Raw genomic sequence first — 144179 nt, forward strand, 5'->3', positions numbered from 1 at the left:
TTAAAATAAGTGAGGTATGATATGGAACTTGCATAGTTATTACATAAAGACCTGTCAAACACTGATTCACTGATAATTCCACAATAGTTTCTATTCCAAACTCTACTATTCCAAAGGATCAGTGGGTCCAACTTTCAACTATACTAATCACCAGGAATCCATTTTTGGACATGACATGCAGTAAATGGGGTAATTATCTCTTTGCCATAATGCACATTCCCTGGTTTGCCTTGATGATATTACAGGAAGGGTATGAAAATGCCCCGTGTATGATTTTTTTTACCCTTCTTTCCACTGGATGAGAAATGGATTGCCCCACTAAGTTGCACCTCAGGAGTATGGTTGATCACTCCCGATTAGAGGATCTGAAAAGAGCCAAATGGAACTTCCAAAGATCTCCAGTAAATTGGTTTATTTTATCACATGTGCAGTGATTTTTTTTTCTGGGTTGCCAAAGAAAATCACTGGAGTCCTTCTAGCTATTGATGACAAATGGAAGGAGTGTGAGAGTCTAAGAATTAGGCCTAGAACAAATTACAAGCACCCTCCCACCAAACAGAGATACCAGCTCATTGAAGCAAATTCCACCCAGGTACGAGGCAGGCTACATTAAACTGAAAGCTAGATAGTCATAAGTTTGGAGACATGAGAGACTAGATGGTGGAATCTGGAGCAAAAACCATCCACTGGAGGAACTCATCTGGGTCAGACAACATCTGTGGGGGGGTGGAAGTGGACAGTAGACCCTTCAGGCTGAGACTTAAAAGATAGATGGGAGATCGCCAGTATAAAGAGGTGAGGGGAAAGGGTGGCAGGAAATAGGTGAGGAGGCATTATAGGCTGGTGGATGAGGGTTGGGTGGAATCTTACAGGAAAGGAAGGTAGACCATGGAAGTCATAAGTTCAGTTGTGTTTCACTCAAGTGGTTGAAAGTGTGCACTAATGAATGTCAGAGGTGAAGCAAGGAAAATAGTTCCCAGTGTATTTCCCATGTAGTACTAGAATGATTTGGCCTGGCCAAAAACAACCTGTGATGGAAACATGTGAAAATCAGGTGATTAAATACATCATTCTTTGGATGTTCTCTCAATTTCTAAAACGAAATTACTTCTCAGAAATTTAGTTCACATTGTATAAAAAATCCTCCATAAGTGGACCTTGTTCTCCAGAGAAACAATAATAGTAGAATTTTCTGGAAATGGTCAGCAGGTCAGGGAGTATCTCTGGAGAGAGAACCAGAGTTAACTTTTTAGGTCAGTGACCTTTCATCAAAAGCTATCTGCTTTTGCTCAGTATTCTATGGGAACTTGCAATAAATATCAGTTTCAGTGAGCTCATTTTTGGTGGGCATTTGGAGGCAGGTACTGGTCTCCTAATCCACTGTCACTGTAGGGTTTCTGCAGTGATGTACAATGCAATAGAACCATAGAACACTACAGCACAGAAAACAGGCCACTCGGCCCTTCTAGTCTGTGCCGAAACTTTATTCCGCTAGTCCCATTGACCTGCACCCAGTCCATAACCCTCCAGACCTCTCCCGTCCATGTATCTATCCAATTTATTCTTAAAACTTGAGAGTGAGCCCGCATTTACCACATCAGATGGCAGCTGGTTCCATACTTCCACCACTCTCTGAGTGAAGAAGTTCCCCCTAATGTTCCCCCTAAACCTTTCCCCTTTCACCCTAAAGCCATGTCCTCTCGTACTTATCTCTCCTAATCTAGGTGGAAAGAGCCTACTCTATATCCCTCATAATTTTGCAAACCTCCATCAGATCTCCCCTCATTCTTCTGTGCTCCAAGGAATAAAGTCCTAACCTGTTCAATCTTTCCCTGTAACTCAACTCCTGAAGACCCGGCAACATTCTAGTAGATCTTCTCTGCACTCTTTCAATCTTGCTGATATCTTTCCTATAGTTAGGTGACCAGAACTGCACACAATACTCCAAATTTGGCCTCACCAATGTCTTATACAACCTCACCTTAACATCCCAACTCCTCTACTCAATACTTTGATTTATGAATGCCAGGATGCCAAAAGCTTTCTTTACAACCCTGTCTACCTGCGACACCACTTTCAGGGAATTATGTATCTGAACTCCAGATCCCTTTGTTCCTCCGCACTCCTCAGTGCCCTACCATTTACTGTGTATGTCCTACCTTGATTTGTCCTTCCAAAATGCAACACCTCACACTTGTCTGCATTAAATTCCATCTGCCATTTTCTGGCCCATTTTTCCATTTGGTCCAGATCTCTCTGCAAGCTTTGAAAGCCTTCCTCGTTGTCCACTACGCCTCCAATCTTAGTGTCATCAGCAAACTTGCTGATCCATTTTACCACATTATCATCTAGATCATTGATATAGGCAACAAACAACAATGGCCCCAGCACAGATCCCTGAGGCACACCACTAGTCATAGGCCTCCAGTCTGAGAAACAATCATCCACTACCATTCTCTGTCTTCTCCCACACAGCCAATTTCAAATCCAGTTTACAACCTCTCCATGGATACCTAGTGTCTGAACCTTCTGAACTAACCTCCCATGTGGGACCTTGTCAAAGGCCTTACTAAAGTCCATGTAGACAACATCCACAGCCTTTCCTTCATCTACTTTCTTGGTAACCTCCCCGAAAAACTCTACAATATTCATTAAACTCTATCTACCATGCACAAAGCCATGCTGACTATCCTTAATCAGCCCTTGGCTGTCCAAATACTTGTATATCCGATCTCTCAGAACACCTTCCAATAATTTGCCTACTACTGATGTCAGGCTCACTGGCCTGTAATTACCTGGTTTACTTTTAGAGCCTTTTTTTAAACAACAGAACAACATGAGCTACCCTCCAGTCTTCCAGCACTGCACCTGTGGTTAAGGGCATTTTAAATATATCTGCCAGGGCCCCTGCAATTTCTACACTAGTCCCTCTCATTGTCCGAGGAAATATCTTATCAGGCCCGGGGGATTTATCTACCTTTATTTGCTGTGAGGCAGCAAGCACCTCCTCTTCTTTAATCTCTATACGTTCCATGGCACTATTGCTTGTTTTCCTTCCTTCCATATCCACTATGCCAGTTTCCTGAGTAAATACTGATACAAAATAACTGTTTAAGATCTCCCCCATCTCTTGAGGCTCCACACATAGCCCACCACTCTGATTTTCTAGGAGACCAATTTTGTCCTTTACTATCCTTTTATTCTTAATATACTTGTAGAAACCCTTCAGTTTACCTTCACATTATCTGCCAGAGCAACTTCATGTCTTCTTTTTGCCTTCCTGATTTCCTTCTTTAGTATTTTCTTACTTTTTCTATACTCTTCAAGTACCTCATTTGTGCCTAGTTGCCTATACCTGCTATACACCTCTCTCTTTTTCTTAACCAGATCACCAATATCCCTGGAAAACCAAGGTTCCCTATGGCTGTTAACTTTGCCTTTAATCCTGGCAGGAACATGCAAACTCTGCACTCTTAAAATTTTGCCTTTGAAGGCCTTCCACTTACTGAACACATCCTTGCCAGAAAACAACTTATCCCAATCCACTCTTCCTAGATCCTTTCTCATTTCCACAAAATTGGCCCTTCTCCAATTTAGAACCTCTGCTCGAGGACCAGACCTATCCTTATCCATAATTAAGATTAATGTCAGAACACAGTGGTAACCTTTCCAGATTTTACACTGTTCCCTCAGTAACATGGTCACTACCATTGGGGAACAACAGAACTATTGAGCTGATGGAGTCCCCCAAGGTCTAGTTCAGGTTTCCTGGAAAGTTGGTGGGAAAGGTGGCTGAAATCAGGAAGTCAAGTTCCCCAAATCACCTCTGCTCCAAGTTAGTCAGAAGTACACAGAGCTTCTGGATCTCATACAAATGTTGTGTGTCTAACTATGTGCCTGTGATGCTGCTGCAAGTAAGCCTTTCATTGCACTTGTACATATGACAATAAACTCGACTTTGACTCTTCTTCCAGCAAAGATGCGTATATCCTGGCACAATTAAGAACAGCAACAAGCTCAACAAATTTGAAAAATAGAGGGGGTGGGGGGCATAGATTGACTTTGAACTATGTATAAATCAATTTTGTTTCCATCTCTCCCTAGTTTAATTTCTGTTTGAAGTGAATCAGTGAGCCATTTATTTGGTGTCCTCTTTCTTATACTATCTTTGATAGTCAAAACTAGTCTCAGTGGATTCTCCTCTAACTAGTTTTGTTGGTTGCCCAGTTATTTGCTCTAGCTTTCTCCTAATGTATTAGAATATATATGGTGCAAAGGAGTGTACTCTCAGGAAGCACTTGAATAGTCCCCTTGTATGGCCCCAAGACATGTTGAATGAAACTCACAGAATGCACAGAGCTACCACAGGAATGGTATGGGAATCAAAGTCCAGCTTTTCCGTCCCTATGTGTCTCTCTTGTGTCTGTATCCAAGGCACAAGAAAGGTTATTTTGATGCTCTAGATATCATTTCCCAATAACATTGGCAATCAGACAATGAAATTATTCAACAGTTTCAGCAAGTTTCACCAGAACATTTGTATGCAAATTTACTTCTACCAAACTACCCTGGGAAAATCCAGATTAATGTGGTATAGAATGTGACCTTGCCGTATGAGAGATGGGTGTGCTTGATGTATGAATAACATTCAAAAATTTAAAGTAACAAGTTAATCCCCAGCACTGACAATTGTGAAAGCAAAAGATTAGCAAGTCATTTCTAGCAAATAAAATACATAAAAGTAATACTTCCACACACTCCAGAATTTGTCCTTCTAGTTGACAGGTTACATTTCAAACATTTACACAGGTTATAACATGTAAAATTGGAGATGTCAATTACTTTGCTATTCATTCCAACATTAACAATGCAACAGTGTAACCTCTTTACTTGTTTTGCAAGTTGCAATCCAGAGACTGCACATAGATCCAGAGGGCACATAGATGCAAGCATAAGGAAACTGCGCCAGCATCTTTACTTTCTTGGGAGGTTAAGGAGGTTTGGCTTGTCACTGTAAACTCTAACAAACTTCTACATAAAGTATCATGACTGGTTACATCATGGTCTGGTATGGCAATTCAAATGCACAGGAATGTAAGAAGCTGCAGAGAATGGTGGACTCTGCCCAATACATCACGGGCACATCCCTCCCCACCATCGGTAGTATCTACAGGAGGCACTGCCTCAAGAAGGCAACATCCATCAGGGATTCCCACCATCCAGGCCATGCCATCTTCTCGCAGCTACCATCGGGCAGGAGATACAGAAGCCTGAAGTCCCACACCACCACGTTCAAGAACAGCTACTTCCCTTCAACCGTTCTTGAACCAACCTGCACAACCCTAATCAACACTACAGTTTAGCAACACTATGACCAGTTTGATTATTTCACACGAAAATGGACTTTTTTTTTTCTAATTGTGTTTTTACTTGTAAAAATTGTTTATAATTTATGTTTAATTTATGTTTTTCTTGTGAATGCTGCTTGTATGATGCTATGTGCCTGTGATACTGCTGCAAGTAAGTTTGTCATTGCACCTGTGCACACATGTACATATGACGATAAACAAGCTCAAAACCTCAAATAACACTTAGTTCAACACCTGGGGGGTGGGGGTGAGATGTTGGGGGGGGGGGGGTGGTTAGTGGTGGTTCTGTGCTGCCTTGCTACTGAGAGATTAAAGAAAGGTCTCATTTGCTTTCCCAGGTACATTTCATCACATTTCACACAGATCAATAATATTTCCAACTGCACCGATAACAGGAGAAATACTTGGCATAACTGCTAATGTTAAAAGCATCTGCGCATAACCAAAACAATCATAACCAAAGCCATAAATGCCATTGCAACTTTAATTGAGCTACATATGTAAATTGCAAAGAAGTTTGTAATCCATCTTTCAGTTAGGGAAACACATTGTCACATATTTTATGTAAGTACTCAACTCCATCTGACAGTCATGTAACTTCTAGAACACTTGACATGAAAAGCTTCACAAGGATAGAAAATAACCGAAGGAGGTGGAAACAATATCTGCTTGGCAACAATGGTTACATTGTGTTCAGTCTCTCTGATCAACGAAGCGGTGGTATAGAAAATAGTGCAATTTGCATTTTATGCAAACTTCAGGGCATTGGAAGATATTTCCTTGTTCTTTGTATTCTCTTTTTATTTCCAAATCAAGTGAAGACATTCAGCAAGAAAGAAATACTAAAAAAACTATGGTATAAAAATTGAACTATTTGTACTTTATGCATCAATGGTGCACAAAATAGATTGCTGTTCATGATTATTATATTTATCCACACTTCATGGCTATCGAAACAGAAATACATGTCACACACATACTACACATAGCATGTTTTGTATGCATCAGTTACGTCAATTGTTGCACAATGTTTATCTGATATCTATCTTGCTATATTGGGGTGTGTGTGTGTGTGTGTATGTATGTGTGTGTGAGATATATATATATAGATATATATATATAGATAGATAGATATATCCACCTAGCACACACCATGAACCACACAAAAGAAATCAGATCTACACACCAGGTAGAAGACTTGAATGTGCACTTATAAAGGATCCTTCATTGAGTGAATATCTACTGCCAAAGTTTCAACACCCGAGAATTCAGGAAAGCAAAATGCCAGTCTTCCTGCACTCCTCATTTCCCAAATTTCTTTTATTAGAAATTGTTTCCCACCACTGAAGAAAAAGTATTAATTGCATGAGTAAAAATGACTTTTTTATTCAATCTTCAAACAAAAAATGAAAACAAGAATTCCACTTCTGTTGTGCAATATTAATATGGGATGAAAACTATATCTTACTGGTGCTTCAAATCTTAAAATATATGTTTCAATTCATTATCATCCATTTGCGAGTAATACAGAAGCAGTATCGGAGAAAGTACATTGGAGAGGTGGGGGGGGGGGGGGGGGGGGAGGGGGAGAACTGTTGACACCGGCAACATAAAAAGATGAGGTCAGATGTCCTGTTGGAGAATCCCAGTTGCTAGGGGTTAAATTAAAAGGTACAACCTTATTATCCAAAACAGGCAAAGGTAAGGGTGAAGCAATGGTGTAGGAAAGAGCGGTCTAATTTTATGGGACTCTGCCCCATTATTGGGAAAAGGAGTTATTGGCTCTCTCTCAGATGGGCTTGGATCAAAGTTAAAGTAAGACAGATAACAAGCAAGAAAAGTCTAATGAATGAAAAAAATAATGTTGTTAGCAGAAAACAATGTTAGAAAAACTATCGACTTTGCCAAAGATACTCAGAAGTTCACACACAGCACTTTCAATGTACCAATTTCTCCTAAGTGAAGGGCTAATTAAAGATGTGAATTTAAATTTTTTAAATTAAATTTTATTTACAGCATGGTAACAGGCCCTTCTGGCCCAATGAGTCCGCACCGCCCATTTTAAACCCAAATTAACCTACACGTACGTCTTTGTAAACTGGAGCACCTGGAGGGAACCCACGCAGACACGGGAGAACGTACAAACTCCTTACAGACAGCGACGGGAATCGAACCCCGATCACTGGCGCTGTAATAGCATCGCGCTAATCACTACGCTACCATGCCACCTACCATACTGTACCGTGCCACATGCTATGTGACATGTGCCTAGAGATTCCAGTGCATTCTGGGTGGGCACAGTAGTGGTTCACTACTTTGTTTTGGTTGCTGGTTTGCCACTGGGAATTTCATAAGTGGAAATAGATAATAAAAAGCTAAAAGTAAAGATTAGTACACATTATGGTGACTAGGAGAGGGACAAAGAGCACCATCTTTTGGCTGTGAACTAGTTGCATGTGATAAATTTAAAGTTAGATAGATAACAAGCAAGAAACCTCTAATGAATGAAAAAGCAAATGTCAAAGAACAGAAAACAATGTTAGAAAAACTATCAACTTTGCCAAAGATATTCAGAAGTTCACATACAGCACTTTCATTGTATCCATTTCTCCAGGGCATCTCACTATTTGACAGGCCCTTACTTCATTGTTTGTTCAGGCAATGCCAACGTACTCTCCTTATAGGTGTGAATATTTGTCAGTGTAACTATCCCCATGAAAAACAGTGAAGCATCCGCTTCATTCTAAAGTTTTTTTAATCCTTTTGAAAAAATATTGACAGATTAGTTCTACATCCAGGTTGTCTTGAGACATGAATGCAAAAATAAATGTCAACACTTTATTGCAAATACTTTCATTGTCACAGTGGTTTCAACATAACCTGCATCCCATATATCCTCTTCAAGACTGAAAGGACTTAAATCATTTTCTCCAAGGTGCAAAAGTAGCAATTTAATTTTCTGTAGTTTTTGAACCTAAAACCACATCTAACTATTAGTCGTGAGGTTTGGGTGACGAGTTCGCCATTAGTTTTCCAGAATCATATATTGATGTATCCTGAATAAATTGTGATTTCAAGAATTCCAATCATATGCTAACACTGGGGAGAACAGCAAATGAGTCTTTGGAGTTCCAGGCACTACTTAAGATAAGACAAAATATCTTTATTAGTCACATGTACATCGAAACACACAGTGAAATGCGTCTTTTTGTGTTGAATATTCTGGGGGCAGCCCGCAAGTGTCGCCACTCTTCTGGTGCCAACATAGCATGCCCACAACTCCTAACTTATACATCTTTGGAATGTGGGAGGAAACCGGAGAACCCGGAGGAAATCCACGCAGACACACAGGGGGAATGTACAACCTCCTTACAGACAGCGGCGGGAATTGAACCCAGGTCACTGGCGCTGTAATAGTGTTACGCTAACCACTACACTACCGTACCTGCCTGGTTAAGTAGCTGTTACAACTACTTCTCATTAGCCTGGGTAATTATGTTATTAGGTTCAGTTTTGGTGCTGTTACGGACTCAGTGAATGTCCCTTTAAGATAGAGTGTGTGTGTATTTGTGTGTGTGGCGTGCTTACGTCAATAGAAGATAAAGGACGTAATGACGTTGTTGAAGAAGTCAGAAGAAGAAGAAAGGGGAGAGAGAGAGAGAGAAGGGAGAGAGACACCAGCCTGCTAGTTTCTCTATCGATGGATGAGAAACAATAACTGTGTCTACCACTGAAATCCATGTATGGAAGTTGGAAATAATCCGGTGGAGTTCACTTTGTTGCTGACCTGCAGAAGGAAACAGGTATTTGTGTGTGGACGACCACGATTCGGATGCTTTTCGGGGTGAGGAAGTCACTATCGAGTAAACACTTAAGTGTCGCTTGGGTTCCATCATGGAACATTTGGATTTCGTATTTACTCTCTCTCTGTTTCTCTACATCTACGTCTTATCTTCAGACAACGGTGGTTGTTGAAGAAGCCCTTGCTCATGTTTCACCTTATGGCTTGCGGAACTGAACTTTAAGAACCATTCCTGAACGTGGAGTTTGTGACTTTGTCACACACACACGAAGAGTTTAGTTTTGGGGTTAATGTTCAAGGTTTAACATTTTTGAATTCTAACATACTAACATTTTTACTTTTATTTTACGTATGGTCATAAGTAGTGATTAATAAAATAGTTTTTAACACTGAATCATGCTCGGTGTGTTTCTTTTGTTGCTGGTTCATGACAGTGCCCTATAAGATTAACACCCAGATAACATATAACTGCAGGGGTAGAATTTTGGCCTAAAGTTCAATCACAGTGTGTTGTTTTATTTCAGCAGTGTGTAGTTTAAAATTGACTTTAATTTAAGTGTAATGTGCCCTTTTCCAGATGATTTCTGGAAATTCAACCAGGTATTTTCCAGATTAATTTACCCTTGTGAACCAGACATGATTCCCACATCAGTCACACATAGGATGATTTTATTCACCATGTAATACACCTTTGGAGCATTGCAGGGGAACTTTGGCAAAGCTATAGAGTTACAGAGCCATAGTCATGCATGGCTTTTCGTCCCATTGTGTCTGTGTCAACTATCAAACATTCACTAATCCAGCACTAATCCCATTTTATTCTGACATTCCCATCGACTCTCCTAGTGGCAATTTATAATGGCCAATTAACCAACTAACCTAGGAGCAAATATACTTTGGCTCTCTGAGGACAACTAAGTTTTAATAACAAAATGTTCAGTTAAGACTTCTTCAGTTTAGCTCCATTCCCCCAAAATATATACTGACCCCTTGCCAACCACTGACATTAATGGCAGTAAAGTGGGTTGATAACCCATTTTGAAAGTGGCCAATCGTTCAGTGCCCATATCCTCCTTGTTTCAGGCCACAGTGGCATTTCATTATTAGTAATACCATTTCATCCTAAAAATGGTTAAAGCATGCATCACATCCCTTTGGTGATCCAAGCACTCTACAACCGTAATAATGACAAAAGAAAACTTTAATGAGATAACATCCGCATTAAGCCAACATAAGCGTTTTGCTCCGCATTCCAGCATCTGAATCTCTCTTGTGTCTCCAACGCAAACGTAATTTCAGAACATATAAAATATAAGTGTTAAACACATTTATTGTTCTAGTGTTTTATACAAATAACATGCAAATGTAAAAAGTTACATGTCACACTGTCAGTAAATTTAACTAAAGCTTGATTGGTTAAATATTCTGATCAAATTCTAACTCTATTATTACCTCAAAATTAATATTGTTGCATCTAATATTGTGCTTAGTCAGTCCTCTTCAATAAAGAAGTGATTACTCTATGACTCTGACATAATTCTCAAGAATTTTCTTGCGTCTGTGATCAAAAGAAAGTATACTCCATCAAATTTCATTAACATTCATTTACATTTCCATTTATTTTTCAGTCACTTGAAATATACAGTAGTTTATATATTGTGCATCTGTCATTTCTCTTCATTGTTCTCAACTATCATATATTTAACACTGATGTTTAGCATGCTTTGAAGTTGAGTTTGTATTGGCTTGTAGGCCAATGATCCTATGAAGTGAGATTAGATTCCAAAGCAATGTCCATGTGGATAATAGATCGGAATATTTTGTTTGGTTCTTGTTTGGTTTTGATTTTTAGATGATCCAAGACTTAAGCCTTTGAATAGTTCCAAGCTGAAGTCAAGTCCATGATCCTTTGTCTGGTCTATTCACCCGCCAAATTCCTGAACTATTGAGACCACTTCTGGGGGAATATTTTATTTAAGCACTGGTGGTATGGTTATAGATGCAGACTTGGCAGTATAAAGTTTTCTGTCTTCTCAGTAAAGGACTAAGGGACGTTTGTTTTCATGATAAATGATAGAGGGGGAAAGTTTAAATCAGTCATCTGGCACAGAGCTTTACACAATACACACACCAGAAATTAGGTGTGGATGTTAGCAATGCCCCTATGATATTCTAGTGATTGGACCCGGTATTAAATTACTTTTAACCCTAATAAAAACTTGTCAATTGAAAACTTCCAAGTCATTCCAAAATGGGCTAGCTCTGTGTTCTGCAATGTTTCAAACCCTTACCAGAAGAAAGAGCTTTCTTGCATAAATTCCAATGAATTCTTTTATCAGTTTAAACACCACAAGGAGAGTGAATAAACTGATGATCAAAAACAAACATTTTAAGATTTCTTTTGGTTCACATTCACATCATCGCAAGTTTGGCTTTGTGCCCCTTGCTTCAACTAAGTAAAAATTGCAGAGAGGTCCCATCGAGGATATATGTAAGAAGGAAAATTACTGGCTTTGGAGCTGCTTGCTCAACTGAGCTGGTTAAAATTCCGATCAGCCAGTTCCCAGTGCCTTCAGAGTGAGTTATTAACATGAACAATTTTGATTGTCTGCCTGCATAGTTTATGCCAAATAGACAGGCCCCAGACTTTCAAACTCTGTCTTCTCACTTGCTGTTCTGAAATTTATAACACCAAACATTATTTGAAGTGTCTGCTATTGAAGTATGATTTTACAAGGAATGAGGTTGTTAACTTGGGTAAGATTGGAATTGTTGTAACTGTGAACTGAGCCACGAGAGACACCGAAGCTAGTTGCTAATAAAAGGTCTATATTCAACAGAAACAGGCAGACGTTCTCTTGGAGACCTCCTTAGTAGAATCTCTCCAAACTCAAAGTACGTCAAGTTTTTATACTTAAAGATAACAACAGGCAATTTCAATAGCTACAATGACATTATTTACATCAATATTTTGTGTCTAATAAATAGTTCCATTGAATTACATATTTACAATTAGAGCACACTATAACTGACAGGAGACCTCTGAATGTTCAAACACCTTTTCTTGGACAGAGTAATTAACATGGATGGTCTAAAAGCTTCTGAGGACATAGAACCCCGACACTTAAAATTGGTGTTGTGAGGGCTCAGTCTCTGAGTGCACAATTATCCCAATTATTGATAGAGCAAATATGCCTATGACCATGTTTGATGTGCTAAGTGACAAAATAAATCTGGTCTGGAAGCTTCCTTGAACTCTTTCACAAAAGTGGAAAATAACTTAGCTGGTGTCTGATGCCTGGTTTGGTGTAGGCCAATTAACATAGCCCCATTGTCTTATGTTTGGCTGGTGCATACAGGAACATCTCACGGTCATGTGAGTTTGCAAACAGCATCTCTTGGGTAGCCTGTGTTCTGTAGACAGCACTGTTTTGTCCTTTTTAATTTCAATACTGTTAACTGCTTGCAATTTACACTAGAACAGGTTTTTCCGGAAGACTGATTCTCATCTGAATTAATGACCACTATATTTACATAATTCCACAACTCTTGAATCCCTAAAAGCAATACTTCTTCAGTGTGTGTATTGTGAGCAATTACAACTTTAGTTGCAATGCTGCGGTTTTTGCCAATTATTTCTGTGGTTGCATTGGAGCCAGACTTATGAAATTGCAGATGCTGTTTCAGGGGTAAGTAATAGTTAGAATCTCAGGGAATGCAGTTTTTGCCTTCATTATTTTTGTTTCCCCCTGTAATTCTGGTCACAAGTCTACCCCATGGTGATCCATGTGAACTGTGTTTGCTCAAGGAAATGCCATAGAGATTGGAGGACCTTTGGGTTTTTTTATAAAGGAGAAATGTGATTAGAGTGAATACATTTATTGAAATGCTAACCATGTGGAAATTTTTCCACCCACTTTGAAATTTTACTGAGAAGCTGGTAGCCAAAGGAACATAAGAACATAAGAAATAAAGCAAGGGTAGGTCATCTGGCCCATCAAGCCTGCCCCGCCATTCAGTAAGATCATGGCTGATCTGGCCATGGACTCAGAGCCATCTGCCTGCCTTTTCCCCATAACTCTTAATTCCCTTACTATGCAAAAATCTATCTAACTGTGTCTTAAATATACTTAATGAGGTCGCCTCCAATGTTTCCCTGGGCAGAGAATTCCATAGATTCACTACTCTCTGGGAAAAGCAGTCTCTGCTCATCTACATCCTAAATCTATTCCCCCGAATCTTGAGGTTATTTGTCTCCTAGTTCTAGTCACCTACTGGTAGAAACAACCTTCCTGCCTCTATCTTAGCTATCCCTTTCATAATGTTATATGTTTCTACAAGATCCCCTCTCACTCTTCTGAATTCCAGCGAGCATAGTCCCAGGTGACTCAATCTCTCCTCATAAGCTAACCCCCTCATCTCCAGAATCAACCTGGTGAACCTCCTCTGTACCACCTCCAAAGCCAGTATATCCTTCCTCAAGTAAGGAGACCAGATTTGCACGCAGTACTCCAGGTGTGGCCTCACCAGTACTCTGTACAGTTGTAGCATGACCTCCCTACTCTTAAATTAAATCACTCTAGCAAACAAGGCCAACATTCCATTTGTCTTCTCAATAACCTGTTGCACCTGCAAACCAACCTTTTGTGATTCCCAAGTCCCTCTGCACAACAACATGCTGCAATCTTTCACCATTTAAATAATAACCTGATCTTCTGCTTTTCCTTCCAAAGTGGATGACCTCGCATCTACCAACATTGTACTCCACCTGCCAGACCCTTGTCCACTCACTGAACCCATCTATATCTCTCTGCAGAATCTCCACATCCTCTGCACAATTTGCTTTTCCACTCAATTTAGTGTCATTAACAAACTTAGACATGCCAGACGCAGTCCCCTCTTCCAAATCGTTAATGTATATCGGGAACAGTTGCAGGCCCAGCACCAACCCCTGCAGCACCCCGCACACCACTGACTGCCAACCAGAGAACCACCCATTTATCCCAACTCTCTGCCTTCTATTGGTTAACCAGTCCTCTATCCATGCTAATACATTACCCCCAACTCCATGCATCCTTATCTTATCCATAAGTCTTTTATGCAGCACCTTATCAAACACCTTCTGGAAATCCAAGTGTACAACATCCACCTGTTCCCCTCTATCCACTACGCTTATTATATCCTCAAAGAACTCCAGGAAATTTGTCAAACAGGACCTGCCCTTCCTGAATCCACGCTGTGGCTACCTGATGGAACAACTTCCATCCAGATATCTTGCCATTTCTTCCTTAATGAAAGCTTCAAGCATTTTCCCAACTGCAGACGTCAAGGTAACTGGCCAATAGTTACCTACCTTTTGCCTACATCTTTTTCTGAACAGTGGTGTGACATTCGCTGCCTTCCATTCCGCCGGGACCTGCCCAGAGTCTAGAGAGTTTTGATAAATTATCACAAACCTCTCTACTATAACTTCCGCCATTTCTTTCAGTACGCTGGGATGTATCCCCTCAGGACCAGGGGGCTTGTCTACCTTTAGGCCCACTAGTTTGCTCATCACTACCTCTTTAGTGACAGCGATTGTATCGAGGTCCTCTCCTCCCATCGCATCAACATCTCTATCTGGCATGTCAAACGTGTCCTCCACTGTGAAGACAGACACAAAATAGTCGTTCAAGGTCTCGGCCATTTCCACAACACCCAATATTAATTCCCCCTTCTCATCTTCCAAGGGACCTAAGTTCACTTTAGCCACTCTTCTGTTTTATATAATTATAGAAACTTTTACTATCTGTTTTTATATTTTGTCCTAGTTTACTTTCATATTCTATCTTCCCTTTCCTTATTGCCTGCTTAGTGGTTCTTTGTTGCCATTTAAAATTTTCCCAATCTTCCAGTTTCCCAGTACTCTTGGCGACTTTGTAGGCATGAGCTTTTTTAGCTTGATGCCTTTTTTTATTTCCTTAGTTATCCACGGCTGGCTCTCCTCACCCTTACTCTCCTTGCTTTTTACTGGAATATACTTTTGTCAAGCGCCGTGGAAAAATCTCTTTGAAAGTCTTCCACTGTTCCTCAACTGTCCCACCATATAGCCTGTGTTCCCAGTCTACACTAGCCAACTCCTCCCTCATCCCGTTGTAGTCTCCCTTGTTTAGGCATAATACACTGGGTTTAGATCAAACTATTGCACCCTTCATTTTTCTGAGAAATTCAACCATACTCTGGTCACTCTTTCCAAGAGAATCCCTAACTACAAATTCATTAAATTTACTTTTCTCATTGCACAGGACCAGATCTAAGATAACATTTTCCCTTGTAGGTTCACTAACATGCTGTTCAAGAAAGCTATCATGGATATGATATGAAGTCCTCCTCAAGACTACCTCGACCAACTTGATTCGCTCAACCTATGTGTAAGTTTAAAGTCTCCATGACAACTGCCATTCCATTCTTACGTGCATCAATTATTTCTTGGTTTATTGCCTGTGCCACTATAATGTTATTATTCAGTGGCCTATGGACAGCTCCCAAGGGATTTTTTTCCCTTTTACTATTCCTAATCTCTACCCAGATGGACTCAACATTCTGCTCCCTCGATCTTATATCATCTCTCACTATCATCCTGATCTTATTCTTAATTGAGAGCGCTACCCCACCTCCCTTACCTTCCTGCCTATCCTTAAGTATTACCTGATAGCCTTGGATATTTAATTCCCACTCATCTCCACTTTGCAACCACTTTTCTGTAATGGCCACTAAGTCAAACCCCTTTTGTACTGATTTGTGCCACAAGTTCATTGACCTTGTTTTGAGTACTACAGGCATTCAGATGAAGTGCCCTTATACTCATTGTCCTTTTATAATCCAGTAACCTTTGTATACTTTGCGCTTGACTTTTCTGTACTCCACTCTGACTTCTCTTTTCTGACTTTTCTCTTTTCTAACTTTTGCTCTGGTCTCTGCTTTGCTTCCCCCTGTCTTTCTGCATGGATTCTCATCCCCCTGCCATATTAGCTTGAGCCCTCTCCAACAGCACCAGCAAACAATCCCCCAGTACATTGATCTCAGTCCTGCCCAAGTGTAGACCGTCTGGTCTGTACTGGTCCCAGCTCCCCCAGAACCGGTTTGAATGCCCCAGGAATCTAAAACCTTCTTTCCTGCACCACTGCTGAAGCCACATATTCATCCTAACTATGCTGCTATTCCTTCTATGACTAGCACATGGCACAGGTAGTAATCCTGAGATTATTACCTTTTTGAGGTCCTACTTTTTAATCTATCTGCTAGCTCCCTAAATTCAGCTTGTCGGACCTCATCCTGCTTTTTTCCTATATCATTGGTACCTACATGCACCACAACAACTGGCTGTTTATTCTCCCCTTCCGGAGTGCCCTGAAGCCGCTCTGAGACATCCCTGACCCTTGCAGCTGGGAGGCAACACACTAACCAGGAGTCTTGTTTGCAGCCACAGAAGCTTCTGTCTATTCCCCTTACCATGGAATCCCCTACTACTATAGCCCTGCCACTCTTTTTCCTGCCCTCCTGTGCAGTAGAGCCACTCATCCTGGCTACTGCTGCCTTCCCCTACTGAGCCATCTCCCCCAACAGTATCCAAATTGGTTTATCTTTTTTGGAGGGAGATGACCGCAGGGGACTCCTGGACTACCTTCCTGCTACTGCTCTGCCTGTTGTTCACCCATTCCCTGTCTTCCCCTCAGCCTTCAAACTGCAGTGTGACCAACTCACTAAATATGCTATCCACAACTTTCTCAGCATCACAGATGCTCCAAAGTAAATCCATGCACAGCTCCAGTGCTGTCATGTGGTCTGTCAGGAGCTGCATCTGGACACACTTCCTGCACACAGTCATCAGGGACTCTGGCAGCCTCCCTGAGTTCCCACATTGTGTAGGAGGAACATGACACAGGTCTGAGCTCACCTGCCGTGACTAAGGAGCTTTGAGGGAAAATAAAGAGACAGGAAAAAAAGAATAAGAACCTACCCTCACCTTACCTTAGTGTTGCTCGCCCTCCTCACTGAAGCCTGGTATTCACCAAGCCCACACAGCTGCAGCACTTTGATTAGACAGCAGCCCCTCTCAAAATGGCTGCTCCAAAATAGCCACTCTGCTTGACCCTAACTTCTTTTCGTTAGCTGCTGATAATTAGGGAATCACCTATTAACTAACAATTAGCAGACCGACCTCTTAAATTCCTGCAAGTGAAACTCACAAGTAAGCAAGGAGACTCTTTTCTTCAGTTCTCCCGCTCTCGCTCCGAGTCACCAACTCCTTAGCCTCTGCCTCTTCTCGCCAAAGCCTCAGCTCCCCACTCTAACACTGGCCCACTCAACTCCCTTCTAATCCTTCGACCAACTAACTTAAAAGTTTGTCCACGGTTACTGATCTCTCCACTTTCAATTTACTATCTCGGTCCCTCATAATTTTATCTGCCTCAATTAAGTCTCCCCTCAGACTCCCTTGTTTCAAAAAAAAACAATCCCACCAGATGGTCTCACCTCATAACTATAATTCTGCAGTCCTGATAATATCATTATAAATCTTCTCTGCACTCTCTCTAGTGCTATCATATCCTTACAGTGCACAGTGTTCTAGCTGTGTCCTAACTAACATTTTGCATATTTCTGGCAAAACTTCCTGCCTTTTGTATTCTTTATCTTACCAATAAAGGCAAGAATCTGTATGCATTCTTAACCAACTTATCTATTTCAAAATCAGGGATTTAAGGATATGCATTCAAAAGTCCCTTTGTTCCTCTATACTTAAAAGTATTTGACTATTTATTGTGTACTTCCATGCCATCTACACCCTCCCCAATTGATTACCTCACACTTTCCTAACCTAAACCACTCTTTCTCACTGTCAACGACACTGTCAAATTTGTAATTGTGGACAGATTTCTTAATTGCAGTCCTTACGTTCAATCCCAAGATTGATCGTGGCACAAGAACCAGGGGTTCCTCAAAGTATAATTAGTTAGTGAACTATTGGAGAAAGTAAACTGATCTACCAACATTGCTGTACTGATCCAAGGCAAAAAGGTCACCTCAACACTAAATTCCCTTTTAATTTTTATTCCCAATGTACTTCCCATAAGTTAACTGCAGTGCCTCAAGCTGAACATTTGTTCGTTGCTGAGATGTTTGCATGTGCTGTAAGGCTGCTTCCTTCAATAGTAGCTTCAGTCACAGAGAAATGCAATTGTCAGGAAGATTAGTAGAGTCAGCACCCAGGAGGAATGACTTCAACTCTGAGCTGAATTTGAGAGGAGCTCAATACATCATTAGGAGCCAATCGGGGTAATTCTATGTTTGGCTCTTGGAGCCAAAGAAAATTTTATGCTGGAGTGGAAATTGATTCCATTGCTTCGGAATGTTCACCACTGAAGACCTATCTTCTGGACTTGTTCCTATTCCATTGCACGCATATGAAGTACACATTTCAGAAATACATTTCCATTTTAAAGACAGCCTTGAGCATCAGCTCAAGCATCTCATTAAAGGAAGCAAACTTAAGTGCAATTGAATAACCTTTGCAGTCTATAAAATGTAGTTTGACTGGAGCCTTCAGCATGCTCATTCTAAATCTATTTCTAAACAAAAGAACACAACAGCCTGATATACACCTGCAGGTCTGTGTGATATTTTTAAAGCCTCTACAGCTTTTAGTCAGAATCACAGGAATTTCACTTACCTTCTTTCATTGGCATGCTGATGAAATGATTAGCTTTTCTCCAAAGCCTATCAAGTTTAGAGGATGTTTTTGTGGTGCACTGTTCAATCTTTGAATACAAAATAGTTTCTGTAAAGAAGAGCCAATTTTCCATACCTTCCAACCTTGGAAAATATGACAGCCCATAACATAGAGAAACTGTATTAATTCATAGCTCCCATCCAGACATGTGTTTTCAATATTGGATATCATGTAAAGAGATATTTCCAAAGCAGTTATTAAGTCACCAATGATTCTAATATAAAGCATTAAGTAAATAGTGCCATAGAAGAAATCACGTCCTGTTCTCTGTCAATGGAATGCCATTTTTATCAAGATCAGCCCTTTTTTTATCATTTATTTTTATTATGGATTAAACAAGGCAGAGGAAATCAGAGTGTCAGCAACATGACACTGATAGCACAGATTAAAAGTGATAGACATTTAATTTACATTTTTAAATATAAAAATGCCTTTTTCTAACTGGTTAAGATTTTGTGTGTTAGTTTATATTATTGATTAACAACTAGAGTTCCATGATATTTGCTGTAATTTGTTATTACTTTATTGTTTTTTTAAATCAGGATATTTAAATATTTATTCTATTTTTATCTATCTGATTACATTCATTGTATAGTTAACATGAAACAACACTTGTAAACGCTGGAAATCTGAAATTGAGAAAATGTTGGAAAAACACAGCAGGTCTTACAACATCTTGAAGCATGAAAGGCAAGTTTAACATTTTGTGTCTGTCAGAACTTGAAGTTAAACAAATCCTTCGTACAAATGAAGGGACTGAGAAAGATGAGAATTAATAAAAATCAAAATTTGGGAAGGTTAATCCTGTCAGAGAGTTGCAAAGCTTCTTTCCAAAAATATATTTTAATCATAAAATTTGCAAATATGTGGTATGAAACATTCAAATGTCACCATTCACAGTACAAGGCATACCATTACATTTGTTTACAAGATTTACATTATATCAGCATGACATCAACTTTTCTTTCACACGAGTGATAAGCCCAAGAGGTTTTTAAACAGATTCCAACCCTGTAGTGTGGTATGGTCTTAAAATGTGGCTATTTCCCATAGAGATTTTGCAGTGGCTGGACCAAACTACAGTGCAGCCGAGAGTTAGCTCATTGCTTCAGTGATTGATGGCATGCCATTGAACAATTTGCTTTGTCCTGGGTGGTATAGAGCTTCTTCATTGTTGTTTAGATTTATAGAGAGATATAGCATGGGAGAAGACCCTTCAGCCCACTGAGTGTGCGCTGACCATCAAGCACACATTTTTACACAAATCTTACCCGAACCCATTTTATTCTCCCCACATTCCCATCAACTCCCCCACAACCCTGTAAGTTCTACCGCTCATCTGCTTTTGATAGGCCAACAGGAACTTAGGATACACTTCCTGAGGTTTAGTCCTCATCCGTCTTACAGGATGACTCTTGGGGTATAAAAATGGGTAGAGGTTATGCTGCAGCTATGTAAAGCCCTGTTTTGATGACACCTGTAGCACTGTGTGCAGCTCTGTGTACTGTGTCTTAGGATATATTGGCTTTGGAGGGAGTATTGCTTAGGATTACCAGAATGATCCAAGGGTTTACATATGAGGAGTGATTACTTCCAAGTATGTTTTTTCCAAGGAATTTAGAAGGGGAAGTGATGATTTTAAGGCTGTTAGGGAAACTGATGAGGTGGAGGGAGGGAAACCATTTCTGTTGCTTGAAGAAGATAAAACTGGGGATAATGTTCAAACCAAAGTCAGGCCTTTCAGGAGAGAAGTTTGAAGAAACCTGTACATTGCAGATTACAAACTTCCTTCTGCAAACAGTAATTGATGTTATGTTAACTTTTAATTTGCAATGGACAGACTTTTTTAAACTAAAGGCAATAAGGGACATGGAAAAATATCATATGCATATTTGGGTCAGAGATCAAACACAGAAAAGCAGCACATGCTTGTTTTTGTATTCCCACTTTCCCATGTTTCTATTCAGAGAAGTTGAGGAGTCAGGAGGTGAGCAATTTGACAAAAAATTTGAAGAATTTGACATGTTCCAATGGCCATTCAATTTATGTGGCTGGACCAGTCAGGTTTCTGGTCAATAATGACCCAGGATGTCAACGCTAGTGGATCAGCCAGTGGAAATGGTGTTGAATATCAATGGGTTGAGTAGATTCTGTTGTTACCTGCATTTATATGGCACCAATTAGACTAAGACTGAATTATGGCCCAGCTCTTACTACATGAAGCATAGATTGCGACATTAACTGTGGAGTTGTAAACAATTATCAACAAACCGTCCCAATTCTTACCTTTGTACACTACCCTGTGGAACCTCTACAGCCATTTTCTAGAGATGAGGTGATTGGCCTTCAATAACCACAGCTATCTTCCTCTGGGATTCTGATTGATAGAGGGTTGCTGTCTTGTCAGATTGTAGAGTATAATAGATACGTGACAAGACTACTAAGACAGAAATCTCTTCCATAGACTTGGAGGAATGAATTCAAACTTTATCACAGCGATCTGGGAAATTAAAGTTAAATTAATCAAAATTCCTTTTAGCAAGATCTAGTCTCATTGGTGGTGACAATGAAACCACAGGAATCCTATAAAAGCCCATCTGTTTCACTAATGCCACTTTAGGGAATGAGATCTTGTTTTCTTTGCCTAATCCTGCATATATGTGACTCTCAACCATCCTCCTTAAATAACCAAACAAGCCATTTGGTTCAAGGGCAATACCATCATTTCCAACGCGCACATATCCTATAAATAAACGCAGTCACTCTCATCTCGCCTCTGGACTTTTGTTCACGTTTGAACCAAAGCTGCACTGATTACTGGAGCTGAGTGGTCTTTGCAAGGCCTAATTTGAGCATTGGTGAACAAGTTACTGCTAGTTAAGTTCCACTTAGTGATATGCTACCAATTGCGAATAGACTGACTGGGTTATAAATGGCTTAATTAGATATGACCTGACTTCTATGGACAGGACATACTTGGGTAGGTTTCCATCAAGTCAGGTCGGTGCTGGTCTTGCAGCTGGACAGAAGCAGTTTGGCTGGAGCTGCAGCTTGTCCTGAAGCAAAGTACTGAGGAGAGTGGCTCTCCTCCTAACAACTCAAAGCATTTCTACCATCTATAAGGTACAATTCAGGATGGAAAACTCTGCATTTCCCTAGATGAGTAAAACTGCCGCAGCACTCAAGAAGCTCAACCCCCTCCAGAACAAAGATCCCACTTGATTGGCATCAACCGCCACCCCAACCCCGCATTCTGCTATCCTAAATATTCATTTTCCCACAGCACTGGTGCATCATTGCTGCAGTGTGTAGTGTCTGCATATTACTGAGCAATTACTCATCTGGCCAAATCCAACAATGCCTCACAAACCTATATCCTCCACCACCAAGGACAAAGACAGTAGGAACGCAGGAACACCATCACCTGCGAGTCCTCCTCTGAGTTACACAACTTCCTGGACAGCAATTCACACTTACTTGATTGGATCTACTTCCTACAACTCCCCCTACAACAGCACTGGGGGATACCGTCCTCAGACAAGTGCAAGAAGGTGCCCGAGGCAATTAAGCTGTGTTGTTTTTGGGTGAATAAACTTTGCTGCATTTCATGCAATCAGTCCTTTCGTGATATGGAGCAGTGAATCAAATTGACTTAAATTTGACCTCTATAGTGTTGGGGGACCTCAGAGGGAAGTTGAAGGTATCATTCACTTGACACTTGCGGCTGAAGATGATTATAAACATTGAAGATAATCACATACACTTCAGCCATGGCTCCTGCACTTATAGTCTTCACTAAAGGTAAGGATGGGGGGATTCCATCTCTTCCTTTTAAATGTTTAACTGTTCACAACCTACCTCATAAATTATATGAGCTAGGTGAATTCTTTAGTACTTTGCTACCATTGCAACTGCAATTCATTTGACAGTATTCTTGCCTCAAGGTCAAATGCATGTGAGTTCAAATTACATCAAAGCGATTTGATCACCGTGTCCAGGCTCATACTCTGTGGGACTGAGGGAGTGCTACACTGTCAAAGGTTCAGTCTTTCAGGCAAAATATTAATCCGTGTCCCTGTCCATCTTCTTGGGTAGACATAAATGTTCCTGTTATCCCATTTTAAAGGCAACTCTCCCTAGCACTTTGGGTAATAATGTACCATAACCAAAAATTATAAAACAGATTATCTGGTCATTATCATATTACTTTTGGTGGCACCTTGATGTGCTCAGTCTGGCCCCTATACTTCTTATATTACTACAATGACTACAATTCAAAGACTCCCTTTGACTTTAAAGTGTATAAGGATGGTTGTGGAGAATGCTGAACAGATCCAGGTCTTTTACTGATGTGGAGCCATTTTATCATCTGCAGTGATCGAGGTCTGCTCCCGGACAGGTGATCCCCCTGACCAAACCTGTGCTGTACCTAGCAGGAAGATCTTTGACAGCCTCGTGCTGCTCAGGGATACCATTGCCTATGTGCAGGACAGAGGGGTGAACACCTGCCTGGTCAGCTAGGACCAGGAGAAGGCTTTCAACAGGATATCACACACGTACATGTTGGATGTGCTCTCCAAAATGGGCTTTGGGGAAGGAATCAGGAATTGGATCCAACTGCTCTACACAGACATCAGTAGCGCAGTCCAAATCAATGAGTGGGAAACAAAAAGCTTCCCCATCAAGTCTGGAGTCAGGCAGGGCTGCCCTCTCTCCCCGTCTTGTTCGTGTGTTGTATAGAACCCTTCGCCGAGTCCATCAGGAAGGATGAGAGCATCAGAGGGGTGATGTTGCCAGGCAGTGAGGTCACCCAGGTGAAAACCTCCCTGTACATGGACGACGTCGCCGTCTTCTGCTCAAACCCAAGGTCAGTTCACAGATTGATCAGCATCTGCGACCAGTTTGAGTTGGCATCAGGGGCCAGAGTCAACCGCGCGAAGAGCGAGGCCATGCTCTTCGGCAACTGGCCCGACCGATCCATCGTCCCCTTCACCGTCAGGCCTGACTATCTGAAGGTGCTGGGGATCTGGTTTGGAGGAGCTGGGGCATGCAACAAAAATTGGCGGGAACAGATTGGGAAGGTGAAGTAGAAACTGGGATTGTGGGAACGGCGCTCCCTATTGATAACTGGGAAGAACTTGGTCATCAGGTGTGAGGTGCTCTCAGGGCTACTGTACTTGGCGCAGGTGTGGCTTGTTCCTTGCTCCTCCGGCTTGGAAATCACCCGTGCCGTCTTCCGGTTCATCTGGGGATCCAAGATGGACCGAGTCCGACGGGTCACCATGCACAAGTCCCTGGACAAGTGGGGTAGAGGTGTCCCCAATGTCACCCTCATTTTGATGACCACCTTTGTCTGTGGCTGCATCAGGCTGTGCGTGGAACTCAAGTATGTGGGCACCAAGTGTCACTACGTACCGAGGTTCTACCTGTCCCTGTTGTTACGAAGGATGGGCCTCGCCCCGTGGCCACAAGGCATCCCAGTCAGCTGGACGCTGCCGCGCTACCTGTCCTTCATGGAAAAGTTCTTCCAGACCAACACCTTTGATCACAAGTCCATCAGGCAGTGGTCAGCATGGAACATCCTGCAGGCACTGCAGGAGAAGGACTCAATGGATACTGTGGGGTGGTTCCCTGAGCAGACTGTCCAGACCATCTGGCAGAATGCCTCATCACCACAACTCACCAACAAGCACCAAGACCTCACTTGGCTGGCGGTGAGAGGGGCCCTCCCAGTCAGATCCTTCCTGTATGGTTGGAACCTCACTCCCAGCGTGTGCTGCCCGCAGGAGGACTGCGCTGGGGACGAGACAGTTGCCCACCTCTTTGTGGGCTGTAGGTTTGCAAGGAGGGTGTGGCGAAAGATGCAAGGGTCCTTGTCACGGTTCATCCCCAGCATCTGCGTAACAGAGGATTCTCTGATCTACGGGCTGTTCCTGGGGGCACACACAGAGACGGACATCAACTGCTGCTGGAAGGTCATCAACTCAGTGAAAGACGCCTTTTGGTCTGCCCGAAACTTGTTGGTCTTCCAGCACTGCAAGATGTCCGTAGGGGAATGCTGCCGGCTGGCACATTCCAGGCTGCAGGAGTACGTGCTGAGGGACACACTGAAGCTGGGTGCAGCCAACGCAAGGCTCAGTGGGGAAGGACTACAGTTTAGGGTTCTTCTGCCACTGGAGAGGGAGGGGCGGGGTCAGGGAGAAAGCCCCTAGAGATTGTAAATACGGGACCGGGTAGCCCCCAGGGAGCCACACGTGTGGCATTGGTGCTGTTTGTTTTTTTTATATAAAAAGGTAACACTAATGAATGATCTGTAAGAATGTAAAGGTTTGCACTGTTTTATAATTGTATATAGTTTGTCTTTTATTATGAATAAAGTTTATTTTGTTTAAAAAAAAGACAGTTATAGTGGCCTCCCCTTAGAAAAGTTACCAAGTTCACCACAATGGAACTCTCCCCCAGGAGTGATCAGGGCTGTACCTCAACCTGTTGCAAGTTGGATTGGATTCGATTAGTTTATTGTCATATACACCAGGGTGCAATGAAATTCCTTGTTCACATGAAGCTCACAGAGTAAAGAGCATACATGCCAATAATAAATACAATGACAAGCGCAAAACAACAGAATGGTACAAAGATTGTAGTGCTATCTGAAGTAGGGCTAAACAAAATCTGTCCACATGAGGCTAATAGCCCTTCCCATTATATATTGGTAAATTTTTATTTCAAAAATAAACTTCTTTCATAAAATGTATATACAAAGGAAGAAACAGTGCAAAAAAACCCCAAAAAACCTTAACATTCATGGTTGTTACATTCAGTAGTGCAAAACTTTAAAGAGGCAAGAAAACATACACAGCAGCTTTCAGGCTAGGTAGGAAGATGTGTAATTGCAATGAATCTAAAAGTTCTTAATGGAGACGGTCACTCCACCTTTAGGTTCATGGAAGTAGCATCTCCTTGTCTGGCACAGTGTGGTTTCCTCGTATGCCTAAGAAAGTGAATATTCTTGATCACCACATCAGTGTGAAGGGACCAGGTGAGGTTGCTGGTGATATGGATGCTCAGGAACTTGAAGCCGTCAACCATCTCTACAGCAACTCCATTGACAAGTTCTGTTCACTCCCCCGCTTCCTTACAGTGAACAACCCACTCTTTCACCTTGCTGAGGGTTGGGTTGTTGTTCTGACACCATGACACAGGGTTCGTGATCCCTTTCCTGTTCTCCATCTGGCCGATAACAGTGGTATCATTGGTGAACTTCAAGATCGAGTAGGTGCTGTTCCTGGCCACACAGTCATGGGTATAGAGCAAGGGACTCAGCACACAACCTGAGGACCACCTGTGTTGTGAGTCAGGGTGGATTAAATGCTATGACCAATTCTAACTGACTGAGACAAAAAGTGCTGGAGGAACTCAACGGGTCAGGCATCACCTATGGAGGGAAATGGACAGTTGACATTTCAGGTTGAGACCCTTCATTCAGATGGAGAATGCCTGGGCATGCTAGCACAGAGTAGGTGACTGTGAATGTGACCTCCAAAAAAACACTGAGTTGAAAGATTATTCACATGTGCAGTGTGAAAAGTGCTGTGCAATGTATTGTGACCCTGGGATGCCTTACCAAGGTCAAGGCCGCTTTGCGGTTTGTGCAGGACTGCAGCTTATCTCATTTCTGCAACTATCGGCAGCAGTTGTGGTGGTGATCCCACTGGTAATTGATCTGGTTGGAAGGCAATGGTTGTCATTCCTCTGGCCTGGGAACTCTGCTAAGGGTTCTTCACCATCACTGAAGTTAAAAAGTTGTTTCCAGCTGTCTCCTTGTAGTCAATGTAATGTAGAGAAATGCACAGCTCTAGCTAATCAGTGCCAGAGCTGTGAAGAAGAAACACCTGGGTGTCTCGGGCAGCCCCCACCACTGCTGGTGATGTCCTGGCTGGTTTCCCTGGCTGGTGATTTCAACAACATCAAAATGGAGGTCCTGAGTGAAGTGGTAAAAGATAGCCAGTGGATGCAGAACCACAACAATACTCCTAGTTAAGCCCAGACAGCTCAGTCTGGTGTGGGATAGACTTTCTCTTTGTGCCCCAAGCATTCACGCTCAGATCCACTGACATCATGCCAGGGTTCCTCTCTGACCACTGCCACCTACAGGAAGACCAGAATTTGGCAGGGGGACATGGAAGCTGAATGTGAAAATGTTGACCCCTGAAAACAAGGAGGAACTTAAAAGAGATTTCACAGGTTGGAGAAATGTGGAACTCTTTGACACCCCAGTGCACTGCTCGGAAGCGATCAAGGTGAAAATCAAGAGGTTCTTTATCCACAAAGCTGTTCAGAAAGCATTAGACGCTGCTTTCTACTGGTCTACTTTCCTCTTCTATTGGGTTTCTTCTTCAGCCTTTTGCATCTTTCACCTCCCAGCTTCTCACATCACACCCTTTCATCGCTCCTCTCCCACCCACCTACCTTCCCCCTCTCACCTGCACTCACCTATCACCTGCCAGCTTGTGCTCCTCCCCCGCCCCCTACCTTTTTTATTCTGGCGTTTGCCCTCTTCCTTTCCAGACCTGATGAAGGGTCTCAACCCGAAACGTCAACTATTTATTTCCCTCCATAGATGCTGCCTGACCTGCTGTTGAGTTCCTCCAGCACTTTGTGTGTGTTACTCCAGAAAGCAGAAGAGAGTTGGAGAGAATGTATCAACTCCATTAAAGCATAGAGCATAGAACATAGAACAATACAGCACACGAACTGGTCCTTCAGCCCATGATGTCTGTGCCGAACACCACGCCATATTTAAACCAAATCTCTTCAGCCCGCACATGATCTATATCCCTCCATTCCCTGCATATTCATGTGTCTATTTAAAAGCCTCTTAATCACCACTGTCATATCTGCTTCCACCACTACTCCTTTCCAGGCACCTACGACTAGTGCAAAAAAAAATTGCCCCATACATCTCTCTGATACTTTGCTCCTCTCACCTTAAATGCATGTGCTCTGGTATCTGACATTTCTACCCTGGGAAAAATGTTCTTACTGTCTACCCTATCTACGCTTTTCAGGATCTGTTCCTGCCACAGTCCATGGTGGTTGATATGGAGGAATAACGCCATGCGGTAAAGAGCCAGCAAGCCTTGCTCTTTGCCTCAGAGTCCTCCAAGATCATCATCCTATCCAGAAGATGACTACTGCAGCAGGATGAGACATGTTCAGACTTCTTCTCCCAATATGTTCACTCAGAGCTTTGTAGTCAATGGCCTCAAGGAAGAAGATGCCTCAGTATTATCCTTGCACATATTTATATTAAGGATCTGAAAATTCCTCTCTGCTGTCCTTTGTGAGGCGAAGACCACAGACAGCACAGCCTCCCAGAACTTCCTGTCCTCTGTCTCAGAGATTTTAGACCACAGTAAGCAGGACAGTCTGAACCAGCCACTGACCCTGGAGGAGCTGACAAGCCCTATCCATTCCTTTGAGATGAATAAAATTCCTGGAAGAGCAGTTTGTGTAGTGCCTGTCTATATGGGACTAGATGGGTCCATACCTGCTGGAAGTGTACAATGCTATGCTTCTAGCCAGCAGCATGTCAGAATCCATGAAGAATTCATTAGCCCGCTGTTAAATGTGGATTGCAAGATTCTCTACAAGGCCATCGTTAATGGAGTCAAGTCTGCTCCAGGGCAGGTAATCCACCTGGACCATACCCTGCAGGAAGAACTCTGACAGCCTTGTGCGTGCAGGGACATGATCATCTATATGCAGGGGTATACAGATGGATGTACAGAAGATAAACTCTTGTTCAGGCAGCTTGGACCAGGAAAAGGCCTTTGACAGAATATTACACACATGATGGACATACTCTTCAAAGTGGCCTTTGGGGACTGAATCTGTGAATGAATACAACTGTTCAACACGGACATCAGTTGTACAGTACACATTAGTGGGTGGGAAACAGAAAGCTCCCCAGTCAAATCTGGAGTCAGGCATGGCTGCCCGCTCTCCTCTTGTTTGTGTGATGTATCAAACTTTTTGCCAAATCTATCAGTAAGGACACAGGCAGAAGAGGGGTGACAATCCCAGGCACAGGGGCACTCAAGTCAAAGTCACCCTGTACACGCACAAAGTTGTTGTCTTCTGCTCAAACCCAATGTCTGTCATAAGATTGATCAGCATCTGTGACCAGTCTGAACTGGCCTCAGGGACCAGAGTCAATTGCAGAAAAGCAAACTGCTGGAGAAACTCAGCAGATCAGGCAGCATCTGTGGAGGAAAATAGACAGTCAACGTTTCGGGTGGAGAACCTACATCTCCTCCAGCAGTTTGGTTTTTTGCTCCAGATTCCAGCATCTGCAGTCTCTTGCGTCTCAATTATAGAAAAGCTCGGCCAAGTTCTTTGGCAACTGGTCTGACTTATCCTTTGCTTCCTTTTAGGCTCTGAGTCAGGTTCAGAGGAACCAGGGCATTGGGCTGGATAGCCAAGGTGAAACAGAAGTTGCAATGTGGGATCAGCACTCCCTTTCTCTGGCAGGAAAGAACCTGGTCATCAGGTGGGAAGAGCTCTCAGCGTGACTCAGTATGTAGAGCAGGTGATCCCCATATAAGCAATCACCCAGGCCATATTCCATTTGTCTGAAGATCCAAAATGGAGCATGTCTGTAGGGATGCGACGTACAGGTCTCCAAAGAATAGAGGGTAAAATGTACCCAATTGAGCCCTTGTTCCAATGGCCAACTTTGTCTGAAGTTGTATCAAGTTGGGCATACCAAATGTTACTGTGAGCTGAGATTCTGCCTTCCCCTGATCTTGCAAAGCATGGGTCAAGCCACTTTGCTATGGAATATTTCATTCAGTTGCACCATACCACACCACTTGTCCCTGCTCAAAATGTCCTGCAGAGAAACACCTTTGTAGGTTGATCAATCAGACATCTGCACGGAAGGTCCTTCAGGCCCTGCGCAAGGAGACAACGACCTCCTTAGCAAACTGTCAAACTCCACAGAACTCTCAAATGAGCACCAAAACCTGTACCTTCTTGTGGACTGTGCACTTGCTAAAAAGGCCTGGAGAGGCATGCTGTTGTCTTTGTCAAGGTCCATCTGAAGCAGGTGAGTAATACTGGATTCTGTGTTGTATGGGCTTTTCTGTACAGAGACAAACATCAACTGCTGTTGGAAGATCTTCAATTCCATAAAAGACATACATTGGTCTACCCCAAACTTGTTGGTCTTCCAGTGAAAGGAGATATCCACAGCAAATGGTGCAGACTGGCACTTTAAGGTATATGTTGAGAGTCCCAGTGAAGCTTGGTGCAACCACCCCAGAGGCTCTGTGGAGAAAGGACACAGTATAGGGGCCTCCCACCCACTGGACATTGAGAGGCTGGGCCCCTTTGTAATAACCTCTTAAGCATTTCACTGAAGGAATGCTTAGGAATTAAACATTAATGATATGTTGAACTATGTTAAATATGGTAGGCAAATATAATGATTTGTTTGGTATATTGAATGCCAATAATGCTATATCCCACTTGTATAACTATTCTGTCTTTGTGAAGACTATGCTGGTCATTGAATGCTCAGCAGTCAGTAACCAGAACACGTTTGTACCTCACTGCTGCTCAATGTACCATTTCTGCCAGATAATGGCAATGCCTTAAGCAACTGAGAATATTAATGAGAAATGAAACAATACAAAGACTTGTTATATGTTTTCTTCTTTATTTTCATGACATTTAAAAGTCTGCAATAATAGAATACTTCACATGGCAAGAATAGTTCTCATACATCTACATGAAACATGGTGCTTTAAATAATTTAAATGAGAAAAATAAATACAATTCATTTTTTTAAAACAATTACTTGTGTCTATGCACTTTGGCCACATTTCAAAATCCCTTTAGGAGGCTACTATAGTTTCCTGTACCATTTCATCACACATGAAACTTCATACAAAAGCTCTCAAGCACAAGTTCACAAAAATAGTCTTGTGCAGATTCATGTCCTGTTGTGATATTAAATTAACTGAGCAGTATAATGGCTGCAATATTTACAGCAATTTAACATTTATTGTTTCACATAGCAGATATAAAGAAGCAAAGTACAGAGGATGCTATAAATGTTGTGGGGAAAAAGATCAGAATAAAAATAGAATTGTGCTAGTCACAGAGCAAAGGTGGCTTGCCACTGGAGGGCCAAAGATCATTCTACCTTCACCTAGCTCCCCTGTCATCAGTAGTTAACTTGAGGACCTAGGGATTTTTTTTTCCCCATTAATTGCAGCACAAATCTTTTGGTACCAAATATATATACATCAAATTTAAAATGAGTAACAATTTACAAATGGTTCCTGGATGATCTATTTTTCCACTTTCCACCCAACTAGAGTGTAGCCTTTATCTGCATTCATGAATCAACACAGATGGCAGGGAAGCCTGGGATTGGGATTCAGACACCCAATGTTCTGATCTTCATGCTTCAGACTTACACACCTCAGGGGGTTCCCTCTGAAATTAAAGTCAGTTTTTGGCTGATTGTTATTACAAACTTGTCAGTGTCCCTTTGCAAGACAGAAGGTAATTAGAATTTACATTGTCCACAAGCAGCAGAGACTAATGTGAAATGACTGAGGTAAACACATTAAATGATGGAAATGCTTTGCAGTTCGATCAGCATCCATACGGACAGAAACAACTTTAACCTGAAATCAACAAAAAACTGCAGATGCTGGAAGTCTGAAACAAAAACAGAAAAAGCTAGAAACACTCAGAATGGTTGACAACTTTAATCCAGCAGGGCTGTGAACAACTCAAAACATTGACTGGGTTTCTCTCCACAGGAGGTTGGCCAACCTGGTGAGTATTTACTGCATTTTGTTTTTTTTTCCTCCCCCCAGATTAGGAAGGTTAAGGGTTACAGTGTCACCTCTCCCCATTTTAACTTATTGCGAAATAAGTGTTTGTGATATTACTTTAGGGACCCCATTTACCTTGGTTTTCCTGGTGCTTGATTGAAACAGTTACAGGCTTAAATGAAGTACAACTTCTTCAAAATGAAAATTGATCTGTGTCTGTTAACAGTTCCAATATCCATGCCACATCCAATATGCATGTCACACATAAAAAGCTATCCTATAGGGCAATCTTATAGTCTGCTGAAGGAAATATCAGACTAGCATTTACAAGTTCTCTTAAAAACCATGGAGAATTAGTTTTACAAAAGTTTTGCTGTTTTTGTATGGGATATCCTATAATACATTTTGGTCAGGATATTTCATTGAGTTTGAATATATTTAATCCCAGACCAAGTAGGGAGTGCAATGTTCCCATCTATTTAAACGAATCACGATTATATGCTGAACAATACACACTTTAGGGTAAGTGCTTTAGAAAATGGAACAATATGGACTTTCCATCCAATAATGAACTTTCATAAAGTGAAACATAATATTACACTGGATATAAAGTTCTAATATCGGTCAGGATGATCATGTTGGTTGCTTATCCCTCTATTTTTGGATCGTGTTGCCTTCTTCTTGCTCTTTCTCCTCCTGGAGGCTGCATCTTTCCCAAACTGCTTATTGTCAGACTGGTTATGGTGGCGGGAATAGCGTTTGCACTTGCAGGAAGTCACCACTTGGATTTTGTAGGTCCTTGTTTCCTGGTTTTGACACGCAAGTCGAACACGCTGGGTGCGTGTGTGGGCTGGTACACACCGATAGTCGGAGCTCTGATGTCTGCTCCACCACCTGACCCGACCAATGGAATTAGGGAGGAGATGAACTGGCATACACTGACCAGAGCAGATCAGCTCCTTCACTGGCTTCACACTACGACACGTACCATCTGATATGTACCTGGTAGATCGCAGCTCTCTGCAACTGAACTCCATTGCACCTACAGAGAAAGGGACATAGCAGACTGATTAATACTAGAACACAGGCAATTACATGCATAGTAATGGAATGCATCAAATAATTAGTAACAACTATACAAAAGCAAAACAATACAGGTGTTTAAAATGTAAACAATAAAAAGAACTAGAAATACTCAGCATCATCTTTAGAGAGAAAGTTAATAATTACCTTCCCTCAGAACTGAAATGATAAATTTTAACCCACGTTCAGTTTTAAAGCTTAATATTTTGACAGCATTGATGTTCCTCAATTGCTCTTTGTTAAACAATGCTAAATCAAAAGAGAAATCAGCTAAGAACTGGAAACGTTAAACATACCCAGAAGCAAGCAATAGGGGAAGGCAGCATCTGGGAGGAATGAAAAAATGTAACTCACAATGCTTCCAATGTAGAGTTGCACTCAAAAATTTATTTTCTCTTTTCCAAATGTTTTCCAGCCTGCTATGCCGTTTCATTACTCCTTCCAGAGAAAAGTCTAGGCTCAGTGCAGTGCTGGAAGAGTGCAGTGCTGAATCAAGTGCCACTTTTCATAAGAGATGTAAAACTGAGGCAAAGTGGATTCAATAGATATTATGACAGTTTTAATGAAGTGCAAGGGAGTTATCCCCAGCATTCTGGCCAATGCTCCTCCTTCATTTGATATTAGTGACAGCCACATGTGACTATCACATTGATGCTTGTTGTGCACAAGTTTGACTGCCTTTTGCTTTTCCATTTCATAGGTGACTATAATACAAAACCACCTCCGTGACTGCAAGATGCTTTAGGAGATCCCAAGGTTATGAAAAGCACTATAACTGCAAGAGTTTTTATTTCTTCCTTTTCAATTCCCTTCTCTCTTGAGGCACTAACCTCTCCAATGTTGCCAGTACTTGATCATTCTATGTTTAAGAGCCTGGTGGTATATGTGGGCAGGTGATTTGATCACATCCAGGCAACTCTAAATTTTCCTTATGTGGATTTCCATCTGAAGTCATTGTAGCTAATGGCAGGAATCATGGCAAACTTCCCCTTTCCTAACTGAAATATACCAAATCAAGTAACAATTGCCCTAGCTCAGTACAGTCTAATGTGATTTGTCTATTTATTGGATGAACTTACTGAGACATGAGGGGAAGATCTTAATAGATTTCACTGGCTTCTCCAGAAGGTTTGATACAAGTGGAGAGTGAGCAAGAGTTAGTGACAAATTGTGATTACGTCAACTATTTCAGAGGAATTGGACAAAAGAAGTGGTATGCCAACAATGACCAGGAAGGGTTTGAATTTGGCATGGTACACTCAATGTCTATCACCTTAAAGCTGAAATCCAGTTGCATTACAACATATAATGGGTTACAATTTTAGCTTGTTCAGCCTTACAACTAAAGAATCAGAATTTACTGAGTTGCCAGTTGTATCTGATTACAGTACTGCTTTGTTATGGACATTCCCACCATATACCCAAGTGAAATCCACACAAATTCAGTGACCACAACCTACCAAAACAAATGTGTTGGAAGTGTATTTGCAATACACATGCGTAAAGATTTGCAGGGAGTGACCGTCTCAGATATGGTCAATAAAATGAAAATCTTCCCTGTTTTGACAAAATGGAAATTACTGAGTAGCAAGGCACCAAGTGAGTTTGAGTACACTTGGTTGAGAGAGATACCTTTCCTCTTAAGCAAGACCTTTAAATTACAGGTGTGTAAGCCTCCTGACCACCTGTTTAATAATTGTATACACAAGAAGTGATTACATTTTGTGCTATGCTTCTCCATCTTATCCTTGTTTGCTGTCTATTTACTTGACTGTACCGATTGAAAAGAGGTATTAAATTCAAGTTGTAGAATTTAAAGAAATATTTCCAGGTGAACACTTCTTAGGACCGAAATCTGCTCACACCTTGGCATCATGAGAATCACTGTACTTTAGACAGTTTCATTCTGCAAAACATCTTGAAATTATGACGAGACGTGTCATTTAGCTTATGAACCAGTCTTACAATGAGTCAAGACTAAAGAACGAATTGGAAATACACAATGAGCCACTTGAACACAATAAAATGCCAGGAATGCGAATAAAGTCCAAGCTGAATAGTCGTGGGGCGTGTGCGTCTGTAACAGCAGAACACTTGAAACAAGCTTACTTAAGCAGACTCAGCACACCTTTGCAATGTGCTATCGCCTATGGGACGCGGCTTGCGGTGCTAGTTGACGCTTCGGGCGAGGACACCATGGGCGCAGGATTCCTGAAGAAGAGGAAGGCTTTCGGGATAGGCAGGTCAGACAAGTAACTGCATTAGACATGCAAAAATAAAATCAGACTGGGATCTACACAGCAACTTTCTTTAATAGGACGAACTAGATAGAGTGCCTCTCACCATCCTATGTTACCAACCATGAGCAACAAGAGGTGTTTAGTGGTTCAGTGATCATGATTCAATACAGTTGAGAGATTGCATCCTTACCCCGCACTGGCGCCGAGTGGAATCGCCGTCTGCCCCCGTATTTCGCCTGATTGGCACTGTGATTCCTCACCTCGGTGGGAATTTCCGAGTACTCGGGAATGATTTCGGTCGCATCGTTTTTCAGCGACCTCCAGCCTTCAGGCAGGCTGACGCTGCCCCGGAGCAGCAGGGTGGAGATGCAGGCGGCCACCAGGCAGGGCTGGAAGTGCTGAAGGAGCCCCATGGTTATCCTGACCTGGAGAAAGAGTCCGCAACATCTTCCTTTATAAGGCAGCCCCGACCCCACCGCTGCTCAACGTCGGAGCAGAGGAGTTACGTCGACTTTTCTCACACCAATCTTCAGATAGGGGACTGACTGGCATTTACAGAGAGGCGGGACCCAGCGCGGAGATTTGCAAACTTTCACATTTACTGGAAAGTCGGGCGTGGCCTTACAATTCTACCTCCTCCTAGAGCTCCCAACCTTGCAACGCTGTGGACGTGTAGAAACAGCATTAGGGATCGTTAAAACCACAGTCCCCTTTGCAAACATTATTGTGAACGTTGTGGTCCTGATTCAAGAAAATTGGCGCTAATTATTCAGTTAATTGTAGTTACATTAATTATATTTGCAACTGACAAGGTGAATGGGGTGGGGATTTGATTTTATACATTAATGGATGGTGACTCCGGAGCAAGTAACCTGAGATTATTTGTTGCATTCAGCAGGGAAAAGGCAGATTTTATTTATTTGCTTCGTCTCATAGCCACCCCCTCTCACTCTCTCACACACACACACTTTTGCTCTCACACTCGCTCACTCACCCATTCTCACATACACACACTGTCGGATGTGCGCACACACTCATTCCCTCTCATACACACTGGCTTAACCAAACACCCCCTCTCTCGCAAACATACAGTTTCTCTTGCCCCCTTTCTCACTCACAATCGGATTTCCATACATTGTACACATTTCTCTTGATTCAGAAGCAATCTCTCGAGTGCCTCAATACAAACGCTGCGATGGTGCGTTTGGCAAGTTTAATGCCATTCTCCCCCTTATACGGTGCCGCACAGTTTAAACTTATCACATTATTCAACTTGATGTTTAGCATCAGGATAAGACCCCCTTAATGACAATCCTCCAATTGTTTGTCACATAGGTATTAAAAATAACTTCTGCGTATGGTATAATTATGGTCTTAATAGTCAACTAATTGCAGGGTTCAAAACACAAAGGCAGTTTAAGCTGAAACAAAAGTTGTGTAATTGCTTGGATCAAGTAATCATGCCTTAAACTTTTTCTATTATGACAATCGCAGCCAATGCGGTGGCGTCGATCATCTGAGGTAAACATTTCACCCTAAAGCATGCGAGATATTGTGCTTTAATTTCAGTCTCTATTTCAAGCGTGACTCCGGGCCGTTTCTCGCTCAGTAAATCTTGTTCAAATTTTTAAATTGATAAGCAGAGTCGCCGGACAGTCCCCTGGGTTTTTTAGGCAGGGTATTTTTTTACACAGCCTTGCCGCTTCCTTTTCCTCTCCAAGGCGACGTTTCGTTAAGTAAACAGTGACAAAGCTTCCAATTCTCCTCTTAACAACTTCCTGAACGTTTTGGAATAATAACCACTTGATGATTGCATTCAAATGTCCCGCAGAAAAATACATGGTTTTCATGTGAAAATATAGCACGTCAAAGTTGTAGCATCAGAGTCAATCATTAACCCTTCCAAGAACCTCAAACCTTCAGAAACCTATACAAAAGTGGTTCTACTGGCCCATGTTTCTGATGGGCTCTCAATTATTGCTCCTCTACCCACTTCAACGGAGCCACTGACCCAGGTGTCTGTGTGTGGTTCAATGGGAGGTAATCACCATCCCTCCCTTCAGATGGGCAGTGCATTTTAGAGGGTATATCAACCATTGGATAACCTGACATTGTTCATGCACTATGGTCATGTACTTTCAGCAGGGCTCCCTGGACATTATTTTGGACCAGTGCTTCTGGCCTGTTCTGCCTCCTCTGCCTCAAGTAGTTCCACTGTAAGTCCCCTCGGATGGACCACATACTGGAGGTATCAGACCAGGGGGGTTGGCGCGTTACTGGTTTCTCACAAGAGATCTGCTGGAGTATAAAAATAAAACCTGGTCCTTACTGGACCCCACTATGGCCAATCCCCATAGAACTTATCACTTTTACCAAACCTGATCTGACCCAGAGACATTAGCAGAAAAGCAGAAAGCAGGGACTGGTTGTCCTGTGCTGATGATCAATGGGAGCCATCAACTCACTGCGGGGTTGGGGAGCTGGCAACTGGGGCAGAGCTGGGAAGATGGGCAAGAGGAGGTGAGAAGCCAAAGGTGAGATGGCAGAGATTTAATAGGAAGCTGAGAGGCAACTTTTTCGCACAGAGGGTGGTACATAAGTGGAACAAGCTGCCAGAGGAAGTGGTTCAGGCAGGTACAATAACAACATTTAAAAGACATTTGGACAGGTGGGTGGATAGGAAAGGTTTAGAGGGATCTGGGCCAAATGCGGGCAAATGGGTGTCTTGGTCAGCATGGACGAGTTGGGCCGAATGGCTTCTTTCCATGCTGTATGACTTTATAACTATAGAACATAGAACATTACAGCACAGTACAGGCCCTTCGGCCCACAATGTTTTGTCAACATTTTATCCTGCTCTAAGATCTATCTAACCCTTCCCTCCCACATAGCCCCCTATTTTTCTATCATTCATGTGTCTATCCAAGAGTCTCTTAAATGTCCCTAATGTATCTGCCCCCACAACTTCTGCAGGCAGTGCATTCCACACACCCACCATTCTCTGTGTAAGAAACTTACCCCTGACATCCCCCTTATACCTTCCTCCAATCACCTTAAAATTATGTCCCCTTGTGTTAGCCATTGTCGCACTGGGAAGAAGTCTCTTACTGTCCACTCGATCTATGCCTCTTATTATCTTGTACACTTCTATCAAGTCACCTCTCATCCTACTTCTCTCCAAAGAGAAAAGCCTTAGCTCGCTCAACCTATCCTCATAAGACATGCTCTCCACTCCAGGCAACATCCTGGTAAATGTCCTCTGCACCCTCTCTCTCTGAAGTTTCCACATCCTTCCTATGATGAGGCGACCAGAACTGAACACAAGCCAGGAGGTTTCTGTGCCTGAGCCCAACCATGTATATGCGAGAGAGAGAGAGTGTGTGCGCACTGGGCAACACCCACATACGTGCTGTCTAATGTATGAGCATTAATAATCATGCAACAGAGCCTGATCTCCAGGCATCTCGATCACTCTTGCCTTTGGACTGAGGCTTCTTAAGCTGGTTTGTAACAGCTACTCCATGTTAAAAGGAGCCATGTACTGGCAACTTCCACTGATAAAGAACAGAGGACATATATGGTAACATTATGCAAACCATTGTGTCCCAGATAATGCACGGAAGGGGGATGGTATGGCATTGCCTGACCCACACCCACTGAACATGAGCCCAACACACATAGTTGGGTTCTATCAGCCTTGGGTCATGTAGCCAGATTGTGTTTCTTTCTCTTTCTCTTTCTCTCTCTCTCTCTCTCTCTCACTCTCACTCTTTCTCTCACTCTGTTTCAACAAGGATGTTAAACTATATCACCATATATCACATGCCCTGTGGATGCACATTTTGGATCATTTATTTGTTTAGTCAAGTTACAATTTCCTCCTGTCTTTCTGATTAGTTGCTATCTATTGTTGCATTTCCTCCTCCCTTCCACAGATTCTTTCCAGTTGCTGAGATAAACAAAGTTGCTGCTAGAAGGCTTGACTTCAGCCAATGGACAAATGTAACAAATAATTGACTTAATTTGGAAGCATCTTCATTGCAAGGTGGGGCAAACTACCAGTGCTTGGTTCTTGCAGCCACATTAGACTTACTTTGCAAACTTACTTTCTTTTCTATTTTAAAATAAATTAAAACCAATCTCCCAGCAGGCAGCCAGCTCAGGATGAATGAGCCTGGCAGTTTTCTGAGCTAAAAGCTGATGATTCAATGAGTTTCTGTTAGGAAGGAATGGAATCTAAATGTGTTGGCTATTAATGTTCTGTTATCCCACAGTAAACCCTCAGTTTCCAATCATCCCTTTACTTATTTATCTTCTCTCATCGTAACATTAAAATCTGCAAATCATTACTAAAGATGGCGTGCAAATAAAAGGAATTAAAGCTAATCCTAATACATAGTTTTGTTGGATAAACCAATAATGAAGCAAATCCAGCCTCAAATACACTGCCTATCTTAAGTAAACATAAATGGACTGAAAGATAAGTAGTTTTAGGTAAGCCAAATGTCACTAATTAACTTACATTTCAGCAAAGAGTCTATTGATAATATTAAATATTTACACACTTGAGATCTAAGGAGGCCATGGCCTGTCTAACCTCAAATCTGAGAATGACCCTGAAATATGTGAAGGAAATACCGATGTAGATTCTGGTTGTCAATTTCATTTTGTCAGCAATATCAGGCATTAATTTCATGGTAGTAAAGGTTCATACAATACTTGCATTTTTGCAAGAACTATTTGCAGTTTGGTAAGGTTTTTCTTCCCTCTATTTATGGGTAAAAAGAATTGTTTTGAATGCACTGGTTATCCACTCATAACAGTAACAGACAGCAATATACTGCCAAGTAGGCTGCATGAGATTAAAATTTATCGAAAAATCAGAAAAGAAGTTATACAACACAGGTCATTAGTAAAGATGGAGATATGTGCAATATGCTGCAGTGCATTTTTAACACTAAAGGATAACAAAATTTGGTTATATCAGTGTGCCGCTGACCCTAAGGATCAGGAGGGTCTGGACTGTATTTCCAATCAGTGCTGTGTTAATTGATCTCAGCTGAGACAACATATATTCTAGTTTGCCTCAGCATCTCTCAGCAAGGAACATCAGCCAGTTTTCTGCTCCTGATTGCTATCCAGTGGTGCTTGCTGGACACCAGTTCGTATATCAGAGGAAGAAACATCATTCTTGGCACCTAAGCTCTCCAAGTTAAAAATGTTTCCAATATTCATCTTCTAGGCTCACATTGAAAATATATACACTCGGATCAAGTACTGATGCTCTGCCAGGTCCTGTGGAAATGCAGTGTATTGTGAACCAGTGACCGCCAAAATACAATGGATAATCTCAATGTTTATAAGACTTTATGGACTTACATATGAGGTGTCCCTTAAGCACCAGGCCAACTCAGCGGCAGGATATAACAACATGCTCTGTTCTGTATAAAGCTCCCTAGTACCTTAAGGCAATATATTCAGCAACTTACATTGGGCTATTACATACAACTCTAGGGATCCAATAATACTAATGATATAAACCTTGAGATGAGCTCATTGGAACTGCCTCTCTTTCCTATACAACTATTGGCAGAATATCATCACCTCTTCCAGTCTCTATACCATGATCTACAAGTGCCTTCAAGAAATTTGCTCCTATTTGCCTGCAATATCAATCAACCCTGCAACAGTCTGCATTTCTACCGTCAGTGTGGAAATACATCCAAGCTGCTGCACAATAGTATTTTTAGAGTAAAGTTGATTCCGAGGCCAAAGAAGGGAATATTAGGAATATTCACTAGAAGCCAAGTCAAAGGGTTATAAGCTGGGCAGCTGGAGAGTAAAGATCAGTGGTGGAGCAAAAGAAATGGGAGTTAACAAATGGATTTTTGTGCAGGTCAAGAAAGGAGTAGCAGAGTTTTGGAGAGGAGAGAGGTCTAGAAAGGGGAGCACTGAAATGGCCGTGTCTGGTTGCAGCAATAGCAAAGTGGAGCCTTTTCACTGCAGACACGCTGAAGCAGAATGGAGCAATGTCATGTTCCAATGGTGGAAGCAGGTAGACTTCGTGACAGTGAAGAGGTGAACTCAGACATTCAGCTCAGCATCAAGCAGGAGGTTGAAGTAATGAATAGTTGGCTTCACTCAAACAATCAGGGATGGAATCAGTGGTGAGGTACAAAGGTTAGTGATAAAAGATGATAACTTCTGCCTTTCCTACCTTTAGCTGCACCTCATCCAGGGAAAATCAGGATGACACAGCATTAGTGGAAGGGTTGAAATATCTGATGGAGTTGTGTATCATTAATGCAAAGCTAGAAACTAATCCCAAGCTAATTGTATGTTCTCCCCGTGACTGCGTGGGTTTCCTCCGGGTGCTCCAGTTTCCTCCCACTTTCCAAAGACGTACAGGTTAGGAAATTGTGGGCATGCTACATTGGCACCGGAAGCGTGGTGACACTTGCGGGCTGCCCCCCAGAATACTCTACGCAAAAGTTGCATTTCACTGTGTGTTTTGATATACATGTGACCAATAAAGATATATCATCAAGATATATCATATCAAATCTGGGGACCATGGCACTCAGGGTAACAGTGGATGAGGAAGAGAGAGACTGCAAATGTGACTCTAGGGGTAACAGTGCAGGCATGTGTGAGAGAAGCTGTTAGTGGACAAGCTGTGGATACAATTGAAATAGTAAGTGTGGAACCAACAGAGGATATAGCAGGTATTAGGTCCATAATCTCAGGGGCTGCCATTTATGATTTGAATTAGGACTATTTTGTGGACCCCACATGGAAATCGTAGTGGGGAGATTCAAGCTTCTAACTGTGAGAAGGATGAACATATGTTTTGGAGGGGAGGAGACATTCAAGGACATGAGTATTGATTATCCATTGCTTTTGTCTTTATTTTCTACCATTTGTTCTTACTTTATTGTATTTCTGAATGACATGCCAGCATTTTAGGTCTTTTGAAAAAGTTGTCTTCGTGAAATAAAATGATTTAGGATACCTTACCTTCATATATTCAGGGAACACATGGAATGTAACAATCACTTCCAGTGGAATAGGTAGACAGCAGTGCCATCTGGTGACCAATAATTTATTCAAAATACATGCCTTGTGTCATTGACATGCCAAAAGTATCTAAACCTAGGAATTGCATCACGTAGCTTGGTTCCCTGGCCTGAGACCAAATGACCTGTCTATATGTGTTGGCTTTGGGTTGGGTCAGATATACAGTGGTATGCAAAAGCTTGGGCACCCCTGGTCAAAATTTCTGTTACTGTGCATAGTTAAATGAGTAGAAAATGAACTGATCTCCAAAAGTCATAAAGTTAAAGATGAAACATTCTTTCAACATTTTAAGCAAGATTAGTGTATTATTTTTGTTTTGTACAATTTTAGAGTGAAAAAAGGAAAGGAGCACCATGCAAAAGTTTGGGTATCCCAAGAGAGTTGAGCTATCAGGTAACTTTTACCAAGGTCTCATACCTTCATTAGCTTGTTAGGGCTATGACTTGTTCACAATCATCATTAGGAAAGGCCAGGTGATGCAAATTTCAAAGCTTTATAAATACCCTGACTCCTCAAACCTTGTCCCAACAATCAGCAGCCATGGACTCCTCTAAGCAGCTGCCTAGCACTCTGAAAATTAAAATAAGTGATGCTCACAAAGCAGAAGGCTATAAGAAGATAGCAAAGCGTTTTCAGGTAGCTGTTTCCTCAGTTCATAATGTAATTAAGAAATGGCAGTTAACAGGAACGTTGGAGGTCAAGTTGAGGTCTGGACAACCAAGAAAACTTTTCGAGAGAACTGCTCGTAGGATTGCTAGAAAGGCAAATCAAAACCGCTGTTTGACTGCAAAAGACCTTCAGGAAGATTTGGCAGAACCTGGAGTGGTGGTGCACTGTTCTACTGTGCAGCGACACCTGCACAAATATGACCTTCATGGACAACAGGGTTGTTATAATGGGAGACTTCAACTTCCCAAATATAGACTGGAACCTGCTTAGTGCCAAAGGTTTCGATGGGACGGAATTTGTTAAATGTGTCCAGGAGGGATTCCTGATGCAGTATGTCAACAGGCCGACTAGAGGGAATGCCATGCTAGATCAGGTTTTAGGAAATGAACTGGGACAGGTGAAAGATCTATTGGTGGGAGAGCATTTGGGGGACAGTGACCATTGCTCCATAACCTTTAGAATTGTCATGGACAGGGACAGGTGCAGAGAGGACAAGAAGATATTTAATTGGGGAAGGGCGAACTATGAGGCTATAAGGAGAGAACTTGGGAGTGTAAATTGGGATGTCCTTTTTGAAGGGAAATGTACCATGGAGATGTGGTCAATGTTCAGGGAACTTATGCAGGATGTTAGGGATAAATATGTCCCGGTGAGGCAGAGAAGGAATGGCAGGGTGAAGGAACCGTGGGTGACGAGAGAGGTGGAACGACTAGTTAGGGAGAAGAAGGTAGCATACATAAGGTATAAGCAGCAAGGTTCAGACAGGGCCCGTGAGGAATATAGAGTAGCGAGGAAGGAACTTAAGAAAGGGCTGAGGAGAGCTAGAAGGGGACATGAAAAGGCGTTGGCTGGTAGCGTTAAGGAGAATCCCAAGGCCTTTTTCACATACGTGAAGGGTAGGAGGATGGCTAGGGTAAAGGTAGGTCCGATTAAAGACAAAGGTGGGAGAATGTGCCTGGAGGCGGCAGAAGTGGGAGAAGTTCTCAATGAATACTTCTCTTCGGTATTCACCAAGGAGTGGGGTCTTGATGACATGGAAGGGAGTGCTGGTAAGGGTAATGTTCTCGAGGTTGTAGATATCAAGAGAGAGGATGTGTTGAAGTTGTTAAATAATATCAAGATGATGAATCTCCGGGGCCTGACGGGATTTTCCCCAGGTTGCTTCGAGAGGCAAGGGAGGAGATTATTGAACTGCTGGTCAGGATCTTTGAGTCCTCGTTGTCCACGGGGATGGTGCCGGAGGATTGGAGGGTGGTGAATGTTGTCCCCTTGTTCAAAAAAGGTAGTAGGGATAGTCCAGGGAATTACAGACCGGTGAGCCTTACGTCTGTGGTGGGTAAGCTGTTAGAAAGGATTCTAAGGGATAGGATCTATGAACACCTGGAGAATCATGGACTGATTAGGGACAGCCAGCATGGCTTTGTGAAGGGAAGATCTTGCCTCACAAGCCTGATAGAGTTCTTTGAGGACGTGACGAGGAAGATTGGATGAGGGTAGTGCGGTGGATGTGGTCTATATGGATTTTAGTAAGGCGTTTGATAAGGTTCCTCGTGGTAGGCTTCTTCAGAAGGTCAGAGGCCAAGGGATCCAGGGAAGCTTGACTGTGTGGATTAGGAATTGGCTTGCCTGTAGAAAGCAGAGGGTTGTGGTGGAAGGAGTGCCCTCGGATTGGAGGGCAGTGACTAGTGGTGTCCCTCAGGGATCGGTTCTGGGACCTCTACTTTTTGTAATATTTATAGATGACTTAGATGAGGGGGTGGAGGGCTGGGTTGGTAAGTTTGCGGACGACACTAAGATCGGCAGTGTTGTGGATAGTGTGGAGGGCTGTCGGAACTTACAGAGGGATATCGATAGGATGCAGAGCTGGGCTGACAAGTGGCAGATGGAGTTCAATCTGGAGAAGTGTGGGGTGGTACACTTTGGAAGGACAAACTCCAGCGCAGAGTACAAGGTAAATGGCAAGGTACTTGGCAGTGTAGAGGAGCAGAGGGATCTGGGGGTTCATATTCACAGTTCACTGAAAGTTGCCTCACAGGTGGACAGAGCAGTTAAGAAGGCCTATGGGATGTTAGCTTTCATAAATCGTGGGATTGAGTTTAAGAGCCGTGAAGTGATGATGCGGCTTTACAAAACTCTAGTTAGACCACACTTAGAGTACTGTGTTCAGTTTTGGTCGCCACATTATAGGAAGGATGTGGAGGCGTTGGTGAGGGTGCAGAGGAGATTTACCAGGATGCTGCCTGGATTAGAGCATATGGAATATGAGCACAGGCTTAAGGTGCTAGGGCTTTATTCACTGGAAAGGAGGAGGATAAGAGGAGACATGATAGAGGTATATAAAATATTGAGAGGAATAGATAGAGTAGACAGCCAGCGCCTCCTTCCCAGGACACCAATGCTCAGGACGAGAGGGCATGGCTTTAAGGTTATGGGTGGGAGGTTCAGGGGAGATGTCAGGGGGAGGTTTTTCACCCAGAGAGTGGTTGGTGCATGGAATGCACTGTCTGGGGTGGTGGTGGAGGCAGATACATTGGACAGGTTCAAGAGTTTGTTGGATAGGCACATGGAGGAATGTGAGATAGAGGGATATGCGGGAGGAAAGGGTTAGATAGTGTGAGGGTGATTTGATGGACGGCACAACATGGTGGGCCGAAGGGCCTGTTTTGTGCTGTATGGTTCTATGGTTCTATGGTTTTGAAGAGTCATCAGAAGAAAACCTTTCCTGCGTCCTCACCACAAAATTCAGCGTCAGAAGTTTGAAAAGGAACGTCTAAACAAGCCTGATGCATTTTGGAAACAAGTCCTGTGGACTGATGAAGTTAAAATAGAATTTTTTGGCCGCAATGAGCAAAGGTATGTTTGGAGAAAAAAGGGTGCAGAATTTCATGAAAAAAACACCTCTCCAACTGTTAAGCACGGGGGTGGATCAATCATGCTTTGGGCGTGTGTTGCAGCCAGTGGCACGGGGAACATTTCACTGGTAGAGGGAAGAATGAATTCAATTAAATACCAGCAAATTCTGGAAGCAAACATCACACTGTCTGTAAGAAAGCTGAAGATGAAAAGAGGATGGCTTCTACAACAGGATAACGATCCTAAACACACCTCAAAATCCACAATGGACTACCTCAAGAGGCACAAGCTGAAGGTTTGCCATGGCCCTCACAGTCCCCCGACCTAAACATCATCGAAAATCTGTGGATAGACCTCAAAAGAGCAGTGCATGCAAGATGGCCCAAGAATCTCACAGAACTAGAAGCCGTTTGCAATGAAGAATGAGCGAAGATCCCCCAAACAAGAATTGAAAGACTCTTAGCTGGCTACAGAAAACGTTTACAAGCTGTGATACTTGCCAAAGGGGGTGTTACTAAGTACTGACCATGCAGGGTGCCCAAACTTTTGCTTCGGGCCCTTTTCCTTTTTTGTTATTTTGAAACTGTAAAAGATGGAAATAAAGTAATCTTGCTTAAAATATTAAAGAAATGTGTCATCTTTAACTTTATGCCTTTTGGAAATCAGGTCATCTTTTACTCGCTTAGCTATTCTCAGTAACAGAAATTTTGACCAGGGGTGCCCAAACTTTTGCATGCCACTGTAAAAGAAACTAAGTCTTTGCAGGTGATGTGATTGCACTGGAGAGGGAACAAAGGAGATTTACAAAATCTTGCCAGATCTAGAAAATTATAGCAATGATAAACTGGGATTATTTTCCTTGGAACAAGCCAGACTGAGGGGAGACTTAAAATGTATGAAATTATGAGGGGCACAAATAGAGTAAATAAGGACTTACTTACCTTAAGAGAGTGGCCAAAAACCAGGCAGCACAGATTTACTGTGGCTGGCAGGAGGATTGGAGGGGAAATGAGAAAAAAAATTTCATCCAGGGTACGACAGCAGTGTGGGACTCATCACCTGAACTGAGTGTTAGAGAAACCCTAATGAGGTGATGAGTGTGGATGGGCAAAAAGGTCAGCATGGACGTGATGGGCTAAAGGGCCCTACGCGACTCTATGACTCTATCAAAATAGTACTTGAATGTGTATTTGAAATGTTGTGAACTTCAGAGCTATGAATGCAGAACATAGAACAGAACAACACAGGAACAGTCCCTTCGGCCCATGGTGTCTGTGCCGACCATGATGCCAACCGACCCAGTGTTGGCAGGTGGGATTAGACTGGGTGTTTTTTTTCAACCAGCACAGACACATTGGGCTGAATGGCCTCCTTAATGTGTCATAATCCTTTCTGATTCTATGACTCCTATGGCTCAGGTCAGATTGAGTGAGGTCAACTCTTTCTCGGAAAATTACCAAGGCTCAGTGCTGTGGGTTTTAGATTAGATTAGATTTCTTCACTAGTCACGTGTACATCGAAACACAGTGAAATGCATCTTTTGCGTAGAGTGTTCTGGGGGCAGCTCGCAAGTGTCGCCACGCTTCTGGCGCCAACATAGCATGCCCACAAACCATTGGGAGAGTGCAGGGAACACAGAGAGAAGTTCCTATTCTCAACGTATGGCTTCACTCTAGGGTCTGGTTTCCCTATCCAAGCACAACAGAACCCAGCTTCATGTGTTGTTTTCAGGACAGGATAGATTTAGATTCACCAGACCTGGTTTAAATGTTACACCTGAGAAAATCTCTATTATGTAACCTAACACATAAAGGCGCTTCATGAGAATTTTATCAGAAAAAATTACTATACATTTAGCAAAGTTCTTGAAATTCTGATTTCTGGATCTAGACAAGAATATAATTTTTACATATTAGAGAAAACCTTCAGTTATGTTGTCATCATGATATTTATTACTGTGTTGGTATTATTATCATGTAAACTGTTTACTGTGAGGTTCATGCAAACAAGAAATTTCTGTGCACACTGGTGTATATTGACAATAAACTAATCTAATCGGTGTGGCAGGATATTCGAGAACCTTGCAGCCCATTAATTCCTTTTGAAGTGTGTATGCCACTTTGTTGGCAAACACAGCAGCTGGATCAGAATGAGCTGTGATACAATAGTCAGTTCTGATGGTGAGACATACTGTAAATGTAAATAAGGACACAGGAGAATTCCCATTGTCTTCAGTGAGTCTTGGAAACTTTTCTATTCAACTAAACAGGCCAAAGGAACATGTATTTAATTTCTCATCCTGTTATGTTGACTCAAAAAGTACAACAAAGATGTTATAACAAAGTAACATGTGCAGATAGGTGTGAAGACATGAGACTTGTAAGATGTTACAAATATGTATTTTCCAGAATTCAAAGTATATAATTTTTGATGAACTGCTTAAGGAATCTTAACTTCCCCACATCTGATGTTCTGCACTGTGAAGTTCCCAGTGTGGATAGTGCTGTGATAGGATTTTCACCCAGTTTTCACTGGGCAGATTTATATCTGTTGTGCGGTATTAACAAGATAGAACATAGAACAGTACAGCACAATGCAGGCCCTTTGGCCTACAACGTTGTGTTGAACTTTAAACCTCACCTAAGACTATCTAACCCCTTCCTCCCACATATCCCTCTATTTTAACTTTCTCCATATGCTTATCTAGTAATCTCTTGAATTTGACCAATGTGCCTGCCTCCACCACCACCCCAGGCAGCGCATTTCCATGCCCCAACCACTCCCTGGGTAAAAAAACCTTCCTCTGATATCTCCCTTGAACTTCCCACCCATTACTTTAAAGCCATGCCCCTCTTGGATTGAGCATTGGTGCCCAGGGAAAGAGGCACTGGCTGTCCATTCTATCTATTCCTCTTAATATTTTGTACACCTCTATCATGTCTCCTCTCATCCTCCTTCTCTCCAAAGAGTAAAGCCCTAGCTCCCTTAGTCTCTCCTCGTAATGCATACTCTCTAAACCAGGCAGCATCCAGGTAAATATAAATGACTTTATTAACAATATCTTGCTTTTGTACTTTTTTAATAAAATTAATTAGGGTTTTTTTCTTGTTATTTGTCATAGCACATTTTAGATAGCAATAGTGGAAGACCCTTCTACTAAATGCACCACAGTCACTTGCCCAAGCTATTCCGACAGCACCTCCCAAACCTGCGACCTCTACCACCAGGGACAAAGGTGTCAGGTGCATGGAAACATCACCACCTACAGGCTCCCCCCCCAAATTGCATGCCATCCTGTCTTGGAAATGAATTGTTCTCACTGGATTCAAATCCTGGAACTCCCTACCTAACAGACTGTATAAGAGCACCTTCACCAGAAGGAGTGCAGTGATTTAAGAAGGTGGCTTAGCACCATCTTCTCGAGGGTAATTTAGGATGAGCAATAAATGCTCAATTAAATTCATTGGAGTCATCAACAAAGTCTTGTTTTAATAGGTGTTGTTGAAATATGAACATAGAAGTCCCTTCAGTAATTTTCAAAATGCTGCCTTTCCAACTATTTCCTTAAAGAAAATGATAGTTGAAAATGCTTTGAAATTGCCACTCAAGCATCTGAAGCCACTGCTGCCCTAACAGGCTAATGGATTTCAAATCTAATAATCATTTATATAGATCTGCCCAAAATGAAGCCTATGAACTTCTCCTTAACTTCATTCACAAATTTAGAAAATTTAAAGTTGTTCTTTCCTTCTCACCTGACTGATCAACATTTCAAGTTGATCACTTCTTTTGAATCCAGCTGTATGTATATAAATGGTGCTTGCTACCCGTATAAGAAAAGTGAAATCCCCTCACCAATTGTTTTCATACAAGTACAGACAATAGACATAGTATAATACAAAGAAAATATTTTCTCTGCCACAGCATAGCTGAATTCAAAATCTGAGAAACAAATAGCCAGAATTTTGCCTTTTTATTTTTAAACAGAAACAAAAACAAAAGACAGATCTCAAGGCAAGTACATTTACAAGAGATTTCAGGATTTTTTTTGTCAAAACATACAATTTTTTTAACATTCAGAAATAAATACAGAAACTCAGAAATATATACAGGATTTCTTCAAGTGTAAAGCCTCTGAAACATATAAACCTCATTTCTTTAAAATATACTTTTATATGGCAGCACGTAGCCTCTGCTTCCTGCTTACAGAAGACACTTGTATTCAAGGTGGAAATTCTGACTTGTATATGGTACCAAAAGCCTGGAGAAGATACATTCCTATCAGCCTCCTAGGCTTGTAGAGTCCCACAATGGAAGCACTAACCTGTTCCCGAAATGCAGCATGTTGAGCTTAATCCTTCATCCACCACCTTCCATGGCCCTTAATACTTCTGATCAGATGTAAAGGGCTTTTACTTTGGCTACCTCATGAAAGTCTTTAATTTTGACTTCAATAATCAACACTTGTACTCATTGAAAACCAGTAAGCTTTCACCAGAGCTATCCTTTGGCTCCTCCAATTCAATGACTGGCATCTGGTTTGGTTGCAATGCACTATTATTAAAGCCTACAGAGCTGGACCTCTTTGCCTACATCTTAAATGACTTGCAAATTCACCACACTTGCATTAAAAAAGTACAATTAAAGCTGGTCATGCATACTGAGATGTCACCATACTTGGTTAGCCGCCAGTTTGAAAATTTTTTCCTCATGGTAATACATTGACTACGCAGGAGAAATGGCTAATTATTTAAATAAGATATCTTTATTAGTCATATGTACATCAAAACACACAGTGAAATGCATCTTTTGCGCTGAGCTGGGGCAGCCCGCAAGTGTTGCCATATTTCCAGTGCCAACATAGCATGCCCACAACTTCCTAACCTGTACGTCTTTGGAATGTGGGAGGAAACCCACGCAGACACGGAAAGAACATACAAACTCCTTACAGACAATGCCCAGAATTGAACCCAGGTCTCTGGCGCTGTAATAGTGTTATGCTAACCGCTACACTAGAGATGAAATAATTTGGCATTTCTGTCCAAAATATATCTGTCAAGAAATATTTATTTTGTACAAGGCATGTACTATAAACTTATGAAATTATATGTTGGGGTTATGCACATACTTCAAGCTTATGTAACATACATAATATGATGGGATTATTCCAAACAGCTTTACAAATTATTGGAGGGAGGGAAGGAAATTGTTTATCTTGTTTAATATCTCTGCCATTTGAACATGTTTCCTCTTAAACCAAGCCCTATTTTCTGGAAGATTTTCTCACATTCATTGCACATCAATGCAGAAGATGCTCAACCTCTGAAAGAGATCACAAAGGAAGAGGAATTGAAGCTAAATAGAAAAATAGCACTGAAAGAGCTGTAGGTTAAGATGACATTGTCTCCAGCAGAAGAGCTCTCGAAGAGTGCTGGATGGGTCACAAGAGATCCTCTGGATTTGGCCAAAAAAAATGAAGTTCCAGTGGAAAAGATGGGATGAATTTTCCACTTGTCAAGTTTGAATGGGGGGAGAATCTGAACTTGGATCAGCACATTTTTACTTAATTTTCCATTATTTGTAAACCAACAACTAAGTGAAACTGAAGCAACACGCAATGTGCTGGAGGAACTCAGTGGGTCAGGCAGCATCTATGAAGGGAAATGAACAGCCGACATTTTGGGTCAAGACCCTTCATCTGGACTGTCTGCAGTCTCTTGTGTCTCCAAGGGAAACTGAAGCTCAGGGGACCTCTCACTTAAGTTGTGAGATTCAGGAATGTTCTTCACCCATATCAATGTACATTGAGTTACTCTGGAAGAAAATGAATCTGAAAAATTATTCCATTCATGTAAAATACTGGCAATTAAACCACACAGTGTCCTAAAGAAGATGTGCTGTTTCTATGAAAATTATAACAAACTTCATTGTTAAATGGACCTGGTATTTGGGGGGGGGGGGGGGGAAGAAAACAAAGCCACCTGGAAGACAAAGCATGCTCATGGGTTTGACCCTTGCTCCTCAGATTTGACACTAGTGATCAGTCTTTTGTCTAACTTTATAATAAGCTGCTTCCTCAATATAGGATTTTTGAAAGGGAGTCGTGTCCATTTTAGAGAGCCACCTGAGATATGGTTCTAAGGAAGATATTTTATCTTATGTTATGGAAATGCCAATTGTTTATTTTTTTCGTTCTTGTTCAATTGGTGTCATGGTTGTTGAACCCTGACCTGCGTCATGGTGAAGAGTCTATTGAGATATCGTGCTGAAGAATAATAGTCTACAGTTCATTTTCCTATTCGTAAAACTGATTGACCAAAGGATCTTAAAGAGAAGTTCTTCCCTCTCGCTCTGACTTAATCAAATTCATTTTACCACAATCATCTCTATCATCATCTAGGCCACTGCTAAGGTGTCTCTCTCTGTATTAATACCTGGAGAGTTAACTGTTTCCAAGTCTGAAAGCGTTAGATGTAGAGGACCTTGGGAACAAATTCATCATTGGTCACATGTACCAGATACACAATGGAACAGGGAAACTGTCAATAATATATGTCCAGCATTGTATACAACTGAACACAAATTTCTACCTCTGATCTCAATTCCATAAAGAATAGTCCTTCTCTGCTGACTTGTTATTAACATCATTTTGTGGCCACCAAAGATTTACAATAATAACACAAAAATCAATAAAGGAGTTTAATTGAATCTCTGTGCTTGCCACAAACAATGACTAGGATAGTGAAACCTTGACAAAATCTCAGCTTGGTATCAATTCTGAATTCCAAATAGCAATTTTATGTTGGGTCTCTGCATGATGACTGATGGTCATTGACTAGTTCTTCCCCAACTATTCACGTTTCTGATGAAATCCCAACAACATGAAATGCTAACTCCGTTTCTAGCTCTGTTTCTATTTCATATTTCAGTTTCTGCAGTATAGGGCTTACATACGATGAGCGTTTGTCGGCTCTTGGACTGTACTCACTGGAGTACAGAAGAATGAGAGGGGACCTCATAGAGACAGTTAAAGTGTTGAAAGAACTGGACAGAGTAGATGTGGCTAGGCTGTTTCCCTTGGTGGGTGAGTCCAGGACCAGAGGGCACAATCTTAGAATTAGAGGGTACAGTTTCAAAACAGAGATGAGGAGAAATTTCTTTAGCCAGAGGGTGGTGAATTTGTGGAACTCCTTGCCACGTACAGCAGTGGAGGCCACATCATTGGAGGCGTTTAAGGAAGAGATAGATAGATATCTAAATAGTCGGGGTATCAAGGGATATGGGGATAAGGCCAGAAATTGGGATTAGAATAGTTTTTTTTCCTCCCCCCCCCCCCCCCCCCCCATTTCTCATTTCTTTTTCTTTTGCCCTTTTCCTTGGAGCAGACTCGATGGGCTGAATGGCCTACTTCTGCTCCCTTGTCTTGTGATCCTGTGATATTGCTTTGTTTTGTTTTAGATTTTTAAAAAATCAGCTTGTTTTTTTTATGGTGATTCATGCGAATCCTGACATGCCCATCTCCACTTCCTTTTTTAACCTCCTTCCTTGCTGTTGGTTTTACCTGTGTTGATGCTAATAATGGTAATGACTGAATTATCAGAATACTGAAGAATTACAACCAAATTTAATTTTGATGATGTACCACAGACTGAGCTGTCAGACATGAAATCCTATGTGATATTCACAAAAACTATCACTCCAACTGTTTCAAAGATACCAGTTTTTCATGGAAAAGCATCTACTTTGCAAGTCACTGGCCAAACCTCAGCAGGACAAGATTATCAAGACCATAATCAATTATTTCACTCTAACCTACTGCATTATGTTCAATTTATGGATTTTCACTGTAACTCCACGATTCTTTGGGGGTGTATGTGCTTTCAATTAATAGATCTATTTTTTGCTACAATGAACAACACTTCATTGTCCACCCACAGAAATATCCTGTGCCAAAGTACCCATAAAGCATTTTGCCCACCATTTTCAGTTTACATAATTTTGTTTAATGAAATATTCTCCAGAAAGACCTTCCTTTTGTACGTCAAGAAATGACTGTATGTGATTTTTACACTTGTGAAATAATCTCATCAATTGTCTCGTACCAATGTAATATTTCCTACTATTTCTATCTGATTGTTTTAACTTAAAAAAACTGATCTTATTCCACTGTAAACCAGTGTTGTAAATAGGAAATTAACGTGCCTCAGATCAGATGGAGTTGTAAAGATCAGGATTCCAGGGAGAAATGGATCAAATGGAAAACTAATGCCAGAGTTAGCACTTCTCTTACCAAATTATACTTGCAATTTTCAACAAAGGATCAGCAAATAGTCTTCAGCAAGTCTGAATCTAACACAAACATCAGGCATATCAAATTCATCTATATATCATTATCTGGAAGCCTTCATTATCGGCACATATCCTGTCCTTAAATTAAGAGAAAGTGTGGAAAATGCAAAGGAAGCAAAATGTTAAATTATCTACAGTTGTAAGCTCGTACTCAAATTCTGTCCTAGCAGTGCAACTTCATTCATGTCATACAGAAGATCACTGCTTTTTGGACAAATTAAGGAGCAGTTCCCTCTTGAAATTACAATGACAGGAATTTCCTGACATTAAGAATCTTTGCAATCATCTTGGATGACTTTTCTGGCAGAGGAAGACAAAATCAGACCATAATTAGACCATCCCAATAGCATGCTGTTGGGAATTTCAATTAGTAATATAAGCCTCCTCCTGCAGCAATAGAGTCTTATACTGGAAGAAAGTAATTTATATTATAATTTATATATATATCATAAAGTACACTCAGTTAACATTGATAATAATGCAAACCAGACAGAATAAAGGGAGAAACTATGGTCTGAATTGTAAACTGACAAATATTAGCATAAATTTAATGGTCTGTTTCACAGGCAATTTATTATCTCTGCTTCACTAAACATCATGATATAAGCAAGCACATTATTGCCCCTAGTGTGCATTCTTGCATCTGACCTGCAACCTTCATCATTAAAATTATATTCTCTTCATAATGTTATAATTGTTTTAACAGAAATATCTACCCCCCAGCAAATTATCCTATTATCTCTCTTCTGGTTGTGATCGTCTGCTGCCCCATACTCATCTGAGCAAGCTGGACAATTACAGCTGCCAAGTTTCGACTGTGATTGGCTTTCTAAGAGTTAACAACCACCTTCACAAGGTTAGCAGAAGTAAGACATGCAACATATAGATTTTAATCAACTGCTTTCTCAGCAAATTGATTAACCCTTGTAACTACTTATAGTTTTAGAATCTCCAGTGTTTTCTTTTATTTAGAATTCATTCCTTTTTGTGATGTGAAGGAATGTAGTTTTAGTATATTTATCCATTTAATGTTACAGTATTAGCAAATATCAACAGGGAAGACAAACTATTTCTCGCAGCACATCTGAAGTCAACCACCCTTTTACAATGCAGCTAAAATGGAAAACATATTCACCTACATACTGGAGTACATCATTCAGCAATAATTTAAGGATAACCTGGATGCCACGTTGTAGGACTGTGAAAATCAGAGATCATACAAAGGAACTTGAATAAATAAAATTGGCCCCTTTTATTGACTGTGGCAACTAATTAAGTAAAATAAAAACTCTAAAATCTGCAGCTATTTGCAACTTCCCATTTAGTTATTTATTATTCCCTGATCTTAGTCATTTCTTTCAGATAAACCTCGTGTTCATCTGTTGTTCTTCACTGTCAGATAACTTTGAACTGCTGCCTCCCTGAAATTACAGCAGTGCAGTTTAAACCCTTTGCACCCTTGCCTAATCTACCACTGTAAAACATACGATAGAACCATATAACTATACAACACAATACAGGCCCTTCAGCCCACCATGTTGTGCCGACCTTTAAACCACACCTAAGACTATCTAACCCCTTCCTCCCACATAGCCCCCTATTTTAAATTCCTCCATATGCTTATCTAACAATCTCTTGAACTTGACAAACGTACCTGTCTCCACCACTACCCCAGGCAGCACATTTCATGCATCAACCGCTCTCTGGGTAAAAAACCTCCCTCTGATATCTCCTTTGAACTTCCCACCCATTACTTTAAAGCCATGCCCTCTTGTATTGAGCATTGGTGCCCTGGGAAAGAGGTGCTGGCTGTCTACTCTATCTATCCCTCTTAATATTTTGTATACAAAAACATGAGTTAAGACCATTAAGGTTACCAGGGGAAGATTATCAAACACATTAAGCAGTGCTGCTCATTTAATTTAAACTGATTAACCCCACTAAACCAAGAAATACTATTCTGTGCTGGGAAAGACCCTGGAAGCAGACAATACATGTTTAATGCTGCAGGGGAACCAAGGTGCCACAAAAGGATTGGCCTTGCAAGTTTAATGCCACTGCAGTGTGTGTGTAGGAGTTTAAGTATGTTGTGGATGGGCTGCTGGCAAGGAGGTTGGGGAGTGTGGGGGAGGCAGAGTTGGAGAGATACCCAGGGAAAGTCAACACATCAGGTGAGTAGAGAGGTTTACAATTGGTAGGCAGTGGCAGTGCAGGCGGTGATAATTGTTATGAACTGCTGGGGAGGTGCTGAGGTTACGTGGTGTTGAGGGGATGTGGGGGTTGGTGTGGTGATGGAGGACCCAAGGCAATCTCTAGCATGGGGAAAATACTTAAAGATATCTATCTACGGGCGATTCGAAGAGCCAGATTTTCCCAATTATTTCATGTAAAACTCGCAAACATTGTCCTGAATATCTATGCCACTGTGCAAAGGTCACCATCCTTAAGTATGACAACATGCTCTGCTAACATTTCTTTACATAACACAATATCCAGTTCAGTAAGTACAGTCTCACTTTAGGGTGCCTGATGATATCTTGTCCAACCTTAGCTGACCTTTCTTGTCTCTCCCTGGCCTCACGTGCTGAGGTCAACCCCGGAGCTCCACTGTCACCTTGACTGACATACTAACACTGGGAACCCAATATGGGACTTGAAGACAGAACAGATTACTGATGCTGGAATCTGGAGCAAAAGAACAATCTGCTGGAGGTCCCCATTGGTAATCACCTATTGGCTCCTGTCCCACCCCTCCCTCTCCACTCTCGGTCCTCTTGCAGGGTCTTGACTCCAAATGTCGACAATTCCTCCCCTCCCCCGCCTCCACAGATGCTGCTCAACCCACTGAGCTCCTTCAGCGGTTTGTTTTCTGCTTCAATATGGGACTTTCCTGGTTGACACAGCTCAGTGGTACCAATGGGTTGTGCAATTACCAACCAAGAAAAGGAAAACAACTGTAGTAACAATCCCAATATTTCCTAATGCCTTAAGCTGTGTGAACAAAGACAATATACAGAAAGTCAAGAAAAGTTTACCTAAGCCTGATCAACCACTGAATTCAGTGCCCCATCCTGTGTACTCCAGGCAATGTAAATCACTGGTCGCTCCTAACACACCACTGTTTCTACCTATTATTCCCAACCTGTGAACACTCAACTGCACTGGCGATGATCCAGGACTGTCTCTAAATTGTGAGGGTTAAATATTAATCACCTAAGATTTCTTTGTGATTTGAGGAACTCCAAGACTAGATCATGAAGCTTAACTCTATGCTATAATATCTGAGAAGTAAAATACTGTAAAATACAGTGTGCTGGTCAAACATTTATATACATTCACCCTTCAGAGACTTCAACTTTAGGGAAACATCTTTTTTTAAAAAATCTCTGGCAACCTTTCACAAACTGTTCTCCCTCCATGTGGCTGAGAAGAGCAAAACATTATTTAAGGTCAAATGTGAAGAATAATTAGTGTAACTTTTAAACAGCCATTGAATTTTTCAGTTTTAACCAAAAGAATTTAGGAAACATCTTCGAAAGTCCACTTGTCAAAATCAGTTCAACAAGTTAATACTGACTACTGACAAATACCATTTGTGTTCAGAAGTTAAGAGCAGAAGTTGATGAATACTCAGCAGGTCAGGCAGCATCAGTGGAAAGAGAAACAGTGTTAACATTTCAGGTATGTTTCTCTTTCCACAGTTGCTGCCTGACCTACTGAGTGTTTCCAGCATTTTCTGTTTTGATTTCAGATTGCCAGCATCTGCAGTTTGTTGATTTTCATGTCTTAGAGATGTGTCGTTGTCAGTGACATGATGGAGTTGGAAAAGTACAGAAGGGTCAAAGTGCAGGTAGAAACAGGGTTAAATAAAAGAATGAATATTTATGTTAAAGAAAATGAAAGGCATGCCAAAGAAATAATTGAGGGGAATTCTGAACTGTTGGATTGCAGAATATCCACATAGTACATCAGATATAAAGTTTAAACTTCCAGTCTCAACTCCTCCCACAGTACAGATGTCACCATAGAACTACAACGAAAATGAATGGAAACACAAGAGGAGGCTGTCTGAATCTGTTCAGCAGTCCTGCAATCCGGACAATGTTGAATCAAGCTGATCGGGTCCCTAGTGAGCAAGTATGCAAAATTAAGCTTATTACACCAGAGAACCCCAGCAGTGAGAACTCCACCATATGTATGCCAGATTTATAGCATGCAGTTACTGGAGGGTTTTGGAAATGATTTGTGATGCATTGCAAGGACAGTGAGCAATATAGAAAGCCATTAGCCTTGATGAAAGCCCTGAGGTAAATGGCAATCCTACTGTAAGTTTCCCATTTAACTACTCTGATGACAAGTTCAGAAATGACAGGAATAGTGTGCTGGCTGACGTGGATGTTGTTACAGCATTCAAATCACATTCTCTTACAACATGGTTTGGAAAAGTTCTCAATACGTTCAGCAAGTTGTGCTTATAGAGACTAAAGCGATGCACCTTGTGAAGATTTTTGATAATCAAAATAAACCAATTTTGCCCAACATCGATAAAAACTGAAAAAGACCTACTTTTATAATATAAACACAAGAACAGTAAAAACTCTGTTACCCACACTCCAAATATTTGCCACTTTTCACAGAGAGCAAGGTATCTTATCACATCAGTCCCTGTTAACATTTCCTTTGCTCATTAATGTTTTCTTCCCCTGGTAAGTTGAGTAAAATAATGATGGTTGAATTATGCTATAATTCTCATTACAACTCCTTCCTTTTAGTCTCCACAGAGAACAAGGGGCTTTTCTTGCAGAATGGTGGTTATACTGTGCAACAAATCTCAATATTAGGAACAGTCAAAAAAGCTCCCACACAACAGGATCTACACAATTGTGAGTAATATTTACCCCATGTTTTAACTATTGCAGCATTAACTCAATATATTTTTTCTCTATCCTCTCAGATACATAATATAAACCCATAAATTCAAAGTGGTAAATGACAGGTAGTCTTCAATTGCCTGCCAGACAAACTTGGTACCAAGTCCCAGAACATTTGCATTCTTTCTTATATTATCATAAGTGATTAACTTCAATCTTTATTCATATCTGCAAGTAGCAGCAATCATTCATCTTTCTTTTGTTGGGCAACGAGGGGAATATGTTGTAAATGTAATAGTCACAGATCTTTGGAAGACAAAAGAAAGGTCCCAAACCAGCCCTGCACTGTTTGCAGCTTGTTCGCTCTACTCAACATGCTGGAAGTCCAATGCATGGGATTTTCAGACACAATGTGAACCAACAAGAGCCTCGTATGAATTAAATACAGAAACTACACAATAAAAACATGATAGTCAAGTAAAATGAACATCACAGGCCAAATAAAATTGTACCTTAACTTTCACTTTCTCACACCTTCCAAACTGTTCTCATTTTCCTCCTTTAATCGGGCATACTGGTGTGCATTTACATGGGTTCTGGGGGCAATACCTCCCAAGTAATAATTCTTTATGTGCGAGCAACAATCAGTAGCCTAACTGAGCTACTTATACCTTACTGTGCTCTTTACTCAACATTTTGAATAGAGGCCTTCCAACATGAGCCTATGGAAAGTGAATTGAAGTTGGGAGTCTTCTGTTCCCCAGCTCAGTTACTACGGATAATTTTTAGTACCCACCTGCTCTTGGCCAAATAAACTAACTCAAAACTTTTATAGTTTATGCAGAACACTGCTGTACCATGGATTGTGTATACCCACTTAGCCAATGGGCAAACCCATATTTTGACAGACCCAACATTAAAGGTACAGCTTACTTTGTTTTCAGTGCTAAATGCCTTTTGGAACTTCAAGCTTGTTAACCTACTAAAAGTGATTTTTCTCTGTGCACCTGGTAGCCAAGAACACTGAACAGTTTAGCACAATGTTCAAGCAGGCAAACAGCAAAGGTTTTGACAGGAGCTGCAATGCGAGAGATGATAAAGAAGTTTAGATCATGCTAAATTCAGATGATGCCTGTAATGTTAAGAACACAGTTTATATAACATACATGAACAACTGACAATATGAAAGGCATCTTATTGCTACAGTCTTAATAACACACACTTTCCAGACATAGAAATAATTACAACAACTTACAAGTGCAAATTAGTTAAATATGGCAAGGACCAAAGCTATTTTTCAATTTTCTTCCGCAGGTCCATTAAGTATCCCTGCTACCTAAACCAACTCCATTTTACAATACTCTCTGCTGGAAACAAAGCTTTCTAGAATTGACAAAGTAGCACATTGAGCTATTGGTGGAACTTTAAGATAATTAAAGGGATTATATTCTCCAACAAATTTGTTAAGTATCGTACTTCATAAACCATCAAAATGGGGACTGGGTCGAGGGCAGCAGAAAATAAAAATATCACAAGATCTGGTCTGGACCCAATTGTTCACAAAATTATTATAGTGATATTGGGATTAATGATTTCAGCTCAAGGACTCCAAACCCATTAACAGGCCATGACCAAGGGAATGAACTGCCTGCACATTATTGATTACAAGAATGCTTTTATTACCATGCACAGCAACATATACTTAGTATATGCATCAGTTGGGAGAAAACATTCTAATGATTTGGTCAAAATATTCATGAGAGTTTTTATCCCCTTAGATGAACTAAAGACAAATGGTAATAAAAACAGAAAATGCAGGAAACATATTTGGAAAGAAAAACAGAAGTCTGGGTCCCCTCATTTTTTTTGATTTTCATTTGTGGACAAATGTAATTATCTACTGGTTCCCTTGTATAAAGGTGTATAAAGAACTTGATCTTCATCCATTCACACAAGGAAAAAAAATTCAGCCCCAAAGTACGGAAGACTGGGGAACACCTGCAATTCTGATGCTGATTAAATGGCGAGCTGATACTTTGTTCCACAATGTGCTAACTTGTCAAGCAACCAGATAAGGTGAAAGACAGAAAGAGAGTTTCATTTACATAGCACCTTTCACATCCTTTACAGGGTGTATTATAGCCAATAAAGTACACCAATAAAGCAACTTTGTAACACAGGAAAATGTGCATGCGTATAGTACTCAGTTGAAAACTGCATCAAGCTCAAGTAAATGAGCTAACTGCAAGACCTGAGCACTAAAATACTGGGCTGCGTCTAACTGATTCACATCATTAGCTGTAACTTGATACAGTAACTCAGCACAATAAATCTAGAAATGTTCCTACGTTACAATCCAAAACAATAAAGCTCCAAAGACCAATATGCATCAATCTGATTCCAAGGGCCCTTGAATTTGGAGACAATGAAATTATGTTAAACATAATGCTGGATTGCTGATATCTTGACCTTTTCCTAAATTCCTATGAACAAAGTCAATCCCACTGAAGAAATTATTGAAACAATGAAACTTCGTCCCAGTCCTAAATTCAACATACAACATTTGGTACACTGAGACTTCAGGCATCTATTAATTCCCATCAGGCACTGGCTACTTCCAAAATAGTTAAGATTTAAGTTTACCCTCCTTAACTAGTTTCTCATTTAACTGACACAGCTGTCGCAGGAATCCATCATTTGGACCAATCTCCCTTTTCTGACGGACGGTTAACAGAGCTGTTTTGACATCCATATGGTGTCGGAGCATGAGGTAAGCAATCACAAGAGTAGGTGAACGGCTGTATCCTTCACGGCAATGCACAAACACACGTCCTGGGGAGAAGGAACAGCATATAATTAGCTTCTGATGCCCCGCCGATCAACAAAATAAGCAACTCCCAGTTAAATAATACACACAATGCACTGGAGGAACTCAGCAGGTCAGGCAGCATCTATGGAGGGAAATAGACAGTTGAAGTTCTGGGTCGAGACCCTTCATCTGGACTCCATTTCCCATTTCTCTCCATAGATGCTGCCTGACCTGCTGAGTTCCTCCAGTGCTTTGTGTGTTACTCCAGATTCCAGCATCTGCGGTCTCGTGTCTCCAACTCCCAGTCAAATGTTTTCTCCCAGGAAGCCAGCTGAAATTGGGAGGGTGAACCTGCTCTTGCACATTTTCCTTTGTTTTTCAATGCCCATCATCCTCCCTGTCACCCTTATTTCAGATATTATGTCATTCTTTTTCTTGCTAGGTTAAAGTTAATTAGAAGTTCATTGGGCACAAAGGAAAAGTGCAAAAAGATTCACATTTCTGCAAGCTTGGAGGATGGTTTAAATCCTTTGAACTTCAGGGTCAAATCAGGTTTAATATTGTGGGATCTTGCAAAATTTTATAGGTTAAAGGACTCTGAATAAAAGACCTGGGTTCTAAGATATAACTAACAAACACACCTTAGGCATTATCTCCCCATTGCCATACAACAATATATATTGTTTTGGTATTAATGTTGCTAATTCAAGGGTAAACAAAAATGATCCAATGGATAAGAAACAATATTTTGAGTCCGTTTTCAGGACCTGAGTATTGCTAGCAAAACCAGCAGTTATTGCCCATCCCTAACTGCACTTAAGAAAGTGGATATGAGCAGCTTTCTTGAACTGTTGCAGCTTGCATGGTGATACTTCCGCAGTGCTGCTGCGTTGGGGGTTCCAGGGTTTAAGTGCAGTGAAGATGAAGGACCAGTGATATATTTCCAAGTCATGATACTGTGCAGCCTTGAAAGGATCCTGCAGGTGGGGAGATCACAGGAACCTGCAGCCCTTGTCAACCTGATGGTGGGTCTGGGGGGTGCCTTGGAGTAGTTTGTGTGAGTAACCGCAGTGCATTTTGTAGATGGTACACATTGCAGTCACTGTGTGCCAGTGGTGGAGGGAATGAATATTTAGTGTGGTTAATAAGGTGCCAACCAAGTAGGCTGCTTTACCCTTGATGGTGTTGAGCTTCTTGAGATTTGCTGGCACTACACTCATCCCAGCAAATAGCGAGTACTCCATCACACACTTAACTTGTGCCTTGTAGATGGTAGAAAGGCCCTGTGATGTCAGGAGGCAAGTCACACATCACCAGAATTGCAGCCACAGTGCTTATGTGGCTGGCCCAGTTGATTTTCTGGTCAATGGTAACCCCAGAATATTGATGGTAATGGTAACGCTATTAAATGTCAACGGTTGGCAGTTAGACAGTGATCAATAACAAAAAAAACTCTCACTTTAAATCCAAGCTACCCACTAAATGAGTCTAGCCTGACATTTTGCCTTTGTCTTTCCAAATTCATATTGCTTTCCAGTTCGCTCAGAATGGATCTGCACAAAAGAATGGCAGGGTTTTCATTTAAAACTCAACATCATCATCCAACTTGCCAATGTGGTGACCTCACTACAACTACAGAAAGTAGTTTGAAAGAGCAAAGAAATAATCTCACTGCTCCAAAACCACTTAAAAAATTAAACATCTGTAACTTGACATGTTCTCCCTGAACATAAGTAACATTTTAGGTCCATTACACCCTAATTGAGACCAGAGTCATTAATCTAATCATTTAAGGCATATTTACTTGTAAGATTACTACTTCAACATTGACAAAGAAATATCACAGGCAAGTCTGATTTAGATAGCCGAAATATCTGCGGTGCATTAGTTTGTTGATCTTACTTGAAACAATAATTTACAGATTTCTCTGCTAAAATATACCAGTCATGAAAACAAGTTATTAAGATATTTGTTATTGCTCTCAATTTAATCTGTGGATCTATATGCACTCTCTCTCTTTCCTCTACTTGAATGGATAGGACTGAACTTCCAGGAATGAATGAGCGGTTCAGAGTTTGCAAACCAGAACCGTTGGGGTGCAAGGAGAAATGAGGCATTAAAATGTGCATCTTTTAATCCATTGGGTTGGAAGTGCCGTGCACATATCCTCCAGCATACTTTCTATTTTATCACCTTACTTATTGGTCCCAAATTCACAGCACTGACTTCTGGTACAGAAGAATGAAAAAGCATATTAGACAACTGAACCAACATTCATGTTTACAAAATGCAAGTCTATCAAAATGCAAAAATCTGCAGATGGTGGAAATCTGAAATTAAAATAGAAAATTTTGGAAACACGCAACAAGCCATGTAACATCCGTGAAGAGAGAAACACAGCTAAAGTTTTAGGTTCATGACCTTTCATAATGCTGAGTATCTCCAGCATTTTCTGATTATATTTGCAGCCTTATCAGAATTCACCTGGAAGTCCAAAGACTGAAGGTACAGCATTGCACCTTAACAAAAGTACCACATGGTTCTAAAACTTCAATATCATCAAGAAAATGAAAATGTTTTCTCTACAAATAAGCTTGCATCACAATGCACTATGGGAATGATATTGCTGTTTTGTGTTAATGTGTCAGCAAAGCCTCTTGATGGGCCTCAATTTCTCTGATTTCTTAGTGAACTGTGCCTTTGCCAAATATTATCTGTATTCTAGTTGTGAATTGGATCAAATAACTTTCAGATAAGGTAAATTTAGCACAGAAAGAGATGAAAGATGGTCCCCTGCATTATGTGATCAGTTTTTCAGAATTCATCAACCTCCTAATCTTTTCCAGAGGAAATGCTCAACAGGTCATCTGAAAGTGGAGATCATTACAAGGTCACAGTTCAAAATTAAACAGCTAACATCAATCTCCATTATCTTCTAATGGTATTTTTTTATAAATTGCTGATGACCTATAGCTTTCTGATTCCTAATTTCCCTTTCTCTATTACCCAATTATTCCTATTACATACCATAAATTACATACCATTTTGTGAGTGGAACTATGGAGATATTTCAACTTGGACCCAATACATAACACAGAGGGATGGTGCCACCAGGCTGTTTTACATTATGTTTAATTTAGTTCAATGCCTCGGTTAAATTTGCTCTACAGTGCCAAGTATTAATAGATTATTTGTACAGGAAGAACAAAGGAATTTGATTTCTGCAAGATGGGAATTGAATTTACTTTTGATTCCAATTCAGTTACAATACATGAAGAACAACTTTATTTTCGTTCAATAGCATGAAATACCCATCTCCAGTTGTCCTTGAACTGAGTCATTTGCTAGGCTATATCAGAGGTCACTTCGGATTTACCACAATGCACAGTTTTTTTTCCCCAGGGTTGGGGAATCAAGAACTAGAGGGCATAGGTTTAAGGTGAGAGGGGAGAGACTTAATAGGAACCTGACGGACACCTTTTCACATAAAGAGTGGTCAGTAAATGAGATGAGCTGCCAGAGGAAGTGGGTTGAGGCAGGTACATTAACAACATTTAAAAGTTGCTTGGACAGGTACATGGATAGGAAAGATTTAGAGGGATGTGGGCCAATGGGACTTGCCTAGATGGGAATCTTGGTCAGCATAGACCAGTTGGGCTGAAGGGCCTATTTCCATGCTGTATGACTCTAAAGATGGTTCTGGAGTCATAATTAACCCATGCTGGGTAGTGAAGGTTGATTGCTTTCCCCAAGAAATCAGGTTTCTAACTGATACATTTTTTATTCCAGTGTTTATTTAATTAACGGAATTAAATAAATTTATTTAATTTCCCCTAGCCAGCATGATGGAATTTGAACTCTGATGAGGTATTTTGGAGGCATTATATTGTACCTTCAGATCCTAATAATTTGGTGGATACCCAGCTAATCCCAGCTGGTATTACCAATTGGTTACATGCGAGGCTACAGCATAATAGAACTTGATTTCACTGCACAGATCAACTGAATGCATTATATTGGCAACAAGTTGTGCAGCTGAGATGACAAATTCACAAATTCAACTGCAAGTTATCTATAGTAACAGTTCAGCTACACACTTTGACTCACCGTCCTTTTGTGCCAAGGCCTTGTCAATGAAATCAGCAGCTTCTTCAAAATACGCACTCAGGTTGAATGCTTCTGTGTCGTTGGCTTTAATTCCATGGTACGTGATCCCTGACCCTGCGTAGAACTCCGCATTGGTGTTAACGTGCATGAATGAGTTTCCTTCCGCACTGTTTAACACATGTGTTATCGCCAGTCGCTCTAACCTCATAAGATTTTGTGCAACAAACCTGAAAAATAAAAGATTAAAAGCCTTAAACTTTCAAAGGTTTTTGAAACTAATGCTGGAGGTCATTGATCTGAATAGTTAGCTAGGTTTCCTTCTCCACAGATGCTGCCTGGCCTGCTGAGAATTTCTGAAGTTTTCTGGTTTTGTTTTGCACATCCAACATCTGCAGTACTTCAGCTATTGAAAATTATTTACTGACGGACTTATCAGGTGAAACAAAATTGTCCCACAGTCAAAGTACCTGCCTCACATGTTTGCCAATTCCACTGGACTGGATTGGGTTCTCCACTAATCAAAGACTACTCCAAGTTACCACTGTGAACAATCCTGTAATAAAATTATAGGTGTGTTAAAAGAAATTGTGTTTTGTTTTTAATTTTCAGAATATTTTTGTTTCCATGTGCTTTGAAAAGGTGAAAGAAGCAACTTCCAAAAGGCTTTCTGATAAGAGCTCACCAACCTGAGAAGTAAACTCTCTATCGCCCGACCTGCTAGCGACTTCTAAGACATTCAGTTTATATTTTGCTTTCTTGCATTTGAAAGAGAACTGAATAAATGCTTGAAATGGAGAAATCTGCAGGGCTGTGGGGAAGAGCATGGAAGTGGAGAGTTTTGGATTTGCCAGTCACAAAAGTACAAATCTCTCCCTCTTGCCCTATACAATTCCATCACAGAATTAGCTAGTAAAACAAAATATGGCAAAGGGGTGAAAGTACTGTTTGACCAACAGTCAATTACCATCCACATGGGAAATGAAGAGTCCTTTTGCTCTGCAACTGGCCATGTGCTGTGAAGATGAATGCTTTAAGCAGACAACTGTAGGGGGCAGGAGTTGGAACAGTTGGAAGCAAGAGGCCATTGGACAGCACCTCTAGATTCAACTCTACTGCCGCAGTTGTTTAATAATTAAGGCTGAATTATAAACAGAACTAAAATACTACCAAAAACAAAAAAATGTTGGAACAGCACGGTGATGTAGCAGTTAGCGTAACGCTATTACAGCGCCAGCAACCCGAGTTCAATTCCCGCCACTGTCTGCAAGGAGTTTGTACGTTCTCCCCTTGTCTGGTGGGTTTCCTCCAGGGGCTCCGGTTTCCTCCCACATTCCAAAGATGTACGGGTTAGGAAGTTGTGGGCATGCTACGTTGGCGCCGGAAGCATGGTGAAACTTGCGGGCTGCCCCCAGAACATTCTACACAAAGATGCATTTCACTGTGTGTTTCGACGTACATATGACTAATAAAGACATCTTATAATTAAGGCTGAATTATAAACTGAACCAAAATACTACCAAAAACAAAAAATGCTGGAAATATTCGGAAGATCAAATGTATACATGGAGAGAAAAACACTCACTGACTTGCTGGGAATTCCCAGCATTCTCTTTAGTTAGAGATCCCTAGCAAGTGACATGTTCTGTATTGTGCAATTCTATCATCTTTTATTTTCTCTCTCTCTCCTCTGTTCTCCCTCCTGCTAACACACTTGCAACCTTTAGCAAAGGGAAATGTCTGTGATAGAGGGGAGACCAATTATTTTTTTTACTGGTCTCCCCTCTATCACAGACATTTCCCTTTGTTGACCTGACCCTTACCCCCTTCGATGCAGCCTAAAACAATCCTGTTTTCCCAGTTCGTTCAAAAGATGAGGAGGCGTACAGGAGTGAGATGGATCGGCTGGTTGAGTGGTGCCGCAACAACAACCTCGCACTCAACGTTAGCAAGACCAAGGAATTGATTGTGGACTTCAGGAAGCGGAAGTCGGGAGAACACACACCAGTCCTCATTGAGGGGTCAGCGGTGGAAAGGGTGAGCAGCTTCAAGTTCTTGGGCGTCAACATCTCAGAGGATCTATCTTGGGCCCAACACATTGATGCAATCATGAAGAAGGCATGCCAGTGGCTCTATTTCATTAGGAGTTTGAGGAGATTTGGTATGTCACCAAAGACTCTTGAAAATTTCTACAGATGTACGGTGGAGATCATTCTAACTGGTATGGAGGCTCCAATGTGCTGGATCACAAGAGGCTGCAGAGGGTTGTAGACTCAGCCAGCTCCAACATGGGTACAACCCTACCTGACATCGAGGACATCTTCAAGAGGCAGTGCCTAAAGAAGGCAGCATCCATCATTAAGGACCCTCACAAACAGTAGCCTGAAGACCCACATTCAATGTTTTCGGAACAGCTTCTTCCCCTCCGCTATCAGGTTTCTGAACAGTACATGAACACGACCTCATTACGTCTCTTTTGCACTATTTATTTTTGTAACTTATCGTAATTTTTATGTCTTTATGTCTTGCTGCCACAAAACAACAGATTTCACAACATATGTCAGTGATTATAAACCTGATTCTGATTCTGAAAAGGTCATCAACCTGAAATGTTAACTCAGTTTCAGTCTCCATAGATACTGCCTGATGCTTTGAGTATTTAGAACATTTTCTGAGTTTATCTCACATTTATAGCATCTGTAACTTTTTGCTTTTTGATTAAAATACTAAAGATGCTAGACATTTGAAACTAAACTGAATACTTAACACATCAGGCAGCATCTGTGGCAAATGAAACAGCATTAAAGTCGATGACATTTCATTAGAAGTGGGAACAGTTAGAAGTGAAACAAGTTTTAATTTGCAGAGAAAAGGGGAGAGATGTAGAGAACGTCTGTGTTAGGCTGAGGACTGGGAGAGACTGAATTACACAAGTAGGGGTATTGAACGGAAAAGGATGGTAAAGGTTAGAGAACAACAAAAAACATGTCTGGGTTAGTGCAAAAAGGAAACAAATGAAACTTGAAATACCAGAAGAGGAGAGAGAGAAGTACTGAAAGCTGGAAATGTGAGACTGGAAATGCTGATCATCTAAAATTGTAGCATTTAACATTCAGCCCTGAAGGCTGCAATGCATCCAGTCAGAGATGAGGAGGTGTTCCTCAATTTTGTGTTGAGTTTTGTCAGAACAGTGTAGACAGCTAAAGAAAGGTGGGAGTGAATTGGAGGTTTAAAGTGATAGGAAACTGGAAACTTGGGGTTACACTTGTGGACTGAATGGATGTGTTCTACAAAGTGGTTACTCACCGAATGCAGTTCATTACATAATAGGAGCAAGGGAACAGCTGCTTCAGCTTGAAGGGTTGTTTGTATCCCCGGATGATGGGAAGGGAGGAGATAAAAGTTAGATTTTGCAAATCTCCTGCAGTTGCAGGGGAAGGTGCCATGAGAAGGGGAGTGGGTGTTAGTAGTGATGGAAAAGAACCTAAAATGTCCAGGGGGGAAATGGTCCCTTAGGAATGTTGAAGTGGGGAGGGGTGTCACGAAAATTTGGACACAGAGCTACTAAATGGGGTGTTAGCTGAATTACCAAAGTAAAATTAGGAAAATTATTTCCCCAGGTTGGAGCTTGAATCCAACCTTTTGAAATGCCTTCTACTTTGGTGTCACTCATTGGCAGAGTTTCCAGTAGAATTGAAAAGCAAAAAATTGCAGATGCTGGAAATCTGAGATAAAAACAGAGAGTTCAAGCAATACTCGGTATGTTAGGCAGCATCTGTGGAGACAGAAACAGTTAATATTGCAGGCCGATGACCTTTCATGAGACCTTGATAATAAAAGCAAAATGTTGAAAACACACAGTAGGCCTGGCAACATCTATGGAAAGAGAACTGAGTTAATGCTTCGTTAGAACCTTAATAATGTTGATCTTTCACATCAGAGGAAGCAGAAACACAGAACTGGCCAAACCTGCTGCTGCCCTTATATTCCCCGCACAACTTTTGTTGCCTCATGGCAACATGAGATTCAGTTTAATCAGACTTATCAATTAAAAGGAGGGGAGATTAAGAATAGCAGCACAATGACAGTATATGTCAAATTGTAAAAGAAAAATCCACTGACTGAACTAGTAGTACAAGTATACCCAGAAGAGAGAGATCACAAACAATACTGCACTTTACGTGCTCAGCACTACAGTGTCAATTATTACTTTTAAATTATGTTAATACTTTTTAATTATTACTTTCAAATTTTCATCCTGTATAATATTTCTATTGTAATGGATGAAAAATCCCTAAATGTAAACTTAAAACACCCACATTCACCATAGAAATGGAATGTAACTTAATCATGACCATTTCAACAATAACTAATCCATGGATTTTAGAAAGTATTAAACAAACATAAATCTTATTCCTCTTTTCTTCATGATTGAGGCATTGCTGGCCCATCCCTAATTGCTCTTGAAAAGGTGGAGGTGAACCATTGTTGTCCTTCAGAGCTTCTGGGGAGGGAGTTCCAGGGTTTAGACCTAGTAATGATTAAGGAATGTCAATATACTTCTGAGTCAAGATGGCGTGTAGCTTGCAGTCCCCTAGTACGTTAACTCTTGACCTCAAAACCTACCTCGTTATGGCCTTGCACCTTATTGTCTGCCTGCACTGCACTTTCTCTGTAACTGTAACACTTTATTCTCTTATTGTTTTCCCTTGTACTACCTCAATGCACGATTGTAATGAAATGATCTGTATGGATGGCATGCCAAATAAAATTCTTCACTGTACCTCGGTACATGTGACAATAATAAACATGTAGATGGTGATGGAACGTGCATGTTTGGGAGGTGCTGTTAAAGTAGTCTGGGTGAGTAGCTGTAACATGTCTTGTAACTGGTACACACTGCAGCCACTGTGCTTCAGTGGCGGAGGGAATGATTATTCAGGGTGGGTGAATAGGGTACCAATAAAGGGGGTTGCTTTGTCCTGGAACATGGTGAGCTTCTTCAGTGTTGTCACCACTGAACTCATCCAGGCAAGTAGAAAGCATTCCATCGCGCTCCTGACTTGTTGAATGTAAATGGTGGAAACACTCTGGGGTGTCAGGAGGTGAGTCATTCTCCACAGGCTACCGAACTTCTGACCTTCTCTTTAGCCACAGTGTTTACGTGGCTGATCCAGTTGAGCTGTCGGTTAATGGTGACCACTGAGATGTTGATGGTGGTGACTCGGCCAGGGTAATGCCAAATTTATTTTGTACATCTACTTTCTTGTCCCTTAACTTTCTCTCTTTGATCAGTGACTTTTGCTAGCATCCAGACTAAGGACATCAGAAGGTCTTCAATCTCTCCATCCAAAATGGGCTTTTTTTTTTCTCTTGGTAGTGAACAAAGGGAGGCTACACAATCTCAGGGGTTAAAAGTTTTAATTATCAGGCACGTCAAGATAGGACAGCTCAGTGGCGCAGTCAGTAGAGCTGCTGTCTCACAGCTCCTGCCACCTGAGTTTTATCCTGACCTCTGGTGCTGTCTGTGTGGAGTTTGCATGTTCTCCCTGTGACCGTACGGGTTTCCTCTGGGTGCTATGATTTTCTCCCACATCCCAAAGACATAAGACCAAAAGATATAGGAGTATAATTAGGCCACTTGGCCCATCGAGTCAGCTCAGCCATTCAATCATGGCTGATTTTTTAATGCCATCCTCCCGCTTTCTCTGCATAACTCTTACACCACCCCCCCCCCCCGCCTTACCAATCAAGAATTCTATCAATCGTTGCCTTAAATACACCCAATGACTTGGCCTCCACAGCCCTCTGTGGCAATTCCACAGATTCACCACCCTTTGGCTGAAGAAATTGCTCCTCATCTCAGTTTTAAAGGGACATCCCTTTATTTTGAGGCTGTGCCCTTGGATCCTAGACTCTCCCACTACTGGAAACATCCTCTCCGCATCCACTCTATCCACACTGGTTTCAATGAGATTCCCCCCCTCGTCCTTTGAACTCCATCGAGTACAGGCCCAAGGACATCAAACATTTCTCATATGTTAAGCCCTCCATTCGTGGGACCATTCTTGTTGACCTCCTCTGGACCCTCTCCTGTGGGCAGGTAGCTACATGTGGGCTGGTAAGTACCAGCCATTGTAAATTGCTCCTTGAGTCAGTGGATGATGGAATTGATGGGATTATTGTACAAACAGATTACAGTGAAAACTAGTGGGGCAATGGGATTGCTTTGTGAACTGGCGCAAACTCAGTGGGCCAAATGGCCTCATACTACATTGTGAGGAAACATGAAATATGGACAGTGACAGTGTGGCCAGTTTGGCTGGTCACATTGGATCAATTGTACAACAGGCAGCATTCTACAATTGCTTAGGGGAGTTTAGTTTTGTTTACAAAAAAAAGTACAACTAAATTACTTGGAAATACATTAAGGAAAAAAGGAAATTGAAAAATTATTGAAAGTTTTTTTTCTAAAAACAATGCATTCCAAGATGGTAGTTGGTGCCTGGAGTGTGTGTGTGTGAGACAGCAACATACCTCAGCTTTTCCCTGAAATACTCTGCAATGTTACATGCTGAGTGGTTAGCAATAGGACTTTATTCAACGTTTTTCAAGAGGTTTCTTTTTCCAAAGGTTTATGTTTGCAAATTGCACAAAATTGTGCAAGACTAAGAGTCCTGAAAAAGTCAAGCGTGTTTAACAGCCTCTCCGGAGATGATCTGACTGCTCACCAAGTGGCCTGCGCTCTCACAAACAGTGCAGCAAACCTGCAGCTGTCTGCCACTGTGAACTGACGTGATTTCTATAATTAGCTGTGTATGTTCCCGGCAGATGTAACATTTCACTAGGGCCATATTACCGTTATTAATAAATAAATGACTCTGACCATACGTTAGAATCCTACTGAATTCCTTTTTAATAAATTGTTTTTTTTAATTAAAGGTAACTTTCAGCTGTAATAAATGCAACAGTAGTAAAGAAGATATTTGTACAAATGTGAATTCATGCTGAAATTATTGTAATTAAGAGCAGAATAACCCACATGACCTTGAAAGGAATATTTCAACTTTTGCAAATACTCCCAGGTGGCCCTAAAAATAAAATAAGCTAAAAAGCCTCAGAAATAATCTTCTTGCTTTAAGAACTCCATTCCAGCAAGCCTTAAGAGAATGATTTCTAGTCACATTTAGAAAATGGGATGAGCGTAAATGGGTGATTAGCATGGACTCAGTGGGCTGAAGGGCCTGTTTCTGTGCTGTCTCTCTCTATGACTCAATGCCTCAAAGTGCCAGTTTTCATTGATTTTACTAATTAAAGTTTTGGAGCAGTGAATCCATCTTTTGCTATTTCCACTTGAAGTGTACACTAAGTGTCATTCTCTGATGAGAAGAGTTTGACTACCCAAGTTGATGGAAGGTGCAAGGGTGAAATATGTCTTTAAGCTGAAGATCACCTCTGTGAAAAAGCTGTGAGATAATAGATTCATGTCTGTCACCCCTTTACCCAGCATGTCCTTTTGAATAAACACAAAACCCGGTCAATGAAGGGCACTTTCTCTCAGGGTGTGAGAAACAAAAGGAATGCAGGTCATCAAGACAGTTCCAGCATTGCACTGATTGGTATCAAGAACCACATTCCCAACCCTCACTTACATTTCATTATTTTGTGTGTGATATAAGGAGCCCCAGACAAAAAACGCTAAAGGGATTCATTTATATATTTCAAAAAGGTCATTGTTTATGGATTCAAGCAAACATCAAGCTAACTGGACTCACTTCTTGATGAACTATGCACACCCAGCTCAAAGAACCTCCCTCTTCCTTGGAGAAGCAGTCAATAATTCCCTCCAAACCTGCATGTTGAAAGCAGGTAAGTTCCTCAAGCTGCATGACTGTGTTTTCCAATCTCCATGAGAACAGAGTGCCTTAACTATTGTCTTCTGACTTTCAGCTGCATAGAACTAAGTCACCAAATCGCCTTAACACATAATTAAATGCAGCTCAAACCAATCTGTGGACATAGGGAGATCCAAAGGTGAAACCTGTTTACTGACAGAATTCTATTCATAAAGTGTTTATGAAGCAAACTACTTATTACCTTGGTACTTTATCAGAGGCAAGAATCTTTTTGAATAAACCTGGCTATTTAGATCTCATCCTATCCTTGATTAACAATGATGTAGCAAAATGTAAGAGTGATTTGGAACCCGGCTAGATAAATGAGGGAAATACTTTGAGACAAGAGATTCTGTAGATGCTAGAACCTGGAGCAACACACACAAAGTTCTGGAGGAACTCAGCAGGTCAGGCAGCATCAATGGAGGGAAATAAACAGTCGACATTTTGGGTCAAAATCCTTCATCAGGTCTCATCAGAAATACTCTATCATCCACAATTAATGTTTCTGATGAAGAAATATGGTTGAGAACTTTGCACAATGGTCACTGCCCTATATTCCTTATATCAGCTTTTCTCCAATGTCAGAGCTGGTGTGAAGATGCCTATACACAATTTGCAGACGCCAGTATTTTTGGGCCTATTTTTATTCTATGAAAGATGACCCGATGCAGTAATTCAGCTGTGGATGCTTACAGCTAAAATAAATTGCAATCTCTACACACTCTGACTCCCATGCACTGTACTCTTTCCTACGTCCCCTTCAGTGTCCTCTGTTTTTACCTCTGCATCCAAAACTAAACAAAGGTACTGTGAGGTCCCTAACTGCAAACAAAAGTAACACAAGTTATTTCCTACTGTTTAAATAAATTATCAATGGATCATCTACTGCAACCAATATTTAGGACTGGATTGGTTGCCACATACAATATAGCAATTTCAAAAGTATAGGATGTTCTTTTTATGGGTTGTTTCAAACAGCTGCAGCTGAACTGCCTGCTACCCCTATTCAGCAGTTTTAAAGCATAAATCTGTGAGTTGAGAATGAACAGAGACACTGGAACCTGAACAGATTCCATAGAACCATAAAAAATACCGCTCAATACAGGCCCTTCAGCCCACCATGTTGTGCTGACCTTTAAACCATGCCTAAGACTTATCTAACCCCTTCCTCCTACATATCCCCCTATTTTAAATTCCTCCATATGCTTATCTAACCATCTCTTGAACTTGACCAACGTATCTGCCTCCACCACCACCCCAGGCAGCGCATTCCATGCACCAACCACTCTCTGGGTGAAAAACTTTCCTCTGTTATCTCCCTTGAATTTCCCACCCATCACTTTAAAGCCAGGCCCTCTTGTATTGAGCATTGGTGCCCTGGGAAAGAGGCCCTGGCTGTCTACACTATCTATTCCTCTTAATATTTTGTATACCTCTATCAAGTCTCCTCTCATCCTTCTTCTCTCCAAAGAGTAAAGCCCTAGCTCCCTTAATCTCTCCTCATTGTCCATACTCTCCAATCCAGGCAGCATCCTGGTAAATCTCCTCTGCACCCTTTCCAACACTTCCACATCCTTCCTATAATGAGGCAAGATTCATCTCCTTTTACAACATTTGGGAATAGTCCCAGTTTGGATGATTATAATTCTCTTTTCCAGTATGATGCAGAGTCTCAACAACAAATGCCAAAGAAAAAAATAGTGGTGTTTAAGCAGTATTGAGACAGACAGATGAATATGCAGGGAATGGAGGGATACGGATCGCGTGCAGCCAGATAGGCTCAGTTTAATTTGGCATCAAGGCCGGCACAGAAATCATGGGCCAAAGAACCTGATCCTGTGTTGTATTGTTCTATGCTCTAAATGGATGGACGAATATAAGAAGACAAGGTCATCCATTTAGACTTTTTCATTTGCTTCACTCTGCAATCAGATAATGACTCCACCTGCACTATGTAGTCCTTGATACCCTAACATTACAGACGTCTATCAATTTCAGCTTCACAGATTTCAATTGACACAGCATCTACGGCATATTGGGGACAGGGTTCCAGGTTTCCACTTACCACTGTATTTAAAAAAAATACTTCCTGATTTCACTTCTTGATGGTTGATTCTGCATTCTGAGACACTATGGCTTCCTAATTGCGATGCTCTAATAATGGGCCCCTTTGTTCCATATTCTCCAGCCAGAAGAAATAGTTTATCGTCATTTACCCTATGAAAGCCTTTGATTTCAAAGAGTTTGCTCTTCAAGCTGCAGAACTGAATTTTATGCAGTCCTTAATTTAACCCTTTAAGACCTTGAAACATAGACTTTCAATCAGAAGTTCTCCACTGTCCTCACCAGAACTTGTTAGACTACATCATAGATATATTACATCATCAAAATTCCAAGCATCTTCAAAAAGAAATTAATTTGAATTAACGCATCAGTAATAGTGACAAATTCATATTTGTCTCATGGGCAAAAAATATCTTCTAAAGGAAATGCATTACAAAAGAATGCTGTTCTCGCCTGGAAAATGTAGGTTGCTTTAACACTGCTTCTGTGTGTACTAACTATAATCTGACATCGTTACATGGTCACTGTGCTTACTTCATCAGTCCTTCCTGCAGATAACACCTTGACTGAGAGACAACAACCTCTTAAAAAGTCAAGAATCATGTAATTGACTTTGTATTTTGGAATTATTTAAAACAATTATTGCAAATGAGGTTACAAATTTACAGTACACTGCATGATGCATACTTTTATACTAATCCTATGCCTTTTCTGAAAATACTGATTTTGTCCAAAGAGCAGGTATTCCATGGCTATGACCTTCCTCCCAAGGTCAAACCAGGATGGTTCTCTCACCCACTGTTCAGAATTGTCCATACTGGGACTCACCCATCACATGGATAACTGTAAGTGACAGACTGCACCTCACAGAATCATACTGCCAAAACAGGCCTTGTCCATGTCAACCACGATGCCTATCTACACTAATCCCATTTGCCTGCATTAGGCCCATACCCCTTTAATGCCTTTCCTATCTAAATACCTTTCCAAAAGTCTTCTAAATGTTGTAATTGTATCTGCACCTGCGCAATTGTACCTATGAAGCTGTTAGGTATGAGACAACCTTCAAGCCAAAACCCCACTAGTAGTCCACATAAAAGAGCTGTATTTAGGCACAAAGGCACAGTAAAGTTCACTATCAGTTAAATTAAAGTTTTGTTCCAATATTCCCCCTACTTCTTCCGTCAGGAGCCCAGCAGGATAGCATTGTATGTGAGCATCAATGATAAATGACTAGTTTACTTGACTGTCATGGCTATGTTCCATCCACCATTAATTTGCCACTCACACTTCTACATTATCTCAAAGGATCAGTAATCAGTCTGCCCAGCCACACCATCCTCCACCTTCACAACCCTCTTCCCCAATGGACATCACCCAGGAGAAAAGAAAATCATCAGATCAGGGAACTGAACCTCAGACCTGGATTTAGCTGTCCATCACCCTTTTGGTAAGATCCTAATAAAGTTAGTGAAGACTTTACTAGATAACTTGTGCTGTACTGCACAGCCATTTTTATTGCACATGCACTGTAAGGTGGCAAATGGACCTTTGCATGAGGCTCCACTTGGACTGTGAAGTCATCTTTACACCTGCTTCATTATAAGAAAACTCCATTGTTGCGACTTTCACCCTCTCCTGGGTAGCAACAGGGCAGGCTGCAAACTAACCCCGACTGTACAATTTTGCCTCTCTAATCTAATCCAGAAATCCATTTCACAGAGATAAGTACAACCTTAAATATCCCGACAAAAAGATTTAAAAATATAACACTATGTTTTAAAAGAATTGCAACAAATTTATATCTGATGCACATTTTTATATTCACATCAATACATCACGGTACATATATAACGTATTTTGTGTACGTAGGCAGACAGATTCACACGCATATTCCACAGGGCCACACGCACACGGCAGATAAAATGTAAGTAAATTGTTGTGATTCCATGTGATCAACTCGTATCTGAAAGGCTAGCAACGATGTTTTACAGAAGCTTAAAATAAAGCAGGCAAACGTGATCAGCAAATCTCACTGCCAGACCAATTATACCTGCAATCGATTCGCTAACAAGAAAACTAAGAGAGTGGGAGGGAGAGTGGTTGCGATGCTTTAAGTGTGCAGCAAGCAGTAAATAAAATACTTACGCATTGCCCACATATATCCTGGAGTAAACTTCATTGCAGTGCTGGGCTGGGAGGCTGTAAAAGCCGCTGTCGTTTGCTAGTAGCTCGTTGAGTTCCTCTACCATCAGCCGGTGCTCTGACATGGTCCGTGGCTGTAGCAGGTCGCACTGGGGACAGCGTTGCTCCGGAACAGGTTGCGTGCACGCAGGGAGGTGGTCTTATTTGTAACAAATGTTGCTTGCGGTCGCTGCTGCTATGAAACTTCCTGCATCTCCCACTGTCGGATCCTAAGGATGGGAGAAAGAGAGAGAGAGAGAGCAAAATACCAGGAGAGATAATCAGCCGTTGCCAGCCACAGCAACAACGCCCTTCCCTCACAGTCACCCTGCTATTCGCACACATACACACACAGGCCACACATACCAATCCCACAGACTACATCTATTGCAAATGCGAGGCTGCAGCACCCGGCTCCCACCGCCGGGCGTTCTGCTCCACACTCACCACGCCGACGCTCTCTGCATCCCTTCCAGAATGTAACAAACTTTGTGGCGTGGGCACTGAGGGAGGAGGAGAATGCCTTATCGATGGGTCAGACCGATAATGTCAGTGGAAAAGGGCGGGGATCTCTATGCTTCAAGGCAGCCTGCATGTTTGCATTCCGGGATGATTTGGCTGTTGGTGGTCTGAGGATGGGTCGGTGTCACAAGTGCACCTCAGAAAGGGTATGTGTCTCTGCGCTTTCCTCAGCCTGTTACCAAAACCTTCATCTGCGATATTGTTATCCTGCATGAGTGAATTCTCATCCTCGCTTTCCTCAACCAAAGCTCTGCTCCTTAAATCCAAAGTCACAACATTCCCACTAGCCCCTATACTCATTGACCTTGGTTGGAAATGACTCAAGGATGTTGCCAGGACTGGAGGGACTGGTTGATAGAAGGAGGTTGGGCAGGTTGGGACTTTATTCCTTGGAGTTCAGGAGACTGAGGGATGATCTTATAAAGGTGTATAAAATCATGAGGGGCATAGATAGGGTGAATGCACACAGTCTTTTCCCATGCTGGAGGAATCAAGAACTAGAGGGCATAGGTTTAAGGGGAGAGGGGAAAGATTTAATAGGAACTTGAGGGGCAACTTTTTCACACACAGGGTGATCAGTATATGGAACGAACTGACAGAGGAAGTGGTTGGGGTAGGTGCACAACAATGTTTAAAGGACATTTGCACAGGTACATGGATAGGAAAGGTTTTGAGGGATTTGGGTCAAACGCAGGACGAGCTTAGATGGGAATCTTGGTCAGCATGGACCAGTTGGGCCGAAGGGCCTGTTTCCATGCACTATGACTCAATAATTCAGATTTAAAAATGTCTCTCCTTGATTTTAAACCTTCCATGTCCCCACCCTCCCTCCCTTGCCCCATCCCTGCCCCCCCATCCAAGAACCCCCACCACCAAGACTGTGGTTTCCAAATAAGAGGTTGCCCATTTAAGACAGATTGGGAAGAAATTCTTCTGTTAGAGGTTTGATGGTCTTTGGATTTTTCTATCCCACTAAACTGTGGGAATGGAGTTAGTGAATGGATTCAAGGATAAATACAGGGTATTCAAAGGTTATGGAGATCCATAAGGAAAATGGCCAAGATCAGACCAGCTATGATCTTATTAAATGGTGGGGCAAATTGAGGGGTCTTCTTATGTCCCGCTATTAACAGCCGTGCTTTCAGCTACCAAAGCTCTTACCTCATGAACTCCCTTCCTAGGCCTCTTCACCTCTCCATGTATCTCTTTCCTTTATGATTCTGTTTAAAGCCTACATTTTGAGTAGGCTTTTGTTCATAAGAGAGGAATTAATAAAATCATAAAATCACAGAAAACGTGTCTCCTTCTGCATCATAAGGTTTCTCTGATTCCGTCATGTTTTCCATTCATTGCTTATATTTCTTGCTGTCAAAGTTTGTTTGATAATTCTCCCTGTGACTTTTTACAATGTTGAAGGATGCTGTTAAACTTATCATTGTTAGAACAATAGATGGGTTTTACAGAACAGGAGAAGGCCACTAGGCCCACTGACCCTGTGTTACACTTCATTATAACACCCCAAAATGTCTCCTGTCCCACTTTCTCTCTCCATAATGCTATATTTTATGCTGAATTCAAATATTTATCTATTTCATTTTCCTTCAACTGAACATTTCACAGCTACTGCTTTAAAAAAGAATTTCCACACCTCTGCCTTCACTCACTTTATCAAAATCATTCATTGCAAAGTTACGTTTATTTATACATACATGGGATGTGGGTGCCTTTGGCAAGGTCATCTTTAATCTGCATCTTTTAGTGTTCCTGAAATGAGTGGCTTCCTGAAGCATTTTTGAAAGCAGTAATATCTCTGCCATCACATGTAGGCCAGGCAAGATAAGGACGCAGATTTCCTTTTTCAAAACACATTGGTCATTTAGTTGGCTTAAAACAGTAATCTGTCACTATTAGCAATTTTATTCCAGAATTTAGATTCCATAGCTAGCCTGGTGGGATTTGAACTTGCATTTCCCAATCATTAGGATTATTAAAATTACAGAAAAAAGTTTACAACACATGAGTCCTGTTGGACAATCTTGTCCCTGTCTGTTAAAAGAGAGTTAACCTGCCTAATCCTACCTTTAAGTTGACAGCTCTGCAGTTCACAGATCTTCATGAACACATGTGAGTACATTTTAAGTATGGGGAGAGTCTCTGCCTTTACTTCCGTTTCAGGCACTGAGTTCTGGACAAATTTATCCAGCATTTTAACAACTATTGGATAATAACCTTTAGATTACTATGACTATCCTTCTGTGGAAGCCTGAGGGTGCTCCAAACACTGTACCTTGAATTAGATCCCTGTTTTAGCCTCAGTATCCTTTCTGAAATCAAATCTATCAGTCCTGATGCAGGATGTCTACCCAAAACGTTAGCTATCCCTTTGCCTCCACAGATGCTGCCTAATACCCCGAGTTCCTGCAGTGGTTTGTTTTTTGCTCCAACTTCTAGCATCCCCAGTCTCTTGTGTCTCCTGATTCCTTGGTTTCGTCAGTTGAGGCAGAGGTTCAGAAATTTAAATAGAATCAAAAGTAAAACTATTTAAATGGTGTTCTGGATTGAATTTATCTTCTCTAGTTATTCTCTGCTTTTAGGTTACCTCTCAGACACCTCTCTTTGAATTTTTCTGCCCATTCTGTTAACTTAGATCTTTGAGAGTGGAGATCAGCTCATGCCACCATTCTGACCTGGCTGTTATACCCTGTGGTGATTTGTTGATTAACATATCATCTTTTTTGATTTCTTACTCCTAAACATAAATAAAACTCTTTATTGTTAATATGTTTGTAATGTTCATTGAAAAGCTCTTTAAACTGATGATGAATCTTCACTCCAAATATTTCCTCAACCCCAAGGGTGGGTTTTCAAAATTTTATGCATTGCCTCATGAAAATAGAAAGCCTTCACTTATCTGTGGCTGTGTGAGGGAATGGGGAATGATAGAGGGAAGCTCAATCCCAATTAACTACTTAATTATTACTACGTCCTGCTCTCTATCTCTCTTTTCCCCCTTTTTGTCCGAACTATGAAGATGACCTCTAGATGCTGACTGCAAGGTGACTACTCCTCAATGTTACCACGACAATGGCATCCAGTGATGTCACAAGGACAGCACAGTGGCACAGCAGTTACTGCTACCACCTCACAACTCCAAGGATGTGTGGTCGATCCTGATCTCGAGTGCTGTCTGCGCAGGTTTCTTCAGCTACTCCAGTTTCCTCCCACATTGCAAAGATGTGCTACTGCAGATTACCCCTTAGTGTAGGTAACTGGCAAAAATATCAAAGAAGAGTTTGTGAACATGTGAGAGGAAATAGGTTGCAGGGATATGTTACGGACTCAGTGAAAGTCCCTTTAAGATAGAGAGTGTGTGTGTATGTGTGTGTGGGGTGTGCTTACGTCAATAGAAGATAAAGGATGTAATGACGTTGTTGAAGTCAGAAGAAGAAGGAGAGAGAGAGAGAGAAGGGAGAGAGACACCAGCCTGCTAGTTTTCTCTATCGATGGATGAGAAACAATAACTGTGTTTGCCACTGAAATCCATGTATGGAAGTTGGAAGTAATCCGGTGGAGTTCACTTTGTTGCTGACCTGCAGAAGGAAACAGGTATTTGTGTGTGGACGACCACGATTCGGATGCTTTTCGGGGTGAGGAAGTCACTACCGAGTAAACACTGAAGTGTCGCTTGGGTTCCATCGTGGAACATTTGGATTTCGTATTTACTCTCTCTATGTTTCCCTACATCTACGTCTTATCTTCAGACAACGGTGGTTGTTGAAGAAGCCCTTGCTCATGTTTCACCTTATGGCTTGCGGAACTGAACTTTAAGAACCATTCCGGAACTGGGAGTTTTGGACTTTGCCACCCACACACACACGAAGAGTTTAGTTTTGGGGTTAACGTTCGAGGTTTAACATTTTTGAATTCTAACATACTAACATTTTTACTTTTATTTTATGTATTATCATAAGTAGTGATTAATAAAATAGTTTTTAACACTGAATCATGCTCAGTGTGTTTCTTTTGTTGCTGGTTCGTGACAGATATAGGAAACAAGGGAGATGGGATGGCTCTGATGGAAGATGGCATTGACCCAATAGGCTGAATGGCCTCCTGTGTCATAATCATTATGATTCTGGTCAAAATGGCATTGTAATAAAATCCATTGCACTTTGAAATTATAGTGCTTTTTTCATGTTTTATCTGCTTTTTCCTTCTCCTTGTTTGTGATCCCCTGAGCACCAATAGTCATCCTAGACTTTATCCAGACAATCATCTCACACATAAATTAGCAGATTTCCATTGGCTTTGGAACATGGAAGATGTCACAGCTGAATTCAATAGCTGCAATTTAGCCAATTTAAGACTTAAGGGGTTGTGTAATACATGATTCTGCAATCTCAGACTCCAAGCAGAAAAGCTGCTTAAGTAGGAATTGGAAGCAAGGCAATATTGGTGCAAGTATTGCTCTGCACTGTGAATGCAAGTTTACTGAATTAGGCAACCTATTCAGATGGCAGAACAGAAACCATACTCTCAGTGAAAGTGAAAAATTTCAAAGCTTCCTTATCATTCATTCTTTACTGCTAACTTGCTGTTTATTTAAGTAGGTACACATCCAATAATCCAAAAGGTAACTTGGATCCCAATAGAACTGTTGCTTTGTTCTGTTCTTCTCAAAGGAAGAAACATCCTGAAGCTGGGAAGCTGAAAGTAATGATGACTGTGAGGCTGGTCTTTTCACAAGATCACAAGACAAGGGAGCAGAAGCAGGCCATTCGGCCCATCGAGTCTGCTCCAAGGAAGAGGGAAAAAAGAAATGAGAAATGGGGAATGGAGGGGGGAAACAAAAAACTATTCTAATCCCAATTTCCGGCCTTATCCCCATATCCCTTGATACCCTGACTATTTAGATATCTATCTATCTCCTCCTTGAACGCCCCCACTGATCTGGCCTCCACTGCTGTACGTGGCAAGGAGTTGCACAAATTCACCACCCTCTGGCTAAAGAAATTTCTCCTCATCTCTGTTTTGAAACTGTACCCTCTAATTCTAAGATTGTGCCCTCTGGTCCTGGACTCACCCACCAAGGGAAACAGCCTAGCCACATCTACTCTGTCCTTTCCTATCAACATTTTAAATGTCACTATGAGGTCCCCTCTCATTCTTCTGTACTCCAGTGAGTGCAGTCCAAGAGCCAACAAACGCTCCTCATACGTAAGCCCTTTCATTCATTTTCACATGTATGAGGTGGCTGTAAAACAGATCTCAGTGAGGAGGGTTTTAGTGGAGTCTAATTTGCCTGGACATTGCTGCTCAGACAAGGGTGGATAAGGTCTTGGCTTAAAAAGTCCTTTCATTCTTCCTCCTACATGAACCCATTGCTGCCTCTGGTGTTTCCATTTCATCCAGCAATATTCAAAACAAATACAAGGGTAGTTTTGAGTTCAGAAATGCAGCTGAAGGTACCAAAGAAGGCTTGAGCAGTCTGTAGAGTAACCATTGAGGGGAAACAGTGCTGTGGAGTAGCCTGGCAAAGAATGTATTTTGAATGTGATTGGCATTCAACAGCATTGGTAAAAGCTGGTTGATAAGTATTGCAACAACTACGGTTTTAGACAAATGAGATTGGAAATCACAATCAAAGACTGAAAGTAGGTGTTGCACTATTGATAGAAAAATAGAGGGCTATATGGGAGGGAAGGGTTAGATAGATCTTAGTGCAGGATAAAATGTCACCACAACATCGTGGGCTGAAAGGCCTGTACTGTGCTGTTATTTTCTATGTTGACATCACTGCAGTGAATTCCATGCTAGGTCTGTACTTCGAGTGCTAATGAAAATTCTGACTGAAAGTCAGAAGTTGAATTTCCCTTCTGGCACTAACATAACTGGAAATAGTTCCAATTTTGCACCACCCTGAGATGAACCTACTTCAACTGCATTGCATTCTTTTTTTCAGCAGCAGCCCAAGGAAAGATAAACAGCAAAAAGGAACCAAGAAGTTTGCACCTTTCAGTTTAAATCAGGACCAGGGGCAAAAGTTCCAAGGATGTCCAATAGAATCAATGGCTAAATGGCTGATGCTCATAACTGTGCAGCTCCCAGCCAGATGACTAATACTTCAACGAGACATTGGCTAATGGGTTTATTATTAACAAAATATTGCAGGTGGGGAATACCATTATCAAGTTACCAGGCTAAATCCATGAAATAATTCTAATATATTTGATAGTATGTCAGATGTTGATGGAATGCTTGGAGGTTTGGCAGTTTCAAAGGTCATATTTATTGAGGCACGATGGTCCAAAAGGCTAGATTTATTGAGATGGCCCACAATGCATCAGTAAAGACACATTGCACTATGGATAATGCCGACATGTAATCAACAAGATCACAGAATATTTATTAAATATAGAACCATACATTTTACCAGGAAAATTTCAGATGTAGCATAAATATAAACATCATTGACTTTAGAAAGGCAATCACAATTATTCAATATTATTCATTCCACTCTTAATTTGCAACAGAATAGAACTGAATCTATATCTTAAAAATCAAAATGAATGTCATCAAGTAAATATATCATTATAAAATTTTTTAAAACTCTCACTTTTGTTTTACTATTTAAGGTAAAATTAAAATGGGCATCAGCAAACAAGCCTTTTAAAATAAATCCAATCAAATGTTCTTAAAGTAGATTACATGCAGTTAAGCATATGGGATAGCTTTAAAGATTTCTTTCAAATACATCAACATGAATAAGATTACAGCAGGTCATGTTTCCATCTTCAAGTATATGAACATGTTTGTTACAAACTTAGGTTAACCATTGGTTTTTGAATGTCTTATTGTAGCACAGGTTTGATTAAGGTCTCTTAATGAATTGGGGAAAGTGTTCATCTCAGAAACTATAACTATGAAACTAACAGATTGTCATAAAAAGAGATGTCATTTGCTGAAATATCCCACAGGGAAAGACATCTGCCGTGCTTGCCAGGTCTGACCCATTTGTGACTCAAGCCCCGTCAATGTGTTTGTCCCTTAGCAGCTTCTCAATTCAAATTGATTAGAGCTGGACAAAAAATACCAACATTGCCAGCATTGTCCACATCCTGTGAATGAATAAAGAAAATATCAGATATAACAAAATCATTATTTTTTCAATGTTTTATCTCTGGATCCACAAATCTGCTTAGATGGCATTAATTACACCGAGCACACTGGTCAATCTGAGCTATCTATTCACAAAGAATTCTTCATTTGCTGTGTTGCCTCACTCTCCCATCATAAAACTTATGTCCAGATGACAAAATTATGAATAAAATTAAAATTATGTATATTTACTTTGATGTGTATAAAATCATGAGGGGCATAGATAGAGTGAATGCACACAGTGTTTTCCCATGGTTGAGGAATCGAGAACTAGAGGGCATAGGTTTAAGGTGAGAGGGGAAAGATTTAATAGGAACTTAAGGGGCAACTCTTTCACCCAGAGAGTGGTCAGTGTATGGAATTAGCTGCGAGAGGAAGTGGTTGAGGCAGGTACATTAACAACATTTAAAAGGTACTTAGATGCGTACATGGATAGGAAAAGTTTAGAGGGATATGGACTAAACGTGGGCAAATAGGACCAGCTTAGATGGGAATCTTGGTCGAATGGACCAGTTGGGCCAAAGGGCCTGTTTCTGTATTGTATGAATATTTAACTCTGATAAATTTTATAATGGCTAAGGAATAGGCAGTGTTTTTACTTTTAAATTTCCTGCTAATTTGTCAAAGTTGTCAAAAAAAACCTTTTTTTTTAACCAACAATTTAAGTTAATAAAATCCCATCAACAGTCTAGTGTATGATTCCTAAACTGATCCTATTGCCATTCATTAAATGTTCTAAATGATATTATAATTATTTTTCTATGAATTTCTTCTTTCGAGTTATAATTATCTTAGTCAGTTATTTTAAACACTGTAATGATAAATATCTGTGAATTATCATTTGCTGTTCTAGAACATTCTCAAGCAATGACAGTGAAATTGCAAGCGCATTTTCTTTCATGAGATGACCATTGCAAGGCATTTGTGACTAATGCACTTCGTTTGCAAAAGAACATTAGTAATTCACTGTTTTTGGTGAGATAATGTAATAACAAGGTCTGATATAGATTGCTTGTCCTGCCGATATTCTTGAAATGGATGCCAGCAATGCCTTGGCAATAGTCTGTGCCATATTGGTCTGCCAAGTTTCTGTGCTGAAGAAATACAAGCTGCTCAATTCGTCTATAAAGTAGCTGTATGAATCACTGACATCTGTGGAATACCACTGTCCATGGGTTGCATGATACCTGGTAAATATACACCAATGTTGTCTAACCTGGAGCTATTAGTGAAAAATAGAGAAGGCAAGTTTGTAAGATTCTGTAACCAGCATGGACATAGCTGTATGGAAACAGATATTATAGAATCTGGCTCAAAACTCAGCCACAAAGAAATTGGAGTTCATAGCATGATTTCTTTTAATGCACAAATCACACACAAAATCTACCTTATGCCGATTTTCATACATTTGTGCCCTGTAGAAATCCCACACATTGCAAAACTCCGCTGGGCAATTCTGGCCGCCCCATTACAGGAAGGACGTGGAGGCTTTGGAGAAGGTACAGAAGACGTTCACCAGGATGCTTCTTGGATTGGGGAATATTAGATACAAGGAGATATAAGACAAACTTAAATTGTTTTCTCTGGAGCATCGGAGGCTAAGGGACAACCTGATAGAAATTTATAAAATTATGAGAGGCACAGATAGGGTAGATGGAGTCTTTATCCATGGTAGAAACGTCAAATACTAGGGGACATAGCTTTAAGGTGAGAAGGGGAAGTTTAAAGGAGATATGCGAGGCAAGTTTTTTTTTACACAGAGAGAGCGGGAGGTACCTGGAACGTTGCTGCTGGGGTGGTGGTGAAAGCAAACACGATAGTGGCTTTCAAAAGGCATTTAGACAGGCGCATGAACATGCAGGAAATGGAGGGATATAGACCATGTGCAGGCAGATGGGATTAATTTAATTTGATATCATTGTCGGCACAGACATCGTGGGCCAAAGGACCTGTTCCTGTGCTGCACTGTTTTATATTGTAAAACACTTTAGCAGGACTATGGAGTTCTGACACAAAATTTGATTCAAAAATCAGGTCCTACAACCTTTTTTTAAAAAATTCACAGTCCAACAAGGAGCAAAACCACAGCAAATCAGCCTTCATATGTTAATTAAATTTTCATTATTGGGGCACTGATGTTTTGGCCACAGACTTTGCCACAATCACATCAATGTACTGCACTCTTTGTTGCACTTATCGCTATTAAGATTGCAGTGTCTATTTACTATGTACATTAGCACAAGCTGCACTGATCACGTCATGATCAAGTGCCTCGTCGTCACTTGCCACCATGGCATAGCAACCATTGGTCCAAACCTGTGTCCAGTCCCACTGCATAGCATTATTTACCTCCTTTCCTCCATCCGCTGTTTTCCCTCAACTTCAGTGCAATCTTGTGTTACCGTACTTGGCTCGTGTGGACGAGGTACTTTAAGCTTCTCATTTGCTCTCCAGCAGTCAGTCTGGGCATATTGCAGCAATTATAAGCTCTGCATTCTGCTACCAGTGGGAAACCCACAGATAATGTTCTATCAAAGGAAAAAAGGTTTTATACCACCTTTGTGATATTTTTTCACAAACTTAGCAATATTTATTGTGGGTCTCCCAATTAGGTGATGAACTAAATACAGCACTAAAAAAACAGGTGAAATCCAGTTCCTGTGTTATGCTGCTCTGAACGCAGTGGAGAAAATAAAACAACTTCTACTGAATATGATAGTCTAAAAGTTGCTTGTAACCCAGCGAATAAAGTCTTCAAAGCTTTGTTGACACATCACACAGGCCCAATTGTGCACTAAAACCCATGCAAATGTGAAAAATTAATTGCACATGTGGATTATATGGCAGAAGCCTTCTACCCCTTGAGCTTGTTGTATATATTAGACAGGTACATGAAAACGCAAATGCTTGTCATTTTAAGCATTATCCCAAAAGTTAGCATCAGTTAAACTTGTTAGGCTGCTTTACCTGATGTACTCATTTCTGCCATCATTTAGAATTGATTTGCAAGCTGCTCTCTACAGATCTACTCATTACCTTTACTATAATTGTTCTAACACTTTTAAATTTACACTTTACTCTGTACTATTATTGTTTTACCTGTACTACCTCAGTGCACCCTGTACTACCTCAGTGCACCCTGTACTACTTCAATGATATAACTGTACTGCGTAATGAATTGACCTGTAACGATTGGTATGCAAGACAAGTGTTTCACTGTACCTTGGTACAAGTGACAATAATAAACCAATACAATACTTCTGTTCACCATTCTTTTCACTTCAGAAACCTTACTTCAGCTGTAGTAAGCAAAGGAGTTAAGGCAAAATTGGTTTGGATGGTCAACTATTCAAAGGGGAGGAATTATCAGTTCATGACAAGTTACAAAGGGCAGGTATGATTATTTTCTCAACCATTCCAGTACCCAAAATTACAGATAATCCTATTTGGGAATGTTACCTCAAATTCATGAGAGAGCCCTTCACAGAGTTACATCAGCTCTTTCAAACTAATCTACTGATAACATTTTTCACAATGACTGCCTTTCCATGGTTTTGAGGTCACTAGTTTACCCAGCAAATCCTTCCAAAACATCACTGCAAACAAATATCAAAGCAGTAAACTGGTTGTCCACAGTGCATCAAGCAAGTGACACATTTGCTTTCAAAAGAAGTGCCCTTAGTCTGTGAGAAAGAAGGTTTAGATTGATAAAGCACTGAGGTGTGATGGGGTAGCACATTACCAGGTGATATTTATCTGGGCAGCAGCTTTTGGCCCTCACTTCACCGCTACAGTTTCTCCTCATTTGTGTACATTGCCACAACTACTGCTAATTAGTCAAGTTTACTAATTACATGTTATCCTGATGTGATGCATTGGTCTTTTGTAACAGCAAATGCAAAGACTTATGGGCTGTAGGAGGTACTAATAGGCTACTCTTCCAAGATGACGAGGACAAAGCTTGCATTGTATGATGGTATTTACTAAGTTTTGTATACTTGTGTATATGTCTTAAAGTAACTCGGCAAAGGGTAATAATATATCAAAATATCAAAAACAGCTTCACTTTCTATACGTTACAGTCTGTCCAGATATACAAGTTCAGCTGCGGGAGGCAAAAGACTGAGATTGTAATTCATTCTGACTGAAACAAAATCCCTTGAATTTTTTACCACCCTATTGTGCTGAAAAGTTGTATTCAGATACTGCAAGTGAAATGACAAAATGCCTTGTGATAAATGAGCCCAACCTACATGACCATGCATCATGCAACCCCTTTGCAGTTTGATGTTTTTATATGTGAGGCAGTGGAAGGTGCAAGTAAAGGTGGTTTTCATTTGAATTTTGCGCCTTGACAATGAGGCTTATACTGAGGTATAGGTGTGCATGAAATGCAGTGGCAGCACTGAGGGGTTGTGCAAAGTTTTGGCAAATGTGAATATTCAATACAAAATAAACTGATAACATTTCACATCAGAGAATCTTGAGACAACTTATTGATAGTGTTGCATGTTTTTTTACATTACCAGAGTCCTTAAAGTGTGGGACTTTCTTTCAAAGATGTTCTAGTGCCCTGCAGTGTTAAGCAAGGCTGCTGAGATCCATGATGTGCTGCCATCCCCTGGGATGATGCTTTGATGCATTTGGTAACTCAAGTACTCTTTGTACTCCCCAATTCAGTAGCACAACACTTTCATATACAACAAACAAGGGGCTGGCTGTAGCACAATTCTGCTACCACTTACCCAAAGATCTTCTTTTATGTAGACACAAGAGACCGCAGATGCTGGAATCTGGATGCAAACTTCGACCTGAAATGTTGACACTTTCTTTCTCCCCACAGATGCTGCTCGACCTGCTGAGTTCCTCCAGCAGATTGTTTGTCATTCTCATCTATGTCTCCACTTCTGTCCCACTAAACCTCCAACCTCTGCCTTCCTCAAATCAATTTCCGCACCACTTATTCACCATGCGGATTTTTCAAAACCTGCCAACTTCTTGTATCAAGTTTGAGGTTTCAAAAAAAGTTCACAAATGTCTAGGAGCTGCTGCTTCCCTTAAAAATAACTTTATTTATTCAATTCCTTATCATGTCCTCAGTAAGTCCCAAAGCACTTTGTGTTAAAATTACTTAGGAATTCAATTTGGTTACGTGGGTAAAATGTACTGGCCAGCAGTTTCTACAAACTAAGATTTGTGCATGGGGTTGGGTAGCCTCAGGCTCCCCAGTTATCATTAAGCCCATTAATGATTTGTGTACGAGTACAAAATGCATCAGGTTAAAGTGTCTCCCCAAGAACAGTCAAATATAAATCCCTGCAAAGGTCCTGTTCACAAACAGTAAATGAGATAAATAACCACTTTGATTTGCATTGCCTGTGTTCACTAAAGCCAAAGGACCGTTACTTCCACACATTTTGCTTTCTCCAAAGATTAAATTCACATGATCAAATTCTGAGCCAGGCTCAAAGCCACAGCCTTTTTACTTGGAGGCAGGGAGACTGCCAATTGAGCCATATATTCCTATAAACTTGAAGCAATGCCATTTCAGATCTGAAATATTCCAAAATCCGAACTCTTCATGAAAAGCAGGGGTAACATGATTTCTTGTTTAAATTATAGGGATGAACTGGGCTTGATTTCCAGTTACTCAAACTACCTAATTCTTCCAAACTTTTGGCCATCTACATGAACATCTCCTTATATGGTTCTGCAAAAATTCTCATTTGACAACGCTCCACTTAAGTGCCTTGGAATGTTTTTGCTACAGAAATCGAAACTTGTTGAAGCCTTCTGCCAGCAAGCTTTTTTTTACAAAAATTGTAAGTGCTTTTTTCTAATCACATTGACCGTATCATCGCAAAATGTTTGCCGAAAACAGAAACTAGTATTTTCAAGAGTTGAACTTATGATTTATCTCACTTTTCTCATTCATGAGATTGCTCCTTCAATTGAATTGGTAAATTGATTTATTATTGTACTGTCATTTACAGAGGGTAAACTAATACCACAGAATACATTCACAAAGGCAAGTTAACCTAATACAAGATTCCCAGGAAATGATCCTTAACTGGACAGACAGAACTTTGAACCAGAAAAATTGACACCTTTTCCGGTCACGTGCTGTTCACGTCAATAAAGTCCCTTAAGTTTTTAAATTGGAACGCAGAAATATGAAGGTTATTAAATGTTTGCACTTACACAGCTTGAGAATGTGCAGGAGGCTGCACTTCCAACAGTCTCCCAGGCCACCAAGTATATTAAATTAAATGTATCATACTTAAAAGGGAAGGGATCCCTAAGCAATTATGGATTACAATGAAAAACAATGCCTATAGATGCCTATATATATTTTATATATATATAAAATCGAAGTCTTCTTGACTGGTGTTAAATACGCAAACATCTCCGGTTAATATAAGGAAAAAGCCCAAAAAATTGAGAGCAAACATTGCAAATTTAAGGAAATTGAAATGACAAATAAAATCAAGTTGAACGCAACCGGAGCAAAGAGCAAACAAAAAACGTTTTTAAGATTGGAAATGTAGGTCTGCTTACGCTTGTTGTTTCAAATTGCTGGCACACTTTAGAATAAACTGGATTATTTGCTTGGGAAGCTTGCAGTGCGAAACCAGTGTCCCATTAATTGAGTTACTTCTGAGCACCAACATCTGATAAATTAAAATCACGTGAACAGCTACTAACCTGATAAAAGTGGGGGGGGGAATATAGATTTTTATTTCTCTGTATAATTACAATGTAACGAGTGTTATTTTAATAAATACAGGATGAATCCGGGGGAAAAAAGTTACCTTCCTTATTTTTTGTTTCAATTCTATTAAACTGTGAAGTGGGTTCATCCTCCGGCCAGAGTTCGCCTTGAGAATGATTTCCCTGCGGTAACAAGGGTTAAAGACACGTGTAAAGAAGTTGCAGACCAGCTTTACGTCACCGCCATGGCCTGAGATACATATAAGAAGGAAAAGATACAGTGGTCCGGTCCCCGGAAGTGGCGCCTTTGAACAGGGTTCTGGACGTCTGACACATTGTTACAGACAATGGCTGAGGAGATTCTCGCTACACTGAAGATCCTTTTGATCGGGGAGAGCGGAGTGGGCAAGTCGAGGTAAGAAACAGCAAATAACGTGTCAGTTTCAGGCTCCGTGAAATTCACCCGCATCTGCTGGGTCAGAGCCTGGAGCTGAACCGTCACTTCATCCATGCATTTGGGGAGGGAAGCTATCTCCACCTCTCCCGGATTACTCCAGCAGGATAGGGACGTGCAATTGTTTAATAGGAAATGTATTTGGATCTGGCAATGGCTGCCTTGCGTTAGACCTCGTACTAAGAAAGAAATGAGAGTGCCCAATTTATTGAATCAATTTATACCTGACTAAGGTACACCGTTTAGAGAGGATTTAATCTGGTGGGTAAATCACGTGGTGTTCTAGTCACTTGCGTTGTATGTGTAGATTCAGAATAACTTTGCTTCACACGGAAGGCCCGAGTAAGGCATGGAATTGCCCAACATCAAAATCGTACTTCTAGCTTTTGCACCCCCTCTCACCTATTCCTTGTCCGTAACAGCTAATCAGAAACAACTTGCTGGGAGTTAAAGACGATTAGGTACCGGGAGGAATTGGTAATGGTGGTGTGTAGGGTGTGCCCCTCCATTCTTCAACCGACCCTGTGGCTATGACTAGAAAATAAGGCAAGGGTGTGTATCTGTCTGCGCGACACAATATTTTTGGCTGGGGAAGCTACTTTGGCTCCCTTGACCCGAGATCTCAACACTGTTTTCTCCTTACTCCAAGCACCCACTTTTATAACTGACTTGAGATTTGTGTCCTCTCATTTAAAAAAAGCATTCTGTCATTGCCCTTTATAACAACTTAAAGGCTTCTATCTTGTCGCAAGCGGTTAGCTTTCTTAAGACTAGAATAGAGAAGGGAGGAATTTCTTCTACAATAAGAATACTCCTGATACAATCTAACATGGATGTTCTTGGGCAGTCTGTCAGTCTGATGGTGATTTGCTTCCACTCTGGTTTTGACAGTTGTGAGGTGGCTGATGAGGCCAAAGTGGGAACTGCAGACTCTGCCACAGACAGGGCAGGGCAGGAGATGTGATGAAGTGGGCTGTTAGTGCAGGGGTGCACTCCCCCCCCCCCCCCCCCCCCCCCCCCCCCGCCCATCACGTACGCAGGGCTTGTACGTGCATTGGGTGCAAGGTTCTCGATGCCATCTTGGATGTTGCTTCTCTGCTTTGAAAGATTGTGGGCCAGAGATTCCCAGAATGTTACATTTCTCCAAATAGGCTTTGACTTGAATCTTCTGCACTCAGTAATCTCATCCAGTGACTGTTGCAGGCACCTGTTGTCGAGCATGCCAACAATGTGGCCTTCCACGTGTGTAACTAGGCTGTAGACGCTACGGATTTAGGTGGGGTGTGGTGGGGTGCGCTGATGTTGGTTCACATATCCTTCTCAGGCATCAGATTTGGAAAGGACATTTTGAGCTTAGAAGGAATACAGCACAGGTTCACCAGAATATTGCAGAGCTCCAAGGGCAGAATTATGAGGAGCAATTACATAAAATAGATGTGGATTCCCTGAAATATAGAAGATCAATATTTGATTTGAGGTCCTTGTGATTTTGAAAGGAGCTGATGGAGTGAATTGATGCAAAGACTTGTACAAAGGGACTTTACCATATTTCCGTATTACATAGAAGAAGGCAGTTCAGCTGTTCCAATCAATATTGGTTCTTGGACCAACTCCCATCAATCCCATTGCCCCATTTAATTCCCTGCAACCTATTCTTTCACATGTGCCCATTAACACACCTGATTCTCCCACTAGCCACCTGGACTAAGGTTAATTGGCCACTGTAAATTACCCAAATAACCAGCACATCTTTGGCATGTGGGGGAATAAACTGGAGCACCCAGGGATAAACTTGGGAGGTCACAAGGAGAATGTGCAAGTGTCACATGAGTAGCATCAGAGGTCAGACTCTAACTCTGGTCACTGGAGCTGTGAAATGGCTGCACTACCTGCAGCACCACTGTTATGCAAGCTTGTAGTCAGTCGGCCCCTTGAAAGGAGTTTGAAAACATTTCTTCACTTGATGGACAGGCACGGTAGTGTAGCGGTTAGCGTAACGCTTTACAGTGCCAGTGGCCCGGGTTCAAATTCGGCTACTGTCTGTAAGGAGTTTGTACATTCTCCCCGTGTCTGCATGGATTTCCTCCAGGTGCTCCAGTTTCCTCCCACATTCCAAAGATGTATGGGTTAGGAAGTTGTGGGCATGCTATGTTGGCGCTGGAAGCGTGGCGACACTTGCAGGCTGACCCCAGAACACTCTACTCAAAAAGATGTATTTCACTGTGTGTTTCGATGCACATGTGACTAATAAAGATATCTTATCTAAAGTGCTGAACTTGTTATTGGGAAAAGCAGCAGAGAATGGGTTGGGTGATGCATTTTAAATCTGAAATGGACAAATGTTTCAGGCCATGGGCATAAAAGCCAAGGCAGGGGACCGAAACTGATGAAATTTACCCACGGTGTCACCGAGTGGCAGGACAGACGATGGTTTTTTGTTCTATTCCTATGTCCTTTTGTGTTATCTGAAATTACAGCTAATAAGTGATGGTACCACACTGGATCTACAATACAAACAAAATGCTGGAGGAACTCGGGGTGGGTGGGTCAGCGTCAGGCAGCATCAGATGATAGGTGGAGGTTATCACCTCCCAGCTTCTGTCGCTATTTCCACTCATCCCTCCTCCATCTGCCTATCACCCGTCCTCACCAGCATCCGCCTATTACTTGCCAGCTATTACTCCATCCTTTCCCTTCATCTCTTTATACTGGCTATCTCCCCTCTATCTTTCAGTCCAGATGAAACAGATGAAAGGTCTCAATCCAAAATGTCAACTGGCCTTTTCCCTCCACAGTTGCTTCCAGACCCGTTGAGTTCCTCCAGCATTTGGTTTGTTGCTCCAGGTACTAACATCTGCAGTCACTTATCGCTAGATCTATAATTAATCTTTACCCATTGATTTTAATACCTTTTGTATATCTGGAAGATGCCTAACTGCTTCTTTGCACTTCTCAAAGTTGAGTCAAGAAATTAGTCAATCTTCAATTTTTCATTGAAGGAAGCACAGTTTAGAAGAACAAGGATTGAACAGAAGCTGTAGATCAGCAGGATTGTAGATGGAATGAGTACAACATTGTTGAGACAAAAGAAAATGTTCCTTTTCTCCAAAGGAAAATGTCCCCAGGGTAGGTGAGCCCAAAACTAGGGGGCATACATTTGGGGTGCTAAGGGAGAGATTTAAAAGGGACTTGAGGGGCAACTTTTTCATGCAGAGTATGGTGAATATTTGGGATGAGCTGCCAGAGGAAATGGTTGAGGCAGGTACAATAGTATAATTTAAGAAGCACTTGAATAGGTACATGGAGGGGCAGGGCTTGGAGGGATATGTGCCAAACACAGGAAATTGGGTATAGCTGGGTGGGCACCATGGTCAGCATGAACTTGTTGGGCCGAAGGGCCTGTATCCGTGCTGCGTTGCTCTGACTCTTGCCCCCACCTCCTGCATTTGTTGCTGTATGCTTTCATGGTTAGTTGTTCAATTCTGGCTGTGCTTCTAGGTGCTGATTGTATCTAGGTAATATGTATCTAGGTGCTGAGCTTGGTTATCCAGCCTCACTTTTTTGTGTCTTGTAGATGTTTTTGCTTGAAGTATTCCAAGTGAAAGAGCTGCAGTAATTCTTGTCCAGTGTGCAGTCTGGCAGATGTTCTGTGAGTGGTCGGAATAATTTGTCTAAATGAGGGAGGCAATATCTAGTTTCCATTTGTAGGTCGAGGGTTGAATTCTGTCACTTGAGGTAAAGAATTAAGAAAACTTCAACTAGACAGTAAGAAAGATGCAAGTTCTAATCTACTTCTCAACAATATGCGTGATTTCACATTGCTTCAAAATCTCCTGAAATTTATTGGTGTTAAATCCAACTGACATATCTGGTGTACTGAAAATCAAAAAAGGAGATGCTGGAAATCTGAAATAAAAATAGAAAATGCTGGAAGTGTTCAACAGGTCGGGTAGCTTCTGTGGAAAGAGAAAATGTCAATGTTTCAGGTCGAAAACTCTTTGCAGGAATGAAGTGTCTTTGACCTGAGACGTTAACATTATTTCTTTCCATTGTCCTAAATAAGGATGTGGTGTTCTGGTACATATGGTGCTGGACTAATAACCCTGAGATCAAAGGTTCAGTTCCTATAGTTATACATTGAGTTGATAGGTTTGTAGGGAAGTAAAATAACCATATGTTCATGTTTTGTTATTTAAAACATTTTCTTGCTTTGCTTAAGTCCTTGAGGGAAGAAAATATGCTACCCTTGCCCAGTCTGACTAATACTCATTTCCATTCCCATACTATATGGTTGACTATTAAAGGCCTCAGTGTAAGAGCCCAATAATAAATCCTGTCTCTTTAGTATAAAAACAGAACACACTGGAAACACTCAGCAGGTCAGGCAGCATCTGTGGAAAGAGAGACAGTTAATATTTCAGGGCTGGGAGCCTTTGTCAGAAATGTGAAAGAGAGAAAGCACATTAGTTTTCAGTAGCAGAGAAGATGGGGAGGGACGGGCTGAACAAAAGAAATATCTCTGAATTGAGACCAATGGAGCAATTGGATGATGTTTATCTGTGTAATGCATTGCTAATAGCAAGGCTCTGGGGCATGTCCAGCAGGCCAGGCTGTGAGCCAAATTAATCTCTGTTAGGAATGGCCATTTCTGAAGCAGAGTGAAAGTGATTTGCGTGGAGTTGCAGAATTCAATATGGAATCTGTCTTTTTAGTACTATCCACGTCCCAAAGCAAATTGTGAGGGAGAGAAGTCTTGTCTGGCTCTCGGATGACAATCTGGTTGAAAGCAGGGTAGGAACTTGAGACTTCTCAAAATCTATAGTTGCTTAGCATTGAAGTACTCCAACTGCTTTCTCAAGTGACAGGCAAAGGCTCAAAGCATTGTTTAGGTTGGAATGTTCTTAATACATGGAGTTGTTGTTGCATTTTGCCTTGCATCCCATGAGTTCCTAATATGATATTTCTAACTAAATTTCCATTTGCACATTGTTCTGCACAATATGTATCTAAACATGCACAGGATGTGTTGTCCCAGATTCAGCTTTATTAGAATGTAACTGACAAACAACCATTTTTAACTAACAGATCAAGACTCAGTGCATTGTCAAACAAAATGGCGAAAAGCATGTTTTGTGAAAGAGCACATTGATGATTATAATGATTTAAGAGTTTTGAGTAACAACTTTGAACTTGACCTATTTTTAAATAAAAGCATGGATTAAAAGAATTTTTTCAACTTGCGTGCTGTAATGGATCTTGCAGACCACTGAAAACAACTTGCCTCATCAAATTAGTCCTGGCAGTACTGAAGGCATGAAGGGCTTTGGGTGATATCCCTTTGTGTTACAGTATTGGTTTATTATTGTCACTTGTACCAAGGTACAGTGAAAAATTTGTCTTGCATACCAATCGTACAGGTCAATTCATTACACGGTGTAGTTACATTGAGTTAGTACAGAGTGCATTGAGGTAGTACAGGTAAAAACAATAACAGTATAAAGTGTCACAGCTACAGAGAAAGTGCAGTGCAATAAGGTGCAAGGTCACAACAAGGTAGATCGTGAGGTCATAGTCCATCTCATCGTATAAGGAACCGTTCAAATGGTCTTATCACAGTGGGGTAGAAGCTGTCCTTAAGTCTGGTGGTATGTGCTCTCAGGGTCCTGTATCTTCTACCCGATGGAAGAAGAGAGAATGACCCGGGTGGGTGGGGTCTTTGATTATGCTGGCTGCTTCGCCAAGGCAGCGAGAGTCCAAGGAGGGGAGGCTGGTTTCCATGACATGCTGGGCTGTGTCCATAACTCTCTACCGTTTCTTGCAGTCCTGGGCAGAGCAGTTGCTGTACCAAGCCGTGATGCATCCAGATAGGATGCTTTCTATGGTGCATTGATAAAAGTTGGTGAGTGACAAAAGGGGACGTACTGAATTTCTTTAGCCTCCTGAGGAAGTAGAGGTGCTGGTGAGCTTTCTTGGCTGTGGCATCTCTGTGATTTGACCAGGATGGATGTTCATTCCCAGGAACTTGAAGCTCTCAATCCTCTCGACCTCAGCACCGTTGATGTAGACAGGTGCATGTACACCGTCCCCTTTCCTGAAATCAATGACCGGCTCTTTCATTTTGTTGACATTGAGGGAAAGGTTGTTGTCATTGACACCATGCCACTAAGCGCTCTATCTCCTTCCTGTGTACACCGACTCATTGCTGTTTGAGATGCAGCCTACAACGGTGGTACCATCTGCAAACTTGTAGATGGATTTAGAGCAGAATCTGTCCACACAGTCATGAGTATATAGGGAGTAGAGGGCTGAGGATGGAGCCTCGTGGTGCACCAGTGTTGAGAATAATCGTCTCGGAGGTATTACTGCCTATCCTCACTGATTGCAGTCTGTTGGTTAGAAAGTCAAGGATCCAATTACAGAGTCCTAGGTCTTGGAGTTTAGTGACAAGCTTACTTGGGATTATAGTATTGAAGGCAGAGCTGTAGTCAATAAACAATAGTCTAACATAGGTGTCTTTACTGTCCCGATGCTCCAGAGCTGAGTGTAGGGCCAGGGAGATGGTGTCCGCTGTAGACCTGTTTCGGTGATAGGTGAATTGCAGTGGGTCGAGATTGTCTGGGAGGCTGGAGTTGATGAGTGCCATGACCAGCCCCTCAAAGCACTTCATGATGGTGGATGTCAGAGCCTCTGATCGGTAGTCATTAAGGCATGTTACTTTGCTTTTCTTCGGTACCAGGATGATAGTGGTCTTCTTAAAACAGGTGGGAACCTGAGATTGAAGCAGGGAGAGGTTAAATATGTCTGCAAATATGTCTGCCAGCTGATCAGCACAAGATCTGAGCACATGGCCAGGGACACCATCTGGGCCAGATGCTTTTCTTGTGTTCACTCTGGAAGATTGATCTTGTGTCCTCAACGGTGACCACTGGTTCAGTTGCATTGGAGGCTATCAGGTTGGATGGTGACAATCTACTTCCCTTCTGTTCAAAACACGCACAGAATGCATTAAGCTCATCAGGAAGGGATGTGCTGTTGTTAACTATGCAGCCTGTCTTCGTCTTGTAGACTGTTATGGCATGTCAGCCCTGCCATAACTGATGGCTGGTCTGGGACTCTATTTTGAGTCGGTATTTCCTCTTGGCATTCCTGATAGCTTTCCGAAGCTCATATCTCGATTTCTTGTATACCTCAAGCATTTTCCAAGATGGCATCTTCTAGTTCTGTGATTATGTTCTCCTAAGACAAGGGTTCATGTTCTGTTCCAGAACCCTGGGTGCCTATTTCAGGATAACACTTCAGAGTTTTACTGAGGGAAGCCTGCACTGCCTTTTGAGTGAAATTTTAAACATCAGCACCATCTGCCTGCTTGGGCAAATCTATTGGACCCCATGGATCACTCCACTTAATACTTGATTAACATATCAAAAACAGATTATCAGGTCATTCATCTCGTGTACACAGATTGATGGCCCTGTTTATCAACATAAGAAAAATAGTGACTGCTTCAAAAGCACATCATTGGCTCTGAAACACTTTGGGATATCCTGAGATTTTGATGGGCTTTATATGAAGGTAATTAGTCTTTACTAAGTGGAAGAGCTTTGGGTGATGCTCCATATGTGCCCTGTTGGTTCCCTGAAATGGTGGTGCTTCCATCTAAGTACAGACAGCTGTTCTCAGGATTTTTGCTTTTGATCACGCCATCCCTTGCTATTTTAAAAAAAAAATCACTGGAAATTTTGTAACATTCGCAGTTGAACGTATTGGATGGGGTGTCGAATGGTTCAACCCACTTTTCTCCTCCTGCCTCGCCCCCATCCTCCTCTTCAGCAGTCCAATGTCATTGACACAACACCGGGAGTTGGGTGCTGAGGTATAGCCAAGCATTGCCAGTGAGTAGGCTTTGGATGGTGTTTGGCTTGGGTCCTGCCTGCTACTCCCGAACACCCTGAAAGTCTTTGACAGGAGGCAAAGCTGATAGTGGAGTTTTGCTTCCTGTCAAAGTTGGGGCTGTAATTTTGAAAACTATTGCAATGAATATAATTTAAACTTAAATTCTTTAAATCAGTTTTTAAAAGAAAACTATAACAATTAAAACTTATCCAAGCACAAAGAAATGACTAAACAAGTAACATGTATGGGGCAGAATGGGTTTTTTTAATTTGCCTTTCGAATCAAACAGCATGGAAGCAGGCCCTTCAGCCCACTGAGCCAATGCTAACCATCTAGCATCCATTTGCACTAATCCCATTTTACTCCCCTCGCATTCTCCTCCACTCCTCCCAGATTCTCCTACGATTAAACCACCAACCTGGACACCTGTGGGATCTGGGAGGACCTGGAGGAAATTCACATGGCCACGGAGAATGTGCAAGCTCCGCAGAGAGCACTGGAGGTCGGGATTGAACCTGAATTGCAGCAGCTCTACTAGTTGCCCCACTGTGCTGCCCCATCCTCCTCATTTCCAGACTAGGAGCCCTCTCTCCAAATAGAGAAGAATCTGATCTTCCAAGGTAACTCCTTGAGATTTAGGATATCTTCTTTCAAAGTCATTTTTTTGTTTTGTTCTAAAGTGGCTAAAAAGATGCAAGAGGGGTCCAGAGACTCTGTCCGCTGCAGGGCAGGTAGGTGGATGGTTTGAAATGTTTGTTCCTTTTGCCATTCACAAACATCCTCCACTTCCTGTAGTGGTAGAGGCTCTGAATATAGTGATTTCCTGGATCCTAATTGTATGTATTATTTTTTAATTGAAATGATTTTTGATAAATTATATAATTCCAAAAGATTTTAAAATCCCAGCTGTGACTTGGACAGGTGGTGAAGCTCTGTGTTCAGTTTTGCTTCCTTTATTTTTGGCAGGTATTTTCACGAGTCGGTGAAGATGTAGGGAAGCTTTGAATATGTCCTTGAGGTGTTCTCTCTGTCCTTCTGGAAATCTCTTCCTGTGACAGAGCTTGGAGCAGTGCGCTAGTACTGACAGCGTGGTGTCGTGCTTGTGGGGGCTACAGCCCACGCATTAGTACTAGTTTAGTGTAATCAGAGCCTCAGTGCTGGGGATGTTGGGTCAGGAGGGGACACTTCCATTGGGTCAAGTAACCTGACAATCAATTTGTAGGTCTTTGCAGAAACTACTTTGGTAGGTATTCCTCCTCCAGTACTTTGAGATATCCTCTGTAAGTAGTCAATGAATCTGATGTGTGCGGGAGGTCAGGGCTCATTGCTGCTTGACAGACAATGATATAGGTTTAAGTTGTTCCTTTTGTCAGGCTGTTCTGATGCTTTGGAGATGGTGATGTTTTTTTTCTGAAGGATATCTGCCTTTAGATATGGAAAATAATCCACATTTTCCAGGATTCTTGATCATCTGAGTAATAGGGGAGTGGCAATGTTGTCCAGCGTGTGTGTACAGCACCTTTGTCTTGTGCATGTTTAAAGTGATGCTTATCCTTTTTGTTCCTTTCAATGGAAGGATCAATAGTGACTTGCAGCTTGGCCTCCACACACTTGGTATCCACACAAGTCTCAGCTGCATGCTGCAAATCGATGACTGAGGTTGGGGTGATCTTGGTTCTGGAAAGGAGGTGCTGAAGGTGAACAGTTTCCTGATTGTCCCGTAGACTAACTTCCACTCCTGTTGGAAGGCGAGGTGTAGTGTTACAGCAAAGTCACAGCCTTACTTTACTCCCATCTGCATTGGGATTGGATCTGTGGTGGACTCATTGATTAAAGTGGTGACTTGCAGAGCATCATGTATCAGGTGTAGAACAGTGGTGAACTTCCTAGGACAGCCAAGCTTGAAGGCTTCAACAAAATTCCTCTCAGTTGACAGAGTCAAAGGCTTTGTGAGGTTGAAAAAGGCTCTGAAGAGTGGTTTGTGCCACTCTACATCTCTGGATTTGTTATGTGATGAAAATTGGGTTCACTGATGATTGGAGTTTTTCTGCTGCTGGGAGCAGGTAGTTGAGGAGGATTTTTGTGATGATTTTTCCTGAAGATAGTAAGGTATCCTCTCTGTAATTGTCCTAGCCGACGCATCTCCTTTTGTTAAGATGTTCATGCAGCATGTATACAGGCCGTTCAGCCCACCAGCTCCATACTGACCAAGCACCCATTTACACTAATGTTCTCCAAATCCCGTTTTATTAACACCATATTCCCATCAACTCCCCCCAAATTCTACCACTCATGTACATATGAGGCAATCTACAATGGCCAATTAACTTGCTTCCACACACATCTTTGGGATATGAAAGGAAACTCGTGCAGTCATAGGGAGAATATGCAGACTCCACACAGTCACCAGCAGAGGCCAGAACTGAACCTGGATCAGCAGAGCTGTGGCATAGCAGCTCTACTTGCTGCACCTTTGTGCCACCTCTTGGCCTTGCTCTCCTCTTCCTGAAGAGTAAGATGACCTTTTGCATTTGCCAAGAAATAGACCTTTAGTACTTTGGGGATATCATCTGCTCCAGATACATTTTTTTGCCCCCAACATCGTGCTGGGCTGAATACCACTGTGTTTGGGGCAAATTGTCCTCTTTCACCATCTTAGTGGGGGGGTTCCCATTGATGTTGGGGAATCCCAGCAAGACTGGACCCTGCTAAGGCAATGCAGCACCAAGATGTAACTGCCCATCTCAGTAAGTCTCAGGTACCCCATTTGGCTGAATGTGCCCAAAACTTGAGACTTGCTGAGCTCTTCCTAAAGTTCTTGAAATTTGACTGTGTGCTGAGCATGAATTCTGTCAAGCGGTGAAAATATCTCGACTTGCCGGGACATGAAAGCAGAGTTGTACTAAAATAGCTTTCAGGGGTACTGAAGATGCAGCGTTCCATTCATCAGAGGATTTGGACCAAACTCGGCACCGCTTCACTGAGCTTGGTTTGGAGAAGGAGTGGTATGGTGAAATCTGTACATTTTTGTAATTGGGTATGAAACACACATTGACAGATCAGGTTAAATATTCTCACCAAACTGCTTGTGGCCCTCAGGCATGTAGAAGGTTATTGCGTTGTGATTGCTAGAAATTGTTTTAATCCATTGAGCAGATGAGAAAGATGCATGATCAGAATACACTCAAGACAATATTTCTTTCTTGTAAAGGCACAGCAGTTCAAACATGACCTTGGATGATCCTAACTGGAACTGTTCAGACATTTATTCTGAATGCATCTGCTGAAGCAAAACAAGAAGTTTCATGACATATGTCAGTGATAATAAACCTGATTCTTATTCTGATAATGTCTGACATAAGCCAGTGGAGCTCACCACAGATTATCAGTTCTGATGAAGGGTTTTGGACCTAAAACATTAACTCTGTTTCTCTCTCCACAGCTGCTGCCTGACCTTCTAAGTATTTGCAGCATTTCTTTTTTTCATTGCATGTTACCAGGCTGTCAACCTTACAGCTGTTTGTGGGACCCTTTTATCATTAGCCTTTCCTCCTTTCAGATGAAGCATATGGGTACACATACTGTTTGAGGATAAAAATCATCAGTTGTGGATGAGTAAAAGATTATGCTATGAATTCATTTTCTCACAAAGCAGCATAAAGATTGGAGTTTGTTGTTCTGCTTTCAATAAAATGAATGATTGTCATCACTGTATTTGGAACACCATCAAGATCTAGTTCTATACATTTCACAGGAAGCACTTCTCACTGTAAAAAGCAACATGTTTGAATATTGCCACAGTGCTTTCTGGTCACTACATACTGTAGCTCTAAAAGTGCAGAGACAAATCCATTTTGTCCTGCCAAGTGCTGCTGATGTTGCGTAATCGAGTACAGATCTTAACAATATTGTCTTTGTTGTCTGGAGTTCTTTGAATATCATTCATTCTCCTAATTTCAGTATTCTGTGCAGATCATTAAACGTGACAATTCAGAAATGTGGATTTATCAAGTTGTTGTACTGCAAAGTCACTGCTGTGTAATGGAACAATACATTACAGTGTACACTGGATTATTCAGGGATGTACCTGATATTTTCCTGTGTGGCGACTGGCAGCAGAGATCGGCTACATCCAAGATCAGAATTCCATCATGAATGCAGGGGTCTTAAACTTGCTGTTGGCTCTTTGCCAACCTCTTTGTTTCCTGCTTCAGTGCTGGCAGCAATTCCACAGTTCTTAATTTTTTTTTAATTTTTGAATTTTAAAGTTTGTTTTGAGTGTTCTCAGAATGTTTCTGACTGTCAGTAAACATTGAATGTTTTTGACAGGCTAAGCAAGGGAGTTTTCCTGCCATTTTGTGGGTAGGGCTTGTTCCAGCCAGTGATGGTCTTTGATGCCTGAAAGCAGACTGTGCCACAGGATCTTGCTATTGAAGATCAGGTTGACTTAAGTTGACGGTCCAATCTACAAAATAGTTTGCATTTACCAAGTGGATCAGTGGTGAGAAAAGGTAACCCATTACTGATGAGACATTTGAGGTGTATGTCTTGTGCTATTACGTCAGTCTGTCATTTGATGGTCTTGATATTTTTTCCTGTTAATTGTCCATCTGACCTGCAACCTTTTTTCCCTTACATTTTCAATTGCACAGGTCATAATCAACTCTTCAGCAATCCCATGCACTGCAGTTTTAGGTTTTTTGTTTTGCAACCGTCTGCACCAGTAAATGGAGAAAGACCACAAGGTTTGTCAGCATTTCTTGTGGATTTCACTGCTGCTTTGGTGTAGAGCAGGTTCCTGGTCATTTGCTATGAAATAAACTTTTTGCCAGTCCTGGTGCTTGTCAAGACTCTAAAGTGTGCGAGGCTTATTTCGGAGTTATTGGATGGTGCACATACACAAAACATACACAAAGAACAGCCCCACATTTAGTAGTTGACTTTATATTTTTGTAGTAACCTGTGTTTTCACTCTTGCATCCCACCCCCTTGGTGTTTCTCAACACTTACAAGTTTGTGGACTTGGCTGCTTTGAAGTGATAGGTCCACTAAAAAATATAATGTATCTAGAGTTTACTGTGTGCTTCAGCAATGTACTTTCTCAGTGAATTAGTTGGTATTCCTAGCAAGTTCTGCTTTTGTCCCCCTTCAGTTTATTCCTTTTCTATGTGTGAACTTGGCCGTGTAACCCTCTAACATTTTTGATTTTCAAGCAAATTAGAATATTGATATTAAAAGGAATTTCATTTACCTCATTGCTATTCAAGCCTTCCCTCACCATTACTGCAAGTCGGAGGGGGTTCTACATGGATGATACAAAATTTTCGTCATTATGTTCATCTACAAGGACATGTGCAGGTGATTCTCTGAGCCTGAGCTTTGATTTTTGGGGTGTTCCCCTTTTAGAAAGGAAGTGTGTCCCCCGTACTGATTGTAAATAGAATTTGACTTTTTTTGAAATTCTTAAACTAATGTTTTAGCTATATAGCTGGAAAAGTAATATTGCAGTAGCACATCTTTGTATAAATACTTATGTATATTTCTTGTATCTTAGCCTTCTACTAAGGTTCACTGATGGCACATTTGACTCTGAAATTGGCTCTACTATTGGTGAGAATTCATCTTTTTCTTGATATACACTCCAGTTTTAGAAGATGCATGAAAGACAATTTGATAATGTGGAAGTTCACTAGTTTTATTCATTGCATTTTGTATTTCTTTTTAGGGGTTGACTTCAAAGTGAAAGCAATGAGATTTGACGGAAACAATGTAAAGCTTGCGATCTGGGTAAGTCGGTTGAATAATTTTAAAATACTTCTCCTATGTGAGAAAGACGTTTCTTTGCCTCTTCCCATGAATAGTGTGACCATTGTATTGGCCAAATCTTTCAGGTACATGGGTTGAGTTCCTGATTTAATATTGTAATGGTGCATTTCCAATTCTTTTGAAACATTGTACTACCATAGCATTATTAGAAAATAGAACACCACAGCACAGGAAGAGGCCTTTCAGCCCATGATGTCTGTGCCAACCACTATGCCAATTTACACTATGACCATGTACCTGCATATGGTCTATATCCCTCCATTCAATGCTTGTCCATGTGCCAGTCTGTGCCTCCTAAACATTGCTATCGTATCTGTTTCTACCACCTCCCCTGGCAGACTGTTCCAGGCACCTACCACTCTGTTTTTCAAAAAAAAAACAACAAACAATCAATCTTGCTCATAAGTCTCCATTAAACTTTCCCCCTTTTACCTTAAAACTATGCCATCCAGTATTTGGCATTGCCACCCTGGGGGAAAATCTACCCCATCTATGCCTCTGATAATTCTATCAGGTCCCTCCTTAACCTTCGAGTTTGTCTAACCTCTCCTTGTAGCTAATATTCTCTAATCCAGGCAACTTCTCTTCTGTACCCTCTCCAAAACCTCCACAACCTTGTTGTAATGCAGTGACTGGAAGTGTACACAATAATCCAAATGTGGCATAAGCAAAGCTTTAGACAGCTGCAACATGAGTTCACAACTTTAATATTCAATGTCCCACTGGTGAAGGCATTGAGTTTTTTTTTACTTTTAGAGCTTTGTATAGGGGAGGAACTAGATTAGAAGTTACAAGGGGTGTTACTATTAATCAATTAAAATAGATATTTAAGCTTTATTACTATTAGTATCTGCTACTTGTGCATTAGAGAGCCTTACCAGAAATTCCTTAGGACCAGAATTTCCTCACAGGAATATACAATCAATCCATACTTTGTGATTGATTGGGAATGTGTTCAACAACAATCTTATGAACCTGTTTCAGGAAAGGTGGATGTGAAAAAGGTCTGAATAAGAGAGATGTTGCTTTGGTAAAGCAATTAAAACGACTCTCTGGGAGGTGCTTTCCCCAAAATTGCAATATAATTTTTCCATGCTTCCATCAGGCATCCTTCAATGTTATTTGCTTTTTGTTTCTTTCTCCTGTTTTCTGCTGCTTTGAATGTTCAGAAAGGGCCAAAAGTCCCATCATTCTACTTGTACTCAATCTGACTAGTCACCTATACTCTGCATCCAGCTAACCTCACAGCCACACCTACCTGTTTTAGAACTTCTAGGATGGGCTGTGCTAGAGGTCCCGTCCCTGGTTCATCCAGGAAGCTGAGGGAACCAGAGTGACCACTTGATTTTGGACAATGGAACCTGCAGCCCTGCCCTGAACCATTCTGATGACCTTTGACAGCCTGCTGTGAACAAACACATCTTTCACTATATTCTTTCTCTGATGTTTGCATGCCCTTAATGTAGATTTTCTGAATTGACAGGACACAGCTGGACAGGAGCGGTTTCGGACATTAACGCCCAGCTACTACAGAGGTGCTCAAGGTGTTATTTTAGGTAAGCGGAGGTCAATCAATTTTTTTGAGGGGGTTCTTACAAGTTATGTATCGCCATCAGTTTTTGCTTTGTTCGTCCTGCAAGGAAGGAAATTTTAGGCAGAACATACTTCCTGATGTTGATTCACTGTTGATCTTGGAGGGGTGGGGGGCAAGAAAAAAAGTGATCCAAGCCAAATAATATGTTGACTTCTAAATAAACTGCTTGCCTGTGAAGTATAAACAGGAAATGCTGAAACACTTGGCAGGTCAGACAGCATCTGTGGAAAGAAATTGTTAACATATCAAGTTGAAGACTTTTCTATTTCCATAAATGCTGCCTGACCTGCTGATTGTTTCCAGCTTTTTCTGTTTTCATTTCAGATTTCTTGCATTTCTTTTGCATTTCACTTGTGGAGTCACTGAAGAGTTTGGTGCAGTTTATTGTTTCACACAGTTTCTGATTTGATTTTGAGAGAAAACTTGGGTACAGTTTAGAAAAAAAATTCTATGACTTGCACATATTTGTAGTTCAGTAAAATCTGGAAGTTGGAAACTGCTTTTACACTGCACCTCAATCTCTGGTTTCTGATGCACAAAGTCTCTGTAGTTAACTACAGTGCCTGTGCAAGCCTGAAATAAGGCAGAAAATATTGGAAATAATCAGCAGGTCAGGCAGCATCTTTGGAGATTCAGTGTTTCAGGTAGATGATTTCTCAGCAGAACTGAGAAAAATTTAGAAGTCAAACATTGCTTTAAGTTGCAGAAAAGGTGGAGGTTTCAGAGAACAAATAGAATGATCTGTCTGGAGGAAATGTAAATAGGAGAGAAAAAGATAAAGGAAGGGAGAGAAATGGTGGTGGTACTGAGAGATGCAAAACATGCCGATGCTGAAAATCTGAACCAATGCTGGAAATGCTCAGATTAGACATCATCTGAAGACTGAAGCAGAGTTAACATTACAGGCTGGTAACTAAAGAGGCTGCTAATTGTTCAATTCAGTGTCTGGTCTCAAGGGCTGTAATGTGCTGAGTCAGAAGATGAGATGCCTTCATCAAGCTTGTGTTTGAGCTTTGTTGGAAGAATGCAAGTGACAAAAGACAAGCTAGAGTGAGAATGGCATGGAGAATTAAAGTAACGGGCAATTGGATGCTCAGCACTTGTAGACTGAATGGAGCCGTTCTGCAAAGCGGTTGCCCAATTTGTGTTTAGCTTCTCTGGTGTAGAGGAGCCATCATTGTAAGCACCAACTGCATTACGCTAGATTGGAAGAAATAGATGTGAGCTGTTGCTTCACCTTGAACGAGTATTTGGGTGCCTGGATGGTCGGAAGGAAAGATTAAAAGGGCAAGTGCCACACCTGCAGTTGTGTGGCACTTTGTTGTAAGAAAAGGAATGGGTTTTGGCGGAGATGGAAGAATGAATCAAAGTGCGCAGAGAGAGTGTGTAACAAGAATGTCCTTTATTGATTTTCCTTTGAAAGTTGCCCATGAGTCATCTGGCAAGTTTGCCTTAGTATTTCAGCTGGTTGACCAAAGCCAGGAACATGACTCTGCACTTCATGAAGTATCACAATGAACGTACAGTCCAGGTCCTTGAGTGCTGTTAGTGTGGAGTGTGCACATTCTCCCCATGACCATGCAGCTCCCCACCCCACCAGCTGCTTTTGTTTTCTTTTTCATCCGAAAGATGTTAATTGGCCACTCCAAATTAATCTTGTTGTAGGTAAGCGGCAAAAGAACCAAAGCAGAGTTGATGAGTATGAGAGTGAATAAGTTGTGGGGAATGGGATGAATAGGATTGCTGTGCTGGAAGCTGCCATGACTTGATGGGTTGAATGGCCTCTGTCTTTTAAGTAATTAATTTTTGGGCTAGCAAGCCCATGCTTGTGATTTTGCTCTGTGCACCTCCTCCCGTTCTCCTACATCTAACCTCATTAACATTCCCCATTCTCTTTCTCATATGCTTAATTAACTTGTCCTTAACTGCATCCAAACTAATCACATCAAGTCACTCCCTGTGGTTACAGGTCCCACCTTCTCCTTGTTGTCTGAGTAAAGAAGTTTCTGCAGAGTTCTCTAATTGATTTCTTTGTAACTATACTATATTGATGGCCTTCACTTTCCCATACCCACAAGTGGGCAAAACTCATCTCTGCTCTTCTCAAACCTTTCATAAGGTTAAAGATATCGAGTAGATCACCCTCGTCTCAAGAGGGAAGAGACCCAGTTTGTTCATTCTTGCCTGATGGTAGTAACTTGGGCATAATATAACACAGATAAATGGAGAAGAGCCTGCACTTCACTTAATTTATTTGGAGCAGGGTAATGCATTAAGCTAGATTTGTCCTCTGTCAGTTTTAGTTGTCTGGTCCATTCCTTCCTCTGCAGTTCATGGACTGGTCTTCCCCCAGAGCCTCCACTCCAACACACTGGTGAGGGCCAGTCATCTTCCCACACAGGCAACCAGCTGCAGCAACAAGAATACCGCTGACAGGGGTGAGGCTCCCTTCCCTCCTCCCCCCACACAATCTCACCAATTGTTATAACTGCTATTTAAATAAAAAGTTTGTGAAAGTCCCTTCACAATTTCTTGGGAGCCACTAACAATGCTAAAGTAAAAACATTGACATTCAGAGTAAAATTGCTCAAGAACATGCTCAACATTTACAAAAAAAACATTTGAACTGAATTTTTTTTTTAAACTTAAGGACATTTTTAAAAAAAACTGCAGATGTTAGAAATTTGAAACAAACAGAAAATGCTGGAAATACTCAGCAGGTCAGGCAGAAACTGGAAAGAGAAATGAGGTTAATATTTTGAGTCAATGAGTGTTCGTCAGAATAAAAAGTATTCCTTTCTTCTGGTGCCCAATTTCAGGAGGGAAATGTTACTTGGGCAGGGTTAATCTGGCCCATTATCAGCAGCGAAATTTCCAGTTTGAGAGGTGGGATATGTGTCAGTTCACACTGGGTTCCAGGTGGCGTAGAAGTCCCATGACCAGTGCTCCGCTCAGTGGAAGACTGCTTTGTCTCATTGTGATGTCATTTTAAGGGAGTTTTGCTCTGAATGTACTCGAGGTAAATTAATTTGCTCACATTTTGGATGTAGTTTTAACAAAAAAAGATTCAACCCATTATTCACAACTATTGCATTCCCACTCCCACTCTGACCTATTGGTCTGTGGTCTCCTGCACTGTTACAATGAGGCCAAACGCAAGCTTGAGGGACATCACCTCATCTACTGACTGGGTAACGTTACAGCCTTCTGGACTGTATATTGACTTCTACAACTTCAGGTAACTTGATTTTTCTGTCTCCTTTCTGTTGTCCAACTGTGACATTTGCTCAGCCTGTTTTTTTCCCCCTTTTTTATCCCCCTCTGAGAGTAGGATACACCCAGCCTGACCTGCTGGGCATGTCTTCCTGTTCTGCATTTTGCAATCCCTATGTTCTTTTGTCTGTGTTCTCGCTCTAACTGCTCTCATTCACTCATTGGCCAGATAACCTTCTTCATAGCACATCCCCTCCCACCCACACCCTCCCTGCAGCTCACTTGTCCCTCCTTCTCAGTTCTGATGAAGGGTCTTCGACCTGAAACATTCACTCTGTTTCTTTGTTTCTTTTTTTCACAGATGCAGCCTGACCTGCTCAGTATTTCCAGCATTTTCTGTTTTTATTGGAATGCTGTGATACATCAATTTGTTTTTAACTTAATATGCTGCAGAGAAGATGTAGTTGTAAAAGATTGCATTAACCTTGAGCTTTAATGTACACAAACCAAATTATTGAAATCTTTTAGATAATCTAAAATTTTAATCAACCAGTTTTTTTTGCATTCCCCTTCATAATAATTGAGCTTTTAAATTTACTGACATATTTGGAAAATGATCAGTAAGTAATCCAGCTTAGTAGATTTAAGTAGAGCTGTTCAGACCATCAGATTTGGCTATTTCTCTCTGAAGGTTTATTTTTTAATTATTCTTGTACAGTGTATGATGTCACAAGAAGGGAAACCTTTGTAAGGCTTGAGAACTGGCTGAATGAATTGGATACCTACAGCACAAAACATGGCATCGTAAAGATGTTGGTTGGGAATAAAATTGACAAGGTAAATATTGATATTTTAGCTTTGTATCTTAATACTTTGGGTAAAAGGTCTTGTGGTTTTATTTGTGTTCCAGTTTTTTAACTGGTAAAAGACGAATTTAAGTTGGAAAATGTAAGGATAATGGCTTAATTTTACTCTGAAACTGCAGAAAAATCAGGTGTTTTGAGGAACAATTGAGAAGAATGAAATTTGTATCCAGACACTATCAGAGATGTACAAAGCAAGTCAGAATTTTAGAATTCTTATGCTGGTTATTTTGCTGACGCTGAAATAAGAGTCATAGAGTAATAGAGCATGGAAACAGGCTCTTCAGCTCAACTTGTCCATGCCAACCATGGTGCCAACCAAGCAAGTCCCATTTGCCTGCATTTGGCCCATATCCCTCTAAACTCCTTCTGTCCATGTACTTTTCCAAATGTCTTTTAAATGTTATTGTACCTGTCTCAACCACATCCTCTGGCAGCTCATTCCATATACACACCACCCTCTGGGTGAAGAAGTTTTCCCTCGAGTCCCTTTTAAATGTTTCACCTCTCACTTTAAACCTATGCCCTCTCATCTTTAGTTCCCTTTTGCTGAGAAAAAGACTCTGTGCGTTCACCCTATCTGAACACCTCCTGATTTTATGCATGTCTATAAGGCCACCCCTCAATCTCCTATGTTCCAAGGAATAAAGTTCTAGCCTGCCCAACCTCTCCCTATAACTCAGGCTCTCAAGTCCTGGCAGCATCCTTGTAAATGGAAGAGTAGACTAAGTAAAGAAAAAAAAATCAATGTGCTTGGTGTTCCACTGGGCCTTTCCATTTGTAAATTTGTTCACACAAATATTGTAGGTCATTATGTCTAATGAATCTTCCATGTATTTAGCAATAGCCATTTTCTAAGGATCAAGGATGGCTTAGAAATTGTAATAAGGCCATATTACACATCTATAATATAGCTTAAAGCATATTTTTAAAATAATTTTTATTTAGGTAAAGCATGAAGTTGAACGGAATGAAGGACTGAGATTTGCCAGAAAGCATTCAATGCTTTTTATAGGTAAGTGCCTCATCTATGGGAAGGTTTTTTGCATTCTATTTCTCCCTAATAGGCCCAAAGACAGAGTGTGATATAATTTCTGGACCCAGCCATTAAATGGATAAGATGCACATTTACTGTATATGTTACTACTGAAATTTGGTGCCATTGAAGGCCCAGTAACTGAATTTCTGAGGGGGGCACAACTTCCATATGTTACCATATTGTCTTTAGCACATCAGACTGAGGGTGAATTTTTACACCACTGATTCCTGGATTTGATCTGGGCTCCCTTTGGTATTTGGATAATTCATTGTCATCTCCATTACTGTATGGTAGGTACAGTGCATTGTATTCAGCCTCTGGACGTCAGTTCCATCGAGTTCCGTGCAGTGAATTTTGGAGGTGGAGTACAATGCACTATGACTGCTGTATAGTGTTCTTAGTGTTAAAGATCAGGTATGAATTCCTGGGTGTTTGTTTCTTATTTTCCACTTGTTGTTTATTGCACAAGAATGTTGAGTTCTGCTTTGGGGATGCTGACATCTCCAGAGTTTTCCTGAATTAACTATATATTTTTCTTCTTTTTGTATTTTGCATTGCAAGGAGGTAAGTGAAGAGTGTAAAGGGTTGCCCAGTAAACTGAATGTGCATGATCATTCCACTCTGTTGGGGTAAAACTAATGATTATAACAGCTGTCTTGATGTTAATTACTATTAGGAGATTTTTTTTCATTTTCTTTAAACGTGGACATTGCTAGCTTAGCCAACATTTCTTGCCCATCCCTAGTTGGCCTTGACTAAATAACTTACTGGCTACTTTGGAGTGCAGTGTTTAGTCCTGGAGTCACATAAACCAGACTGGGTAAGGGTGACAGCTTCCTTTCCTAAACATCATTTATGAACCAGATGAGTGTTTAAAGACAATCCATGATTATGAAGTCACAAATATTGACACTAATTTTTTATTCCAGTTCATTTAATTAACAGTTTAAATTTCTCAGCTGCTGTGGTGGGATTTGAGCCAGTCTCTCAGGGATATTAATTCAGGCTTTTGAATTAATAGTATGCTCCTGTACTCCTAATTTTTTTGCTTTATTTTTGTGCAGAGGCCAGTGCTAAAACCTGCGATGGAGTCGAGTGTGCGTTTGAGGAAGTGGTAGAAAAAATAATCCAAACACCTGGACTCTGGGAAGCCGAGAATGTTAAAGCTGTGAAATTATCATCAGACTTTGCATCCAATCAGGATGGAGCATGTGGTGGCTACTGTTCCATATTATAAAAGAATTTGAAATGACCCATGTCTTAGTGCTGTTACTGTCAACAGTATTTCAAGCATTATTTCAGTTCTGCCTGTAAGCACAAAGCTGCTCTCAGCTTGGATCTTGAACACTGAGGAGACAAGTACTCTGCCTTAACGAATCCATTCATGTTTTTGTTACAAATATAATCTCCCTCTGAGACTTTTTGGATTGTCCAACTTTAATTTGGTTTTCTGGCCTTAAAATCAATGTGACATTCTAACTAATTTTTGAAGGTTTCAGGAATGTATTTTGTTTTGATCTACAAACAGTGCAAAAATGGAAGGCTATGATAATTGTCTCAAAGTGGGAATCAACATCATAAGTTGCTGAAATTTAACACATTTCCATTACTTTATATCCTCACGATGCTTCACTTGGGACCAGAAAAAAACGATTGTGTGTAGTTTCATCTGTGTCTGCTGCCTCTTTGAGCCTGATGTGAGGAGGCTCTTAATTATTTGATCTCCTGACTTTTTCTTGTTGCATGACAAGAGAGAGATTAGGGTTTTGATAAGTAAGGAACTTATGATTTGAACAAATCATGATTAGAATCTAATCTTGGGACCTCGACATTTTGACATATCCCTCTGCCCGTCTACTTAAACACTGCAAGGGTACCTTGCTCTAAAGTTGTGATCTTGTGCAATAATGTTTTTTTGGAATTGATGCAGATTACTTTATTGTATAATCACTTATTACTAAGGCTAATTAATAATTATCATAGACTATTACTCTTATAAGGGCTGTGTTGAAGACTTGGCTTATTTGTAAGTAATGCTGCATGTTGTGAGCTTCATTTTGTGCATGGTCTTAGTGATTTTTGCATTAGTTTGTTTGCAGTATTTTAATTGAAAGCACGCTCAGATAGTGTGAAAGTAGCACTAGCCTAATTAACAAACTGCTCCTAATGATGACAACTCTACTATGAGTGGTTCATAACCACTCCTGAAATTCTCAGTACTTTTCAAGACTAGTTTTATTTGTATTTTAAACTGTTTGCACAATTTATATATGAAGTGTAATCTATTTATTATGTTTTTCCAAATGATCTACCACTTGTTGGATTTATGTGAGGTAACAGTATTTACAAACTTTTCTAGAATGGGAATTGTTGGTTGTCCTATGAAACTTTCCAATGTAAGTGTTAATAAATAGCAACTTAACTGTAATTTTTAATGCTGCCTCTTGTGTCTTTTATGTTATAATAAATTGTTTTCTCAAAATTAAGTAATAAAATGGGTTTTGTTCCTCCTGTCTTTTGTCTTCCCTTTTTCCTATAAGTGTCGGCTCTCTTGTAAGGCACTGGGTACAGATCCACTGAGGCCAGGAATTAGCCAATCTTTCATTCATTGAGACTTGGTGTCTTTTGTCTTAGTCTGCACTAAATTGGGCAGGAAAATGGGAAAGTTGCTTGGTGAGGTCTAGCTGTCCCTCTGTCTCAGTTACCTTCATCAACCACATCTAGTTTTGCAGTAACAAAAATGGAAAATGCTGGAAAAACTCAGCAGGTCGGGCAACATTTGTGGTAGAAGAAACAGTTAGTTTCAAGTCAGAACTGGTTGAACTTTGTCACTTGTTGTAGTGCCTTTGCCTCTACCTTCGCTGACATTAAATAACCTGACATAAGCTGGAATCATACCTGCAATCTACTTTAGGTTCTAAAGCAGCCTCACTATCCTAAACAGGTGAGGAAATCTTTAGCAACATGCCAATTTCATGGCTTACTATTTTAATGTTGACAGATTCCCTTTTAATTTTAAACTTTGGATAGAACTTTGTTAGCTTAATGCTTTCTCCTGCATGTCTTAGTTTGTGTCGGCCTACTCTGTCACCCCTCCTGAAATGGACCTGTAACCTGTGCCTGAACTGAACCTGCAAGCCATTTTGAATAGATTGCTTCCAGCAGGTCTTGTGTTAAAATGTTCTAAACAGTAAGGCAGTTATTGTTAAGTTATCATGGTTTTAAAGTGAGTATTTGCCATGCGATAAAGTAATTTTGTTGGTTTAATAAGTAGTAAATTTTGCAATATTCTTAACACTAGTGATCCTCTTTGGTAAAGGACCATTAGGATGGCACTTTGAATAGTTTCTGACCAGGGGAGATGTTTATGAGCTACATTGTGCCACTTCTGGGGGTTTTATCACAGGGCAGAGTCTTTGTAAATAAAAAGCACCAGATGAGACCATGGCAGAATTTTAGCTGCCATGTATGTTAAGGGGCTTGTTCACTTTTTTCACATTTAATAATGCTGGCATTCAGAAACACATTACCTACGTGATCAATCTGTTTTGTTCCAGATTTTAATCTGTAATCTTTGTCTTTGCAAACACAGAAAACACATACTGAGGCCACTTTCTCCCCCGTTTTGCTATTTTACAGCCTTCACCAACACAGGAAATCAGCTGAATTGATGAAAATTCCAGATATATTTAAGTTTATTACACAAAGGTTGTAATTCTCCCAAATACTAAAAAAAAGTTTTAAAATGTTGGCTTCTACCTTTTAGTCTGTAATGATCTGTCAAATGTTAAATTATTAACTAAAAAGTGTGGTTTTTTTTCTGTTTTAATAAGAGTCCTTGATTGTTTAGCCAGCTTGACTACATCATAGCTGCTGGATGTTAGGAATTCTTTTGATTTGATGCTTGACAACAGCCAGTTAAAGAGGAAATGTATGCTGTATTACTTGCTGGATCTTTGTGCTCTGCATTCTCCTCAGTGGTTTGAAATGTGGGCCATGATTCTGTTGGGCAGTGCAGTGGCAGTAACCTTTGGTCTTCCAGGGCTCCCATTTATTGACACCACTGTGTCACCCAGCGAATTGAAGACAAAACAAGCTTCAAGGACAAGTCTCCTACTTTACACCTAAACAACAGAGTGAAATAAAATTGGATGCTGGAAATTTTCAACCCAAGTAGCATCTGTGGACCAAGAAGCAGTTGAAAGTGCAGGTTTATAAAATTGAATCAGAACTCTGACACAAACTGGAAAGGGCTGGTTATCTGAAATTGTTGAATTTAAATAGAGGCAGGGAGGGAGTAGGGTGGGAAAATTAGTGACAGACAATTGGAAGCCCAGGGTTGCTCTTGTGGACAGAACAGGGGTATCCTGCAAAATGTTCATGCAGTCTGATGCACTGAAACAAATGAGTACTGAATGTAATAGGCTAAAATAAACTATGTACAAAGGGGTCATTGCTTCATCCGGAAGTAGTGTTTAGGGAAGAGGGTAAAGGGCAAGTGTTTCATCTCCTGTACCTGTGAGGGGAGGTGCCTCGTAAAAGTGAGTGGGTCTTGGAGATGGAAGAGTAAACCCTGTAACATGGAGGAAATGGTCCTCCAAATGCTGAAAGGGGAGGGAAGGTTGTGTCTAATGGTATGATCACCACTGGGGACTGTATCCTTGCACTGGGTTGGAGGAGAAGAGGAGTGGGCAGAGTGCAGCAAATGGAACAGGCAATTGGTTAATCAAAGGGAAGACACCTTGAAAGTACTGGTGCAGAAAATGTTATTGGAGTTGATTGGATGGAGCTGGCAAAACTGTTAGAACGGCAAGAAGTCTTTACAGGAAGTAGGGTGGGCAAAAAATATTGTTGAGGTGGCTGTGGGAGTCTGTGCTAGGAATGGTTTTTGGATGCTAACCTTCATTCTAAGATGGAGACTGACAGTCAAGCAAGGGAAAAGAAGAGTCTGAGATGGGCCAAGTGAAAGTGAGCTGTGTGGAAGTTGTTGAAAAAGGTGATAAAACCCTTGCTGTAGCTTCCTGTTTCAGTACAGAACTCTGTCGTGTGTACCAGGGCAGGGGGAGGTAAGGCAGGACCCTGAATATGAATCAGGACAGTCCCACAAAGGGATCCATGTGAGTCCAAGCTAGTTTTACCTTTTGATTTGGCTGTGAGTGAAGTTAAATGAATAGTTTTCAATGTGAAAACCAATTCTGCCAAGTGAAGGAGGGTGGTGTTTGGGGTCCCTATTCAAGGAAGGAGTAAAAGCCATTTTACTGGGTGATGGAGGTGTGAAGGGTCTGGGTATCCATGGTGAAAGTGGGGCACTAGAATGGAGAAACTAGAACCTGTCAGAAGACATCAGAAGTACCACAGATGTAAGTGGAAAGGACTGCATAAGGTAGAAAGGGCAGAGTCAAAAAGTGGTAAGAAATATGTTCTGTGGGACCAATGCTGGCTGAAATGAAGAATCCATTGCCTGTGGGCAATGGATGCTTGGAGAGGGAGCTCCCAAGAAATGAAGCAATCTCTGGGTGGCATTGGCCTGATGTTCAGTGGTGGGGTCCTGGTCCAGTGGGAGGTGCCTGACAGCTGACATTTGTTCTCTGCAAGTAGAGCTCAGTTCACCAAACCAAACAACCCCTCCCTTGGTTGAGGGTTGGTCCTTAAGGAGCAGAGGTCTACAAGGTCAGAGGGAGGTAAGTTAGAATGAGCGAGGGCAGTGGCAATTTTGAGACAGTTGATGTGATATCAGTAGTTGGTATCCAAATCTAGAGAGGGTAAAAGACCAGAGGAAGGGGTGTAGGAGACTTGGGAATTTTGAACACAGGGTTAACAATGTGTGTTAAAGATTCCTGGCCAAAGAAATGAACACAGAGCGAAGGCAACAAAAGGTGAGCTCAACGTCAAGCTAGTTCAGAATCCATTAAGATGGGAGATGAAGTGAAGGCTTCTGCTGAGGATAAATTGTCTGGGATCAGTGAAGAGAAGATCAGAAGTAGGCAAGCAAGAAAGGGATAAGACTGGGGCCTGTGAAATAGTCTAAGTGAAGTGAATGGGAAGAAAGTTCAGTGGTACATTACAATTAAAGAGTGGTTGAAGCTTGCGATCTTGGTGGATCCAAATTGTGAAAGGTGGAATTTCAGTTGGAATCCACGTGGAACAAGTCAGAGTCATTTGCATTAAACTTGATGCTTTGGTGTGTTTGTGTGTTGATCACTGTTCTTGAAATTTGGCATTATTGATGCCAGTAATCTGAACCTCAGCAGAATACAGTAATTTGCTACACCTCCTTCTGGAGAGCCAAAGTGGAAGAGGAACACCGCTTCATGGAGTAAGCTTCATCATCAGGAATGAACCACTTTGATGAGTCAATAAAACTGCAACACTCGTGAAAGGCTTTTGAACTTTCAGCTCACTTAACACAGAACTAGCTATGTGGGAGGGAAGGGTTAAATAGATTTAGAACAGGATAAAATGTCGACGTAACATTGTGGGCCGAAGGGCCCATGCTGTAATGTTCTATGTTCTAGCATACTGTAATCATCAGTGTACACAATCAAACCCTGGAAGGATCAAATGAAGCCAAGGTGGACTTCTACTCTGACCTTGAAATGATCCTGGTCAGAATCCTGAAGGAAGACAACGTGATCCTCTTTAGCAACTTCAGTGGAAGAGTGGGAAAGGTTGCATCTCCCTGGTGAGGTGTGGTCAACAAGGAAGAAGTAAGGAAGGTCCTTTTCTTGACAAAACACTTAAAGCATAGCCTTGTCATAAAGCACACCCTGTTTCATTAGAAGGACAAGCACAAGACAACAATCTTAGTTCATGCACTGGCACCTATTAGATTATATAATTGTCCAAGCCAGGGCCCACAATGATGTCCACACACCCCCAATCTGACAGGTTTTACCAACACCTACATCAACATGGCCCCCAAATATCTGCACCAATAGCAGTTTGCCAAATAAAGGTCAATTTCAAGTCTCTTAAGGACTCCACAAAGATGACTATTCTCTGACCTCACTTCACAGGTTACCTGTCATCCCCCACCCCTCAACCTACAGGAGCCACACAGTGTCCACAGCTAATGAACCACCCTGAAGTCTGCCATTGTTGAGACCTGTGTAGAGTCTCTTTGCTTCTCTAACAAGAAGAACCAGAACTGATTAGATGAGAATGACTAAGAAATCAAGAAGCTAATTAATCAGAAACGTAGGTGTTCCTGGAGTAGAGGCTCCTATGGTGGATAGAGAGAGCACAGGAGGCCCAGCCATAACATTAGCAGGTTCTTCAGCATGGTCAAGGCCATTGACAATCCATATACACAAACCCCAACCCACTGAGAGTCAAGAGTGGGGAGGAATTATCAGTTTCAGGGAGGCAGTCAATATCTGCTGGAAGGAACACTGAAGATCTCAACAATGACTCTTGTGTCCTGGATGTGAGCGCCCTTGACTCCATCTCACAGCAGCCTATTTAAGTTAGCTGTACCACCGCTCCTGACTGACAAGTAAAGGGCATATCCGATCTGATGGTATCCCTTCAATCCACAAGCCTACAATCTCATCATTCGTAACGGAAGAGAAGGATACACCAGGGGACCTCCATAATTGTGACCATCTTCAGGAAGGAAGACATCCAACTATGGTGCATGCTGGGTTTTCCCCTGCTCTCTGTTGCAGAGATAGTCAGCCACCTCTTCCCAAGAGCTGTTCCCTGTATCACAGTGTGGATTCTGTCCATCCAGAAGCACAGTGTACATGATCTTCACTCCAAGTCATCCTCAAGAAAAATGCAGGGAACAGCACCAACCCCCTGTACATGGCCTTTTTCAACTGAGATCTTTGACTCCATCAGGAGAGACTGAGTTATATCTTCCTTGACTCTGGCTGCCCACAAAGAGTTGTCTCCATCTTACATTTGCTTCATGATGCCATACAAGCTATGATTCTAAACAACAGTCTGCAGCAGAACCAATCTTAATGAAGACCAATGTTGAACAAGGTTGCAACATTGCCCTGACTCTCTTCTCATCCCTTCTCACTGCAATGTTGAATCTCACCTCCAACTTTCCCTAGGATTGGAGCCAGTCACATGAATTAATGGGAAACTGTCCAACCTATGGCAACCCATCGATCTGCAGTATACGGATGATGCTTGCATTTGCACATGCTTGGAGGTCAAACTCCAGACTTGTTCAGTGAAGCACAGGAAAACATGGGCCTTAAACTCATCATCTCTTTCTAATTGCCCCACTGTACAACACTGCCACCAGACGATAAATGTTCGTGGTGAGACCCTGGAAAATATGGACCACTTCCCATATTTTGGGAGCTACGTCTTGGTGAAGGCAGACATTGATGATGAAATTCACCATTAACTTCAATGTGCCTGCCTTTGATCAACTGATGATCAAGATCTCATTCCTGGCACAAAATCATGTCTTGCAGGCAGCAGTGATCCCTGACCTCCTGTATACCTCTGAGACTGGACTACCTACAGCAGGCACTTCAAGGTACCAGAAAGAAACCACCAACACTGCCCTTTCAAAATCTTCCAAATTCACTGGAAAGATGAACAAACCAGCATCGTTCTCCTCTCTCGGGCTAACATTCTAAATATTGCAGTCCCAGTTACATGCAGTAGTCTGTATTGGGCAGGACATATTGTTCACATTCCTGACATCAGGATCCTGAAAGAATAGACTTTCTGTCATGGGAGAAGATTACCAGACAGACAGAGGAAAAGATTCAAGATGTGCTGAAATCTTTCTTGAAGAAATGCAAAATCCTCATTGACTCCTGGGAGCCTCTGGTCCATGGCTCCTCAAAATGGAGAAGATACATTGGGATGATATTGAGAACTGCACAAGTGTATAAGTGGCAGAAAGAGTGCACTGCCTGTCAGGTAGCTCCCGGCCCGTCTAAAGATTGTCTGTGGTTCTCACATTGGCCTCATCAGCCATCTTAGAACCCACAAAACTAAAGTGGAAGACAATTATCCCCAATCCCAAGGGACGGCTTCAGAAGAAGACATGTTGCACATTTAGCACAACCGGTCAGACTTTCCATCCACAGGTTGAAGTGCAAGGACAGGTTATGTCTTGCCAAAAGTAGGTTTATCTTCACAAACTAGCAATACAAAGAAATCTTTGGAACTGCAGATGCTAAGGACCGACCTGATTGAATTTGTGATGCACACATGACTGGTTATTTGAAATCTTGTGTTGACTCATCACTGAACTTGTTGAAATAAAAGCTGTTTTACCTACCGTGTGATAATTGGTATAAACTGAGACAGGCTACAAAAAGTTTGAGATAATCAAAGTGGAATTTTAAATATTTTCCAAATAGTTGATAGGGGTTCATGGTTTTGTGAAACCACTGGCCTCAGTTTTAGCTTTGGGTTGGCAGGTAATGAGGTGATTTGAAAATTTATCCATTTCTCCATAGAGGGGACCTTGGTCATGTTAATTTCTGAGCCTTCTTCACACCAACTGGGCCAGTTTCCTGTTCATAATAGGCAGCAAGCAGCGGAAAATGAGGTAGCCCATGGGCCTCTTGCGAAATGGCCAGAGCAGGTTCTTGTTGGGGGTTTGGGGGAAGGTGGTGATGGTTTATTTCTGGGAAAGGTTGGTAAATGTATTAGAGGACATTTGAGTTTTCCTTGTAGGAATGGGTCAACTTGGTCACACATAGAACAGACAACAGCAGCACTGAAATAATTCTTTTTCCTGGGGTAAAACATGGTAACCACTATTTCTGGGTTGTTTGGTGTCCCTCCAGAAAGTTGACCGAGGACTTCGCAGAGTAAATTGTATTTGTACATTTTGGCACGATTTCACATCAAGCATGCGTCAGAAATGATGTTTCCCATGTAATGATCCTCTTGGAGTGCTGGCATGGAAATCAGACAGTGTTCTGGGAGTGATCATCGTAGGTCATTCCAGGGCCAGCCACATATGAATTGCAGTGCCCAAATGGATCCCCACTTAGATAAGTCACTTAGTTGCCTTCACTTTTTGTTGTGCCATTGTCCAGCCACCTCCCACCCACTTTCCCCAATGTTCCAGTTGCCAACTACCCTCCTCCAGAACCAGTACTGATCAACTTTCCACTATTACCTGCCACGTTCACTCCACTCCCTGACCCAGTCCAAGATGGCACTCTCTTTTGTGAAAAGGTCCAATGCTCATTCAGAATCTGATAGTCAGAAACTCTGAAACACTATTAAAATGAAATACATAATAATATATTTTAAAAGTTTAAATTATCATTTTTACATAACTTAAAAGTTAAACCAAATGAACATTTAAAAAAATACACTGCCCTCCTTCCCTACAATCCTACAAATCCCCATTGAAGTGAATGTTGGGGAATCTCTTGCTCCACCATTTGACTCCATGTGAAGTCTAGTGGCAGAACATAACTGGAAGAAATGCAGGGAGTTCTGAGCAGAACTGCCAACAAAACCCAGCAAAATCCAGGCTATTGTAACTTCTCGTGCTGGCATATATAGCATTTAAATGAATAACTTGCACCAATGAGGTTGAAGAAAATGAAAGGAGTCCACTTTGACTGGTTGGCAGAGAAAGGACTATTTAATTACGAAAGACTATTAGACATTTGATGCTTTGGAAAGGGAACAGTGTTAACTTCTATCCCTTTGCCTATGCAGCAGGAGCAATCATTGTTATTTTCAACATAAAATAATTAAACCATCAGCAAAAAGTGATTTGTTAAGATATCAATAAGTTAGCAATTGAGACTTTTCTAATCAAAAGCTTCAGAACAATGGAATACTTTATTACAAGATGATCATGGCTCTTGTTGGTCTGGGCAACCTTGGTGCCATCTAGTGTAATTAAATGGTTTCAAAAGTTTGACATGAAAATTAATCCCTGCAGCCAGCTGAATATGATAAATTGAAATGTATATTTCAATTTGTCTGGTATAAGTACTTCAGATGATTTTCGCTTATACTACTGTGCTGGTCTTAGATGAGTCTTGATTATAAGGGAAGATTTTCTGGAAAAAAAGCACTGCAGGGCATTCCAACCCTGGGACTCCTTTTGCGGAACCTCATCACCTCTTTACCTTGGTCCATTCTCTGGTTACCTTGGCTTACTCCACTCTGTCTATTATGATAAGCCCTTTGAGTCACATGAGGAGCTCTGGAGTAATGTAACTTTGATGTCATTTAATCCAGCCTTAAAGCAAAATGCTCACACATGTTGGAGGTCAGCCTGCTGATTATCAAAATATTTTTTCCACTTCCCTTTCTGCCCCCTCTTCCTTCAACCCTTCTTCCTGCGTTCCTTTGTACACTTCTGATTAAATCATGTTAATCTTTGGCTAATTTTAGAGTAAATGCATATAAACATGGGAGCATGACCCCACTTTAGATAAAAGAAGAGCCCATATTAACATTTTACAACTGCCTGCTTCTTCACACAAATCTATACCTCTTTGTAAGAACAGAATATAGTTCTTGGTGCATTGATCCAGGCCATTAGGCCTTGATCTTAAACCAAATCACTTGTGCTCTAACCTCTTTCAGTCACTGCACAACAGTCTCTGGAATCTTTATAATGAAAATACTGGTGTTCTAAAATCTTTTTATGCCTCTATGTGCAAAAAGTCTAAATTTCTCAATTTAATTGTGTAAGTGTAACTAATACCCTGTCGCCCCCTCGTGGATGATGAGTACAGTACTTTATTGCATTTCTAATTGATGGTCACCTGATTATTTCAAATGCTTGATTGCCAGATTATTAATCGTGAATCACAAGGGAATGGGTTATTTATTGTAAAGCTGGTCAACTATTCTTTCTGGAAAACACTTCAATGAACAAAAAGCAATGGTCTGTGTTTTCTCTCTCTCAATCTTGCACTCGTGTTGTTTATTTTGTTGTGTATTTTTCACACATATAAATTATGTGCAATTTATGTTAATTTAAGTCTATGTTAACTTATGTTTGTCCTCATCTTGTAATGCACTGTGCTGCTGCTGCAGTAAGCTAATTTTCATGGCACTTATACTCTTCATATTTACGCCTATGACAACATTAAACTTGAACTTGGTGTTTATATTCCTTTAACGTGATCACATCCTCCTCTAATCTAATATCCAGGCAATAGTATATCCTTGTCAGCATATCTGTAGTATGGCTTTATGCTTTCAAACATTAGCACATGTTGCTTTTTATAAGAAACCCCAGACACAAAAGCACATATGCACATGTGTGCCCACTCTTACATGGACCATAGAGTCCTCGAGTCATGCCGCACAGAAACAAGTCTTTCATTCCACTGACTCCATATCAGCCATCAAGCACTCATTTACACCAATCCCACTTAATGCTCCTCAAATTCCCATTAGCTGCCACCAAATTCAACCACTCACTGACATACTACAGGCAATTTTATAGTAGCCAATTAACCTGAAAGCCAACATGTCTTTGGGATATGGGAGGAAACATGGTCACAGGGAGAATGTGCAAACTCCACACAAACAGCGCCCGAGATCAGGTTTGAACCCTGCTTGCTGAAGATGGGAGGTCAAAGCCCTACCCACTGCAGCACTGTACCACCCAAAGACAGAACTGATTTCAGTAATGTAAAACTACTTGCAGATGAGTGTAACCAAGCTAACATTTACGAAGGCAATGCCTTTTAAAGTTTATCCTTGTAGAAAGGAGCAGTGTTGCTCTTCAGCTGTTGCATCATTGCAGGTAGCAAGGATGGGATAACTGATTGAGCTTTAACTAGCACAGAGAAGTTCTGTGAAGCCACTGTCGTATTTGAAATTCAGGTCTTATGCTTTATTATTACATCAGACAAGGTTTTCAAATTTTCAGTGCTGAGTGCACAAATCAAGTTTATTGTTTGTGGTCTTTGTCAAAATGGAATCAAGATAATATGATTTGGTGTCATGTTGTTTGGAACGGCTCCTCTCCGTGTTTCTTCTACTTCTCTGTCTTTGTTCTTTGATCTCATATTTTCACTGTCATGTTCAGCTTGCATCTGAATGTTATGCTTCTCCAATAATCATTTCAAAGTGGCATATTTTTGTGAGTAATGTTCTAATAAGTAATGATCATGGATGTGGCCAAATGTTCCTGGGTGCAGTCCATTAAACCAGAGAGCTACATTTGCTCTTGTTTCAGACAATGAAACACTGTTGTGGGTTCTGGTTCTTGTGCTAGTTTTGTGAGGTTAAGGTTTCTAATTGTTCAGAAATATTGTGCAAATTCCTTTCCAACCTGAGGTGAAGGAGTGAGGAACTGTCTTTAGTCTGAATGGGAATTTGAGGGAAGGGAAGCAATGAAGCAATGAGATTATCCATCTGCATGATGAGGAAAGGCCAAAACTCTGGAATTATTAACATGGAAGGAGAAAGATCAGTTGATTTAATGGATAATTAACTGGCAAGTAGGTAATAGATTCATGGCAAAAGGAATGGAAGCAGCTGATTGGTATAAACCAATAGGGGCTGGAGATTGGTCTTTGCAAGGACGAGTGCTGATGTGAGCGGGGAGGAAGAAGTTAAAGGGAAAGATTATCTTTGTGAACATTGAAGTCTAAGGACATGAAAACTCTGTCAAGGGGAAGATGACATAAAGAAGCGTGATGAAACAATGAAGTAGCTTGAGCTCACTTGCAGCTTAACTTGGACAACATTCAAACACAGACGAGTAGATAACATAACATTTGTGCCACACAAGTGCCAGACAATTACCATCTGCAACAACAGAGAGTCTAATCACCTACCCTGTGATTAAAATGGCATTAATACTGTTGGATTCCCCACCATCAATGTTCCATGTTCACTAATGATCAAGAATTCAGCCACATAAATGTTGAACCTTCAGGAGCAGGCCAGAGACTAGGTATGCTGTGGCAAGTAACTTATCCCCAGAATCTAGAGACCTTCTGCAGGTCACAGGTAATAGGATGCTTTCTACTTGCCTGGATGAGTATTTCTGCAACTCTCAAGAATTCCAGAGCAAGGTCATCAGCTTGGTTGGCACCTATCCATCCCTCTAAATTGGTAAACCATTACAGCAGTCTACAAGATGCGCTGCAGCAACTTGCCAAGGCTTTTTCAACTGATCTTTCAAAACTCACAACCTCTACCACATGAAAGACAAAGGCAACAGGTCCACAAGGATACAACACCTGCAAAATCTTTTCCAAATTGTGCACAATTCTGACATGTAAACACTTTGTCATTGCTCATAGAGCATTGGGCAATACAGCATGGATACAGGCCCTTCAGCCCAACCAGTCATGCCAACCACAGGGCCCACCCAGCTAGTCCCAATTTCCTGCAAATAGTTGCAGTAAATTGTGGGACCATGTTTCATGGTGTCAAATTGAGGGTGTTAATTGCTGCTCTGAAGTGCTTTGGGGTATTTGAGGAGGCTAAAAATATAAGATAAAGTTGTACTGAACAAATAATTTTGAACTGTGGTTGCAACTCAAGATCATAAATCTATTCATGATTAAAATTAGAGATGAGCATTTATTGAAATTCAGCATTAAATTCAATCCATGATACAATCAGCTTGGAATCTACCTTCAGGTTAACTGAATTCCTTTCAATAAAAAGCTGAAGGAAATCGCAGAGAATGAAGCCTTCAAGTCTAACATAGAGAGTATTAATATTTCAAGGATTGCCGATGGAAACTCTTTTGTGATATCCAAGGAAATATCATTGTTTTCTTTTCATCTGCACTGTTACATTCTTGATTTGAATCATTCACAACAGATCTCGCTAAATGCTAAACATCAGGCTGGAGATCACATTGACGTCCAGTCCGTGGTTTTCTACACACTGCAGTGCCAAAGCACTGAATGCTGTGAAGACAGATCCATGCACTTGTTACCCCTTCATCCTGCCTTTGGACTCAGCACTGGTACATTTTGTATCTGGACAATCAGCCGTATACCAACCATCGTTGGTGGATCAAGTGAAGCCCAACTGGAAAGGTAAGTTTAGCTAGTTCTTATTTATTTTTATTTCACTACATATTTACATTTTTAATTTATTAACTGTATCTTAATACATTTTAATTATATACTTTCTAATGTTTTATTTTTTAATTATTTAAATCAATTTGAACTATTTTTAAGAATCCTTGATTCTCAAAAACAGTTAACAATAGTGAAACAGGCCTTTGATTACACGAGTTGACAAAGGCCATCAGGGTGATGCTGGAGGTGGGCCTACAGGATGCATTATCCTGTCACCAGTTACAGCCTGGCCTTACTCACGGTATGGCCAAGGAACTGAGGCCTCAAGGTCATTGAAGCAGTGTGGCCACTAAAGGTTGGAGTAACTGCGGAGCGAGCATGGGAGCAGGGAGGGAGACCAGTGTGTCAATATTCTACTACTTGATACCCAATACCCTGTGGGACTACACCTCTGCACTGCTGTGGTTCGAGAAGGTGGTGTAACACCAGTTCTCAAGGACTGGCTGATAGATTTTCAGAGAAAAATCTTGTGAAAAAATTTTAAAAACAAAGCCTTCTTGTATCCTAAACTTTGTCTCTGCCCAATGTAGTGTTAAAATAATCTGTGGGTTAATTCTAATCTTGAGTTAGAATATGAAAATTTCAATAAAATTAGGTGCATATAGAGAAGGACAGCAGAAAAGGTCTAACTTTTCAAAGTGCATGGGCATGATTACCAAAGAGAAAAATAGATAAAATAATAGCCAGGAATTTGTGCCAAGATTATAATGAGCCTAACAGCTCTACTATGTTGGCATTACTGTTGAGGCATATTTAGTTGAGGGGAAGATATATGATAAAATGCAAACATCAGATATTGCTGTATGAGTTGTGCTGCTCCACAGTAAGATAAGAACTCCAGTGTCTCCCTCACCATTGACAGCCATTCAATATCATGAGGTTGCTGTCCAGACAGGTAGAAATTATCCTATATATCCTAAAGTATCCTACAAGAGCTGAATTTATCACTAGAAGTTAAATCTCACCATTTTAGTGTCATGATAGTTCATAATGGCTGCCAGGCAGCCTCTATGACACTGAAAATTAACTGCTGATAAGTGTGCAGTCTTAATTCTTATGGATTAAATTAATTTTTATTTAAACATGGAATTTAAACTTTGTGTTACTGTCATTTTTTTCGCTCTTTATATGTAATCACACAAGATCACAAGACAAGGGAGCAGAAGTAGGCCGTTCGGCCCATCGAGTCTGCTCCAAAGAAAAGGGAAAAAGAAAGAGAAATGAGAAATTGGGGGGGGGGGGAACACTATTCTAACCCCAATTTCCGGCCTTATCCCTATATCCCTTGATACCTCGACTATTTAGATATCTATCTTTCTCTTCCTTAAATGCCTCCAATGATCTGGCCTCCACTGCTGTTTGTGGCAAGGAATTCCACAAATTCACCACCCTCTGGCTAAAGAAATTTCTCCTCATCTCTGTTTTGAAACTGTACCCTTTAATTCTAAGATTGTGCCCTCTGGTCTTGGACTCACCCACCAAGGGAAACAGCTTGACCACATCTACTCTGTCCAGTCCTTTCAACATTTTAAATGTAGAGTATAAGAGTCAGGAAGTCATGCTGCAGCCATGTAAAACTTTAGTTCAGCTGCACTTAGAGTATTGCATGCGGTTCTGGCCATCCCATTATGGGAAGGATGTGGAGGCTTTGGAGTGGGTTCAGAAGAGGTTTACCAGGATGTTGTCTGGATTAGAGGGTAGTAGCTGTAAGGAAAGGTTGAACAAACTTGGTTTGTTTTCTCTGGAGCATCAGAGGCTGAGGAGATTCCTGAAAGAACATTATAAAATTATGAGAGGCATACACAGGGTAGGTTGAGAGTCAAAATCTTTTAAGGTGAGAGAGGCAATGCTTAAAGGGGGGCAAGTTTTTTGTACAGAGAGTGGTAGGTGCCTGGCATGCGCTGTCAGGGGTGGTATTGGAAGCAGGTACGATAGTGGTGTTCAAGAGGCTTTTAGATGGGCACACGAGTATGCAGGGAATGGAGGGATATGGACCATGTGTGGACAGAAAGAAGTAGTTTAATTTGGTGTCATGCTTGGCGCAGACATCGTGGGCTGAAGGGCCTGTTCCTGTGCTGTATTGCACTATGTTATATGATCTATATATACTTCCTCCCCCTGAGTTATTTCTTTTTGCAGTGAATTCACCCATTCCAATTTACACCTCCTTCTCAGTCTTTCCACTGGTAATCTCACACTCCTCAATGTGACAGGTTAAAGAGATGTTCTGCTTACGCAGTCCTAGATGGCCTTTGTCCCTTGCTGCAATGTTATCAGTTCTCACTTTGAGCAAGTTGCTGTGCAATATATTAAAAATATAAACCTTCAAGGTCAAGCTTAACTACCAGCCTACTCCATTCAGTGCTCTGCTAAAACAAGTTATGGCCCAGTGGCTGTGCTCAGATTATTTTGCCATTTCTAGTTTAATGGAGACTGTTTTCTATTTCACATCAAGAAAACACTGTTTTAAAATAACCTCAATTATCTGATCGGTAGTCAGATGCCTTTAGCATGAAACGTTTAACTCGTGATAAACCAAAACTGACCATAAAGTGACTGAACACTCTCGTGTAGGTATGTTGTGAGGAACCCAGAATAATCCATGCTGAACTTTTCAAACAGATTGGAAACTTAAAGAAATATCAAAAATCATGTTTATACAAACGAAAGCAGTGTGGCAACATCATAAATCAACATATAAATATTGAGAAGGTGCCAATATGTCTTCTCCTGTCTCCAATGTCTATTTTGTATTATTATAGTGTGATAATAATGATAAAAATAATTTATTTGTAAACCAATAAATCTGTTCTGTCATCCTTTAGGTAATTTGTGAATTACTTTATTCAAGTATATTTATAATGAACTTAGTATATACTGTAGTAACATGTTCACATTATGTACATAAAATGTACGTATATCTAAACAACATTTAAAAGGTACTTGGACAGGTACGTGGATAGGAAAGGTTTAGAGGGATATGGGCCAAAAGTGGCTATATGGGAAGAGCTTAGATGGGAATCTTGGTTGGCATGGAGCAGTTGGGCTGAAAGGCCTGTTTCCGTGCTGCATGACTCTATGACTCTATCAAATCATACTTCAAATAAAATTAGTGGAAATACTCAATAGGCCAGACAACGTCTTTGGAGAGATCAACACCAAGATCAAGTAATTCTGATGAAAAATCATCAACTCTATGCCTTTCTCCATAGATGCTGTCAATCTTAATGAACAGTTTTAGTAATTTCTGCATTATTTTAGATTTCCAGCATTTGCAGTATTTTGCTTTTAGTGTTTTCATTTGTACCTTCTTGGATTTCTCATTTGGCGCTGTATGAGTTAAACTTAGCGTGAAAACAGAACACTTATTTATAGGTCTTTCTGTCTAGCAATCACTTGGGAATGCCATGAGGATGTGATAGCCAGTGTCTTATTTTTTTTTGTTTTACTTCCCTGTATCCTGTTGCTGCAAAGATACCTAGTGATTTAGCAAAGTATGTGAGCAACCTTTTGTGCTTTCCAATGGGGAAGAAATTGTCATTTAACATTGAAATACTTATCATTTGATTGGCCTTCTGCTTCAATGCAAAATTTATGACACTGTCATTTCCATTGTACAGGTACATTCAGCAAAACAACAGATTACCTGCAAACCAAGGTTAAAGATGACGTGTAAATATAACAATTTTTGCATGATATAACTTCATGGTTGAAAACAAGCTTATGATGCTAATCTAATTGCGGAATCCATATCCTTTGCTGCAATAAGTTGAAGACCTGTTATTAATTTCCAGGTACCGATTAACTAAGTCATGATACATTAAATGTTGGCTGTCATTTGGTGGTTTACTACCAGAACATAATCTTTATCATATCACATTTTTGTTTGTTATGTACTTGGCACCTTAAGTCATTTGTTATGCAAAACAGATAAAATTGTGGATGCTGGAATCTGAAAAATAAAGAGAATTGCTGGAAAAACTCAGCCAGTCAAGCAGCATCTGTGAATATGAAACCAGTCAATGATGCTTCCTCAGAACTGGGGGAAGTGTGGAGAGTTTACAGTCTTCATAGCTGAGCTGAGAGGAGGAGTGAGGTGAAGATTAAAGACCATATGGAGATATAGAGCATGAGTTCTCTCCTCTTGCAAGGCATTTTAAAGAAATGGAGTGTGAAAGGGATGTAAGAATGATAATGCGAAAAGATGAGAGAGCAGTTTACCTGGAGTCAACTGTTATCACTGGTTTCTCTGTTGAACTATCTTTAGAATACTCAGTGTATTAAACTGAAAACTAAAGCACTTTGAATATTGCAGTTCTTCTCTTTAACAAAGTGATTTGCCCATCATCCCTTTACCTTTTAATTTACTCCATAATAACTCATATCAGGATAAATCTTTTTATGCATCATGAAGTAGGATCTGAATGCATTAATGGGGAGTGTAGTGGAGGCAGATTCAGTCCTGGTATTCAAAAGAAAACTGGATAAGTACTTGAAGGATAAAAAATATATAGGTCTATGGGAGACATTGGGATAGCAGAACTAACTGAACTGATTTTAGTGAGAGGCAGTGTGAATTCAGTGGGCTGAATGACCTCCTGCTCTGTAACCTGTGATTCTGTAATGCACAGTATTTATTAGTATATGTTTGTTTTATTTCTTGACCATGCATTAAAACCAATTGTGTCTTTCACCTTACAGTCCCAATCAAAATTAAGATCAATTAAGTGAACACAAGGAAATATCAACTGAATAGTTTAAAAGCATTGTAAGTGAATTCAGGAAATAAAGCCCATATAGACTTGTCTCTACTGCTGTGGGCTTTCCTTTCACCACATGCTAACCCCTCAATTTTTGGTAAAACTAAAACAAACATTGCTGTCAAACATCTTTCAAAACTGTTTCTCAATTCGTACTGATTCAACTATTTTTGAACTTTGCTCTATGTATCCGCAGCCCCAATCAGTAACCTTGCCTGAACCTATTCATTCCGTCTGATTTAAGAAACTAAGTAGATACAGTCCCAATGACTACTTGGATGGGAGACTACCTAAATGTAGGATGCTTAGTTGAAGTGGAGATGGATGCCACGAGGTTACTCTCCCTGTGAACCACTTATGATGGAAGACATGTTGCAGCCCTGAAAGTGGTTCATCATTTTATTAGTCTTGGGACTGACTTTTGAAGCTTTACGTATTTTGTGCTTGTGTTTTCTGATCCTATGTTTATTAATACAGATATAAGCAATGGCTATGTCTTGTTAATAGACCGAACAGATGTTTTCAGAGCATGATAAATAATTACTCTCGAATACTTACTAGCTTGTCCAAGAAAATCAGTTCTGTATTGGTGACCTTTTACTATTCTTTTTATTCAGTGCTAATCATCCAAAAACAAAACATCAGTAGTAGGGAAGTTATTGGAAAAAATTCTGAGGGACAATATTAATCTACACTTGAATAAGCAGGGATTAATCAAAGAAAGTCAGCATTGTTCGGTTAGGGGAAGATCCTGTCTGACAAGTATGATTGACTTTTTTAAAGCACTAACAATTGGTATTGATGAGGACAAGGGGGTTAATGTAGCTTTAATGGACTTCAGTAAGGGAAACAAATCCAAAAGGTTGGAGCTCATGGGATCCAGGGCAAGTTGGCAAACTGGATCCAAAATGGCCTGATAATAGGAGACAGATGGTGATGGTGGAGGATTGTTTACGTAATTGGAAGCCTGTGACTGGTGGTGTAAAAGAGTGACTGTGTAGTGTACAATAGTCCTTTACTGTTTGTTATGTACATAAATGATTTGGATATGAATATAGGAAGCATGATGAGGAAGTTCGCAGATGACATGAAAATTGGTAGTGGGGAGGCTAGTCTTAGGTTACAAGATGATAGTGATGAAATCGTAAAATGGGCAGAACAATGGTAGATGGAATTTAATTCTGCTAAATGTGAGTTTTGATGATGCCGGTTACACTGGGGATATCTATTTGGGGTATTAGTGAACCAGATGAGGTTTTATTGCAATTCGGTAGTTTTTCACTATCATTGTTATGGTTAATTTTTAAAAAATTTATCCAAATCTATTTTGAAGAATCTATGATTCTCTGCTAGGCAATGAATTCCAAATCACAATACAGTTTAATGAATCAATAACTGTTTTCCTTTGTTGCCTTTTGTTTCTTTACTGATCAGTCTAAATCTGTTTACTGACCTTCCTGCAACTGGATATACTTATTACTCCTCTCTGATCTCCTCCCCAAACTCCTGACCTTTCACCGATCAGGTTAGGCCCATAATGGCAGCCTAGACCTCCACTCCTATCATCTTCCCTCTCGCCCCAATCTCCTGATCCCATTAACCAACAGCCTCCCTGAACCAAACCCCAATTTACTCACTGATCACCACTGACCATAGACCCCACCAACAGACTCATTCTGCACTGTTTAGCTCACCTTGGCATTAAAACAATTTGCAATGGTGGGCTCAGGATGAAAAACCATTATTGGCATGCTGCTATCACAACCATCTGGTGCACTCATTAGAATGCACTGGAATCTTTGGGATCCAGGGAACTCCAGCATTAGATGCCTCCCCTCTCCTTGTGATAATGTGCATACTTTACCCAAATTCCTTTTAAATATCTTCTATTTTATATATACTGCTCTGCCTACCAAATTTGAGTCCAGTCAGCCATGGCCAGAGCCCTCCTTGGCTTCCCAAGGTCAGCCTTCCTCCAATTAAGAGTTTATGCTCGACTATTCCTTACCCTTTTCCATCTTCTACTCCTGAACCTTTGACCTCTACGTGCTCCTTGAATGAAACAGACCCCATTTGCCGCATGTCAATCACTCGGAACTAGATCCAGCATGGTTTCCTTCCTCATTTGGCATAAGATACTCTACGCTGTGATTAACTTAATACTTGGAAGTAGCTCCTTCTAAAAATACGTAGTAGTCTATTTCCTCCATAATATGTAATGTAGTCCAAATTATTGAGTGAAGAGAGCCAGGCTCTGCCAAGATCTAATGTTACGTTAATTATATTTTATGGTTGGATAACTTTACACCTCATTATAATTGTTTATGTTCATGTTCTCTTCAGGTAGCTCATAGATGTCACAGAAAGATTCAGCACGGAAACAGGTCCATAGGCCCACTGAGTCCATGCCGACCATCAACCACCCATTTACACTGATCCTACATTAATCCCATTCTTTATTCTTCCCACAATCTCATCAACTCTCCCCAGATTTTACCAACTCACCAATATATTAGGGAAAATTTACACTCTCCAGTTAACCTACCAGCTTGTCCAGTTTTGGGACAGAGGAGGAAATCAGCACCCGGAGGAAACCCATATGGTCACAGGGAGAACATGCAAACTTCACAGCAGCACTTGAGGTCAGGCTTGAACTGATGTCTCTGGCACTGTGATGCAGTGACTCTACTATCTGTGCTTTAGTACCACTGACCTGAAATGTTTTAAATCTGGAACTGGAATTGTTTTATTATTGTCAAGTGTTCCGAGGTTCAGTGAAAAACTTGTCTTGCATACCATTCATGCGGATCAATTCATTACACAGTGTATTGAGGTAGTACAAGGTAAAACAATAACAGAGTGCAGAATAAAGTGTAACAGCTACAAAGAAAATGCAGTGCAGGCAGACAATAAGGTGCAAGGTCATAACGAGATAGATTGTGAGGTCAAGAGTCCATCTTATCGTACTGGGGAACCGTTCAATAGTCTTATAACAGCAGGATAGAAGCTGTCCTTGAGCCTGGTGGTACGTGCTTTCAGGTTTTTGTATCTTCTGCCTGATGGGAGAGGAGAGAAGAGGGAATGTCCGGGGTGGGTGGGGTCTTTGATTATGCTGTCTGCTTTACCGAGGCAGCGAGAAGTATAGACAGTGACAATGGAGGGGAGGCTGGTTTCCATGATGTGCTGAGCTGTGTCCACAACTCTCCGCAATTTCTTGCAGCCACTGGCGGAGCAGTTGCCATACCAAGCTGTGATGCATCCAGATAGGATGCTTTCTGTGGTGCATTGATAAAAATTGGTAAGGGTCGACGGGGACATGCCAAATTTCTTTAGCCTCCAAGAAGTAGAGGCACTGGTGAGCTTTCTTGGCCATAGCATCTATGTGATTGGACCAGGACAGGCTATTGGTGATGTTCACTGCTAGGAACTTGAAGCTCTCAACCTTCTCAACCTCAGCATCGTTGATGTAGACAGGAGCATGTGCACTGCCTCCCTTCCTGAATTCAATGACTAGCTCTTTTGTTTTGCTAACATCGAGGGAAAGGTTGTTGTCATGACACCATGTTACTAAGCTCTCTATCCCCTTCCTGTACTTCGACTCATCGTTATATGAGATACAGCCCATTGCAGTAGCATCATCTGCAAACTTGTAGATGGAGTTCGAGCAGAATCTGGCCACGCAGTCATGAGTGTATAGTGAATAGAGTAGGATACTGAGGTTGCAGACTTGTGGGGCACCAGTGTTGAGAATAATCGTGGCAGAAGTGTTGCTGCCTGTCCTCACTGATTGCAGTCTGTTGGTCAGGAAGTCAAGGATCCAGTTGCAAAGTAGGTGTTGAGTCCCAGGTCTCAGAGCTTGGTGATGAGTTTGCTTGGAATTATAGTACTGAAGGCAGAGCTGTAGTCAATAAACAATAGTCTAATGTAGGTGTCTTTACTGTCCAGCTGCTCCAGAGATGAGTGTAGGGTCAGGGAGATGGCTTCCGCTGTAGACCCGTTTCGACGGTAGGCAAATTGCAGTGAGTTGAGGTTATCTGGGAGGTTGGAGCTGATGTGTGCCATGACCAGCCTCTCAAAGCACTTCATGGTGGTGGACGTCAGAGCCACCGGATGGTAGTCATTAAGGCACGTTACATTTTTCATAGGTACCAGAATGATAGTGGCCTTCTTAAAAGAGGTCGGAATCTGAGATTGGAGAGGTTAAAAATGTCTGCAAATAACCCTGCCAGCTAATCTGCACAGGGTCTATGTGCACGGCCAGGGACACGATCTGGGCCAGATGCTTTCTGCGGGTTCACTCCACAGAAGACTGATCTTCACAAGAATTCTCACAAGAAAGAATGAATTTGAGTAAGTAATTGTTGCAACAGTATCTCAAGAGTAAAGTGAATCCAGGGCACATGACTAAATGTTGATCAACTTCAAAGAAGCAGCTTCATGGCTTGTTTAATTGTATGTTGTATTTGGTGGGAAGAGTGGACATTTGTGTTTTGTAATATGGGTGTGTGCAGAATAACTCAATTTGATGAGTTGATAGAATTTTGGAATAATGCTTTGAGTTAATGATACCTTTCAGTGCAGAGTGATTTAAATGCTGTTTTGCTTGATTATTATAATTCATTCCCAATGTATTCTTTCACATCATTTTGGCTCTTGATTCTTAAGCATTGAAACTCAGCTATAAGGCAACATGAAATTCTTTGTTACATTTAAGGCACTGGTTGAAGATGAGTAGGAATACATAAAACTCGGATTATCCTGCACATGGGGTTTTGGTGGTGCCAGACTGGCAGACTATTGAATATTATTCCTATTAATGCCCCAACACACTTTAAGTTCAATTTTTTTAGATGTTACATATGAATAATAAAATAGATAATGCATTTTCCAGTGAACCCAGTATATTTAAAGGATGCATTGGAAGTGAGTTTTAGGGGAGCACAGGAAACCTCACCTGTAAGCCAGATGTCAAACCATTGGGATATCAGTATAATTGGTAAAGCAGGTTATTGGTGCTTTACCATACACTGAATCAATTAATCTCAATTTGGTTGATGGTGGAGGTGTTACAGTTATTTTTAACCTTCCTGAGAAAGGAAAGGATAAGTCGGTTGAGAATTCTCCTTCTGGCTGCTAAGAGTTTCTGCTTGAAGGTACCTGTCAGGAGATTGGGTGGGGACTTAGTTAAATGGCGGCTGATTTTCACTAGGTTACGATGGGATATCGAGAATGGCCACTTGACCAGTATATTGAATAGTTGTTTCTTTGTGTGAAATATATCTCATGATTTATCAGCCCCTTTAAGATACCAGGAGAAAGTCGTTAGAACAAGCACTTTGAAAACTTGTTCACCTGGCAGCTTTTGAGTCGAAGGATTTTCCAAGTGTTCAAGAACTAAACTTGTCACGTAACACTGCTTTTAAAGGTTGAATTTATACTTTTTTTCTCAGGTACATTTTGTCCATGTCATCTTTTTGGCTCCAAGCATAGAGGTGATAAGTGTACTTGTTTAGTAATACCAAAACACATAGGTAATGCAATTATAGGCTTTATTGTCTTCTAGAATGCATTTTTAATTAAACTTTCATGCCTCCTGGCAACTTTCTCACTATCATTATGTGGAACCTGGAAGAAAAAAAATTAATAATCCAAAGGTAAAGAGAGGGACAATTTGAAGAAAACATATATGACAGTAATGTCAAATTAATGCTGTGGGCAATTACATGTTTCCCAGGAAATTGTATTGTAAGGGACATAATTGGAATAGAATTTCCCAAAACTCCCTACCTTACATTTTGGCCCTTGTCAAAACAGCTTGGGTTCCATCATTTCAGCTGAAACCACGTAAAATCAAGATAATGTAAAGTTCATTGCTTAGCTCAGCACTACCACCAAGACTGCACTGAAAGGGAACAGCACTGGCGAACTGACAGTGATGTGATGGATATTAAAAGCAGAACCTGCCTTTTATAACTTCAGTCAGGATGTTCCAAAGAACTTACAAGGAAGAAAACTGCAGAATTTAGCTTGAGAACCTCAGTGCTTGGAAACTTACCAGTCTAAAATGTTACGTGATCTTAAAGATAATTCCATCCATTAGAATAAGCAAAACATTATTGTGGCTTGCATTTCCAGATTACAGTCCTGCCCAAGCACTTAATACAGGATATTTAACCCTTGCAGCAACATAATTTCCACACTGCACAATTTCTGAATTCCTACTATCCTCACTGAGCTATGTTTCAATGAATTCTCCAACACATTTTGCTGCAAATTTGTGCAGAGAGGAGCAAACTCCTAAACCTAGGACTCAGTACTTCCCTTTGCAACTGGATCCTTGAAATGCACATGCCCCTGAATGTGCTGAGGTGGAGATGGTTGAGAGCTTCAAGTTCCTATGCGTAAACATCACCAACAGCTTGTCCTGGTCCAACCACGTAGATGCTATGGCCAAGAAAGCTCATCAGCACCTCTACTTTGTCAGAAGGCTAAGGAAATTTGGCATGTTCCCGTTGACCCTCACCAATTTTTATAGATGCATCATTGAAAGCATCCTATCCGGTTGCATCACAGCTTGGTATGGCAATTGCTCTGCTCAAGACTGCAAGAAATTGCAGAGCGCTGTCGACACAGCTTAGTCCATCATGAAAACCAACCTCCCCTCCATGGACTCTGTCTACACTTCTCACTGCCTCAGAAAAGCAGCCAGCATAATCAAAGACCCCTCCCACCCTGGGCATCCTCTCTTATGCCTCCTCCCATCAGGCTTGAAAGCACACACCACCAGACTCAAAGACACCTTCTATCCTGTTGTTATAAGACTCTTGAACCGACCTCTTGTATGCTAATGATGAACACTTGACCCTTGACCTCACAATCTATCTTGCCATGGCCCTTGCGCCTTATTGTCTACCTGTACTGCACTTTCTCTATAGCTGTAACTGTAGAATTATATTCTGTATTCTGTTATTGTTTATTCCTTGTACTACCTGAATATACTTATGCTTTGAAATGATCTGTATGGATAGCTTGAAAAACTGCCTTTCACTGTATCTCAGTATATGTGACAGTAATAAACCAATTCTGATTCAAATTCCAATTCTTATTTACAGAGCATGATGCCATATGTTTGTTTCCATTGACATAGAACATAGAATATACAGCACAGGAACAGGCCCTTCAGCCCACAGTGTTGTGCCAAACCAATTACATCAGTAATAAAATGCCCAACTAAACTAATCCCTTCTGCCTACACAATGTCCATATCCTACCATTTCCCTCACATTCATGTGCCTATCTAAGAGCTTCTTGAATGCCCCTATTGTATTTGCCTCCACCGCCACCCTAGGCAACGCATTCCAGGTACCCACCACTCTCTGTGTAAAAAACTTGCCCCGCACATCTCCTTTCACCTTAAATGCATACCCTCTGGTATTAGACAGTTCAAACCTGGGGAAAAGATACTGGCTGTCTACTCTATCTATGCCTCTCATAATCTTATAAACTTCCATTCCCTGCATACTCATGTGCCTATCTAAAAGCCTCTTGAACACCACTATCGTACCTGCTTCCACTACCAGCCCTGACAGTGCATGCCAGGCACCTACCACTCTCTGTGTAAACAGCTTGCCCCAGACATCTCCCTCTCACCTTAAAGCTATGCCCTCTAGTATTCAACATTTCCACCCCGAGAAAAGATTCTGACTCTCAACCTACCCTACTTATGCCTCTCATAATTTTAGAATGTTCTTTCAGATCTCCCCTCAGCCTCCTCCACTCCCAAGTTTGTCCGACCGATCCTCACAGCACATGCCCTCTAATCCAGGCAGCATCTTGATAAACCTCTTCTGCACCCTCTCCAAAGCCTCGACATCCTTCCTTTAATGGGGCGACCAGAACTGAATGCAATACTCTAGATGCGGCCTAACTAAAGTATTATAAAGCTGCAGCATAACTTCCTGACTCTTGAACTCAATGTCTCGACAATGAAGGCAAGCTTGCCATATGCCTTCTTTACCACCCTATCGACCTGTGTAGCCACTTTCAGGAAGCTATGAACTTGGACCCCAAGATCCCTCTGTTCATCAACACTGTTAAGGGTCTTGCTATTAAAAGTATACTGTCTCTTTACATTTGATCTCCCAAGGTAACACTTCACATTTAGCCGGGTTGAACTCCATCTGCCATTTTTCTGCCCAAATATGCAACTGATCTATATCCTGCTGTATCCTTTGCCAGTCTTCTACACTATCCACAACACCACCAATCCTCGTATCACCTGCAAGCTTACTAACCCACCCATGGATATTTTCATCCAAGTCATTTATATACATCACAAACAGCAGAGGTCCCAGTACAGATCCCTGAGGAACACCACTGGTCACAGACCTCCAGCTCGAATAAGTCCCATCGACCACTACCCTCTGTCTTCTACGGGCAAGCCAGTTCTGAATCCAAATGGCCAATTCACCACGGATCCCATGCATTTTAATCTTCTGGGTGAGCCTCCCATGAGGGACCTTGTCAAACTCCTCACTAAAACCCACATAGACAATCTTCATCAATCACCCTTGTCATCTCGTCAAAAAACTCAATCAAGTTAGTAAGGCACGACTTGCCCTGCACAAAGCCATGCTGACTGTCCCTACTTAGGTAGGCTATGGTTTTCCAAACGCTCATAAATCCTATCCCTAAGAATCCTCTCCAGTGACTTCCCTACCACTGACGTGAGACTCACTGGTCTATAGTTACCACGTTTATCCCTGTTTCCTTTCTTGAATAATGGAACCACATTAGCTATCACCAGTCCTCTGGCTAGGGAGGACACGACGATATTGGTCAAGGCCCCAGCAATCTCATCTCTTGCCTCTCTCGATAACCTGCGGTATATCCCATCAGGCCCTGGGGACTTATCCACCTTAATGCTCTTTAAGAGATCCAACACTACCTCCTCCTTTATCTTGAAATCCCCTAGCATATTAGCACGCTCCACACTGATCTCCCCATCCTCCACGTCCTTCTCCTTGGCAAATACTGATGTAAGGTACTTTGGAAGGATCTAAGTGTTAGAAGAGGAATATAAAGTACATAGCTACCGTATCACAGGTTCAATGCATGCAACTGAAGATGAATCTGTGTGATGGATATTCTGCATCTGCATGTCTCCCTTTAATTCTTGGGATTAAAGGATTTGAGATGTGGCTGATCAAAGTGTGATAAAGTCTGATCAATGTCATCTCTACTGGTTTGGCAGCATAGTTCACTGTTATGTTTGCTTTGCTTACTCTAGCTGTTTTTGTATTTTTAGCCTTAATTATCTAGGATTCCTAATCATGTTCAAACTCATCATTAACCATTTGAAGATTTGCCTCCTTTGATCCCACTTGCTGGCTCATTTTGTTTCAACTGTAAATAACAATTATTTTCCTAGTCTGCACTGTGACCCTCTTGCAGAATGCACGTGTGAAGTAGTTACATTAATGTTTTAACTGAAGCTCTGTTACATTTTTTTTCTTCTCTAAATAGACAACTGTCATGAAAGGCATGAATAGAGCTCAGGAACTTTTAGAAGGGGTAGAGCAGGTTTTGGATGGATACTTTGCAAACAGACACTGCCATTACAAACCTTAACAATACTTGTCAAAGTCAGCACAGCAGTCTTCATATCTGGAGCAGCTCGCTGTACAGCTGCAAGGAAAACTCTGTGAATAGGCTCCACATCGTCCAGCGCAAGAACTCATATCAACCCCTTTACAGTCACAAGGACCGCCAGAGGTTCCACCGCTGATGCCGATTGTCTGCCCTGTCTCATAGTAAAAATCAGGGCTGTAAGCTACAAGAGGAAGAGAAGACTCAGTGAGAGCTGAGGAATCTTCACTTTGCAAAAATTATTTGGCAAATACTTTGACAGTGATTTTCTCATTTTCCCAAAAATCCAGGTCTTGGTGCACCTTCCAGCCTGGTCTCAGTGTGCTGTTGCACTGATAGCACAGCCCAGTACTGTAGGTGCAACACTATGATCTGCATTCTGACTTTTTTCACTACCTTGATGTATTTATGTATGGCATGATCTGCCTGAATGGCATGGAAACAAAGTTTTTCACTGTATCTCAGTACATGTGGCAATATTAAACCAATACCAATACATATGGCCTGTCCCAGCATGCAGACAACCTGCTGTACTCACAAAATGGATTTGACAACTGCTGAAGCCCTGTCCCGGGCTCGACAGCTGTCAAAGAGTCTTTAACATTCACAAATAGTCAATACCTAGGACTTGTTTATATATTTTTTGTACATTTAGTACATCCACATTCTAAAAACTAACAAGTAACAATTGAAGCAAACTCAAAAAATTAATAAAAAGGCTTGTTACCTCTTCCCTTGCAACTGATGTATCCCATTCATTTGTCCTTGCAGGAGGTTTAACCCAGTACAGATTCCCCAGTTTGAACCAAAGCCTGTGAAACATTGTGTTGCCCCTTTGCACTTCTACAAAGAGTCTATCAATTCAGCTCCGCAGCCAGCCGTGGAGACCGATACTGGAACCAGAAACTGTCAGGGCAGAACGTCTGCCTCCCTTGAATTGGCTACAAACTAATGTTTTTGCTTGAATGTGCTCAAATGACTTCAGCAATTCCCCAATAGCTGTGAATTGCATTTAAAAGTATCAAGCAATTCTTTCAAAGTGGATATGTCCGCAAGTATATGTAATAGATAGTTAACATATACAAATGATGCACTGCACATGGGTAGACTTAACACCAATTGTATATATCATACCATTCGGAACTGGAGAACCTTCAATGGGTAACATTCAAACTTACACATTTCTAAAGGTTCAAGTAAAGTTAAATCTGCGGGCTTTTGTTATTTGGGGAGTAGGAAAAATAATATATTTAGACCATAGTCAAGGTTAGATAGGCAGTTTATAGCGATGGATCAGCATTCAATGAGTTGTTGTTGTTAATTATTGTCCTAACTCATGCAGAGTCCCATTCAATCACCAGCATCATGCTCTCTGGCATACATCAGTTCCCATTTAAGCAACAAGGCAATTTGAAAATGTTCACACTTGTTTCTGAATCCCTCCATGTCCTCAACCCTTCATACCATATAAACTCTGGAG

At 41.1% G+C, this 144179-nt stretch overlaps 4 protein-coding genes and 1 long non-coding RNA gene across 6 annotated transcripts in view; 1 reads left to right on the forward strand and 4 right to left on the reverse strand.

Annotated features, from left to right (window-relative positions):
- Positions 1-30642: 30642 nt before the first annotated feature.
- On the reverse strand, positions 30643-35613 carry sost (sclerostin). The gene is made up of 2 exons (XM_052038527.1): positions 35308-35613; positions 30643-32836 (listed from the first exon to the last, which is right to left on the reverse strand). Exons 1-2 carry the CDS (start codon positions 35528-35530, stop codon positions 32409-32411), a joined length of 651 nt encoding a protein of 216 aa, XP_051894487.1. The 5' UTR covers positions 35531-35613; the 3' UTR covers positions 30643-32408.
- Positions 35614-49672: 14059 nt separating this feature from the next.
- dusp3a (dual specificity phosphatase 3a) lies at positions 49673-78581 on the reverse strand. Of its 2 annotated transcripts, none has more exons than XM_052038529.1 (4): positions 78443-78581; positions 77960-78225; positions 65853-66079; positions 49673-61768 (listed from the first exon to the last, which is right to left on the reverse strand). In XM_052038529.1, exons 2-4 carry the CDS (start codon positions 78079-78081, stop codon positions 61563-61565), a joined length of 555 nt encoding a protein of 184 aa, XP_051894489.1. In that variant the 5' UTR covers positions 78082-78225; positions 78443-78581; the 3' UTR covers positions 49673-61562. The 2 variants fall into 2 exon arrangements, with proteins under 2 accessions (XP_051894489.1, XP_051894490.1); XM_052038530.1 differs by having other exon boundaries at positions 78362-78448.
- A 6343-nt stretch (positions 78582-84924) lies between these two features.
- Positions 84925-92358, reverse strand: LOC127582945 (uncharacterized). The gene is made up of 3 exons (XR_007958189.1): positions 92234-92358; positions 88025-88203; positions 84925-85635 (listed from the first exon to the last, which is right to left on the reverse strand). It is a non-coding gene; the product is annotated as an uncharacterized LOC127582945 (long non-coding RNA).
- Positions 92359-92597: 239 nt separating this feature from the next.
- LOC127582944 (ras-related protein Rab-18-like) lies at positions 92598-115775 on the forward strand. The gene is made up of 7 exons (XM_052038601.1): positions 92598-92801; positions 106288-106343; positions 106459-106520; positions 108043-108115; positions 112085-112203; positions 113178-113244; positions 114333-115775. The coding sequence occupies exons 1-7, from the start codon at positions 92734-92736 to the stop codon at positions 114503-114505; spliced, it is 618 nt and encodes a 205-aa protein (XP_051894561.1). The 5' UTR covers positions 92598-92733; the 3' UTR covers positions 114506-115775.
- A 22823-nt stretch (positions 115776-138598) lies between these two features.
- Positions 138599-144179, reverse strand: part of LOC127583046 (deoxyribonuclease-1-like) — a 23828-nt gene continuing 18247 nt past the window's right edge. Inside the window, exons 9-10 of the mRNA XM_052038764.1 lie at positions 142677-142883; positions 138599-138676 (exon numbers count right to left, since the gene is read on the reverse strand). Of these exons, the coding sequence (XP_051894724.1) occupies positions 142678-142883 (206 nt within the window). The 3' untranslated portion in view covers positions 138599-138676; position 142677. The remainder of the gene's footprint in view (positions 138677-142676; positions 142884-144179) is intronic.

Source organism: Pristis pectinata, chromosome 25 (genome assembly GCF_009764475.1).
Source record: "Pristis pectinata isolate sPriPec2 chromosome 25, sPriPec2.1.pri, whole genome shotgun sequence".
NCBI classification, from domain to species: Eukaryota; Metazoa; Chordata; class Chondrichthyes; order Rhinopristiformes; family Pristidae; genus Pristis; species Pristis pectinata.

Excerpts from the sequence above, each read along its gene's own strand:
- dusp3a (XM_052038529.1), bottom strand. The coding sequence starts at position 78,081 with ATGTCAGAGCACCGGCTGATGGTAGAGGAACTCAACGAGCTACTAGCA. Across the intron at positions 66,080-77,959 it reads AGGATATATGTGGGCAATGC|GTTTGTTGCACAAAATCTTA; the intron begins GTAAGTATTTTA and ends TTTATTTTTCAG. Across the intron at positions 61,769-65,852 it reads GGCCTTGGCACAAAAGGACG|GACGTGTGTTTGTGCATTGC; the intron begins GTGAGTCAAAGT and ends CCTTCTCCCCAG.
- LOC127582944 (XM_052038601.1), top strand. The coding sequence starts at position 92,734 with ATGGCTGAGGAGATTCTCGCTACACTGAAGATCCTTTTGATCGGGGAG. Across the intron at positions 112,204-113,177 it reads TTGGGAATAAAATTGACAAG|GTAAAGCATGAAGTTGAACG; the intron begins GTAAATATTGAT and ends ATTTTTATTTAG. Across the intron at positions 113,245-114,332 it reads GCATTCAATGCTTTTTATAG|AGGCCAGTGCTAAAACCTGC; the intron begins GTAAGTGCCTCA and ends ATTTTTGTGCAG.
- sost (XM_052038527.1), bottom strand. The coding sequence starts at position 35,530 with ATGGGGCTCCTTCAGCACTTCCAGCCCTGCCTGGTGGCCGCCTGCATC. Across the intron at positions 32,837-35,307 it reads CCACTCGGCGCCAGTGCGGG|GTGCAATGGAGTTCAGTTGC; the intron begins GTAAGGATGCAA and ends CTTTCTCTGTAG.